Source organism: Prosopis cineraria, unplaced genomic scaffold, assembly GCF_029017545.1.
Source record: "Prosopis cineraria cultivar Desert tree isolate PC_DT_omini unplaced genomic scaffold, ASM2901754v1 PC6, whole genome shotgun sequence".
Taxonomy (NCBI): Eukaryota; Viridiplantae; Streptophyta; class Magnoliopsida; order Fabales; family Fabaceae; genus Prosopis; species Prosopis cineraria.
Genome location: NW_026555337.1, coordinates 39,911,782 through 40,042,318, shown reverse-complemented (window position 1 = coordinate 40,042,318; position 130,537 = coordinate 39,911,782). Strand labels below are relative to the sequence as shown.

At 30.5% G+C, this 130,537-nt stretch overlaps 5 protein-coding genes and 2 pseudogenes across 5 annotated transcripts; all 7 read left to right on the top strand.

Moving 5' to 3' along the window:
- Positions 1-389: 389 nt before the first annotated feature.
- On the top strand, positions 390-2,266 carry LOC129314467 (wall-associated receptor kinase 3-like; annotated as a pseudogene).
- Positions 2,267-16,331: 14,065 nt separating this feature from the next.
- Positions 16,332-19,376, top strand: LOC129314161 (uncharacterized). Its single transcript, XM_054957528.1, has 6 exons — positions 16,332-16,502; positions 16,866-16,952; positions 17,045-17,239; positions 17,432-17,596; positions 17,888-18,031; positions 18,999-19,376. The coding sequence occupies exons 1-6, from the start codon at positions 16,332-16,334 to the stop codon at positions 19,374-19,376; spliced, it is 1,140 nt and encodes a 379-aa protein (XP_054813503.1).
- A 16,974-nt stretch (positions 19,377-36,350) lies between these two features.
- Positions 36,351-41,044, top strand: LOC129314160 (uncharacterized). Its single transcript, XM_054957527.1, has 7 exons — positions 36,351-36,521; positions 38,317-38,403; positions 38,497-38,691; positions 38,864-39,028; positions 39,158-39,211; positions 39,323-39,466; positions 40,441-41,044. Exons 1-7 carry the CDS (start codon positions 36,351-36,353, stop codon positions 40,816-40,818), a joined length of 1,194 nt encoding a protein of 397 aa, XP_054813502.1. The 3' UTR covers positions 40,819-41,044.
- A 4,557-nt stretch (positions 41,045-45,601) lies between these two features.
- LOC129312941 (uncharacterized) lies at positions 45,602-50,889 on the top strand (annotated as a pseudogene).
- LOC129312942 (uncharacterized) lies at positions 47,025-48,808 on the top strand. The gene is made up of 2 exons (XM_054955740.1): positions 47,025-47,422; positions 47,900-48,808. Exons 1-2 carry the CDS (start codon positions 47,205-47,207, stop codon positions 48,030-48,032), a joined length of 351 nt encoding a protein of 116 aa, XP_054811715.1. The 5' UTR covers positions 47,025-47,204; the 3' UTR covers positions 48,033-48,808.
- Positions 50,890-100,809: 49,920 nt separating the features above from the next.
- On the top strand, positions 100,810-103,547 carry LOC129312481 (uncharacterized). The gene is made up of 7 exons (XM_054955118.1): positions 100,810-101,016; positions 101,470-101,556; positions 101,646-101,873; positions 102,029-102,193; positions 102,330-102,383; positions 102,499-102,648; positions 102,948-103,547. Exons 1-7 carry the CDS (start codon positions 100,846-100,848, stop codon positions 103,323-103,325), a joined length of 1,233 nt encoding a protein of 410 aa, XP_054811093.1. The 5' UTR covers positions 100,810-100,845; the 3' UTR covers positions 103,326-103,547.
- A 19,646-nt stretch (positions 103,548-123,193) lies between these two features.
- LOC129314159 (uncharacterized) lies at positions 123,194-124,618 on the top strand (the record flags this gene model as incomplete). The annotated part of the gene is made up of 2 exons (XM_054957526.1): positions 123,194-123,310; positions 124,256-124,618. Coding segments are annotated over 2 exons (480 nt in total), but the record flags the coding sequence as incomplete, so codon positions are not given.
- Between the last annotated feature and the right edge of the window lie 5,919 nt (positions 124,619-130,537).

Here is a 130,537-nt window from a genome sequence, read left to right as displayed (position 1 = left end):
CCGCACAATGCCATTGAAAGTTGCATTATTTACAATCATTATGAAAAGTTCTGCTTTTACTAACTTTTATTTCTTTTAGTTTTATTTATAAGTTACTTTAAGCATGTTTTATCAGACTTAAGCAAAATTTTAAACCTCATTAAAAATGTTTTAAAAATTTAATAAGTTTTCCACCTCTACTTCTTCAAAAATAATTATTTTTAATAATTTTTAATGAGGAAAAAAAGTAAAAATAAATATAGAAAATAGTGAAGTGCTTTATAAATTATAGGACCAAAATTAATTCTCTCTATCATATAAATAGGATTTTGAGAGTATTTATATTCACCCATGGATAGTATTTATTAATTATTAATACTAATACTCTTTTCTTCATTTCAGATGTTGATGAGTGTCGCGAAAACAATGAATGCAGCAATCAATGCCACAATTATGATGGTAGCTACCGTTGTTCTTGTCCGCATGGATACAAAGGCGACGGCTTCAAAAATGGAACAGGCTGCACTCACGACACTCAATCTAATCATAGCTTCCTTATTCTTATTGCCTTAGGTGAGAATACGATCAACGACTCTAGCTCTTTTGTTTTAGTTTTTAAAATATTTTTGGGAATCAGTTTTAACAATAAAAAATTTCATCATGAAACAGTTTTAACAATAAAACCATTTTTTAGAAGTGCTAACGTAGTCCCTGTCTGTTTGAGCTCTATATATATCCCAATTATTTCTTTTCATATTATTCAAAGCCCCATTTTTATTACTAAAAGGCTCATTCATAATGGATTTTGGATTATAAGAGATAATTATAAACAAATAGAAGATCATTTAGTAATCATTACTAAAAATTTAAAATTCAAAAATTTTTCCCTCCTCAACTCACATGTTGGACTACATTATATATTGCTTGTAGGTGTCAGTGTAGCTTTATTGGTTGTTTTCACACTAATCTCCACATTATGTTGGGCACACAAGCAAAAAACTTTGAAGCAAATCAAACGAAGAAATTTCGAGCAAAATGGAGGCAACATGTTGCTACAACAACTTTCACAACAACATGAATACACTGAGAGGACCAAAATATTTACAGAAGACGAGCTTAAGGATGTCACAAACAACTTTGATGAAGGAAAAATTCTTGGTCGAGGAGGACAAGGCATAGTTTATAAGGGCATATTACCAAGCAATACCTCTATTGCCATTAAGAAGTCCAAAATAGGAGGGGATCCTAGACAAATTAAGGATTTTATCAATGAAGTCTCTGTCCTTTCTCAAATTAATCATCGAAATGTGGTTAAACTTTTAGGGTGTTGTCTTGAAACTGAAGTCCCTTTGCTAGTATATGAGTTTGTTGACAATGGCACTCTTCTTGATCACATTGATCCTTTGAAGAATGAGTTTTCTATTTCATGGGAGGCTCGATTAAGGATAGCTGTAGAGACTGCTGAGGCTATTTCTTATTTACATTCTTATGCTTCCATTTCAATTATTCATTGAGACATCAAATCTACTAACATACTTTTAGACCATAATCTCACGGCAAAGGTGTCTGATTTTGGAGCTTCAAGATTTGTTCCTCTTGATGAAACTCAAGTTACCACTATGGTACAAGGGACACTTGGATACTTGGATCCAGAGTACCTCCAAACAGGTCAATTGAATGAGAAGAGTGATGTTTATAGCTTTGGAGTTGTGCTTGTGGAGCTACTCACGGGGAAAAAGGCGGTTCAATTTAGTAGGCCAGAACAAACAAATTTGACGATGTACTTTATGTCTTCAATGAAAGAAGATCGCTTGTGGGAAATTATTGACAAACGAGTGTTAGATCGAAAGAATGTAGAGCAACTAAAGGAAGTAGCCTCCTTGGCATTGAGGTGTATTAGAGTGAAAGGAGAGGAGAGGCCCACTATGAAGGAAGTAGCAAGGGAGCTAGAGGGTCTGATAGCCATGGAAACACATCCTTGGGCAAAAGGTGAAGATCTTATGTCAGAAGAATGTGAATACTTACTTGGCCATGTGCCAAGTGTGGATGGGGAAACTGGTACTAGCACTTCAGCTTTCTATTATAACATGCAAAAGGAGATAATCGCATTAGAGATTGCAGATGGACGGTGATGATTAATTTGGTATTCATATAGGTTGTTTTTCTATCCTTATACGCTCATAGTTTCTGCTAATTTTACGTTTGAAGCACCTTTTGATGGACGTTGTGATTATGTATGTATTCAATTGGCTGGATTTTGAAGCATTATAGAGTTCTTTAAGCTAATTTTCTATTTACTCATGCAAACTAGCTAGCTAGGTAGACTATGTCAACAAATAAAGATGTTTGCTGGTTTGGATGACTCAGCAAGTTTTTTCTTGGATATTTTTAGGAAAACATGATTTTGATTTTATAATTAATTTAAACATATAATAGGAGTGTTTGGATATATGTTTACAAAACCATACTTTTGACCTCTAAAATTGATTATTATTTAATTTGTATCCAAACAGGTACTTAGAGCACGTTTGAATATCCGTTAAAAAATTGATTATGAAAAATTTATTAATATAATTGATTTTAAATAGAATTGATTATATTATGTAGTATAATTGATTTATAAAATTGATTCTAAGAAAAATTGGAAAGTAGAATTGAAAATTAAATTAGGTATATCCATGGTTTTTGTGAAAATATATCCAAACACCTATTACATGTCAAAATCAATTATAAATTTAAAATCATGGTTTTGTTGCAAATATCCAAATACCGATTATATATGCGAAAATTAATTATAAACATAAAATTATAATTTTCTTAAAAATATTCAAAACAACTCTTTACATGCCAAAATCAATTATGAGTTCATAATCACAGTTATTTCATAAGCGACTGTATATTACATCCTTTTCAATTCATCTTTTCTGAAAATTTATCTAACAATCATATATAATATTCTATAAATTATGTTTTTGGGTTTATAATTGATTTGACATGTATGAAAGTATTTGGATTAAAGAAAATAATAGTTTTTGGTTCATAATTGATTTTGAGATATATAATGAATATTTGGATTTTTTTAAAAAAATATTTTTTATTTCATATTAATTTTAAACATGTAATAATATGGGTTTTTTGATATATCACAAAAATCATAGTCATCACTTCTAAAATTGATGATTATTCGTATCCAAACTGGCACAAAATCTTCGTTGTACATGAGAAGAGGGAAAAACAACATTAGGGAAAATTGCGTTGAAGTTCCACACTACAAGATCTATTGACAACTAAATTAAAACTATTGATAACTGAATGTGTTGTCAATATAATTGCCTTAATTTAGTTATCAATGGACCTTATAGTAATTAATTTACTTGTGTAAACCTGCATGTAATTCTCCCAAAACATTAATGATGTACTTCTTCCTCACCACTACTGCACAGCTCTCTTTGTATCTTTTATGGACGATGAGTAATAGAAGATAGAAGATTCCATTTGACTCAAAATTTTAATATGATAGCTGCAGCCATGGCATCAACTGAAGCTCAATCCCTTACCAGCGGCCCCAACAAATGCGGAGACGTACACATTCCATGGGGTCACCAATGGCGGCTCAGCTCGCATTCTTGGCTTGTCTGCGAGCTAGCTTATATATGTGAGCCCTTGTTTTCGTTTACAAAGTGAGAAATATATGTGAGCCCTATTTTATATGCCAATTTATGTAATGTATAGGGTATTATTTTTTTCCTGATTTACCTTTATTGACAAATTTAATGACAATTTTTCCATTTTGAATAATAACCTTGTCTTAAAATTTAATAGGAACTATTAAAGTGGAGATTTAGTGTAATTTTTTTTGACACATTTTAATGAGTTAACATTCTTTAATTTTCTTCTTTAATTCCTATGAAATGACTCTATCCATCTCAAATATAAGAGAAAATACGTTTGTGGATCCTTATAATTTACTCTAGTTTTGCATCAGGTTCCCACAGTTTCAATCATTTTAATTGGGCCCTTATATTTTTAACCATTAAGCTTGTTGGTCCTTTTCCAACTAACACCATTAAAATTGCTAATAGATCCAAATCTAGCCTCATTATTAGCCAATTCCAGAATAATAAGCTCTGACTTTTATAATACTTTATTTAGCTTTCAATAGATTTTTTCCTCATTTAAATATAAAATTTTGTTAACATCATTGTATTATTTTAATACAATGAAAATCTATTATACATGACACTAATATTTATTACATCCCTCAGAGTAATAAACTCTACTTCACTATATTTCCAATAGGCTAAAGTATACATTTAGTCCTTTAATTTTACACAATATTTTATTTTAGTTCCTTATCTTTATAAATTATCTTTTTAGTCTTTTAACTCTAATATAGTTAGTTTTATCCTAACAAATTTTTATGTTAAATTTTTAAATATTAACAAAATATTATCAAATGTTGACATATTAAGTTTAATTTTTTGAAATAATAATGATTGACAGAAAAAAAATAATTTAAAATTAACAATGTTAGGACAAAAGGACTAAAAAGATATCTTATAAAATTAAATGATTAAATTGAAACCTTCTATAAAATTAGAAGACTAAAAGTATATTTTAGTTAATCCCAATATTATATTTGTTTTCATCACAACTTGAGGGCTGATAATCACTAGTAGATTTTCTCACATGATATACAATTTAATATATAACATCTGAGTATTTTATACAATAGAAATCCACTATTCACAATACCATAAGTCAAAAATATTTCATTTATTTCAAAGGAATATGACACATAAATTAAACAAATCATTATTCATAATCATGAATATTTATGCCAAGATAAATAGTTTATGATCATTTAAATAGATTTATCTACATTAGACAAATGATTAAAAATCTCATGAGAATATCATAATGCATGTTTCAAGCCATACACTTCGATGAGTTACAAAATTTGCATTCATGCAAATAATAAAGCCTCTTCTTAATAATTTTTTTCTCCAAATCATAACATAAAAATATCTTGGAGCTTATAAAAAGAGGCTAACAAATTTGGTACAACACATTTTTTCTAAAATAAGGCAAAATATTTTTGCTAGACACCCCAACATAAATATATTGATATCACACGAAAAATATTTCATACCTTATCGAAAATGATCTAATTAAATTAGAATTTCTCAAACACTATCATTCTAGTTATTTAAATTTCTAAGAATAAAATTGCCAGAAGCAAAATTAAAAGGATCTTTTGGAGCAAAAATATATTGCCATGCACCCCACACTTGGATACAATATTATAGCACATTAATATTATAATGCTATCGTATTAACGCATTTCCTACTTACTCGAAATCTTTTTTCTTTTTTTAAGAAAAAATAAAAGTCTTCTTCGACCACCAAGAATCTGAACGCAATAATCACAAATTAAATGCAAAAGTTTTCACATTTAAAACTTTTCAATTCTAATTGAAGTAGAATTTCACGTAGTTGAAAAATTCATCATAAATATATAAAAGCATGCACAGAAGCCCCCCACATTTTGGATATTATGTCAATTAATCAAACAAAATCTTCAATCATCACTCATGAAAAACACAGCATTAAACATCACGTATCTTAAATGCTTAACATGATCCGGAATATACAATGATTTTAGTCTTGAACAGGGCTCCTAAATCCAAGGAATTGTTAACCTAGATTTTACCCAACTCTCATCTGCTAACCAGATCACAAAATTATAACAGATAAAAAATATAAAGAATCCAATTAATACAATAAATGAGAACGAAAACAAAAGCCAAGAGAAGAGAAACATATATAAATAAGGAAAAAGATTAAAAAAAGAAAAAAAGAAAAAAAGGTAATTACAAAAAGGCCATATTATTTTGAATAATTAACGTAAATGGGCTTAACTCTCCAGTAGAGTAGCCATACTATCTTGCCCGGATCATGAATTTCCTAAAAAAGAAATCAATAAATGTAGGAGTCATCACAAACAATTTAAAAGGATAATTGTGAAAATCTTTTTGTTTAAAAAAATGGTCTACGTAACCAAAACAAGGTTTGAGAGTTGATTGTGTAAAAAGAAGGTGTTAGACATCTCACAGTACCCATCCTGCCATCCATGACAATAGTTATCCTAACTTTGCCATCCATGACAATAGTTATCCTAACTTAACTAAACAAAAGTAATATGGCCTTAAATGTAATTTAATTACCCTTAATAAAACAATAAGAAGAAAATAAGAAAAAAATTAAAATTAAGTTAGAAAAATATTATTTATTTACATATTGAACTTGATTTAGAATGAGAACCTGGGGCCTACGTGCCATGTTTAGAGGGATCAAAGCTAATATAGTTTCAAGGTAAAAATGCTTGTTACTTAGTTGGTGACTTTTAGAGGAATGTTTTGTTAATTTTTGAAATTAATTTTTTTGATTGGGTTTATATCTTTTAATTTATAAAAGTGATTTCTTCTATTATTTGATAGAAAAATTTTATATTGAAGTTTCTGTGGAAATTTCAAAATCTCACATGAAAATTAATTATTTATGCCTATAGAGATTCCAAAATCTCACACAGCATAATAATCATATTTCAATCTGTTTGTTTATTCGTTTTTATAGAAGAAGACCTTTTTTATTTTTTGATTTTTTTAAAAATTTATTCAAGAAATATATACAAATTAAGAAATTAAACGCATTGATTGGTAACTTAATATTATACACTACGGACCAATTAACCTTGTACCTACTAAAACTCTAAAATCTCACACGGTAAGGTATATTTGATAGTGCATGCAAAGCGAACAATCAAATCACATATACTAACCTCATTTTGTCTTAGTGACACTCACTCAAATTTCCATCCTCATGCGTTGGATTCCACTCGAACATGAATTTGCAAAACAAGAAAAGAACACAAGGCGGAAAGGAAAGGACCAGGAGAGGAAATAGGAAGAATGCTTAAATGTCATATGCGACATTAATTGAATAGACCAAAAGTGTATGGCTTTATACTGTGCAAAGGATGATCATCATCATCATCAAATCAAATGTGAACCCATAATAGTAGAATCACGATGCATCAATAACTACAATATTAATTACTGGCAAAAGTTAAAGCCATTACATCATGCGTGAAGAATTTTTCAAAATGATGTTAATATGTATATATATTATCATTTATATATATTTAATGGGTTAAATATATATATATATATATATTTGATGGGTTAAATATATATATATATATATATTTAACCCATCCAATTATAATGACCGTGAGTTATGCAGAGAGTGGGCAATGCATCAAAATTTCATGATAGCATTACAATGGCTAACCCCATTATCATGACACAAGTAAATACTAACATGAGTGTCTAACAAACCTTTAACAAGCTTGGTCTGCCAATGATAAGTGGAATAAGGAAGGCATCTTTGGATTTGTTCTTCTCCCACTCTGCCCTTTCTCGGTCTCTTCTACTATAGGCATAAGCTAGGGTTTCTCTCCATAATGACACAATCTTCCAAATCATAATTCTCGTTTATTTTTTATTTATCCATCATTATTATGATTTCCAAACATTTCCTAATATTTACTGATCATAGATGATTTAAAAATCAAATAAGGGATACTAGCATCTTTGACATTAATAGGGAGCATTTTTAGGAAACTTTTTCAACCTAGTTTGCAAGAAAGAGTTTAAAGGGGATTTTTCATTTAATTTTTTATTTATTTAATTTTTAATTATTGATATCAATTTATTAGATGAATTTGTTTTAATTATGAATTTGATGAAGGGAGAAAGTTATATACTTAGGTTTATATACTTAAAGTGCTTGTATTCAATTAAGTCAAGACATGTGAACCTTTTATAGAATATTTTTCTATAATAAATTCTTATTATTAATTAAATTAATAAATTAGGATCCTCATGTCATGATTTGATTTGATATAAGTATATTAAGTATATAAGGATAAATATATAAGTCTTACTTATCCCTTGATGAATAATCATGATTGGAAAGTGGAAGGAAAGGGAGAATGAAGAAATGGAGAGACCCCTCTCCTATGAAGGGTCGAGTACAAGTAAAATAAAAAGAACAAGAACAAGGCCCCTGGATGAACAAAGTTTTAGAAACAATAAATGGATGAGAACAAATAAAAATCTTCCTATTTTGCAGGATACGAGCCACCGTTATCGGGCTTAACATTGTTGGGCCTAGTGTAACTTATGTTTTGTCTTAACACAGGATGCTTTGGTTTTTGTGGAAGGAGATAAATGTTAGAGAAGATTGGCGAAAAGGACCAACGTCAAAATATTTAGGAATAAGGACCAAAATTCAAAAAATGTAAAAGGTCTTTTAAAGGCTGAAAAAAACCTAACAAAATATTCTTTCGATTTAAAATTGATTTGACAATGCAAAGATACAATGAGTTGTCCTGCGTGAATGAACCAATCATATTGTGACACTTCATCCATACTTTTTAATATATACGGAGATCCACACCAATCATTCAGTCATATTTTGAACGCATTATTTTTAGTTTTTCATTTAAATATTTTGTGCAATATATCTTCAATTTTTCTTCAATAATCTTCCACACTTGGCTTCTTCAAAAGTCTTTCACTTATCTTCGAAAAAAATTTCTACAAGAAACTTCAATTATCATCCACATTTCTTCATGTGACTTTAATTATCTTCAGTTTTCTTTAAGAGTCTTCATTAATCTTCAACAATTCTTCAAACAATTTTTTGTTGAAGGTACGTTGAAGACTTTTGAAGAAATGTGAAATATTTTTCAGGAACATTTGACATTTTTGTTCAGATATTTTTCATGAATAAGACAAATTTTCATAATAGAACATTAAATTTTTAGGAAAATTTTATTAAAATATAAGAATAATTTAATAAATATTCAAATTCAAATACTTTTGAAAGATGATTGGTGTAGGGGACCACAATATATTAAATTTGAATGGCCTAGATTTGATTAGAGAGATGATGAGCACCAGAGTACTCATCCCTGGAGTAGCATCCAAGGTAGTCCCTTCAATAGTGCTGCTGGATTTTCCCAATATTTTCTATTCTTGTATTTTTAAGATGCAAATCATGCAAAATTAAGATTTTTTTTAAATAAATATTTCTCTCGTGGTGGAGATTCTCTCGGCCTGATGTTTCATTTTTCGATTTTATCTTTTGACAAATCATCCTTCACACTAATCCACTTCATTAAAACCTAGTCAACCTAACTCTAAAAATATAAAAATGAGAGAAAGAAATTAATAGAGAGAATATAAAGAGATGAGAAAAACTCAAAGAAGAGGCAAGATAACAGTGATTCTTATTTAGTGAAATGTGCTTATAAATCAAATGAATTGAGCTTTTATTTATAGGTCTCAACCTAATCCTAAAAATAAAACATGAAATCCTAAAAATCCTAAAATTAAATAAAAATATGACAATAAATAAAAAGATAGCAACAAATGCTAAAAGATAACAATAATTTAAATTAAAAAATATTTCTAATTAATAGAAAAGTAAAATATTGATCTTCAAATCTTCAATTTCCTTATAATATTTTCTTTATTTCTTTTTATTATCATTCACTAATCATCCAATCCTATTTAACACCACTTTTACTTTTTTCATTCAAACATTTTATACAATATATCTTCAATTTTCTTGAACAATCTTCCACACTTCTTCAGAAGTCTTTAATGTACATTTTCAAGAAAAATCTCTACAAGCAAATTCAATCAGCATCCACATTTCCTCAAAATACTTCAACATATATTAAAGTGGCTTCAATTATATTTCATCTTTCTTCAAAATTCTTCAATTTATCTTCAAGAATATTAGTTAATTTCCTTCAAGAGTCTTCATTAATCTCAAAAAATCTTCAACGTAATTAAAACAATTTTTATTGAAGTTACAATGAAGACTTTTTAAGAAATGTGAAATATATTTTAGGAAAATATGACATTTTTATTCAAATATTTTTCTTAAATAAAAAATTTTCAAAATAGAACATTAAAGGACTATTTGGCAACCTGTTCTGAAAACAGTTTTCTATTTTCTAGAATTAAAAAAAAAATTATTTGGTAATGTGTTTTCAAAATGTGTTTTGGAGAACAAAAATATAAAATATCATTCTGGAGAATAGAAAAGAAAAAATATCTTTTGAGTATTCTGGAATTATTATTTTGAAGAATAAGAGAGGATGAAAAAAACACTCATTTTTATTATTCTTTTGTTCTGAGAATATGTTCTACAAAACATTAGTTCTCAAAACAAACAAAAAATAGTTTCAAATAGGCCATAAATGTTTAGAAAAATTTTGTTGAAATATTCGAATAATTTAACAAATATGCAAATTCAAATACGTTTGAAAAAAAAAAAATTATTGGTGTGGGTTCCACTATATATTAAATCTGGATTGCCTAAATCTAATCTAGTAATTTTAAGCTGAAAATCATGCAAAATTCATATTTTTTTAAAGTAAATATTTCTCTCTTGGTGGAGTTTCATTCGGGTCCATGTTTAATTTTTCCAATGTTATCTTAAAAATTGGGAGGAATTGGAGGTTTGGGTCCATTTCATGGCATTAAGCGTGACTTGAGAAAATCTTTGCGTTGAGTGGTCCCCACCACCCTCCACGATAGCAGAAGACTAACTTCGATCCTCACAAGTCATCCTACAACAATCCACTTCATTAAAACCCAGTCATTTTCCTCACACGGTTTCCACAATTGACTAATTCAACAATATTCTTTCTTCGGGTCGTTTTCTTTTGGAAAATTGATAAATAAAAACCTTGTAAAAGAATTAATTTGAAATGAGGATTTCTTCATAACTAAGTTTTCAAATTCAGTATTCCGTCTTCCATTTTTTAGTATTATTTTTCAAAAAAAAATCTTAATTTGATATTAATCTTTTTATGAGGTTCTTGCTTGTCATCCTCCCTCTTTTTCTCTGTTAGCTTATCCTGTTAAACACGGAATACTCTTATGCTTACCTTCAATGGGAATTGTGTTTCTTCCACTTCACTTACCATCATTCATAAGTAAATTATTATTATTTTGTTATTATATATATGTATGATTTTTCATTAAATATTTTTTTATTAGATTATACATTTTATTTTTATTATAATGGAAAAATTTGATATCAAAAGTAGGAAGAATTGTGTTTAAATTTTAATTCAGTCCTTATAGTTTTAATTTAATTTAACTCAATATTAAATTTTAAATCAATGCAACTTGATTCCTACAACTTTAATTAGGTTGAGACTCTATTTTTCTTTTTTCAATTTTACTCAACACAACTCATTTCATATAGTTTTAGCAATTTAAAATATTATTTTCCAAGTTTGAAGAAATAACTTTAGTCCTAATAATTTTATTTTTAAAATATAAAAAATAATATTTTAAATATATAATTTTTATAAATTATAGGAATTGAATTGCATTGAATTAAAATTCAAGAATTAAGTTTTAATTGAATCAAAATTATAAGAATTAGATTGCATCAAGTCATAGTTAATGCCTATATTTTAGCTGAATAAAAATTATAAGGTCAAAATGATTAATGTCTCCTTAATTCTATAAGGGGAATTAAGATGCTTTTTTAGAAATAGTCAAAGTCAGTTAATTTAAACAAATGACAACAATTTAAAATATTTGTATGTTGAATTGTATTACTCAAATGCGTGATGATTCTACAAAATTTTTATTTTATATAACAGTTTTAAAATTGTTGCTATAATTATGAAAAACTATTGTCCTTAACTTTAGGCAACATTTTTTAATCATTGTATATTTCAGCCATTACTACAAAAGGTATTTGGAAGCGCTAACTGTTGACTTATGAGAGTACTTTATTGTAGCCAATGCACTTGTATATACAAGAGTGCTTTCAAAAGTGCTCTCATATAGGTGGTCTACCGGAACACTCCCCAAAAAGCACTACTGTAGGCACTTCCTATGAGAAGACTTTAGAAGCTTACAGGAGTGTTTTTAAGTAGAGGCGCTTCGATAGGTCCACAAATAGGAGTGCTTTTATGTAAGAGCTATGTTGTCCTCAATTGTTTTTGAAAAAATATTTCTTTTTTGACAATACTACATGTTACATAAATTTATATACAATATTCTAAAATTGACAACATAAATGATTAAAGAACATACTTTCATTTAAAATTAAAACAAACAATGTTTTTATAAGCTTGGTACCTTCAATCTCAATTAGCTACTCTAACCAAAAATTTAGCACAAAGATTTTTAATCTAATCTTTTAAATATTACACTATAAAAACAAAAGTATTGTCTAAAACAAAGAAAAAAGGCGTCTTCTACCATAACGCCACCCTACAAAAAATATACAAAAAAAAAATTAGATAACATTATCCCAAAAAAGGTAGGAAACAAAAAAAATGTAATGCTATAAAGAACATAAACCTGTAGATGAATAAATGAGAACAACGTTGGTTCATCATATAATGTTATAAAAACCATTGCAAGAAATCCTTACCACCATTTACACTATAAAAACTAAAATCTTCTTTGCATGCCAATATACAAAATCTTCTAACTTTAATATGAGCGAAAACTCCTATGTCTTGATACTGATTGTTTCTCTCAAATTAATATTTAAAATCTAAAAAATTTTTACATCTATATTCGACAATTAAAAGGGAACCACAAGTGCAACATAGATATAAGTTATTGAACAAAAGAATACTTTTAGTGCATCATGTTCTTCAATGTATTTTTTTTAACCCAGCAACAACAAGTCCACCAAAGGCGATAAGTAAGTGTCTACCAAATTAGAGAAACAAGCAAATCATAAATTTATTTTGAATGCAATTTGATCTAATGAAATTAGTTCACAGAGATGAATAAATCTTAATGCTAAAGTCAGTCAAGGATTAGTGTATATACTTAATGTTTAAACAAGCACAAGATGAGAAGCTAATCATCTTGAGTCACAAGACGATAGTTTGAAACACTGAGATTAAGAAACTAATCCCTATATATATTTACATCGCTCAAGGTGAATGTCACAAGCATGAAAGGTGTTAGATACCATGGTTGGTCCTCTATAACCATATTAACCGTTTTTATCATAAAAAAGAAAAAACATTTCCAACTTTAGCAAACAGAGGGTGCTTCAGTTTTCAATTCTAGAAGCCAGCTCCAACCTTTCCTCCAACGGTGATTCAAGGTCAAGATGAACAGCCCGAGGGAGGTGGAGAGCAAAAAGGGTACTCTTAACGCAGCAAAGCAAAAATATAAAAATATAATATTAAAAAATGAAAAATTGAAGTATATAATGTCAAATATTACATAAAAAATTGTTTGCTACATATTTTCAAGCCCAAATAAGCCCAAATTGTTTTTTTTTTTTACCAGCGAAGCTCAAATTGTTTACAATATAGAGAGAAGCAGACAATTAAAATATAATGACATGTCCAAAAGTGGATGCGTGAAGAGACATTAAGAGAAGACTCATCCGAAAATGCAGAGAAATTAAATGCAGATCATGTATCCAAATCTTTTTCTCAGCACATTAGGCAATTATATTCCTGCAGTGTTGAAGTATTATCTGCGATATATCCAATGTTACGATCTATGCCATTATAGAACTATATATATATATATATAATTTAATGGCCCTTTTCATACAGATTAAGCTCAAAGCAATTACTAAAAAATGATCTAAAATAGTAATTATTTAATTTTAATTTTTTCATAATCAAGGTCTACGAAGAGTTCCCATAACTAATGTTAACATATACATAGAAACTCATAAACTAGAGACTATGCAAACGCGTTACTCTTCAGATAATGCCTCTAATTCAAACGGCTTCATCACGATACAGAACAGTACTAGATTCTGCTTTGAGACTTAAAGAGTGTTCATTGTTCACTATATTACTGCTTTATGAAATACATAATAAAAAAGACGCACGGGGTTTTAACTTTTAATTAATATATCAGATTCATGGATATGTCATGAAAAGATGTAGATGAGCATCGACAGATTCAAAAATGGACTCCATTGCTTAAATGGACTCAACCGAAGCAGCAGAGGATGCACGGATCTTAAAGCTTACATTCAGTAGAGTTACAGATCCGAAAGAGAGGAGAAGACAAGAACGCCAAAGAAGTCCCTTGTCTTTATTTTTTATTTTTTCAATTAAGACTTATGGGAGCACTTTCTTTAAAAAGCGCTCTCATAGAACTTTGGAATTGGAGTGCCTAGAAGAAAGCGCTCTAATACCGTAACATATGGGGGCCCCTTTCCAGAGAGTGCTTCCATACATTAATTTTTTTATTTCTTTTAATTTAATTTATAATAAATTTTTTTATTAATTTAATTAAAAATACATTTAATTATTCTTTCAACTGTGATTTTTTTTTTACTAAAACCTTATTATTTCATCTAACTTGATCGACAGTTATAATTATTTTTACCAATTAATTATCATGATATTAATTTATTATTTCACTTTAACATATGTAATTCATTAATTTAATTATTTTGAAAGTATTTTTTTAATTTTTCATTTATATCAATCACTATGTAATTAATTTTTGAAAAAAAATATAACTTTGGGTCTTTACACTTTATTCATATTTTGCTATTGATCTCTGTATTTTTTTTGAGTGTTTTAGGTCTCTACATTTTTGTTTCTTAATATTTTAAGTCCTTCCATGAATAAAGTGTAAGGGACTTTAAAGAGACTTAAAACATTGAAAAATAAAAGTATAGGGACTTAAAATATTAAAAAAAGTGTAGGGATCAATAGCAAAACATGAGGAAAGTATAAGAATCCAAAATATTTTTCCTTAATTTTTTCCAATTTATGAGATTAAATACTGTTATATGTAGTGAATTTTCTTTAATCTTTTAAAATATACTCTATTGGAGCGCTTATGAGAAGCGTACCTATAAGAATGCTTTTTTCGGAAGTGCTCCTATAGGTGAAATCTTCTAGAGTGCTTTTACAATAAGCGCTTCTATAAGTAATGTCTTCTAGAGTGCTTTTTGTTAGAAGCGCTCTAATAGACTCTGTTTATATTTTTTGAAGTTTTTTTATATAAGCAATCTGATATGGGCACTCTTGTAAAACTTTTTTTTTTGTAGTAATGAGCATTACCTATTATTTAAGGCAATGGTTTTCTAAATTTTGGGTAACATTTAATATTTCTTTTCCTACTTAGAATTTTGAACCTTGAACCTCTTAAATATAAGTCAAACTTCTAACCACTCTTCCAACATTACTACTACTTCGTTTTTATTTATAAGAGAAATTATCACTTTTACTTATTTTTTTATATAAGTAAAATCATATAGTTCAATAAGTATTATTACACATTTTCTAAATTTCTCCTCATAATTTATATTAATGAGAAATAATTGATGCATGCTTATATTGATTAACATAGGGCATTTTAATCTAATTTTTTATTTTCAAACATAATTATTATGGTTAATTAACTTTTTTAAACTGTGTGATACATTTTTTTCTTTTATATAGAAATAGAGGGAATATTATGTTATCTATTACAAATATTATATATAGAGATAATTTTTAAAGTAAATTTTGAATTAATTTAATAAATAAAATATTTAATTAATTAAATAATAAATAAAATAATAAGAATATGTTAAAAAATGGATAAAAAATGAAAGTAAATAGTTATTTTTATATAGGTAAACCATGGATAAAAATTTTTAAATGCTTTAAAGACAACAATTATTTTTTGTTGCCTCTTGAAATCGGTAATAGTTTTCAAATGTTGCAATAAAAAAAGATTTATAAGCAATAGCTTGTCTGTTGCTTATTTTAGAATTTTATTGCAATAGTTGAAAATTGTTACCTATTCAACTTTTGAATACAGTTTTCAGATGTTACCAAATATTTGTTGCTTAAATTGAGAATCAATAGTAACACATTAAAACTGTTACTTATTCATACATTAGGCAATACTTTTACAATTGTTGCAAATCAAAGTGTTGGAAGAGGCAAAAAATGTTGTTGTGAGAAGACAAGTGCTAGAGGTAAAAGCTATCGCTATATGGATTTGCTGGGAAAAAACTCGAATTATTAAGTTTTGCTTTTCCATAGTTGATTCCACAAATGGTCCAAAATATTTATGGTGGTCCACGACAGTAAAGGCAGACAATAGACAAGCAATTTCCGGAAAAAGGATAATCAAGTAATTTCCGAAAAGTATAATGGTCCTATAAATTTGTGAACGATCTAGTCTTGATGAATATCCACTTGAGAACTTTCGTTTAGATGCTTAATTGCTTCCTATTTCGCAGCTTCAATGGCGAAACTAGGAAATGAAAAGATCGCTTGGATAGTGAGTGTGGTGTTCTGCTTCTTCTTGTCTTTGGTGCTTGCCATGGCTGCCATTGGCGATGGTGGATCTGGTAAGGAACATGAGGTTGAGAAGCTTTTGAAGAAGTTGAATAAACCAGCTGTTAAGTCTATTAAGGTATACAATTTAACGTCTTCAACTAGTTTTGATTATGACTAACATTTTAATTCAAATGTTTCTACATAAAAGAAAACTTCAACACTATTCAACCTTTTTTTAACTTCTACTCTAGATCTGTGTGTGTTTGGCTTCTAAAACTTGATTAGTTTATGTTTAAAATATATAATTTCTTAAAAGTATTTTTTTCTTTTTTTTTTTGTGAAAACTATATTTGTAGAAAGTTAGTTTGGGTCTTTTCTATCCATGTTTACAATGTTCGAAGTGAAGAAAGAAGAAGACATTCATGTGAAAAGTTATTTATGGGTTTTAATTATAATTTACTAGTATATTTGGATTAACATTTGGTATTGTAAAAAACAGAGCCCTGATGGTGACATAATCGACTACGTGCATATTTTAAATCAACCAGCTTTTGATCATCCAAAACTGAAAAATCACAAAATTCAGGTAAAATCATATATATCTTAAGTTGTCTTTTTTGTTTTATTTGATTTTTTAACAATATAATTCTAAAGCCAATTATGTGCTATTCCATGAAGATGAGGCCAACATTTCATCCAAAAGCAACCAATTTTTCAAAATCAAACCCTATTGCTCAAATGTGGTACCAAAGTGGAAATTGTCCAAAAGGAACCGTTCGTCTAAGAAGAACAACAGAAGATGACGTAATGAGGGCAGATTCTATCAAACAATATAGTAAAAGAAGATCATTATACTCCACGGAAGGCCACGAGGTACTACTATTTGTTTTTTTTTTTTTTGGTCATGAGAGGTACTACTATTTTCAATATATATATATATAGTGTTATCAATATCTTGAAATATAGGTTGTAATTTGCTTCTTCTTTTTTTTAAATGCTTGTTTTTGTGTTTTCCATACTAAATATTTTTTTTTCCTCGTTTCGTTGTTTGTTCAATGCCTCTAGTATGCTGTAGCTGATTTGAGGGGAGATAGGTATTATGGAGGCCATGCATCTATAAACATTTGGAAGTCCCTTGTTCAAGAATCCAATGAATTTAGTCTCTCTCAAATTTGGATTGTGAATGATGATGATCCGATTAATGTTGAGACCATCGAAGCTGGTTGGCAGGTATTCTATAATTTCTTTCAAGTCACATGTACGCCTGATGGATGAGTACGTTTTTATACATTCTTTCAAAAAATACAACTTTTTGTATATTTAATTCCTTGATTTACTGTTTCAGGAAAATTAGATCTCTCGACAAATATATGGGGATGACAACCCTAGACTTTTTACATTCTGGACAGTAAGTTCAAATTTCTTACCAACATATAATTTCTTGTTTTCCTCAAACCATTGTATTTGTGTTGTTAATTATTGTTATATTAATTTTTAATACATTCCTTTTTCATTCCACAGAATGACTCATATCAGACTCAATGTTATAACCTCAATTGCCAGCCTGGCTTTGTTCTAGTTGATAAAAAAGTAGCGGTGACAAGCAGCCTAGAACTATCTGTCTATGATGGTTCTCAAAATGAATTATCCATCTTAATCTGGAAGGTATTAACTAGGTTATGACTCATTCTTGCTTAAAGTTTAACTTGGTGTGACTAAGGGTGTTCATAGGTTTGATTTTGAAGAAAAATCAAACTGAACCAAATCAATTGGTTCTCCAAAGCTTGGGACCTATTTGGTTTTTCTTTTAATTAATTTGGTTTGGTTTTTTGAGTGGTTTGATTTGATTTGGTTTGGCTTAGGCTTTGGTCAAGTTTGAGTTTTTTTTAGATATTTTTCATAATCAATATATATGAATATTTACTATTAATTTTTAACTATTAATTAGTATTTTCAATGAAAGAAATCTCTTGAGAACAAAATAATATTTTTTAACAATTATTTAGCACATTTAAATATTAAAACTTAATAGTAATATGTTACCCTTAAAACACTTGATTATACAATTTTAAAATTATCATAAAAAATTATAGAGAATATTAAACTAATTGTAACATATTTTTTACTAGTGATTTATAAATAACTAAATTTGGGAAGAAAAAAATTTAGAAAAATTTATAAAAATATATAAAATAATTATAATAAAGCTTGGTCTAGTTTGGTTCAAGAGATAAAAACCTAAATCGAACTAGACCAATAGATTTTGACAAAAAAAATGAACTAGTCTTTATTTATAATTAGTTTATATTAGTTTGGTTCTATTTATCTTGGTGTAATTAGTTTAGATCGATTTTGAATACCTTAGGTGTGACTTATGTATTCAATTCATTGGTCCCTACACTTTATAACACAATTACAACTTAACCATTAAAAAACTGGATATTAATTCTTTCTTTCTTTCTTTTGCAAGAACATATATTCCTTGTGAAATCCAAACAATTGAAATCACCAATTAATAAACTTCAAGGAATCCCTAACGGCACAGAGTCATATGATCCGGCTATTAGGTAAAATATTATGACAACAACAACAACAAAAGATAACAATGATGATGATGATGATGATTGAGCAGGATCCCGAAACTGGAAACTGGTGGATGCAAGTTGGGGATACATCTACAGGATATTGGCCAGCTTCTTTAGTCAATCGCATGTCTGAGAGTGCATCAAATGTAAAGTGGGGCGGTGAAATAATAAACCTGAGATCTGATGGGCAACATACCACAACAGGCATGGGAAGTGGCTATTTTCCTGAAGAAGGTTATGGGAAGGCTAGCTTTTTCAAGGAGCTTTCTATTGTTGATGCAAATAATAATCTTGTCTCTCCTACAAACCCTAACATTTCTGTTACCAATCCCAATTGCTACAATATTACTTTTTATGGCTATTCTCATGATTGGGGTGTCTACTTCTACTATGGCGGTCCTGGGAGAAACCAAAACTGTCCTTAGCCCTTATGATGTAATCTTGGTGGGTGGCGAATATATGATGGAACAAAAAAAATATGAGGACTTTATTTAAAAGGCACAAAACTATTTATTTATATCAAGGAAATAAAGGAATTGTGATATGGGTAGAATTCCCTAGCCTGATGGGATATTGTACAAGATGAGTCTTGATAAAACAAGTCTTAATAAGGTTGAAATATTATATAGTGTGATATTATGCAATGTTAGATTATGTTGCACGATATAATTGTGGAGGAAAACATATTTCCTTTAACAAACAATTGCTGTAATTAAATGTTGCATAAAATGCAGAATATATATATATATATATATATATATATAATGTGATTAAGTGAAGAGCCACTAGAAAGTGGCATATATGTTGGGTCTAGGAAGCATCTTGGAAGAGACGAGAACAGAGTTGGGCTACCCAATGGTTGCAAAAAAACACAAATAAATAAGAACGATATCACATTTTAATCCAAAACTTTACAACATTGAGTTTATTAATCTTTTTCACTTACATGCCTTTTTTCTAACCCAACTCTATCCGATGTGAAATTTTGTCCCCACACCAAGGCACTTGAATGCAGAATTTATTAAAAACAAAATCTGAAATATAAGCGCAAAACACTACTAGAATATGAAATGTATAGAAGTCTAAAAGGATTGATAGATATTAATTAAATATATTGTTTTCTTATCATCTTAGTTTACCATGACCAATACAATTCTCTCATTTCTCTCTCAACCTTTGTTGCACTTTGCAAGTGCACAGATAATACCAAGTAATAAAAAGTGAGTAGAGTATCATTCCCATGAAGATATATTTGTATTAAAAATATGGTCAAGCAAAAGATTTTGCAATTTCAATCAAGTTAAGCGAAATACAATTGGTTGGATAAAACTGATTTTGAAAATAAGATTAAAACTTGAAAATAAAGAAAAGCAAATGATTCTCAAACTTCAAGCACAAAATGAAACATAAGATTATTTATCCCCCTTACATCTCATAACATCAAAATTACCTTCTCTTATAAATGTTTTTAATGAAAATAAGTACTACTCTAGAGTTTTAAAAATACTTGAACAAGCTTTCTCAAGTCATGAACTAGTATTTAATTAAATTAATTGCTCAATCTCTTGTTAAAATTAATAAAACTCACTTTTAAACTCAAATCCTAATGTGGTTATGCAAGGGTAGCAAATATATCTCTATCTTACTAACAAAATCATCCGTTCAACATACAAATTCAAGTTCTTGCACTATTTTATCCAAGTTTTACACTCAATCTAACCCTTTTAAGCATCACTCAAGTGAACCCAACATTTAAATGGTGGCTAATCTCTTAGGGTATATTTGATTCAAGGGAAGGGGAGGGGAGGGAAGGGGAGGTGAGGGGAGAGGAGGGAAGGGAAGGGGAGGGGGAGGAGGGGAAGGGGAGGGGAGGGGAGCTCCTCCCCAATTTGGAAGGGAGGTTTTGGAGGAGAGGGGAGGGAAAATTTTAAAAATTTCCCCTCCCCTCCTCCTAATCAAAGGAGGGCAGGGGAGGGAAGGGGCTCCCCTCCTCCTAACCAAATGAGGGGAGGGGAGGGGAGCCCCTCCCCTTCCCCCCCTCCAATCAAACACACCCTTAGAAATATTAAGAGAAGAGTAAAATAAATACATATATATCATTAATCACAAAAAGAGATGAGAAAATTAGTGTTAATCCATACAAGGGTTCCAAATAATTCTAGAACAAAGTGTCTAACTACTCATAATCATCCACAAGTTATAAATACACAAAATATTTGAACTCATGTTAGATTAGAAGAGAGAACAGGAGAAGAAATAGGAAAATCAAGAGAATGAAGCTTCAAATGTATTCAAATCTTCATTCCCTTGCTCCAAGCTCTTCTAACTCTAAAACCCTAGCATACAAAGCTCCTAATGGAGGCTCAAGGTATGAAGAATGTGTTTTGGGTCAAGCTAGCAGCATATAAGTGTCCTACCCAATCAATTTCAATTAATAAAACATAGCATTTTTCTAATAGTGGCAAAAGTTGCAACTTTACGATGACTTTGAACAGTTTTGCACTCTTATCCAATTAATGTGACAACTCTTTTTTGCATATGATTTCTTCATTATCAAAAGTATCAACAAAGGCCTAAAAATGCATCTAATTAAATGTTAAACCAAAATGACACAAAATTAGCTCAAAAGTATTGAATTAAAAACAAATGTGCAAACCCAAAGAAAGATACACATTTTTCTAATTTGAGCAATCAAAATATATACAATTGAGCCAAAATTTATTAGAATCTAAGGAAAATATTCTTAAATGTCATGAAATTCTAGAGGTTATCAACATCAACAAACTTTCCCAGCTCTTTTCTTTTCATTTTCTTAAGTAAATTATTTCTTTTTCTTTCAATACATTTATATGAGATTCTATACTATATATCTAATTAGATTTGAATGTGTTGAATATAACTTTAGTCTTTTTTTTATTGAAAAAAATGGTGACTTAATTTCAGAGCTCATTATGACCTGGCCAGGCCTTGAGTTCAAGCATAATCTAAATGGGAATCGAGTTTCCTCCACTTCACTTATCATCATTCATGAGTAAATTATTTTTGGTAATGATATATATATATATATATATGATTTTTTTGTTAACTATTTTTTTTACTAAATATAAATTTTATCTTTATTGTGCTGGAAGAACTTGATATCGAAAGTAGGAAGAATTGGGTTTAAATTTTAATTTATTCTGTATATTTTAATTTAGTGCAACTTGATTCCTACAACTTTAATTAGGTAAACTCATTTAAAAAAAATTGTTCAGCACAACTCAATTCATATAGTTTTAGCAATTTAAAATATTAATTTTTAAGTTTCAAGGAATAATTTTAGTATTGATAATTTTATGTTTTAAAATATAGAAAGCAATGTTTTAAATAGTTAAAATTGGGAGAATTACATACATGTCTCACACAAGAAAATTAATTATTATAAAGTCTATAAATATCTAAACTAAAGCCATTGACATATGTGTTGTTAATGGATCTTGTAGTAATTAATTTCTTTGTGTAGGATTTCTACATAATTCTCCCTTAAAATTTTACAAATTACAGTAACTGAATTAATTTGAGTTAAAGTTCGGGAATTAAGTTTTAATTGAATAAAAGTTATAGGAACTAGGTTGCATCAAATCATAATTTAAGGACTAAGTTTTTAGCTGAATTAAAATTATAAAGTCTAAAATCATAGTTTATGGTGATCCGTGACAGTAAAGGCAGACTAATGGCCAAGTAATTTGCGAAAAGCATAATGATCCTATAAATTTGTGAACGATCAAGTTATGATGAATATCCACTTAAGAACTTTCGTTTAGGTTCTCTGCTTCAATGGCGAAAATGAAAAGACTTGGATAGCAGTGAGTATGTTGTTCTGCTTCTTCTTGTCTTTAATTTGGTGCTTACCAGGGCATCCACTAGCGATGGTGGATTTGCTAAAGAACTTGACGTTGAGAAGCTTTTGAAGAAGCTGAATATACCAGCAGTTAAGTCTATTAAGGCATACAATTTAGCTTCTTCGACTAGTTTTGATGATGACTAACATTTTAATTCAAATGTTTCTACATGAGAGAAATCTTCAACGCTATTCAATCTTTTTAACTTCGGTACAAAAAAAAAGACTTTTTTAAATTCTACTTTGTATGTGTTTGGCTACTAGTTTCTAGAACATGTAGTTTCTGTTTAAAAAACCTGATTTAAAGTATTTTTTTTTCTTTTTTTCTCTGGAACTAGATTCGTAGAAAGTTAGCTTGGGCGATTTCTGATGTTTGAAAAATTAAAGAGATTAAATCTTTTCTTAAGCATTTGGAAGTTAATGTTCCAGGCGATATATAATAGAAGATATATAATCAAGCAATATGCTATATTTTGTTTCAGAGAGTACTTCAGAAGAAATTATTTATGGGTTTCATAGTTTCTTATTATATTTGGGTTAACATTGGTATTATGAAAACTAGAGTCATGATGGTGACATGTTTCAAATCAACCAACTTTTGATAACCCAACATTGAAAAATCACAAAATTCAGGTAAAATAATTTATATAAACTAGTCTTTTTTTTTTTGTTTTAGTGTATTTTCTAATAATATAATTATAAGGCCAATTAAATCCTATTCCATGAAGATGAGGCCAAAATTTCTTCCAAAAGAAATAAGAAAGTTAGGTGCAGGGGCGGAACTAACTTTAATAGTTAAGGGCTAACTTTTAGAAAACAAAAAAATTAATTTTATAATTTAGAAATATTAGATGCCAAATTATGTACAATTATATATACTTTTCAGAAAATTTTAAAAACATTTTAAATAAAATCATATAACATACTTATCTTCTCTCTGATCCTATATATTACAAGGTACTTTTCAAAAATAAAAGTTGGTCTAAATTTCAAGATACCTAATTTTACTCCTATAATTTTAATGGTCTTTTGTAACTTGAACAAGTCATGATGATGTTCTTTTTAATTAATAAGGGTATGAGTGAAATATTAAAATAGTTTTCTAAAAATAAGACAATCTAATAATTTTTTTTAATCTACATGAAAAAATGTTGAGAAATGTATATAAAGGGTGAAGGGAGTGAACTCCCTGCAAACCACAGTATAATATATTTTTAAAAACCCTTCTTTGTCTAAAACACTTGATATTTAGTAGTTTTTATAATTATTTTTTCAACTACACTCCTATTTTATTTATTAATTTTTTTGAAAAAAATTATGTATTAAAATTTTAATTATCGTTATTAGGAATCTTGTATAAAATATTTAATGAGTGTACAACTAAAAAGATGTACAAGTTTTTAAGAGATTATGATTTTACCTAACTGTTTTCTAGAATTGTGACATTATTAATGTCAAATGTTATAGCCTAGAGGGAATATATATATATATATATATAATTTGTGTATATGTGTGTGTATAATATGGGAGATTATTTTAATTGTGGTGAATCAAAGCCAGTTGCTCAAAAAGTGGAAGTTGTCCAAAAGGAACCGTTCCTATAAGAAGAAGAACAGAAGTTGACATACTGGCGGCAGATTCTATCCAACGATTTGGGAAGAAGATCATCCCTCATTTTCCTGGATCATTATTATACTCGCTGGATGGCCTTCTCTACAAGGTACTACTATTTTACTTATATATAGCGTTATCAATTTCTTGAAATATACATAAATATAAGGCTTGTGCTACTATTGAATATATTTTTCTTGTTTGTTTCGTTGTCGGTCCTGGTGCCTCTAGCACGCGGCAGCTAATGTGACGGGAGATAGATATTATGGAGCCCATTAATCTATGAACATTTGGAAGCTCCATGTTCAAGAATCCAATGAATCTAGTCTCTCTCAAATTTAGAATTTGAATCGTGATGATCCTAATAATATTGAGACCATTGATGCTGTTTGGCAGGTATTCTATAATGTCTTCCAAATCACATGTATGGCTGATGGATGAGTACATTTTTATACATTTTCTTTCTTGGGTTAAAAGATATTTTTGCCCCTCAACTATTTACTTAGGAGTACCTAATATCCCAAATTTTCATGTTGTTCAATTTTAGTTTCCAACTTTTAAAAATGGTATATTAAACATCTTGTTGTTAAAAAAATAAACTTTGACTATTAATGCAAGAAATGACCTCAAAAATTATAACAAATGACCTATAAAATTACATATAAGTACCCTATAAAAAATTAATGTCAATTAAGTCCTCTAAATTGTATATAAATTACTAGATACAAATGTTATTTCTTACCCACATAAAATGTCAAAATACAATTTTGACCTATCATTGTTTTAGGGACTTGATCGATATTAATTTTTTTATTGGGTACTTATTTACAATTTTATGATTTATTTTCTGCATTTTAGGTTCATTTTTGTAATTGTTTTGGTCAACTATTAATCAAAATTAACTTTTAAAACAATAGGATGTTCAGTACACTATTTTTAAAGATTGAAGAGGAAAATTGCCTTACATAAAGATTTATTAATTAGGATATCAAATGTTTCAGAGTGAATAGTTGAAAGGTAAAAAGTTCCTTTAATCCTTCTTTATTCCAACAAATACTACCATGAATCTATCTGAATATTCCTTAATTTACTGCTTCTCACTTCCCTGATCTGGAAAATTAGATCTTACCACAAATCTATGGGGATGAAAACCCAAATACCAACCTATAATTTCTTGTTTCTTCAAACCATAGCATGTGTTGTTAATCATTGTTATAAATTATTTTTAATACATACCTTTTTCCCACAGAGCGACACATCCTTATCAGCAAGGTACTTTTAAGTTTATGGATAAATTAATTATTTAGTTCTTTGATAAATGGCACTAAATCCAATTTAAAAGATATTAATGAAAATTAGTTGGGATAAGAAGAATATAGGCATACTTAAAGATTAAATCAAGCATTAAATCTTTAAAATTTTGTTTATATTTTTTTGGGTTTTTTAGTATAGTTTTTAATTAAGGTTATTTAGGATAATTTTGTCAGGTTTATTAAATTATTAGGTTTATTTAACAAAGGGGGCAACACACGTGACATACGGCTTTTTAATTAAAAAAGAGTTGGCGGCGGGAGCTATATAAAGAAAGGAACAGAGTACGCACAGGAGGCATCACTTTTAGAATTGAGAGAAGGATAGAAACGGAGTTGGCGCAGGAATCGGGGAGGAGAGGCGATCGCTATTCTTCTTCTTCTTTTTCTGTTCTCCAATTTTTCTGGGTGACGGCTACTCTTCTTCCTATCTTATGCTATTTGATTTTTAATTTTATAAAAAACTAAATTTTTTTAATATGATCAGTCACAAATTATGATCCTAAATTTTAATCAAAATATTTAATATTTAAGAAAAATTTTATTTTAGCTTTATCTCAATTTACTCTTCTTCCTATCTCTAAATTTTATATTTTAATTATTATTGTTGATTAGAATAGCTTCATTGCATGACTTTTGAATCATAAATTTTATTTGAGGTTTTGCTTTCTATAATCGATTGATATAATAACATAAGAGCAATTTGATCTAGGTTGAATGATTACTCATGTTTTGTTTTTGGTGTAATTACACTAATACAAAATTAAATTTTAACAACATTTTTTTTGTCACAGTTCTTCAAGAAATTGTGGTACTAGTACACTTAGTGGCACTTTCATAAATAAAATGCAAAATGCATCATTTATTGCGACAGCCCTTGGACAAATTGTTGCCATAAAGGTGTCTGATTTAACATATTTTAAATAAAATTAAAAAATTAATTAAATCGAATAAAATTATTAATTATTTTGTTAATTATTTTCTATTAATTGAATAATAATTAAGATATATGAATTATGTCTTGAATAAGACATATTAAATTAATCTCATTTAATAAGTCATATTAATTATTAAAATTAATTTCCTAATAAATAAATTTCAGTTATAACAGATTTATTTTAAATTTCAAATTAAAAAGCAATTGAAATACAAGAGTATTTAATAAGTTATATTAATTATTTCATAATTGTGTCTGAATTAAGACACATTTTATGTATCTTAATTCTAACAAAATAATTCATAATTCATTGAATTTTTTAATAAATAATATTTTTTATTAATTTTTTAATGTGAGACCACAGCAACGCAGTCCTAGATGCAAGGGAGTTTTATTAATTTATAAATTTTATATGAGATTTTGCTTGTTATAATCAATTGATATAATAATATAAGAGCAATTTTGCCTAACTTGGGTGATTTTTCATACTTTGTTTCTAGTGTGATTAGTATAGAAATAGTTGTTAGATTGTGGGTTAAGTAAGATTTTAATTAATTTATAATTTAATTTCTTATTTAATTCTTAAATTATAATTTGGGAAATATATAATAAAATCAGAGTAATAAAGTTAAATAAAATTAATTTATTTTGTGGATGAGGAAGATTAAGTTTAGCTGATTGGATTGTGATTGATTGTACTGCTTGTGCTTAATAATTTTCTCAATTGAACTTGTTTTAATTATTTAATTTTAATTTATTTTTTTAAAATTAATTTTTTTAGCTTTTTACAATTCTAATTCAAGTAGTTAATTCGTTGACTCTTAGGGAGACCACCTAGATTGCGTTTTACTATAAAATCTAGTTTTTTTTATTAATTTTGATGATATTCGATAGTAGTGTCATTCTTATAATTTTAATTAGTTTACAATTAACTCAATCCTACTTAAAGTTCAACTCAGTGCGATTGATGTCCTCAAGTTATAGCCATTTAATTTAATCCCTAAAAAACTAGATACTAATTTCTTCTTTCTTCTTTCTTTTGCAAGAACATATATTCCTTGAGAAATCCAAACAATTCAAATCGCCATATCATATGGATCCTTTATTTGGAAAAATATGGTAATATTTATAATGATAATAATAATGAAGAACTTGGAAACTGGAGGATGCAAGTTGGGAATAGTACAAATGTAGGATACTGGCCATCTTCTTTGCTCAATCACACATCTAAGAGTACATCAAATGTACACTTGAAGAATTAGAAAGTGTAAGAAGCAATTTATTAAATGGCTGAAGCTTGAAGAACCATTATTGCAGGAAGGACTTTTAACAACAATTATTTTTAACTTTTTATGTCGGTTATTAAGTAAAAGTTAAAAAAAAGGGAAGTGAAAAAGTTTCTTTTAATGTTGGTAAGCAATCATTGTGAAAAGTTACTTTTCACATTAGTTGGAATACATAACTAACATTAAATGTCATTAACCAACAAAAAAATTTCAAAAATAAACTTTTCACAATAGTTATTTGGACAACTGTTGTGAAACATGCTTTTCACAATAGTTATCTGAAAAATTGTTGTAAAAGGAGGCATTTCACAATGGTTTTTGAAAGAACTGTTGTCAAATAATGTTTTCACAACAATTTTTTGAATAATCGTTGTGAAAATTTTATTTTTTTAAATATATTCTTTAATTTTTTGACATTCGAAACTTAAAAATTATAAATTATATAGATTGTGTGATAAGTATAAACAACCAGCCAGTAAAATCACAATGACTATACATGTTACAACTACACTTAATATACTTTTTACAACCATAGTACATATATTTTCTACTACTAAAAAACTATAAAATTTGGTTCACCCTCAATAATGTGAAAAGTATTCTTGAAGAAGTTGTTGAGCCAAAATATCTCAAATATCGTCAATCTTTTCATCATTATAGGGCTCCATATTATCAAAAATCTAAATAATAAAAATGTTGTCACAAATTACTTTAAGGAATTGAATACAAGAATTTAAACTAAAATTACAACTAAATACCTCTTGTAATCTTTCAATACTTCCAACTTGAATTATCTCATACATGTAACTGATAACATAATATCCACATTCTATGCTTCTTGGCTGCTAATGGCACTAAAATAAATAGAAATTTAAAATCCAACCAAAAACATATGAGGGATAATTAAATATAAAAGTTAAGGATTCATTCTTACATTTGAGTAAATTCATTCCACTAATGATTTTGGCTTGAGTTTCCCAAAGATAAGTAAAAAAATATGTCTCAAGTGCACTATTATTAGTTGTAAATTAAAAACATTACAAAAGTATAAATATTTCTTGAAGAAATATTTTATATAGATAAAATACTTACTTGTTCAAGGTCCATATGAAATCCTCACTTGGTTTTCTGCCCAAAGAACAAAGCCAGTATACTACACTTTGACTCAGGTAAATAACACAAAGTGACCAATGGTAACTGCAATGCATAAAATTTTTAATAGTCATGAGGATATTGAAGAGAGGAGACACACAAAATTCAGATTCAATAAGGACGGATATGTGACTTACTAGGATCAAGTTTACGCACTGAGTGATGAGGAGATAAGGAAGATGATCCTAGAAGAAGCACACTATAGTGAGTACACTATTCACATTAGTGGCACCAAGATGTATCAAGATATGAAGCAAATATAGTGTGGCCAAGAATGAAGAAAGATGTGACAAAATTTGTGACTAGGTGTCAAACATGTCAAAAGATTAAGATTGAGCATCAAAGGCCTGGTGGAGTGTTACAACCACTAAAGATTCCAAAGTAAAAGTGGGATAACATATCCATGAATTTTGTCACTAGATTGCCTGCAACTCAAGCAGGCTATGATGTAATATGGGTGATTGTGGATCGGTTGATGAAGTCAATGCACTTCTTGGCAATAAAGATGACATATTTACTGGAAAAGTATGCCCAGGTCTATGTGAATGAGATAGTGAGGCTTCATGGAGTGCCAAAGGACTTTGTTTCTGACCATGATCTGAGGTTCACATTGAACTTTTGGAGAGTGTTGCAGAGAGTAATGGGCACTAGGTTGAGATTTAGCATGGCCTATCATCCACAGACCTATGACCAAACTGAGAGGACTATCCAAATGCTTAAGGATATATTGTGAGCTTGTGCCTTAGAGTTGATAGGTAGTTGAGATACACATCTACCATTGGCGAAGTTCACCTATAACAATAGTTTTCATTCTAGCATTGGAATGGCTTCGTATAAGGCGTTGTATAGACTAAAGTACTGATCACCCCTATGTTGGACTGAATTGAGTAAGAGCAGTTTGTTGTATCCGGATTTAGTAGACTTAACCACCTAAAAGATCTAATTGATTAAGCAAAAGTTGTTGACAACCTAGATTTAACAGAAAAGCTATGCGGATTGGTGTAGAAGACCGTTGGAATTCTTGATGGGTGATCACATGTTTTTTAGGGTCATGTTGATGACTGGCATTAGGAGGTTAATAAAAGCTAAGAAATTGCTTCCTAAGTTTATTAGTCCCTTTGAGATTTTGGAGATGTTGGGACTTAAAGCCTATCAGATTAACTTACTGCCAAGTTTATCGAGTGTTCATGATGTGTTTCATGTGAGTCAGCTCAAGAAGTATCAACTAGATCCTTCTCATGTTATTGAGCTGGAAGATGTGAAACTTCAAGAAAACTTGTCCTATTGAGTTAAACTAGAGTGAATTGTGGACATGAAAGATCGAAAGTTAAGGAATAAGACTATTTATTGAGTTAAGGTCTTTTGAAAAGGTATGACTCCCGGTGATGTGACTTAGGAGATCGAGGATAAAATGAGGCAGTTGTATCCCCAATTATTTCCACATGTACGTGTTTATGCAAGATTCTCAATTTTAAGGGCAAAATTCCTAAAATAAGGGGAGAATTGTAACCTTCTAAGTTTTTAATTAGGAATTTTTAGTATTTATAAGGGTATTTTGGTTAAATTAGATGAATTATTGATTAATAACATTTACGGGAGACTAATATAGTCTTTGGATCTTTATACAGCATTAAAAGAAGGCTAAGTCAAAGTTCGAGTAGGCCATGGTACAGAGGAAGGTTGAAATTTATAAGGGACTCTCTGTACCATACACTGCGGTGAGTGTGTCAATATGCCGTAGCACATGTGCAAAATCTACACTTGTCAATTCTAAAAAATAAACCTGAAATTAGAAGTGGGATAAAGAAAATCGCAAGGAGACAATGGGAAACTATCGGGGCTTGTTATGGGACAATCTCTAGACTATTTTAGATACATTTGGAGCTTGAATCATCATTAGGTAAGTTTCATATTTCCTCTCATTCATTTTTATGTGAAAATTTTGACTTTTAGGGCAATAGAGACTTTGATCTCAATTTTCTTGGGTTTAGACCAAACCTATTAGTTTATTTAAGATTTTGGGAAGTTAAATCAAGTCTCTAACTCCAGGTTTATGAGTTTTATAGTGATTTAGAATTTTTATTGAGGGTTTTGATGAACTCTAGGCATAATTTAAAGGTTTTAAGACAATATGTGAAATTGGATGATGATTTTGGTATGTTAGGATATTTAATATGATGGTTAGAGTGTTTTGAAATGGTTGGTATTGTTAAATAAGAAATTTGAGTGTTGTGGGTACTTAGAACCTAAAAAATTCAGGGTTTATCTAGGGTGATAATTGACAATTGTCACTTGATTATATAGATTGAGTGTTGCTCGAGCTTCATCATGCATATAAAATGTGTAGAGCTAATGTTGAGCCATGATAACCCTTTGTGTGACAAAGGGTTGAGGTAACGGAATAATTTACACTAATTGATTGTATTACTTAACTGTTTGTGAGTAGATATGTATATTTACTTACATGTGTTTCAAAAGCTTGGCATGTTGTGAAAGATAATTTTCTTTATGCATTAGAAACTACTTTTGAAATAATAAAGATTTTTGAGTCATTGTGTGAAAAAGATAGTGATTTTTCATAAGTATGTAAAATGTATGGAAAGTATGAGCATGATCATGTTAGGAGGTGGGAGTTCACCTATAGGAAGGAGTAGTAAAAGTTTATATGACATGTATTTCCTTAGTGTCTAGTAAAGCACAGTGTTAGAGATTTTCTCCTTAATATCCATGCGGGATATAGTGTTGGAGAGTGATGCTCCTTAGTATTAGTAATGCAGTGTTGGAGCAACGACACCTTAATTCTTGTATGATAGGGGGAGACCACAGTCTGGAAGTAGGATAGGATGCCTTTGCCCGAGTGATCCTACCATTGAAGGTGATCTCAGATCATTATGAATGGGCACTTGGTTCAAGAGCTTGTGGTTTCAGTCGGAGTGATATGGAGGATTGGATGGTATAATGATCATGCTAGTGGTAAATGACTTGTGTTTATAAAAAAGAATTGTTAAATATGTTAGAGAGTAAATGAAAAAGACTATCTTGAACTATGTTAAAGTATGTTTTGGTGCTTAATAGCTTTACTCCCTTATGGTTGTGCATGTTAATTAATAGTAATAAATTATTCTATTATTGAGATGTTTATCTCACCTCGTAGTTATATTTTACAGGTAATGGCTTTGGTAGGGGCAAGGGGAAGGAAGGGACAACTAAAGAGTGAAGAGCATTGTTGTATAACTCTTCCCTTTCTTCTTTTTGGGTTTGTAATGAATATTGCTATTATATAATGCCAACTTAGGAACATGACATTGTTTTATTATCACTTGTATAAGAATATGTAAAATGTGCGTATCTTAGCTCAAGATTGATGTTATTGTGATTAAATGAGTGTGCTTGGCCAAGATACATTTACAAGTGATTTATGCATCAAGATGACCAAATCGATATATGTTTTAAGTTTTATCTACCCCTTTGTGTTGTTGCGAATTAGGAGTTTGGTTGTCATTTTGAGTATGAATGCTTACTTGTGTGATATAATTAACTTGTTATGTTGTGTATGATCTATTTGATGTAGTCAAAGTAATTCCCTAACTAATAGCAATTGATAGTGTGTTTTGGACACCTTTGAAAGTATTTTGAAGTGAAAATGAATCATTTTGGGTTTAGGTTTCTATTTTTTTAACGGATGATTATTTGAGTGTGAGATTGATGCCATTAGCTAGGGGGCTCGAAGAGCTACGTGTGAACACTTGAATCACTTAAATTAGATGTCGGATGGCAAAATGGCGCATTTCAAAAGTTTAGAATGCTGTCATGACAACAATCTATTGTCATGACAGTAGGTGCGTACTATGGTGCAAATGCTCGCAAAGGGACTCATTCCTTTGTGCCATCCACAGCGGTGAGTGAGGCCTACATCACGGCGAACGGGCCAGTTTTTAGAAACATTCCATATTTTATTATCTTATTTTTAGAGGCTTATGATTTTCATGCTTCTATTATCATATTTGATTGATTTCAAACTATAGTTTAAGCTCAAACAATATTTTTTAAAAAGGATTTTATTAGGATCCCATTGTTTAAAACTAATTACCTTTTAAAACATTGGGTTGTGATAACTCTTGAGATTTTATTTAATCTTGGTTATCATAATAGCGTGTAAAAGTGTTGTCTTAGTAATGTTAAGGTGAACATTACATTATGTGCATATGAAATCTCCTTATATTCAAATACTCATTTAACAGTTTGAAGCCAGTCTATAAACTTGTCTAGCTAGAGTCTTCCCTTGAATTCAAGAATGTCTACCTTGATGTCATTAGAATGGAATTATTGTTGTCGTGGATGGCGACGGTTGTCAATGGATGATGAATTGCTGCTCCCTAAATCTCCTTTTGGGTTTTCTCTATTATCGTTTAACAGAGTTCGCTACATTTTCGTAGTAGCTTTCAACTCTTATATCCTTTGTCTCATCTCTTCCATCTCAACCTTATGCACACTCTTGTGCCTTAAAGGCATTTTGATAGGTGTTAAGGCTAGGATAAAGAATTTCTAGGAAAAAATTAAGGTAAGTGGAAATTTTAGTGGATTTAAGGGCAAATAGGAAATGTTGGAAAGATAAAGGAGTAAATGGAAATGTTGAAAGGATATAGGGGCAGGTTGAGGATTTTGGAAGTTTAAGGGAAAAATGGGGATTTCAAAAAATATAGGGGTAAAAATGGAAGTTTTAGAAAGTATAGGGGTCAAAGTGTGTTTTTGGGAAAATATAGGAGTCAAAAATGAAATTTTAGAAAGTTTAGGGCAATATGGAAATATGGAAAGGTTTAGGGGTCAAACTATAAATTCAAAAAAGATGACTGATTGGGGCAAGATGACATGGCTTTGTGACACATGATAGATAATGACTAGGTTGACTTGTTGTTGACTGGTCAGAATGTTGACGTGTTAGGTGATGTCATCATCTTCAACTTGCAAATGGCATTTGCAACGCATGTATTGACAGTGAGGCATGTGGAACTCTGATAAGTGGCGCATAAAGGGGCGTGCGATGTCGTACGGTTACAAGAAACCTCCTATTCCACTTTTTCAAACTTCCTTAGTAAGATGGTGATATAAGTTTTTGGAAAAAATGCCTGGATTGTAAAACGTGAAGATGTTAGGGACTGTTCCTCTGAATTTCTCTTCTCCAACATAATCCCCCAGATATTCCTCACTCTCTCGCTTTCTGGACCATCTCTGATACCAAAATGGCTTAAAAATTGAGTGAGAAACAAACTCTTGTTTAATGCTTTCAATTTGAGATCCAGTACACGAAAACATTATGCTATTTATACTATTCTAAGTTTGAAATAGAGCAAAGGAAGTAAATGCCAAGTTACAAATGTTTTATCATTTGCATTAATGGTGGTGACCTAACGGATGATGGTTTCTACTCTTTCACACATTTCTTTTATTTCTTCATTATCGTTGTTCCGTTTCAGGGAGGGATTGGAGCATTGAGTCCATTTTGAACTTGATTTCCCTCCTCCCACCCTCCCTTTCTTCAAACCCCCATTAAATTTGGACCATCCAGATTTAAATTTGAAATTTAGACCTTCCAAATTTAATTTTTTATTTTATGTATTTGAAAATAAAAAATTATACAAATTTTAATAAATTTGTTTACCAGTTTGGATAATTTAGATTTCATATGAATAATTCATATTCAATTCATAAAAATTATAAAAAATTTAATATTAAACCTATACTATTCAAAATATATCTAAAAAGTCAATTTATAAAATATTTAATATTAAATACGAACTATTTACTTTAAATCTGGACTATACAGACAGGTGAACAAATTTATTAAAAAAATTTTATATTAAATATATTTAAAAAGTTAATTTATAAAACATTTGATATTAAATATGAATCATTTAATTTAAATTTTGACTATATAATCAAGTAAATAAATTTATTAAAAAATTTTAAAATTTATATGATTTTATTTTTAAAAAATTAAATTTAAACGAATTCAATAATTTGGACAGTGAGGTGGAGAGGAGCGCTTCCCACCAACTCCGTCCATTTCATGGCATTGACTGTGACTTGAGAAAATCTTTGCGTTGATTGGTCATCAAAAGTCGTCCTTCATGCCAAGCCACTTCATTAACACCCAGTTACTTTCCTCACACGGTTTCCCACGATCTTTCTTTTTTCGCATGACACGGTTTCCACAATTGACTAATAAATATGCTTTCTTCGAGTCTTTTTCTTTTGGAAAATTGATAAACAAAAACCTTGTAAACGAATTAACGTGAAATTATGATTTCTTCACAACTAAATTTCTAAATTCAATAATCCTTCTTCCATTTTGCAGTAACTAAATTTTTAAAAAACAATTATCAAAAGATTGTTTGGTTTATGTTTTTAAAAACAATATTTTATTTTTAAAACAAAAACTTTAAAAACTTATTTGAATGAGTATTTTGAATTTAATTATTTTAAAAAATTCTCTCATTTTTTATTTTAAAAAAAGACATCTTGAAAATATTTTCATTGTATTTTCTTGTTTTCAAACTATATTGTATTTGATTATTAAAAATTATAGTTACCTTTACTAGTAATTATCATAAGTTACCATCATTAATTGTCAATCACCATCATTGTCGCTGATTTTTTTAATTCTAAAACTGTTTTCAAATCAACACAACTAAACATGTTTTCTTTTTGTTTTGTTTTGAAAAACAATTTTAAAAAATGTATTGCAAAACAATTTTTAAAAATAAAAAATGAAAACATAAATCAAATAGGCCTAAGTTTTCATATTTGATTAAGTCCACTGGCATTTAGACAATATAGCTAAGAAAATTTTGTGTTTGTGTGTGAATCACACCGTTTATAAGTCTGCAACTACGTGAAAGAAAGGTACATGGTTGCGGCGTGTCCTGTAATTCCTGTGAACGACATTAATTGAGCTCCAACGAGTCGAAGACTTTCAAATTCAATGAATGGATCATATACCTATCATATCAGTTTACCCTGACCAATACAATTTTCATGTCTCTCACAACGTCAACAAACTTTCCTTGCTCTTTACCTTTCACTTTCTTAAGTCAATTATTTCTTCAATTTCCAAAAAGCATAAATGGTCCTATAAATTTGTGAACGATCTAGTCTTGATGAAAATGCACTTGAGAACTTTCGTTTAGGTACTTACTTAGCTTGTTTCCCATTTCTCAGCTTCAATGGCGAAACTAGGAAATGAAAAGATCACTTGGATATTGAGTGTGGTGTTCTGCTTCTTCTTGTCTTCGGTGCTTGCTATGGCCAGCACTTGCGATGGTGGATTTGCTAAGGAACTTGAGGTTGAGAAGATTTTGAAGAAGTTGAATAAACCAGCTGTTAAGTCTATTAAGGTATACAATTTAACTTCTTCGACTAGTTTTTCATGATGACTCACATTTTAATTCGAATGTTTCTACATAGAAGAAAACTTCAACACTAGTCACCCTTTTTAACTTCTACTCTAGGTCTGTGTATGCTTACAATTTGGCTTCTACAGCTTAGTTTCTGTTTTAATATCTAATTTCTTAAAATTATTTTTTTCTATTTTATTTTCCAAAACTAGATTTGTAGAAAGTTAGTTTGTGTCTTTTCTATCCATGTTTGAGATGTTGGAGGTGAAGAACGAAGACAACCTTTTATGTGAATTAAAGATATTAAATCGTTTCTTATGTATTTGGCAATTAATGTTTCACACTACTGTCGAATAATATTAAAATTAATAAAAATTAAATTTTATAGTAAAACACAACCTAGATCGTCTTTCTAAGAGTCAATAGAGTAACTATTTGAATTATGATCATGAAAAGGTAAATAATGGGGGGTTTTTTTATGATGAAATTAAAACTAAATTAGAATTAAATAAATAGAGAAAATTCAACTAAGAAAATTATAAAACAAGTAGTGCAATCAATCACAACTCAATCACCTAAATTTAATCTTCCTCATCCACAAATTAAATTAATTTTATTTAACTTTATTATTCTGATTTTATTATTTATTTCTCAAATCATCATTCAAGAATTAAACAATAAATTAAGTTCTAGATTAATTAAGATCTTCTTTGACCCACAACCTAACAACTGTTTTATGTTAGCCACACCAAAAACAAAGCATGAGTAATTATTCAAGTTAGGCCAAATTATTCTTAAGTTACTATATCAATTGATTATAATAAGTAAAACCTCAGATATAATTTATAACCAAAAATTATGCAATAAAGCTACTCTAATCAACAATAGCAGTTAAAGTATAAAATTTAGAGGTAAAGAGAAGCAGAGCAATTAAAATAAAGCTAGAATAAAATCATTTTTGAATATCAAAGACTCTGATTAAAATTTAGAATCATAATTTGTGATTAATCATACCAAAAAAATTAACTATTCATAAAACTAAAAATTAAAAAATATAAGATGAAAAATTGACAAACCATTATTAGAGGAATTGAAGAAAAGTGAACCGCTGTCGCTGCTACCCCTCTTTTCTTCTTTCCCGTCCAAGTCGTCATTTATATACACACACATATATTTATCTTTTCATCTCCTATCCGGCGCGGCTTTCTTTATATATATAAATAGTGTTGCGCGCATGTTCGTACCGTAAAAGAAAAGTTAATAATAAAATGATAAAACTATTTTAAACAACTTTAATTAAAAACTATATTAAATAATTCAAAATAAATTTAAATAAAATTTTAAAAATTTAATTTTTAATTTAATTTTCAAGCATGCCCATATTCTTCTTATCTAAAATAATCTTTATTAATATTTTTTAAATTCGGTCTAAAATATCTGCACAAATAAAATAAAATTAAATAGAAACTGTGTAAAAATATTAAAGATATCATTTATATTTTAAAATTAAAGATTTAATAGTTAAAATTCAAAAGCTGAATATTAGCTAATAAAATTAAATAATATCTAATTAAACTCATTTAGTTTCAAATAAATATTTAAAAATTTAAATTAAAAAAATAAAAATATATAAAATTGTTAGTTATCAATGATCTAAGCTACATATGTAATAAAAGATATAATCTAGCAATATGCTATTTCTTTTTGTCTGAGTATAGTTAAGAGAAATTATTTCTGGCTTTTAATTATAATTTACTATTATATTGGGATTAACATTTGGTATTATTAAAAGCAGAGCCCTGATGGTGATATGATTGACTGCGTTCATATTTTAAAACAACCAGCTTTTGATAATCCAGCACTGAAAAATCACAAAATTCAGGTAAAATAATATATCTTAATAAGTTGTCTTTTTTGTTTTATTGGATTTTCTAACAACGCAATTTTAAAGCCAATTGTGTCCTATTCCTTGAAGATGAGGCCCACATTTCATCCAAAAACAACCAATTTTTCAAAATCCAACCCAATCGCTCAAACGTGGCACCAAAGTGGAAGTTGTCCAGAAGGAACCGTTCCTATAAGAAGAACAACAAAAGATGACATACTGAAGGAAGATTCTATCCAACAATTTAGTGTAAGAAGATCATTATACTCTACAAATGGCCACGAGGTACTACTATTTTCCTTATATATATATATATATGTAGCGTTAATTATCAATATCTTGAAATATAAGGCTTGTAGTTTGCTTCATTTTTTTTTTGGTTAAGGAAATGCTTGTTTGGTGCTTTTCATATTGAATATATTTTTTCTTGTTTCGTTGTTGGTTCTGGTGCCTCTAGTATGCCGTAGCTGATCTGAGTGGAGATAGATATTATGGAGCCCACGCATCTATAAACATTTGGAAGCCACCTGTTCAAGAATACAATGAATTCAGTCTCTCTCAAATTTGGATTTTGAATCGTGATGATCCTAATAATGTTGAGAGCATCGAAGCTGGTTGGCAGGTATTCTATAATTCCTTTCAATTCACATGTACGAACGCCCGATGGATGAGTACATTTTCATACGTTTTTTTCAATCAGTACAACTTTTTTTCTATCTAATTCCTTGATTTACTGCTTCTGGAAAATTAGATCTCTCGACAAATATATGGGGATGACAACCCTAGACTTTTTACATTCTGGACTGTAAGTTCAAATTTATTACCAACCTAGAATTTCTTGTTTCCTCAAACTATTGTATTTGTGTTGTTAATTATTGTTATATTATTTTTAATACATTCCTTTTTCATCCCACAGAATGACTCATATCAGACTAGATGTTATAATCTCAATTGCCAGCCTGGCTTTGTTCAAGTTGATAACAAAGTAGCGGTGAGAAGCAGCCTAGAACCATCTATCTATGGTGGTTCTCAAAATGAATTATCCATCCTTATCAGGAAGGTATTAACTAGGTTAGAACTCATTCTTCCTTGAAGTTTAACTCAGTGCGAGTAAGGGTGTTCATAGATTCAATTTTGAGGAAATGCCAAACCAAATCAATCCTTTCACCAAAGCTTGAGAACTATTCAGTTTTTCTTTTAATCAATTTGGTTCAGTTTTTTGAGTGATTTGATTTGGTTTGGTTTAGGTTTGGGTCAAGTTTGAGGTTTTTTTTTATAGATATTTTTCTTGATCAATATATATATATGAAAGTTTGCTATTAATGTTTAATTATTAGTTAGTATTTTCAATGAAAGAAATCTCTTGAGACCAAAAGAATATTCTTTAACAATTTTTTAGCACATTTAAATATTTAAAACTAATGGTAATATGTTATCCTTAAAAACACTTAATTATACAATTTTAAAATTGTCATAAAAACTTATAGACAAATTAAACTAATTGTAACATATTTTTGACTAGTGATTTATAGATAACTAAATTTGGGCAAGAAAAAATGTTTATAAAATTTATAAAAATATATAAAATAATTATAATAAAGCTTGGTTCGGTTTGGTTCAAGAGATAAAAACCTGAACTAAACCAAATCAGTCAATTTTGTCAAAATAAAAACTGAACTAGACCTTAATTATAATCAGTTTTAGTCAATTTATGTCGGTATGGTTCTATTTAGCTTGGTGTAATCAGTGGATCGGTTTTAAACACCCTTAGGTGCAACTTAGGTCCTCAAGTTTTAACCATTTAATCCATTGGTCCCTACACTTTATAACTCAATTACACTTTAACCCCTAAAAAACTATATATTAATTCTTTCTTTCTTTCTTTTGCAAGAACATATATTCCTTGAGAAATCCAGACAATTGAAATCAACAATTAATAAACTTCAAAGAACCCCTAATGGCACAATGTCATATGATTCCGCTATTAGGTAAAATATAATAATAATGGTAATGAAAATAATAACGATTGAGCAGGATCCAGAAACCGGAAACTGGTGGATGCAAGTTGGGGATACATCTGTAGGATACTGGCCAGGTTCTTTGTACAATCGCATGTCTGAGAGTGCATCAAATGTACAGTGGGGTGGTGAAATAATAAACCTGAGATCTAATGGGCAACACACCACAACAGGCATGGGAAGTGGCTATTTTCCTGAAGAAGTTTATGGGAAGGCTAGCTTTTTCAAGGAGCTTTCTATTGTTGATGCAAATGATAATCTTGTCTCTCCTAAAAACTTTGGCATTATCGTTACCAATCCCTATTGCTACAATATTACCGCTTATGACTATTCAAATGACTCGGGTGTCTACTTCTACTATGGCGGTCCTGGGAGAAACCCAAATTGTCCTTAGCCCTTATGATTGGGTGGCAAGTCTTGATAAGGACTTTATTTAAAACAGTATGAGGACTTTATTTAAAAAGTCCCAAACTATCTATTTACATCAAGGAAATAAAGGATTTGTGATATGGGTAGAATTCCCTAACCTGATGGGATACTGTATAACATAAGGCTTGATAAAACAAGTCTTAATAAGATCGAAATATTATGTATTGTGATATTATGAATGTTATCTTGTATCGTATTTGTTGTCCAATGTTTGATTATGTTGTATGATGTAATTATGGGGGAAAACATACTTCTTTTAACAAACAATTGCTTTAATTAAAGGAAAAATGACAATAAAATCTCTCCAAATTATTATATAAATGACAATCTGATCTCTTAAAATGTCATAATTTCACTAAAGTCCCTAGGGACTTTTGTGTCAATAAATCCATTTTATGCTTATTGACAAGTGATTTCTTATTCAATTCTTGTGATTATTTGAATAAAAGTTATTATTCCTTAAACAAAAAAATGTGGTTAAACAAAAGTTGTTATTTTTAGAAGTTGTTTTTCAATAATAGAAATTACACTTGATAAATTTTGATTTTTTGTTTAACTCTTGCAATTCACAGAACAAAAGTTATTATTCGTTAAACAAAAGTTGTGATAGGGACTTATGATTTTGAAAACTTGTTTTTTAATAATAAAAATGACATTTAACAAGTTTTGATTTCTTATTCAATTTTTGCGATTTATAAAATAAAAGTTGTTATTCTTTAAGTAGAAGTTGTGACTAGGGCTTGTTATTTTCAGTAAGGGTAAAATAATTTTTTAACTTTAAAATTTATTGATAAAAAAGTTCCTAAGGATTTCAGTAGAATTTTGATATTTTGAGAGATCAGATTGTCATTTATATAATTCAGGAAAATTTCCTTGTCATTTATAAAATTCCAAATATATATATATATATATATATATAATGTGATTAAGAGAAGAGACACTAGAAAGTGGTACTCAAAAGCATCTTAGAAGAGGGAAGAACATAGCTAAGCTACCCCATGATTGCAAGAGAACACAAATAGATGAGTATAATATCATATTTTAACCCAAAACCTTAAAGCGTTGAGTTTATTAGTCTTTTTCACTTATATAACTCTTCCCTAACCCAATTCTATATGATAGGGAACTTTTGCCCCATACCAATGCACTTGAGCACAAAATTTATTAAAAGTAAAATATGAAGTATAAGTGCGAGAACACTGCTAGAATATGAAATATATAGAAACCTAATTAAAAGGATTGATAGATATTAATTAAATATATTATTCTCTTATCATCTCAGTTTACCATGACCTATACAATTCTCTAATTTCTCTCCCAACCTCAACAAAACTTCCCAGCTCTTTTCTTTTGATTATCTTAAGTAAATTATTTCTATTTTTTTTCAATACATTTATCTGAGATTCTATACCATATATCTAATTAGATTTGAATATTGTTGAGTATAATTGAGATAACCTTTATCTTTTCTTTAATTGAGAAAAATTGGTGACTTAATTTCAGAGCTCTATATAACTTGGCCAAGCCAATGTTAGAGGATATATCAACATTATTAACACTGTTTGTACCATATCAACGTTCCTATGAAATTAGAGGGACTACCATTCCCGACAAAAAAAAAAAATAGGACCTAGAATAATGAATAAAAAGGTATAGAACGCTACAGCAAACTTGTGCAAATTATAAGGACCAAAAATTGTGTTTTCCTAATTATGATAATAAGAAGAGCATGCCATATGGATTAAGGTATTATTTTTCATTCATAACGTATGTCAATAAATAAAGAGATATCAATACTATTAGTGTGATTAGAGTACCGTTTTGTTTTTTAGGGAAAAGTTTGGTTATTATTAATTTCTAGTCTTCCTTGGTTATTTAGTTAAACTGATAATTAATAATTGGGTAAATAAGTAAATTAGCCCCTGAATTTTAGGTTCATTAGCACCATAGACTTTGAACTCATTTATTATGCAAATTGTTTTCTCAACCTTTAAAAATGGTGAAATCCGGCCCATGCTGTTAATAAAAATTAACTTTGACCGTTAGTTAACCATAAAATGATAGAAAATGACAAAAAAATTTGTTTATCTTTTTCTATAATTTTTTTGTACCCTTGTTTGTAATTTTTGGGTCCATTATAGTAATTTTTTGTCATTTTCTATAATTTTCTCATCAATTAACTAACGATCAAAGTTAATTTTTGTTAACAACAGGACTCAACTTACATTGTTTTTAAAAGCTGAGAGAACAATTTGCATAATAAATTAGTTTATGATCTATGATGCTACTAGATTTAAAGTTTAGAAGGTAATTTGCCCATTTATCTTTAATAATTTTAGGTGTGATTATCAGAAACATTGAAATTAAATGATTTTACTAAGGTTATTGAGACAGGTTATTAAATCATAATCATTATTGAGCAATTGATCAACCTTTATAAAATAATGTTGTTCCCTTGAGAGTTGAGAATTGAGATAATATTACTTAATGCTCACTATAATAGTTACTTGGTCAACCGGACTCCTATTCCTGCAAATTCCAAAACCTATATGATGATTGAGATATCTGCTACATGAAGATATATGCCAACTTCAAATCCAAACAGCCAAACTCAACCATTGGCCTACCGTCTTGTTTATTTTTAGATGTGATTTTAGATTCATCATTACATTAATCGAAATGAGCTGGAAATCATATTTTGCGGATCAAGAATTTAAAGCCCGTAGAATATAATGAGGAACATAATCTCATAGAAAATTCAATTGAATTTCATTGTTCATAATTATATATGTGAGAATTAATATATTTATTTCGTTTTTTAATCCTCATTCATCTATATATATTTATTATTTTTAATTATTCAATTATCCGATTATTTGTTTTAATGGTCCATTAAACATGTATTTGTTTAGTTGAGCTAACAGAACGATAATGACAAGCTTCCAGAGTAGTGGACATTTAAGTTACTTATTGGCAAGATGGGACCGATTCCTCATGCTTTATCTTAAAGTACATCTTCCAGCATATTTGTTGAATAATGCATTTTAATACAAATGTTTGTTGCCTGGTAATTGTAGAACAGAAAGAGGCTGAGTTTTAATTGACTGAGATGAGACAGTCATTTTCCTCACACGGTTTCCACTATTGACTATTACAACAATATGCTTTCTTCGGGGTTGTTTTCGCGATTCAAACAGTTTTCCAGAAATTATATTTTTTTTTTCTTTTTCCTTTCTCTCTATTTTTCTTACCATTCAAACGAAGGGTACGAGTTTGAAGGCAAAAGAGTTAACACCTATAGCAGTAGTGATAACTTTGAGAATCCAATTAAAAGAAAAGAATTATGGGGGCCTGATTAAAAATTAGATAAGACTTTAAGGACTGTCGAATTAATTTTCCCTTAATATTTAATATCATATTTGTGGTGGTTGAACCTTGAACTCCCTGGATTATTTTATATTCATCTTTGAACGGAGCATACGGATAAGAAAGCAATTGTGAATACTACTTATGAATATCACAAACTAATTGAAAATAAAAGAAAAAATAGAAGTCAATGAAAGCAAGAACGCGCACCAATTATTTAGTTCTCATGAGATTAGTAACAGCGTGTCCTGTGACGTCAATGAAGGGCTTTATATTGAACTCCAATGAGTCGTTGACCTTCAAATTCAATGAATCATCGATCATTTCTCATCTCAGTTTACCATTAAATGACTAATTCAATTCCCACGTCTCTATCAACCTCAACAAACTTTCCTAGATCTTTTCTGTTTTTTTTTTTAATACATTTCTCTGAGATTCGATACTATCTAATTATATTTGAATGTTGTTGAGTAATAATTGAGATATAAATTCCATTATAATTTTTTTCCTAACCACAATTCTTGAACGTTAATTTTTTCTTAATTGAAAAAACAAATTAGGTGTGTTGAGTTTCAGAACTAATTACGACTAAGTCAAGCCTTAAAGTTTAAATTTAATCTAAATGCAAACTTATTTTCTTCCACTTGACTTAACCATCATCCATAAGTAAATGATTTTTTGTTAAATATATGTGATTGTTTATTAAATTATACATTTATTTATTGTGATAGAGGAACTTGGTATTGAAAGTAGAAACAATTGTGTTTAAATTTCATTTTATATTATAGAAATTATTTAGTTCTTATAATTTTGACTTAATTGTAACTTAGTTTTTAAATTTTAATTCAGTGTAAATCAATTCTTATAACTTTAATTAGGTTGAAACTCACTTTCTAAATCTTTACTTAGTATAACTCAAATTCAAATAGTTTAAACAATTTAAAATATTATTCCCTAAGGTTCAAGGAAAAAACTTTAGTTTTTATAATTTTATTTTCCAAAATATAGCTATCAATATTTTAAATAATTAAAATTATAAGAACTAAGCCAACGAATGTTACTGCAGTTGGTAAGGATTTGGCTAATAATAAGGTCATGAGATCAAATCCTGTTATCAATATATAAGGACCTTGTTAGAGGATGATCCAGGTTAAAATTGAAGAATTGAGTTTTAATCAAGTTAAAAATATATAGACTAATTAAGTTACACCAAATCAGAATTATAGGATCTTAATGATTAATTTTTTCTTGTACCAGCAGGAAGTAAGATGAGTTTGGAAAAAGTCAAAGTCAGTTCATTAAAACAAGCCGACAATTATTTATTTAAAAGGGAAAATCAGGTGCAGTGTGATGGATTGTTTATCTCAAACGCGGGCAGAAAACACGTATCCTTGCTCTTGAAAGCAAAGGCTAGATTGGCTGAAAAAGAAGAACTCGCATTATATATTAGGCTTGGCTTTTCCACAGTTGATTCGGTCCAAAATATATATTTATATGGATCGGAAAAGAAGATAATCTAGTAATTTCCGAGAAGCATAAATGGTCCTATAAATTTGTGCACGATCAAGTGATGATGATATCCACTTGAGAACTTTAATTCGTTTAGTTGCTACTTCCAATTTCTCAGCTTTTCAATGGCGAAACTAGGAAATGAAAAGATCAGTTGGATAGTGAGTGTGGTGTTCTGCTTCTTCTTGTCTCTGGTGCTTGCCATGGCCACCACTGGCGATGGCGGATTTGCTAAGGAACTTGAGGTAGAGAAGCTTTTGAAGAAGTTGAATAAACCAGCTGTTAAGTCTTTTAAGGTATAGAATTTAACTTCTTCGAATAGTTTTGATTATGACTAACATTTTAATTCAAATGTTTCTGCATAAAAGAAAACTTCAACAATATTCAACATTTTTTAACTTCTACTCTAGATCTGTGTGTCTGGCATCTAAAACTTGATTAGTTTCTGTTTTAAATATATAATTTCTTAGTAGTATTTTTTTTCTTTCAAAACTAGATTTGTAGAAAGTTAGTTTGGGCCTTTTCTATCCATGTATGCAATGTTCGCGATGAAGAAAGATGACCTTTTACGTGAAAAATTAAAGAGATTAAATGTTTATGTGATTTCTATTCTCATTTTTTATTTTAAAAACTGTTTTGTGATATAGTTTTCAGATCATTGTGCTTCAAATCAAATCAAAATGATAGTCTATTTGGTTAGATTAATTTAAGAATAATTTTATAATTAAAAAATAAGTTAAGTGTAATGATTGTCGACGGTTAGTGGTGATAGTTTATGATAGAAATTAATTAAATTAACTTTATTTTTCAATAATTAAATGTAGTTAATTTTGAAAATAGAAAAAATAAAATGAAAATAACTTTAAGATGTTTTTATTTTCTATTTTTTTAAAAAAATGAGAATAGTTTTAAAAATATTTAAACTCAAGATACTTGTTCTAACAAGTTTTTGAATTTTTTTCACTTTTAAAATCAGGGAATAGTTTTTGAAAACAGAAACCAAACAATAATTTTTTTTCACCTTATGCATTTTGAATAGTTAATGTTGTAGGCTATATAATATAGTAGAAGATATAGTCAAGCAATATGCTATATTTTGTCCTTGAGCGTATTTAAGAAGAAATTATTTCTGGATGTTATAAGTTAATGTTGTATTTGGTTTAACATTTGGTATTATGAAAAGCAGAGTCCTGATGGTGATATGATCGACTGCGTGCATATCTTAAATCAACCAGCTTTTGATAACCCAACATTGAAAAATCACAAAATTCAGGTAAATATAATTTACGGTTGAAGGCCATCTCCCAACTTCTTTTTTTTTTTTTTTTTTAAGAGCGTTGTGCACTATGCACTAAATTCTTTTATATAGAAAAGCACCATTCTATGAGAGACTTGTTATTTTCTCTGTTATGTGCTATCGTGGCATAGTTGTGGGCCCATGCACAGAGGTATTCTGAATTATCTTAACTATCGAAGATGGGTCTCGGGTCTCCACCTATGCATTATCATCTCCAACGCCATGTTCCTCCTTTCCGGCTTACCTCCCCTACTGCTGCCGCTTCTTCTTCCTTCAACCTCTCCACTTCTCACACCATCTCTCTACAATTCTTCTTCTTCTTCGCCATCTTTCATATCCCCTTCTCTGTTCGTGGCTCTTCAATCTTGGCCCCTACATTCGATGGATTCTCCATTAGGTACATCTTCAAAGCAACTCATAATCGACTCATCTTTTCAACATTCAAACACTCCTTCTCTATGTGAGAACCACGCCTAACAATTTCTCTATCGCCCTCTTCTCTGACTCTTTCCATCAACAACAATGAGCAAGATGCAGATCTTCGTCAAAACTTTTACTGGAATTTCATCAAAGATGCATGCATATCTTTAATTAATTGGGATTGCATCAAAGAAGTGGCTTTATCAGTAAAGTCAAATGGGGTTACAGTTATTTTCATCCTTTTTTCCTAGTCTAAATATAGCTGTTTTCATCAATTAATTTATCAGTAATGGTTTTGCCGTTCTGGGTTTTCGGCGACAAAGGTTTCTGTTAATTTGTTGCTTTTATATAGAATTTTCCTATGAATATTATTCAGCTTGATTCAAGCGAAATGGTTTCTAGTTTTGGTTCTCCCCGTGGTATTTTTCTCCGAACTGAGTTTTTCAGCCTTCAGTCAACCCCAGAGGGGGCAAGAGCTGATAATCTGGACCTTGGTGAAGCAACTCGCCTCTTCCAGCTCCCCATTTTGGATGCTACGAACTGGTGAACTGAAGCTTGATCTAGGAACTTCTTGTTATATGTCCTGAAATTTTCTTCCTTTCCCGATTAGCATTTGAAGTCAGCGACGATGGAGTTTTTCTGGTCTGTGAATAGCTAAGTTGATCATAAATATAAGGAAAAACATAATCTTTTATCATTATAGTTTTATCGAGTTTTTTTTTTTCAGTCCTTATAGTTTTTTTTTTTCAATGTTTTCAAGCTTTGTAGTTTCAAAAAGATTGATAACCTTTGCTTTATAGGTCTCTGTAGTTTTCATTTTTTTAATATTTTTAATCCCTAAAGGGACTGAAAACATTGAAAAAGAACTACAGAAATTAAAAGTAAAACTTAATGAAACTATAAGGACCAAAGATTATATTTTCCCTAAATATAATAAAAGTGTCTCTGTACATTGTCGAGAAGGAAGACATTGTTGATATGTGTAATTTCGTCATTGATATGTACAGGACATTGAACATTCGCTTTTGATTTCTCAGTTACTTGCTAGTTAAATGCAAGGTAGAGTAAGAATTGTCCAGCAAATGCAAGGAAGAAGGAGACCCAGATCACATGATCAAATGGGTCAGAATTGTTGTTATTGTGAGATTATGAAGAAGATGATGGATTTCCAATAGAAGGGCAATTTCACTCTTTAAAAAGATTGTTTAGGGAGATATTGCTTCACCCTTTAATACATGGTGCCCAATACTCTTCAAAAACCATTTAGGGAAAAAATGGTCTTTAACTCAACAATTGATCTTAATCTTTTTTTTTTATTTTATTGGATTTTCTAACTCACAATTCTGGGCTAATTATATCCTATTCCATGAAGATGAGGCCAACATTTCATCCAAAAAAGACCAATTTTTCAAAATCAAACCCAATTGCTCAATTGTGGCACCAAAGTGGAAGTTGTCCAAAAGGAACCGTTCCTATAAGAAGAACAACAAAAGAGGACATATTGAGGGCAGATTCTATCAAACAATTTGGTATAAGAAGATCATTATACTCCCTGGATGGCCACGAGGTACTACGATTTTCCATATATATATATATATATATATAGTGTTATCAATATCTTGAAATATAATGCTTGTAATTTGCTTTATTTTTTTTAAATGGTTGTTTGTGTGTTTTGCATATTGAATATATATTTTTTCTTGTTTCGTTGTTTATTCTGTGCCTTTAGTATGCCGCAGCTGATTTGAGGGGACAAAGATATTATGGAGGCCATGCTTCTATAAACATTTGGAAGCCACATGTTCAACAATCCAATGAATTTAGTCTCTCTCAAATTTGGATTGTGAATCGTGATGATCCTAATAATGTTGAGACCATTGAAGCTGGTTGGCAGGTATTCCATAATTTCTTCCAAATTACATGTACGAATGATCGATGAATACAATTTTATAGATTTATTTTTCAACAAATACTAATTTTTGTCCTTCTAATTCCCTTATTTACTGTTTCCTGATCTTGAAAAATCAGATCTATCCAGAAATATATAACGATTACAACCCTAGACTTTTTACATATTGGACTGTAAGTTCAAACTTCTCACCAACCTATAATTTCTTGTTTCCTCACATCATTGTATTTCTGTTGTTTTAATACATTCCTTTTTCATCCCACAGAATGACTCATATCGCCATACTAGATGTTATAACCTTGCGTGTGGCTTTGTTCAAGTTGATAACAAAGTAGCTGTAGGAAGCAGCCTACAGCCATTATCTGTCTATGGTGGTTCTCAATATGTATTATCCATCCTTATCTGGAAGGTACTTTTTATTTTATGGAAAAATTAATTATTTAGTTCTTTTACTTTTACTCCCCTCATTAAAAAATGTAAGACATTTTTAACAAAATCTCACCCCCAATAAAGTAGTTACATACTTTCAAACTAACCCTATCTTTCCATATTTATCCTTATTAAACACTCTACAATAAATATAAAAGGGGCACTTTAAAAAAAAAAGAGCAATAATTACATTTTGAAAGACTAAAAATACCTTACATTTTTTACTGAAGGAAGTAACTAGATTACAATTTAACTCAGTACGACTTAGGTCTTCAAATTTTAGCCTTTTAATCCATTGGTCCCTACACTTTATAACTCAACTACAACTTAACTCCTAAAAAAAACTAGATATTAATTTCTTCTTTCTTTCTTTGCAAGAACATATATTCCTTGAGAAATTCAAACAATTGTTCAAATCACCAATAATAAGCTTCAAAAACCCCTAATGGAAAAATATAATAATATTTATAGTGATAATATTATAAATAGTACAAATGCTTGAGCAGGATCGAGGAACTGGAAACTGGTGGTTGCGAGTTGGGAATAGTACAAATGTAGGATACTGGCCAGCTTCTTTGTTCAATCACATGTCCGAGAGTGCATCAAATGTACAGTAGGGCGGTGAAATAACAAACAAAGAATTTAACGGGCAACACACCACGACTGGGATGGGAAGTGGCTATTTTCCTCGAGAAGGTTTTGGGAAGGCTAGCTTTTTTAAGGGCATTTCTGTTGTTGATGCCAATAATAATCTTGTCTCTCCTAAAAACTTTGGCATTATTGTCACCGATCCCAATTGCTACAATATTACCTCTTATAGTTATTCTAATGATTGGGGTGTCTACTTTTACTACGGTGGTCCTGGGAGAAACAAAAATTGTCCAATTTAATGTTAGCCCACCAAATTAAGATATATAATCTTGGGTGGCATGAATTATGGGAGGATTTATTTAAAAAAAGTCTGAAACTATATCTATTTATATCAGGAATTACCTAGCCTCATCATTCGTACTATCTGATGGGATATTGTATAAGATAAAGCTTGATAAATCAAGTTGTAAGATTGTAAAATTACTTAGTAATGTGACATTATGCAATATTATATATGTTGTATCATATTTGTTATTCTATACAATGTTCGATTATGTTTAACTCAAAAATCAGACACAAGAAAGCAAATAAGACCTACAAGACAACCTACATAACAAAAAAGACAACAAAACAAAAGAAAAACTAGATACAACTTAACCAACCCCTGTTCTAGCAAAAACTCTCGCACTCAGGACAAGAAACTGCCTCAAAAGATCAAACCATTCACTCAATGCACATATTCATTCCCATAAACTTCTCAGCAGCCATCAAGCCTTCTTTAACAGTGCCATAAAAGCAGGGGAGAATGACAATTAAGGATCCTCTAAGAACATTAATCCTAATTATGGACCATGAAATTTTAAAATCTCAGTTAAGGACCATAGTCCTTAATTGTGATAAAAAAATGTAATTTGTAAGGTGGGATTCACTAACGCGATTTGGGAATTCACTAACCCAACTTGAAAAAATTACTAACGTATATTGTGAAAACATGAAACCCCACTGGGAATGGAATGTTTGTCAAAATATCCCTAAGTGAGCCTAAAATAAGGTTACAGCTTAAGCCTAGTGAATAGAAGGCCCAGTTCTTAGTCTTTTAGGTCTTTTGTTTTGTAGATATTTTATGGACTCTATAGTCTTTTGATTCCTTATTCTTATCTGTACAAACCGTTAGACAATTCTTTTGTATTAGGGTTTTTGTCTTATTACTATATAAAGCAATAGAAGCATTGGGCTCTATGCGCCTCGTTATTAACAATTTCCTTATTTGTCTAAATTCCTTACTTGGTATCAGAGCTACTAGGCATCTGCCATTGCTAATAAAGGGTCTCACACTCTAAAAACTTCCTTCAGGTCTCACTCCTCTTCGTCATCCCTTCTTTCAGCTCTCAATCTTCCTAAAAACTCCTTTAGGAATACTGCTTTGGCTCAAACATGTTCTGTTAAACTCGACAAAACCAACTTCTCCATTTGGTCTCATCATGTTCTTCCCACCATCAAGGGCCACAAATTAAGGGGTTCATTAATGGCACCAACGTTTGTCTCCCTCAGTTCATTATTGAAGATGATGTTTCTAAGCCAAATCCTGACTTTGAGGACTAGGTGGCAGCCGATCAGTTGCTATTTGGTTGGCTTCTTAATTATATGACACTTGACATGTCATCTGAGATGATTGGTATGACTTCTTCTGCTGGTCTTTGGCATGCAGCTCGTGCCATTTCAGGTGCCCAAAACAAGGCCAGAGTGCTTATGTTAAAAGCAAAGCTCCAGCAAATTAGAAAGGGCTCTCACTCCATGCAAGAATATCTCTCAAAGATGAAAACTCTTTCTGAGAGTCTTGTTCTTGCTGGTAGTCCCATGCCTCATGCTGATCTTCTCCTCCAAATTTTAGCTAGACTAGATGGGGAATATAACCCCATTATTGTTCAACTCTCAAAAGAAGATGATATGAACTGGCTAGAGTTTCAAGCCTTTTTACTCACTTATGAGTCTCGGCTGACCCAACTCCTTCATATTTCTCAAAGAACTGTTACAACTCAGTTTACTAACTTGTCCGCTGCTAATTTAGCTCGTGGCAACTGGCGTGGTAGTCATGTAGGCCGTGGCTCTCGTGGTAGGGGCAGATCTGGATGAGAAGGTGATAAAACACCTTGTGCTTTTTGTGACAAACCTGGGCATCATGTCAAAAATTGTTTTAAACGTTTTGACAGATCTTTCAAGCCACCAAGTAATAACAAATACTCATTTGAAGGTGGAGAATTTGCTCATAACTCTATCTTCTATGCCTCTCCTGAAGTAGTTAATGATGATTCTTGGTATTTGGATTCTGGTGCTATAGCTCATGTCACCAATGATTTAACTAGACTTGACAATCTTGTGAACACTGATGGTAAGATTAAATTGTTTATTGCTAATGGTCAACCTATGAGAGTTGAACAAATAGGCTCTTCTAAAATTCAAAATGTACCTAGATAATCTGTTATGCTTGCTAATGTTCTTTATGCTCCTAAAGCTAAGAAGAACTTACTCAGTTTTCCTAAGATTTCTAATGATAACAATGCTACAGTATCTCTTGACTCTTCCGTTACTCTTGTGAAGAAACAGGACATAGCAACAACACTACTTCAAGGGGTGAGAAATGACAAAGGGCTGCATAGAGTTGATGCAAAGAAGGTACAGTTGAAGCAACACAATTTTAGAGGCTCACACAAAGTTCTCTTGGCTGAAGAAGTTGATCACAACAAGAATAATACTACTACCAGTTCTAACTCCAATTTCATTAAGAGACTTTGGCATTGTAGGCTTGGTCATCCTAATAGTAGGGTTTTAAATCAAGTTATTAGTATTTGTAATGTGAAGCTGAATGGAAATAGAGAACCTATATTTTGTGAATCATGCAAATTTGGGAAATCTCATTCTCTGCCTTTCAAAGTGTCTACTTCTCGAGCTCATCATCCTCTTGACCTTATACATACTGATTTATGGGGACCCTCTCCTATTAAATCTCTAAATGGGTATCATTATTATATACTTTTTCTTGATGATTACAGCAGATACAACTGGATTTTCCCTTTAAAAATAAAAGATGAGGCTCTTCAAAAGTTCACTAAATTTAAACAATATGTTGAAAATCAATTTGAGAGGAAAATCAAAGCTATCCAAAGTGATTGGGGAGGAGAATATAGAAGTTTTGTACAAACCTTACAAGAGGCAGGCATTCATTTCAGACATTCTTTTCCACATACATTATCTCAAAATGGTAGAGTTGAGAGAAAGCATAGACATATAGTTGAAATGGGGCTAACCTTGCTAGCTCAAGTTAACATGCCTCTGTTTTATTAGTGGGAGGCATTTCATACAACCATTGAACTAATTAATAAATTGCTAAGTCCTCTTCTAAGTACTTCTTCACCATGTCAGAGGTTATTTAAGAAAAATCCTGATTATGCTTATCTGAAAGTGTTTGGTTTAGCTTATTATCCCTGTTTAAGGGCCTACAATCAACACAAGATGCAATTTCATACTACCAAGTGTGTTATCTTAGGGTATAGTAATCATCACAAAGGCTATAGGTGTCTAAGTTCTACATGAAAAGTCTACATTTCTAGAGATGTTTAATTCAATAAACTCTCTTTTCCTTTTTCATAAGGATTTTTAAACAAGAAGCTTATACCTAATGAAGAAGTTCACCCTCAAGTTTTTTTCAAACCATTAGCACCACTATTTGTTCCAGAATGTTCAAATCCAGGACTTGTTGCTGGAAATTTAGGATCAACAATTTAATTACCTTATTGTGCTCGTGAGTCACCTACTGCCAATGTATCAAGATCAGAAGCTACTTCACCAATCTCTTATACAAGAATTAAAGAAATTGAAGATAAAAATGATACTAAAAATACAAGAATATCTTTGCCAGTCCATAATATGCAAAGTCAATCAAATGCAGAGTTGAATTCCTCTAACAGAAATGCTGCTGATGAGGGACAATCAGATCAGTATGCGACTGAACAGAATCAACATGGCATGATTACTAGAAGTAAATCAAGTATTTATATGCCTAAGACTGCCTATATTGGTCTTGCTATTGTAACTAGTGCAACTGATCTTCCTATTAAACCTAGCAATGCTCAAGAAGCCCTAAATCCACTCTATGGAAGAAGGCTATGGTGGAAGAGTTTAATGCTCTTATTAAAAACAAAATATGGATTTTAGTACCTCATACAAGGAATGATAGACTGGTTGATTGCAAATGGATTTTTAAGAGAAAATTTAGACCAGATGGATCCTTTCACAAGGCTAAAGCATGGTTGGTGGCAAAGGGTTTTCAACAATACCTAAGTATAGACTACAAAGAGACTTTTAGTCCTGTTTTGAAACCATCTACATTGTGTTTTGTTCTCACAATAGCAATATGTTTCAATTGGCCAATAAGGCAGTTGGATATTAATAATGCCTTCTTGAATAGTCATCTTCAAGAAAGGGTGCTAATGAGACAACCTGAGGGTTTCACTGATAAACGTTTTCCAAATCATTTATGTCTATTGAACAAGGCCATCTATGAACTAAAACAAGCTCCTAGAGCTTGATTTGATAGGTTGAAAGGCACTTTACTAAATTGGAATTTTGTTCATTCTAGATGTGACAGCTCCTTATTCTTTCTTAAATTGCAGCATAATGTGATATTTTGTCTAGTGCATGTGGATGACATAATCATCACTGGCAATAACCCTCATATGCTCTCCATTTTTATCAGAGAACTAAACACTATGTTTCCTTTAAAAGATCTTAGTGAACTTCATCATTTCCTAAGGGTTGAAGCATATAGAGATACCTTAGGGCTTTACTTGAAGTAAGAAAAATACATTCTATAATTACTCAAAAAATTTAGAATGAAAATTGTACACCTATCCTAATACCTATGGTAGTTAATCGAAGTCTGTCTATTCATGATGGCACTGCTCTCACAAATCCTTCGATTTACAGAAGTACAATAGGTGCTCTTCAATATTTGGTCAACACTAGACCAGATATTATGTTCATAATCAATAAACTCAATCAATTCATTCAATCCCCAATAGATACACATTGGCAAGCAATCAAAAGGCTACTACAGCATTTAAAAGGGACTATAGATCTCACTCTTCATATTAAACTGAGTAAATATCTCAACTTACAAGGTTTCTCTAATGCTGACTGGGCAGTCTGTGTGGATGATCACAAATCTGTTGGAGGTCACTATGTCTTCTTAAAAATTCTTTAATTGCCTGGTTTAAACAAGAAGCAATGGGTAGCTCGATCAAGTACTAAATCTGAGTACAGGTCTTTAGCGGATCTTGCAACTGAACTTGCAAGGTTGCAATCTCTGATTACAGAGTTGGGGATGAAGTTGAATTAAATTCCAGTGGCCTGGTGTGATAATTTAGGAGCTACTACCCTAGCCTCGAACCCCGTCTACCATACTCGTACTAAGCATATTGAGCTTGATGTTCACTACATCAGAGATTGTACTAGATCAGAAACTTCTTGTTCAATATGCTCCTTCCTTTAAAAACATTGCAGATCTCTTTACCAAGGCAATGACACAGTCTAGGTTCCTCTCACTCAGAAACAAACTCAGGCTTGTTAAAGTCTCGACCTCTCATTTGTGAGGGGGTGTTAGAATATCCCTAAGTAAGCCTAAAACAAGATTACAGCTTAAGCATAATGAATAGAAGGCCCAGTTCTTAGTCTTTTAGGTCTTATGTTCTGTAGATATTTTGGGCTTATAGTCTTTTCATTCCTTATTCTTATCTGTACAAACCGTTAGACAATTCTTTTGTATTAAGGTTTTTGTCTCAATACTATATAAGGCAATATAAGCATTGGGCTCTGTGCGCCTCATTATTGACAATTTCCTCATTTGTGTAAATTCCTTACTATGTTTAACAAAAAGCGTCACTTAGGAATTCACTAACTAGACTTGAAAAATTTCTAACGTATATTGTGAAAAAATAAAACTCTACTTGAGAATCAATTATTTAATAAAAAGTGACTTGTCCAAATTGGTGTTTTTTATCAAACAATCGATTTCCAAGTGAAGTTTCATGTTTTCACAATATATGTTTAGAAATTTTTTCAAGTCGAGTTACTGAATTTTCAAGTAGTACTTTTTGTTAAATAATTGATTTCCAAGTGGGGTTTCATGTTTTCACAATATACGTTATAAATTTTCTCAAATTAAGTTAGTGAATTTTCAAGTGACAATAGTGAATTTCATCTCACAAACAACATTTTTTTTTATCACAATTAAGGACCATGGTCCTTAACTGATTTTTCAAAATTTCATCGTCTATAATTGGGATTAATGTTCTTAAAAGGTCCTTAATTGTTATTCTCCCTAAAAGCAGAACTTGCTTCCAATCTCACCCCTTTGCCACCACCCACAAACTCACCCATACATTCGTACACACCAAACCAACTCCACTTCGATATTCAGAGAAAACATTATTTTAAAATTTTAATATTAACTTTAACTTTTCAGAAAATCCTTTTTGAGGCAACAAATATTGCTGCCAAAAGTAATCATATGAGCAACTTTTAATTTTTTAAATTATTTTTTATAACAATAATTGTTGCCATTAAAAGTTATTTTTGTTGTAACTATCAAAAGTTACTACCAAAGGTCCACTTTTTAGTCATGATATTCATTGCTAAAAATGTTGCTATCATCACCAAAATTTGTAATGATTAGTTCAAGACACCCGTAGATCTGGCGTGAATAGTTTGAGAACAAAACAGACCCTTAATCCTTAATTAAATTTTATATTATAAAAATTATTTAATTCTTACAGTTTTGAATGCTATAACTCAATTCATAAATTTTAACTTAGTGAAATTAGTTCCTATAACTTTAATTTGGTTGAAATTTATTTACTAAATTTTCACTCAATACAACTCAATTCATATGATTTTAGCAATTTAAAATATTAGTCTATAAATTTCAAGGAATAACTTTAGTCCTTATAATTTTTTTTATTGAACATATAATTTTATTTTTAAAAATATAGAAACCAATATTTTAAATAGGTAAAATTTTATAAATTATAGGAACTAAATTGTATTGAGTTAATGTTTAAGAATTCAATTTTAATTAAGTCAAAATTACAGGGACAAAATCGCATCAAATCATAGTTTAAGGACTAAGTTTGACTAAATTAAAAGTATAAAGTCTGAGTGAATAATTTCTCCTTAATTATATCCAGGGAATTAAGGTGTGACACTTAAACTTTACAACCGAAAACGTTAGACAAATACCATGGTGATAAAGATTATTTTATCATTGTATATAAATTTAAAATCAGTTTTCTTCAAACCCATTTTTAAGGTAACCAAAGTAGAAAATGGTTAAACCATATTCTAGGAAGTTATTACTGTTATAAAAAGGTTCATGTAATGAAATAAATACTTGAAAACCAATCTTGATAGAAAAAGATTAAACTAGATAAAAGGCTACCGGTGTCATAAAATTAGTTTAAACAAAAAATTCAAAATCAATAAACAACACTTTACCATAGTAAAAAAAGTATCTACCATGATAGATAGAACAAAACTTGGAAATAATTATTCATTTTCTCAATATCTAGGCTTGCCAAAGCCCTCTAACATAAGTGTCATAATTCAAATTACTGCTCAAATAATATTTATTTCCTAATAAATGTCCCAACACAATTTCAAAACAAAAACAATTAATCCAATTTAAAATTAGTCATGCAGAGTCCTACGGCCTCAAGTCTCGACTAACAACACTCTCATCAAACAATTAAATAAGTAAATAACAAATTATTGAATAAAAAATAATTTAATCCCAACAATAAGTTATGAATATCCTACACTAGCAATTGTTATTTCTCAAACTAAATAAATTGGCTTAAGGCTTTGCTCAGCAATTCCTCAACCTTGGGGCTGCTTTCCCTTTTGCTTTACTAAACTCACCTAAAATGTTTGTAATCACATAATAAGACTCAAAAGTCACAATAACCACAAGATGTTTATAGGGTATATAAGGCAGGTTAAAGTCAATTGAGTGGATCAAATTCACAAATACAATTTAATTCAATATACATAAATATAAAATCATGCAGAAATGTATGCAATTCTATCTTCAACTACCCTTTTTACTTCAGCTGAACCCATGGCTACCACAATTAATTAATAGCAAAAGACTCAGCGCTTACCATCAAACCATCGGTTCCCCCTATTTAAAAATCCTCAAAGAGGTGTCATGTCCCAAGGTCTCTCTCCATTTGAGATACTAAGGGCCTTAAGAATGGCCCAACCATTGTGCGCAATGTAAAGGCAGATTGCATGATCAAAATTATGGAAACAAGCACCTCCCTTGAATGCAACCTCCCACACATGCAAGCAAACATGGCAACATTCTCTCTCTCTCTCTCTTCAAGAAATATCAAAGTAACAACAATCCCACTCAACAACAGTTTAAGAAATTATATAATACCAATACAGGATATTATGTTTTGCTAATATACATATATATATATATATATATTTTTCTCTATAAATAGATAAATATTTCATGCAAAAATAAAACTTCAAACTCTAACCATACAAACAAGTATACAAAGTAAACAAATGTGCATGGTTGCCTCTATTTTTCAAAAGCTAAATAAAAATCACTCGTGGTCTCCAAGCACCATGATAACGCAATAAAGTCCATCTATGTAACTCATAAGAGTAAAAGTCACATATACATATATCAAAAGTATGGCTAATTTAGACTACTCAACCTAAAATATTTCCCAATCATCTTCATCCTTTATGTTTCTCAATTTTTATAACTCTAAAGCATTAATTTTAAGCCTATATTTACCATATATTCTTACTCTAAGCCTCAAACCTTAATCTAAGAATTCTCAAACTTGATAGATTTTTTCATATTTAGAGATATAGGGCCTGTTTGATTTCTGTTTTCATTTTTTATTTTTAAAAATTGTTTTGCACTATAGTTGTTAAAATTGTTTTTCAAAACAAAATGAAAAAAATCGTTAGGTTGTGTTAGTTCAAAAATAGTTTTAGAATTAAAAAATCAATCGACAGTAATAGTCATCGATAGTTAATGGTGATGGCTTATGATAATTAATGGTCAAAGTAATTGTAGTTTTCAACAATCAAATGTAATTTATTTTAAAAACAAGAAAAATAATTTTTTATAACAGAAAGTTTAGGTGAGTTAGGACAAAAAAAATGAAAACAGCTTTAAGATATTTCTAACTTTTGTTTAAAAAACAAAAAATGAGAAAATTTTTGAAAATAATTAGATTCAAAACTTCCAAATAAGTTTTTTTTAATTTTTTATTCTTAAAAACAAAAAACTTTTTGAAAATAGAAACCAAACAACCCTCAACATCATGAACTCTCAAAATGCACCCCTCACTTTAGGAAATATTACACGTAGTGTCTGTAATTGTTGCAACTTTGCATACCCTACTCTTGCTATTTTACACCCTTTAGACTAAATGAAAACTATGTGGGCCCAAAAGCTTATTAAATATAAAATAGTTTAATAATTTAATAAGATATGAAGAGCATATTTACATAAAAGATCATACCAACATGTTCAGTATATTTTTTAAAAAAGAAAAATGATAATCAATCTATTTATATTATTATAATTGTTATACTACAGTGTAATTATTATTTTTAATTATTGAATCATTATTTTAAAAAATTTTGATTTTTATTAAATTATCTTACACCTCTTAACTTTGGATTCTGGCTCCACCACTGATTATTAGAGTAATAATCTATTAGCCAAAAAACCAAAAAAAAATTCTAAATAGGACATACCCTAAATTTTTCATACCCTAAAATTTTCATTTTTGAGAATCTAAAAACTAAGAAATTTTTTCACACTTAACTCGTCTTAGAAAATTTTAGATCACCTTTGAAATATTTGATTGGAACCTATATCTAAAACCTCACTCTGGCTTGCGCTGATCTCTTTCTCTGGCTATCACTTTGTGCGGCACTTGCTGGGAAACGTTTGTGTTCGTGTGAGTTATTAATTAGGTATATTAAAAGAAAAGGTTAAAAAGAAAATTCACTTTTAAACTTAAATCTAGGAGTGTCTGAGACCCTAAATTTATTTTATGTGCAATATTGTTCTTCAACTTTTGAAAATAGTACAATCTAGCCCCTATCATTAAGAAAAAGTAACTTTAACTGTTAGTTGATTAAAAAATAATAAAATAGTGATGACTTCTAATATTTTATTGAATTTAATAATATTTTTAATACAATTAGAAGTCATTTATTTGAATTTATTAGAAAAAATATGATTGAGTAGATGATTATGTGTGAGAATGGGCATGAAAATAAATTAGAAGTTAGTGGACCAATTCTAGCATTAATTTTGAGTTTTATATATGTAGGAAGGCCTAATTTATGAGACCAAAGGTAAAAATTTTGAAATCCAAGTCCAAGAAAGTAAATTTGAAAAGAAAATCTACATAGGTCATATTTGCTACAGTGAAAATGCATTTCATTGCAGCAAAGCAAAATTTTAGTAAAATGTACAGTTTTGATCTTTAGTGAACTTTGAAGGTTTGGAGACCTCATTCTTGACCATTCCTTACTTCTAACAATTGCAAAACATCTAGGGAGAGGAAAAGGAGCCAGAGAAGGGTTAGAGAAGTTTGAGTTTAGTAAGAAATCAAGGATTTCTCTCAAGATTACTCCTATTAAGCGTTTATTCTCCTTCTTCTCTTTACTGTGATATATATATTTTGCTTATGTTTGCTGTCATAAGAGCCATATATGGTTGATTTTCTCTTAATATAAGGTAGCTATAAACTAATTCTTGAATTAGAGCATGTTTGAACCATTTATTTGAACTTAATGTTAGTTTTATGTACTTAATCTGTGCTTATTTGTCTACTTAATACTTGGCCATCATTGAGTGTGAATTTGGAGGTTTAGGTTTTGCCTTGAAAGAGAAAAATCTAAATTAGACCATTAGATTAAGTAATGTCAAATTAGAATTTATTTTAATTTGTCAATAGGATAGGAATATATCTATTGGATACATATAATCACATTAGAGTGAGTTTGTGCCCTTTTTACCTGTTAGGTATTTGTATTAGGAATAGCATATTAATTTAAGAGAGGGGGTAATTAATCAAAAGATAATTATTCCTATTAATATTCTAGATTAACAAATTAATATTAAGTGAATTTATTTAGATAATTACATGCTCTATGAATTAAAAAAGGGATTAACCACCCTAAGTTGCCTTGATATTGTGGTTGTTAGAACTTTTATTTCAATACATTTTTATAATTTTAATTTCTTATTTTGTGAAAACAAATTCAAATTTTGTTTGCTTGACTTAAATGAAAATGAAAAATTTATTATCTAATTACCAATTAACTTGATTCTCCATGAGAATGACCTTAATTTATTATGTACTATTTTACGAACTGTACATTGCAGAATTCTTTACATATTTGTATGCATCAATTAGTGATGGATTAATGATGGATATAGGATGTGTAGTCACATTTTGGTCAAATTTTATTGGGAAAATCACATTGAGGTCTTGTAAAAAAATGGCAAAATTATATATAGGTCTCGTGGAGCAAGCTTATTTACCAATAAGTCTCATAAAATTTGGAAACCATAGCTAGGTTCTTAGGACCTGAGTGTAATTTAAAATTAGACTGTAAAGACAATAATACGTCTATTAAATATATATTACATCAATCAAATAATTAATTTACAACTACTTCATCAGTATTTTATAGCTATAATTTTAAATTTTTATAATTATAACTTCACATATTCAATAGTTAAACTGATTAATTTAATTATTGGATATATAAAATTACAGTTGTAAGAAGTTAAAATTATAGCTGTATAAAGTAGTTGTAAATTATTTTGACTGATATAATGTATATATATTTAATAGGGACATTATTATCATTTTATCTCAATTTTAAATTACACTTAAGTCTCAAAGGATCTAGTTGTAGTTTCTCAATTTCATGGGACTTACTTGTAAATAAGTTTGCTCTATGGAACCTATATGCAATTTTTCTAGAAAGATTCTAATTTTAAAATGTCCCACACAATGTAAAAGGAAGTCTAAATTAAAATCCCAAGGGATTTCATGGTAAATAAATTTTGACATGCATTTACTATAAAATGCTCTTATTTCAATATATATATATATATACATATATATATATATATATATATATATATATATATCAGTGGTCCAATATTCCTGCTCCAGCTCTTGGGCCCATGCCTGGACCATCGTGGATGGTATAATTACCCAATTGAGGGGTGAAGAGCAAGGTTAATGAGGGTGGAGGCTGGGAGACGGGAGTATAGCACAAGAGAGAAGGTGATCTTCCCAATTTCATAAATTTAGTAATGGATTTAAAATCATCATTAATTTTTGTTGCTAAATCTTTATATTAGTGAGATATTAGTAACAGATATTTTGAATTAAAAAATTAGTTAAAAGTTCTTAAATATTTTATAAAAATTAAAAATTTATAATATACATAGAGAGATTCACATGAAAAAAATTATAAAATTATAAAATTAAATAATCAAACAAATAATTTTTGTTTGCTAGCAAACTATATGATATTAAATAACATATAGGTTATGTTAATATAATTATATTTATCATCATCAAAACTTAAACTTAATAAAATATCATAAGTCATTATGTCCAACAATTTAAACAATCAAAATACATATAATTGAATTAAAATATTAAAATTAAAAAAAAATGTGTTTAAATGACATGAAATTCTATAAGTTATCAATTTGTATGCAGATTTTTTCTAAAAACTGTAAACACGTTTTTGGGCAGAAAATACATGAGACAGGCCTACCTTAATGAGACAAGCCTACGTGAGAAGCCTAACCTATATATGAGACTAGATTGGCTGAAAAACAAGAACTGAAATAAGTTTGGCCATTCCACAGTTGATTCCTCGTATGGTCCAAAATATTTATGGCGTGACAGTAAAGGCAGATAAACAAACAAGTAATTTCTGAAAAGCGTAAATGGTCCTATAAATTTGTGCACGATGAATATCCACTTGAGAACTTTAATTCGTTTAGATGCTTGCTCCCAATTTCTCAGCTTCAATGGCGAAACTAGGAAATAAAAATATCACTTGGATAGTGAGTGTAGTGTTCTGCTTCTTGTCTTTGGTGCTTGCCACGGCCTCCTCTGGCAATGAAGGATTTGATCAGGAACTTGAGGTTGATAAGCTTTTGAAGAGGTTGAATAAACCAGCTGTTAAGTCTATTAAGGTATACAGCTTAACGTCTTCGACGAGTTTCATGATGACTCACATTTTAATTCTAATGTTTCTGCATAGAAAAAAACTTCAATACTATTAAACCTTTTTTAACTTCTACTCTAGGTCTCTGTGTTTGGCTTCTAAAATATTTCTTAAAAGTATTTTTTTCTTTTTTTTTCAAAACTATATTTGTAGAAAGTTAGTTTGGGCCTTTTCTATCCATGTTCGCGAGGTGAAGAAAGAAGAAGACCTTTTATGCGAAAAATTAAAGATATTAAATCTTTTCTTATGCATTTAGCAGTCAATGTTCTAGGCTATATGTAATAGAAGAAATAATCCAGCAATATAATTTTTTTTTTTTTGGTCTTTGAGTATAGTTAAGAGAAATTATTTCTGGGTTTTAATTAAAATTTACTTATACATTTGGATTAACATTTGGTATTATAAAAAGCAGAGCCCTGATGGTGACATGATTGACAGCGTGCATATTTTAAATCAACCAGCTTTTGATGATCCAAAACTGAAAAAACACAAAATTCAGGTAAATAATTTATCTTAACTTGTCTTTTTTGTTATATTGGCTTTTTTAACAATATAGTTCCAAGGACAATTATATCCCATTCCATGAAGATGAGGCCAAAATTTCTTCCAAAAGGAATAAGAAGGTTAGGTGAATCAAAGCCAGTTGCTCAAATGTGGCACCAAAGTGGAAGTTGTCCAAAAGGGACCGTTCCTATAAGAAGAACAACAAAAGATGACATATTGAGGGCAGGTTCTATCCAACAATCTGGGAAGAAGATCAACCACAGCATCCTTGATCTGTCTGGATCATTAAACTCTACAGGTGCAGCGCACGAGGTACTACTATTTTCCATATATATATATATCAATATCTTGAAATACGAGGCTTGTAATTTTCTTTTTTTAAAAAAAAAAAATGCTTGTTTGTGTGTTTTGCATAGTGAATGTAGTTTTCTTGTTTCATTGTTTGTTCTGGTGCCTCTAGCATGCTGTCGCTAATTTGACGGGAGATATATGATGGAGCCCATGCATCTATAAACGTTTGGAAGCCACATGTTCAAGAATACGGTGAATTTAGTCTCTCTCAAATTTGGATTTTGAATCGTGATGATCCTAATAATCTTGAGTCCATCGAAGCTGGTTGGCAGGTATTCTATAATTTCTTCCAAATCACATGTACGAATGATGGATGAATACATTTTTATACATTTATTTTTCAACAAATTAAATACTACTTTTTGTCCATCTAATTCCCTTATTTACTGTTTCCTGATCCTGAAAGTTAGATCTCTGAACAAATATATGGGGACGACAACCCTAGACTTTTTACATATTGGACACTAAGTTCAAATTTCTCACCAACATATGATTTCTTGTTTCCTTAAAACATTGTATTCGTGTTGTTATAATTGTTCTATTACTTTTAATACATATACCTTTTCATCCCACAGAATGACTCATGTCGCAGTAGTGGAAATAGAAAAGACTGAACGAGAATAAAAATGAGCTTATATATTGATACACAAATAGGGTTACATATATGGGCGTATGAGAAGATAACAAATAGAGCTATAATATCATGACTAACGGATGTACAGAGGAATATTTGGAACTAACTGATACAAGCAAGATATATATATATATATATATAATATACACACGCGGTGAACACGTCGCATATAGGAACCAAGAAGCTGCACATGCATGGCATGCATTAATGGGCTTCCTTAACATCCCCCCACAACAAAGACGGTGGCATTGCCAATTCGAGTTTTTTATGCAGGTACGGGAACACTGGAGCTCCTAAAGGCTTTGTTAGAAGGTCCGCTTGTTGTTTAGCTGACGAAACGTACCAAACTAAGTTTTTGAGCGAGCACCTAATCTCTTACAACATGAACATCAATCTTGATGTGCTTAGTGCATGAGTAGTACACAGGGTTTTCAGTAAGGACAACAGCACTTAGATTATCAACCCATACAACAGGAGCTCTAAAAATAGAGAGATGAAGTTCTGAAAGTAGAGACATCAACCAATTAATTTTTGCTGTAACATGGGCTAATGCTCGGTATTCAGACTCAGTACTAGACCGTGCAACCACATATTGTTTTTTAGAAGACCAGGATACCAAGGTATCACCAACGTAAACCAAATAGCCTGAAACAGAATGACGGTTTATGGGACATAAAGCCCAACTAGCATCAGAGAAGCCAAATATCTCAAGAGGCGGGGCTTGAAGGGATGAATTTTAAGTCCAAGGGTAGCAATACCTTTGAGATACCGAAAGATACGTTTAACTCCTTGCCAATGAGCTAGGGTGGGATTGGAAAGGAACTGGCTCAACTAATTGACAGAGAAGGCAATATCTAGATGAGTATTAGTCAAGTATTGAAGGGCACCAATAGCTTGTCAAAACTTAGTGGGCTCATTCAACATATCACCATCGTTAGCTGAAAGTAATTTGCCTGCTGTTATGGGTGTAGCAACCGGAGCCGTGTAAAGCATGTTGAATCTTTATAGCAAATCAGTAGTATACTTTGCTTGGCTAAGATAGATTTGGAGGAGTCACAATGTACCTCAAACCCAAAAAGTAGTGCAAGTCACTAAGATCCTTAAGAGAGAAAATATTGTTGAGCTTCTGAGTGAACTCAGATAGAAGGTTGCTATTATTGCTAGTTACAAAGGTGTCATCAACGTATACAAGGAGAATGATGATGCCATGTTATCACACCAAATGAATAAAGAGTTGTTGCTTCTTGTATGAGTAAAACCCCAAGTAAGAAGAACATTGTAAAGGCGCTTAAACCATGCTCGAGGTGCTTGACGCAAGCCATGGAGAGCCTTTTTCAACTTGCAGATGTGCAAGGGGTGAGTAAAGTCTATGAAATCTTCAGGTTGTCGCATATATACCTCCTCGGTAATGAAATCATTTAAGAAAGTGTTATTGATATCTAACTATTTTATGGGCCAATTGAATGAGATAGCAATAGTGAGAATAACTCTGATGGTGGTGATTTTGCAACTGGAATGAAGGTGGCATCGAAGTTTACACCAGCGTCCTGTTGATAGCCTTTAGCAACAAGTCTGCTTTAGGACGATCAATGGTTTTGTCAGCCTTATATTTGAGTTTAAAGACCCAGCAACAATCCATAACCTTGGCATGAGGTGCTAAGATGAAAAACAGTGCACAGAGAGGAGAAAATGCACAAAAGGTGGTGAGGTTAGGCTCCTCACGTCTCTATTAATAGTACAGACGGTTACAATATGGCAAATACAATATTGACACGTATACAAAGAATATGCAGAGAATATTTGTGACAGACCTGTACATTTTGTCCTTAACTACATTTTAACTAATTGTATGATTAGTAAATTAAGATGACTCTCTAACATTCCCCCTCAAACAAGGAGGGGTAACAACCAATCCAAGTTTGTTTCTACAGCGACTAAAATTAGAATCAGCTAGAGCCTTTGTAAAGCAATCAGCAACTTGACTATGTGATGGTATGTATCGAACATCAAGAGTACCAGCTAATACTTGATCTCTAACAAAGTGTAGATCAATTTCAATATGTTTTGTTCTTGTATGCTGAATAGGATTTGCATCAAGAGCATTTGTACTAAGATTATCACACCAAATGACAGGAGATTTTCTAGGAGTATATCCAAGTTCATAAAGCAGTGAGCATAACCAATTAATTTCTGCTGTAGTATCTGCAAGAGCCCTATATTCAGATTCTGTACTGGACCTGGACACTACTCTTTGTTTTCTAGAAGCCCAAGCTATTAGTGTATCTCCTAAAAAGACACAGAAACCTCCTATTGACTTTCTATTATCCACATTAGTGGCCCAATCAGCATCAGTAAAGGCATTAAGATGAAAATTGACAAATGGTTTGATATGTAAACCAAGTCTGTAAGTGCCTTTCAGATATCTAAAAATTCTCTTTACTCCTTAAAAATGAACATCAGTAGGATGAGACATAAACTGACTTAGTTTATTCACAGCATAAGCAATGTCTGGCCTAGTAGTAGTGAGATATTGAAGAGCTCCTATGGCTTGACGATATACAGTAGCATCTTTCAAAGAATTACCATCACAAATAGAAAAATGACAACCAGTCACCATTGGCGTAGAAACAGGAGCACAATCAAGTATGCCAAATCTTTGTAAGATATCTAAAACATATTTAGCTTGAGTCAGATATAGTCCAGAACTATCTCGTGTAATCTCAATACCCAAAAAATAATGAACTGGTGCCAAATCTTTCAGAGAAAATAAGCTATTCAATTTCTGGATAAATAACTTCAAATACACAGGATTATTGCCCGTAACAAGTATGTCATCAACATAAATCAGGATAAAAACTGTTAAGCCACTGGTACAAAGCATAAAAAGAGAAGTATCACTTCTCGAATTTTAGAAACCCCATTGAAGAAGAGTAAGGCATAAACGCTCATATCAAGCACGAGGAGCTTGTTTCAAACCATATATGGCTTTCATGAGCTTGTAGACGTGACTCAATCTCTTGGGATCTATAAAGCCTTCAGGCTGTCTCATATAAACTGTTTCTTGTAAGAATCCGTTAAGGAATGCGTTGTTGATGTCCAGATGACAAATTTCCCAGTTGAAAGCCATAACAATGGTTAAAACCACTCACACAGTTGTAGTTTTAACCACAGGACTGAAGGTTTCCAAGTAATCAAACCCAAGAGTTTGCTGAAACCCCTTCGCAACTAGTCGTGCCTTCCGCTTTAATAACGTGCCATCAGGATTAAACTTAGATTTGAAGACCCAACGACAATCAATGACTTTATGAGAGCCCAAAGGAGGAATGAGAACCCAAGTCTGATTGCGTTGAAGAGCTTCGAACTCATTTATCATTGCTTGCCACCATTGAGGATCTACGAGAGCTTCAGAAACCCAAGTTGGTTCTGCTACAAAGTGAAGAGAAGTCGGATCCTCAGCTATTAGTAACCCAACAAATGGATGTTTGAGCTTAAAGATACCAACCTTGGCCTGAGTAATCATTGGGTGAACATTAGTGATTTCACGTGCCTCCACGTGTTCTAAGTCTTGAGATGCTGTAATGGGCTGATGTAGTGACACCTCAGAGAGAAGATTATGATCAACAAAAACTGACGGACTTAAGGCTCGTGGTGACTCTGCATACGATAAAGGGGACTTGTTTAATGAAGACGACGAACCAGGATTGGATAACGCAGAAGAATCAACTAGAAGGAGCATCAAAGGCACACTTGAGTTAGCAACTATCTCAGGTTGACAACGATTTAGAAAACCTAAGACAAAAGGAAAAATTGAAGGATCAAAAACCACAAGATATAAATCCATCCAGTTGAGCTCAAACATTTATATCCTTTTTGTTGACCAGTATAACCAACGAAAACACATTTCTGGCTATGATATTGGAATTTATGAGTGTTATAGGGCTTGAGACACGGATAGCATGCACAACCAAAAGGTTGAAAACTTTTATACTCAGGCTCTGTTTTAAATAGCCAAAACAGGGGCGTATGACTTTTCAAGATCGGAGTAGGCATGCGATTGATTAGAAAAACTGTTGTTTGAAAAGCTTCAACCCAGTAAGTAAGGGGCATATGAGCCTGTGCAAGCAAGGTCAATCCCTTCTCAACAATATGACGGTGTTTACATTCTGCTCTCCTATTTTGTTGAGACGTATATGGACATGTACATCTCATATTAATGCCATGTGTCTGAGCTACTGCAACAATTGGTTTATATTCAGTTCCTATATCACTTTGAATATTTTTTATCTTAACATTGAACTAATTTGCAACCAATGCTTTAAAATGGTTGAAAGCCTGAATCGCTTCTCCTTTATGCTTAAGTGGATATATCCAAGTAAAACGACTGAAATCATCCAAAAAGTTAATATAAAATCGATGCCTATGAATTGATTGAACAAGAGCTAGACCCCATAGATCAGTGTGTACTAAGTCAAGAGGCATAGAGGCATGTGATTCAGAAGAAGGAAAAGGTAGTCGTTTAGATTTGCCCAACTGACAAGCTTCACATAAATCATGTTTACTACTGATAGGTTTTTCATTACAAGCTTTCAAAATCTTATTTAATACTATATCACTCGGATGGCTGAGTTTTCTATGCCAATCAAGAAAATCAGCTGAGCAAGCTACTGGTTCATGAACAAAATGCGCCTTAGGTAGTTGCAGGTGCTCCTCCATTGGATACATGCCTTGTTATGACTTCCCTTGAATTAGTACATGGCCCGTCCTTCGATCCTTCACAATACAGCCATGATTAGTGAACAAAACATCAACTAAATTATCATTAACAAGTTTATTAACACTAATGAGCTTCTTTATGGTTATAGGAACAACAAGAACATTATTGAGAGCAAGGTTAGCAGAGGCAGAACATAGAGTTGAAGAACCAACAGCACTGATAGGAGTTTTCTGACTAGTGCAAGTAAGAAGATGCGACTTACCTACTGATTGAGCCTTATCCAATGATTCAGTAGACGGAGCAACATGATAGTTTACCCCACTATCCATATACCAGGCAAAGTCATTAATTGTGTACGGAGTAGCATAATACGCTTGTGGAGAACCATAGTCACCTGAGCCATGTTCATAACATTGGTAACAGTGTGCAGCAATATGTCTAAGACATTGACAAACAAAGTAGAAACGACCACCATGTCCTCTAGATGTTCTGCCACGTCCACGAGAACCAAAAAAACCACAGTTACCATATCAAGTACTAGGAGTTCGATTACCATCACACTAAGCAATATTTACTGAAGGCTGAACAGTTAGATTAGAAAAACTATTTAGCTGTTCAAGACGACTTTCAAATGCCATGAGAGAAGCCTGAGCATCAATCCAAGACAGATTAGGAACATCAATAAGCTTAACAACAATAGAGTTATAATCACCATCTAAACAATTTAACACCTGTGTAATAAGATCTTCAATAGAAATCGGTGAACCAGCCATGGCAAGCTGATCAGCAAGAGTTTTAAGTTTACTCAAATATTCTTCCATTGTCATTCCATTCTTGTGAGTCCTCTGGAGCTCCGACTTGAACACCATAACTCTAGCTTTGGAAGAAGCAGATGCTAGTGCCTTAGCACCGTCCCAGATTTGCTGAGTAGTATGATAGTAAAGTAGTTGAGACCCAATGTCAACACTCATCGCATTACGGAGCCATCCTACAAGCAAACGATCAACGACACGCCAATCTTCAATAGTAACAGCAAGCACGGCAGCAACATCTGTCATAGTAGGAGATTGAGGAATAAAACCAATGCCATTGATATGAGACTCCAGCTTATGTCCTTCAATCAGAGGAAGAACAATCGACTCCTAAAATAAATAATTCCCTCTCTCCAGCTTGATTGAGGTGAATTGATTGCTAAACAAAAGATTAGTGTTAGACACTGTGGTAACAGTAATGGAGGAGCTAGTGATAGGGGAAGAACCAGACGTAAAAGAAGAAGACATGATGAAAAAGATAAAGGATTGCTCTGATACCAAGATGAAAAACAGTGCGCAGAGAGGAGAAAATGCACAAAAGGTGGTGAGGTCAAGCTCCTCACGTCTCTATTAATAGTACAGATGGTTACAATATGGAAAATACAATATTGACACGTATACAAAGAATATGCAGAGAATATTTGTGACAGACCTATACATTTTGTCCTTATCTACATTGTAACTAATTGTATGATTAGTAAATTAAGATGACTCTCTAACATGTTAACAGTATTAAATCTCAGGTACAGTTCCAGATAAGAGCATCAAACTCAGTTTTTATGGCTTAGGTCCACATGGGTGACTATAGAGCTTGCTTGGCACTAGTCGGCTCAACTTCATTAATAGTACGGGCAATAACAGCACCCACGAAGGGGTGTTTTTGGCTTAAAGACACCTGTCTTAGAGTGAGTCATTATTGGGTGACCTTGTGTAGGGCATGATTGATCGGTGCTAGGCTGAGTAGTGTTTGAACACAAGAAAGAGCTATAAGGAGATAGAAGGATGGTCTCTATATGAGGCAGTCTAGAATTAGAGCTATTGTTAAGAGAACCAAAGGTCATAAGGGTTGTGTTAATGCTAGCGAGGTTGAGTAGAGGAGACCTATTATTGGTCAAAATTGGAGTTGGGCTAAGGCATAAAGGAAATAACACAGCAAGTTCATTTGGGCAAGGAGAGGGTGAACACGGTACATAAAGAAAACTTGTGGCAAAGGGAAAAACACCTTCATAACCAGTTTAGAGATAAAAATTCTCCCATTCGAGTTGAGGCATTTGAACCCCCTTTGTGTTATCCAAAATAACTAAGAAAGACACACTTCTCATATCAAAACTATAGTTCATGTTGATTGTAAGGTCTCATATAAGGATAATAGGCACACCTAAAGGTCTTTAACCTATTATAATCTGGAGGCTTGGCATAAAGTCATTGATAAGGTGAACTACCTATAAGGATAGAAGACGGGAGTCAAATTGATTAGACAAAGAGCAATATGAAAAGATTCCCACCATAGCGTAGTGGCATGTGTGCTTGGGCAAGTAAAGTGAGTCTGAATTCTATGATGTGCTTGTGTTTACATTCTGCTCTCCCATTTTGTGAAAATGTATAGGCACATGACAATCGATGTTGAACGCCACACTCAAGTAGATAAGAAGTAAGACTTTGAAACTCCCTTCCACCATCACTCTGCAATATCTTCTTATCAAATAGATTTTCAACCTATTGTTTGAATTGGATAAATGCTATTTCAAAGTCACTCTTACACTTAAGAGGATATATCCAGGTATACCTACTATAGTCATTAACAAAATGCACACAATATTTGAAGCCATTAAGAGAAGAAAGAGAAGGTCCCCAAATATCAGTGTGGATTAGTTCTAGTGGATTGAGGGAACGGGAGTATGATTTGTCAAATGGAAGATTATGCATTTTACTAAATTTACAAGCTTCACAAAAAAATGACTTATTGCCAAAAACTTCAAAGTTACATGAACGCAAAATTTGAGACAAAATATTAAATGAAGGATGTCCTAAATGACGATGCCATGCTCCAAGATCATCACTTGATAGCTTATTCTTTTATGAAACTAAAAACTAAAGTGGTAAAAGGCGAGAAGCAAGAGAGCCATCAATAGCTTTGTACATTGCATTTCTCTCACGTGTCCCTTTGTGAAGTATTTTTCCTGTCTTCTCTTCCTTCATTCAACAAAACTTGGAGTAAAATTCAGTATAAATATCATTATCAATAGCCATTTTACTAACACTGATCAAGTTTTTACCAATAGCAGGTGCATGCAATACATCTTTAAGAAGAAAATGATGACCATTTTTAACAAGCAATTTATTATTCCTAATATGCTTAATCTTAAGAGGAAAACCATCACCAATAAACAAACCAATCTTACTCACATAGTCAGCCGTGTCATCAAGTTGAGCAACATCGTGAGTGACATGAGCGATAGCACCAATGTTGAAATACCAGTTAGGATCATTAACGTATTAGCTGTCACTATGTAAGCAAAGTGATAAGGAATATGGTACTGACCTTTGGGGTTTGATGTAGGACCATTATATGAGCGATCAAAACAATAAGGGCAGTGCTTAACCCAATGGCCTTTTTGATGGCAAAGCCCATAGTAAGGAGTCTTGTTTGTTCCTCTATCTATATTGGAACGGCCACGTCCATAGAAATTGTGACCATAACCATATGAGTTATAAGGGTTTCCTTATCTTTGATTGTTGCTATATTAATGCCATGTATGAGTAGTAAGATTAACAGAATGTGAACTAAGAGCGAGATTGCTCAAGGATTGAAGCTGCTTAATGCAAGTATCAAAGGCAAGAAGAGAAGCATGTAATTTGAGCCAAGACAAGCCTAGTTTATCCAGAAGTGTGCAAACTATAGGATTGTAGTCAGTATCTAAACCTATAAGGACGTATGAGATTAAATCAGATGTAGTGATAGGATTATCAGCTAACAAAAGATTGTCAAAGATGTTCTTCATTTTGATAAGGTAATCATCCATCTTCATTGAGCCTTTACGTGTTCACTATAGCTCGGTGCGAAGAAGCATGACACGAGCATGTGATTGTGAGCTTGTGAGTGTCTTTGCCTCTTTCCATAGATTGGATGAAGTTGTGCAATTAACTAATTGTGAAGCAACGTTAGGTTGTATGGTTGTGAATAGCCATCCAAGTAGTAACTGGTCGGCCACTACCTAGTCATCATACAATGGGTTATCAATCTCCGTATCGCCATCATAGATGCATTTAGGTATGCAGCACTTTATGCCATTGATGAAGCCATTAAGACGGTGTCCTCGAATGATAGGAAGTACGGTGGTTTGCCACAATAGGAAGTTGTGTCTATCCAACTTGACAGACCCACTTGAGGGTATGGTCGAGGCAATCTTTCTTAACAGAGGAACCTGATGTAACAATGAAGGATGAAGAAGACATGGTGACAAGTACCTATAGCTCTGATACCAAATAGAAAAGACTGAATGAGAATAAAAGTAAGCTTATATATTGATACACAAATAGGGTTACATATATGAGAAGATATGTAACCCTATTTGTGTATATACCAAATAGGTATATGAGAAGATAACAAATAGAGCTATAATATCACGACTAACAGATGTACAGAGAAATATTCAAAACTAATTGATACAAGCAATATATATATATATATGTAATATACACACGTAGTGAACACGTTGCATATAGGAACCGAGAAGCTACACGTGCATGGCATGCATTAATGGGCTTCCTTAATAGTGGATGTTATAACCTTCATTGCCCCAGCTTTGTTCAAGTTCATAACATAGTAGTGGTGGGAAGTAGCTTGCAAAATATATCTGTCTATGGTTTATGTATTATCCATCCACATTAGGAAGGTATTTGTAATAACCCAAGAATTTTAAGCAAAATAAAAAAATATATTATTGTGGTTGAATTGTAGTTATATTAATTTTAGAACAATTATGGCAAGAGGAGATGTTGGTATAGTGGAAGTATGCATATAACTCTTACATTTGGTCTTGAGTTCGAACTTGGTTGAAGCCAGAAAGGAGTGAATTATTTTTTTTACTTTTGTACTGTGAAATTATGAAACTACCCTTGCCTCCATAGATTTTTTTTCCTTTCTTTTTCTCTCTATCTCTGGCACGATTCAGCATTTATGGCTCTATAAAAAATTCTAGATTCTCTCATCTCTCACCTTCTGCCTTCTCCGTCTCCTCCTACTTCCGTCCGCAGCATAACTGCCGTGTGAGTGTGTGAGAGTTCCGTCCGACGCTTCTCTGCCAAGTTTGTGCTCTTTCTTTTTTTTCCTTCTCTATTTCAGCTCAGTGAGGTCATTCTTTTTCCTCTGCCGAGTGATGATCTGATCATTTAAGTTTCTCTCCGTTCTTGTTCACAGCCTTTGCTGATGTAGGTGTTTCTTATTCGTGTGGTCACCATCATTGCTTTGTCTGCCATAGCTATATATAGCCTGTAGCCTCCCTCATCTTCCTCTATCTCTCATCATCAAAGCCTCTTCCTTCTACTTTGTCCGAGTAACTACAAGGGGGAGATGTGCCTGTTGTTTTGGGAGTTTGATTTTGAAATTTCCTCCTTCTTTTATGTTATAAACTTCATTCCCTTTATGCTATTGTAAATTGAGGTGAGAAATTTTGATCTTCCTCTTCATGGTTGCTCTGTACGTGTGTGGGTGAATATAGAGATAAAATGGTTGGAAATTTTTCCTTTTATTACCATATTTGTTAAGCTTAAAGGAGAATTTATGATGTTGAAATTGTATGATATAAAGAACAAGAGAATGTAGGCTAGGCTTGAGTTTTGTTTATTTGATCTAATTATTAATGTTGGAAAATTTTGGATTAATTGATAGGAGGTTAAGAAGTTTCATTGATTGATTAGGAATTGATACCGATAAGATAATTGTTAGAAATGTTTGTTAGAAGTTGTTACTTGATTGAGTATGTTTCCTAAAATCTTATTAAACTCTTGGGAAAAACATAAATGGTTTGGATGCTATTACCTAATGATTTGAGTTGGACATTGTATAGAAATTTAATTAAATATATATATATATATATATATTTGCAATAGTTATATTATCACATATTGAGAAGTCATGAAAGATAATTATCCCCATAAGAAAAGTGGAGGTAGAGATAGAGATGCTTGGAAAGAGTAATTTTGATTATTAATTCAAGAGCTAATTGGTTATCAAAATATTAGTCTTTGAAATATCTATGAAATGTTTGGGAAAAATAAAATTTAAATTAAAGTTGGGAATTGTTTGTGTTATTTTTCTACATTGATTTGGGGTTGAAAGGTTATAAAAAATAAATCTTTGAAATAAAATAACGATGTTATTATTTGGGTACTAGGATTTAAAGAGCAAACATTGTTGCAAGAGGACCTGTTAGGGGTAGAGAATGTCTCAGGTAAGTGGAAAACGTCCCAAATAATTTATTAACAAAGTTTCTTTTCATCAAAGATATTGATTTCAAAAATTCACAATTTTATCTATTTATATATGTATGTATATGTATATATATTTCATAAGCATTGATTATTTCTGTTGATTGAATAACCCTATTTTCCTAAGTCATGTTATGTGCTAACAACATTGATCAACTTGTTTGTTTTTTACAAGTTTTAGTAATCCTTTATTCGACAAGGACAATCAGAAAAATTTGTGAAAGAGTTTGTAAGTTTTTACACTGAAAAGAACAGGTGTTTACATAATTCATGCAAGTCTGATATAAAAAAGAGAAAATTTTAATTCGATAATGATTATTTTTCTCACATGTTTGAAAATTGATTGTTTAAGGGACTCTAGGCAGAACACTGGTTGCTAACGGCAATTCCGTTAGCCCTTGGCTCGCCATGGTCAATTACTAGCTAGTTGAATTTCATGAGCTTTGTTCTCACATCTATTATTTATGAATTTCGTACCTGTGTTTGTTTCCGTGGCTTCGACTACGTCTGGTTAGTTACCCTCATGGACTGTGTGTCCACGTCTATTCCATTACTTTGGCTACGTCTGGTTACTTATCTTCATGGCATAAGCCGTGTTTGGTTATTTGCCCTCATAGACTGTGTATCTATGTTTGTTAATTGTTCTGATAAGTCCTTATAAATATGAAATTGATTATTTAATGAGTCCATATTATGTTTGCTTTAATTAGCAATATATTTTTAATTACTTATTTTGTTTATTTGTTTCCTTAAAATTAAGTTATGACAACATTTGATATGATAATTTAATGGTTCAAGATTTCATTTAAAGTTATATAAAATCATATTGTTCCACACTTATTTGAATCTTTATGGAGATCGTTGTTTTTTTTTAAAACTTACATAATTATTTTTAACTTTTCTTTTATTCATATTTAATTATTTATTATTGGGATGTTATTCATTGAAAAAAATTTTGGTCTCAGATAGTGTGGCTAACACTGAACCATCCTCCAAATATTGAGGAGTCTATTACTGACTAAAGGTGGACGAGTTAAGGATTAAGTATTCTTTTGATGTAATGTTTTAAATTATGAAATTTTATTATGTAAGCTTAGTTTAGGTGCTCCACATAGTCTATAGCTAGAACCTTTATTTTGTCATATATTTTTTCCTGATGGCTGGAAGGAGTTGAATTCCTGATTAATATGATATTTGGTGTAAAATATTGAGTTGTAGAGTTTTCGGGAGATCTTGTTTAAAAAGAAGGTTCTGCCAAAATTTCTACAAAAATATTGAAACTTTTATTAATGTCAAAAATGTTTATGCATCTTCTAATTCAAACTAAAAACATAATTAGGTCTTAGTCATAAAAAGATTAATTGTTCCAAGGCTTAAGGGATGTGTAGTGGTTCACATCCTGTGCCGGTCACCCTCTATTTTTGAGGCGTGACAGTATTGACTACATCATAACTTAGTCCTACTTAAATTTTAACTTGGTGCGACTTAGGTCCTTAAGTTTTAGCCATTTAATCCATTGGTCCCTGCACCTTTTACAAATGAACCCCCCAAAAAAATTAGATATTAATTTCTTCTTTCTTTAATTCTTTTGCAAGAACATATGCTCCTTGAGAAATCCAAACAATTCAATCACCAATAATAAGCTTCAAAGAATCCCTAATGGCATAATATCATATGATTTCGCTGTAATTTGGTATAATAATAATAATAATTGTAATGATTGAGCAGGATCAAACAACTGGAAACTGGTGGATGCAAGTCGGGAATACATCTGTAGGATACTGGCCAGCTTCTTTGTTCAATCACATGTCTGTGGGTGCATCACATGTAAAGTGGGGTGGTGAAATAGTAAACAAGGGATCTAATGGGCAACACACCACAACAGGCATGGGAAGTGGCCATTTTCCTGAAGAAGGTTATAGGAAGGCTAGCCTTTTCAAGCACATTTCTATTGTTGATGCAAATAATAGTCTTGCGTCTCCTAAAAGCTTTAGCATTATCGTTACTAATCCCAATTGCTATAATATTACCTCTTATGCCTGTTCAAATGATTCGGGTGTCCACTTCTACTACGGCAGTCTTGGGAGAAACACTACAAAAAAATTGACTTTCAACGATGACATTTATCGCCACTGAAAGTCAAAAAGTCACCGCTGAAAGTTTTTTGCGACGACAAAAAGTCGCTACAATGTCACCGCGAGAGCTTCTGTCGCTGATTCAATTTGGGACGACAAAAAAAGTCGCCACTGAAAGTCAAAAAGTCACCACTGAAAGTTTTCAACGGCTATAAAAAGTCGCCACAATATCACTGCGACAGCTCTTGTCGTTGATTCAATCTGCGGCGATAATAAAAGTCACCGCTGAAAGTTAAGAATCAGTGGCGACAATTGTCGCCGTAGAAACCACGCATCAGTGGCGACTATTTCTGTCGCCGCTGAATGTTAAGTATCAATGGCGACAGTTGTCGCTGCTGAAGCTACCACCAAAAAGTTATCGCTGAAAAGTAATGTTAGTTCACTTATACACATGGCACCATGTCACTATCCATGTGGCGCCCCACCTCACGCCACGTGGTGCTATGTCACCCTCCACGTAAGGCCCCACCTCGCGCCACATGGCACCATGTCACTCTCCATGTGTCGCTCTCTCCACACGCCACATGTCATCATGTCATGAATTTATATTTCCATTTTGAAAGTTGTCTCCTCCAAGGTTTGAACCCGTGACCTCCCTTTTTTGTGTCCAACCATTTTGCCACTGAGCTAGAATGAACCTGTAGTCTATTATTGCATAATTAAATACACACACACACACACACACATTATTAAACTATACAAACACACGTATATATTAAATATTAAATATTATAAAATATCATTACTATCCTTAAATACTTCAATTTAATTCTTTCAATTTATAAAATTATAAATTTTATTATTTATTTTGTTTAAAGTAAACTATAAATATAATTGATACAATATAATTTGTATTATTTATTTTAATTTTTTTAATTCTTGAGGTTGTTATATTATTTATTTTAATATTCATATTTATAATTATAATATAAAAATATATAAGAATAAATAGTAAAAATACTGATGATTATACATTAGTAAAAAAATTATAAAAATGCAAACAATCAGCAGCGACACTAAAAAGTTGCCGCTGAAAGTCAACTTTCAGCGGCAACTTCTATGTCACCGCTGAAATTTACAACATAATTTTTTTAAAAGAAATTAAAAAATGCTGACAATCAATGGCGACACTAAAAAGTCATCGCTGAAAGTGGACTTTCAGCGATGACTTGTATGTTGCTACTGAAACTTGCAACATAATTTTTTTAAAAGAAATAAAAAAATGCTGACAATCAACGGTGATACTAAAAAGTCACCGCTAAAAGTTCAATTTCAACGGTGACTTGTATGTTGCCGCTGAAACTTGTAACATAATTTTTTTAAAAGAAATAAAAAAATACTGACAATCAGCGATGACACTAAAAAGTCACCGCTGAAACTTGCAACAGAATTTTTTAAAAGAAATTACAAAATGCTGATAATCAGCGGTGACTTGTATGTCGCTGCTGAAGCTTGTAACATAATTTTTTTTAAAAGAAATAAAAAAATGCTGACAATCAGCAGCAACACTAAAAAGTTATAGCTGAAAGTCCACTTTCAGCGGCTCCTTGTATGTCGCCGCCGCTGAAACTTGCAACATAATTTTTTTAAAAGAAATAAAAAATACTGACAATTAACGGTGACACTAAAAAGTCACAGCTGAAAGTCGACTTTCAGCAGCGACTTTTTAGTGTTGCTGCTGAAACTTGCAACATAATTTAAAAAAAAAATTATAGAAATGGCCAAATCTTTCACATTTATAACAAACTATTTCTATTTTATATTTTTTAAAATTATATTTTCTAAAGGTTTTATAATATTAATTATTTGTCCATATGTTAAAACAGTAGAATTTATTGTTCTTTGTTATAACTAGTAAAATAAAAGCAGAAGAAAATATAGAAAATGAAATAGATAACACCCCTTTTGAAATAAATCAACAAAGATACATGAACATAATATCACATATAATTTATAAAAAAATGATATTGCCAAGTAAGTTTAGTAACAAACAGAGAATATTCAAAAAATATAATATTCAAAAATCCTTTGAAAGACTAGGAAAGTTAGGCAGTGGTGTTCCTATTAAGCTTAGGAAGAATAATATCAATAGAAAATAAAACTTGTAGAAATAGAAATATGAGATGGTTCGATAAGATATTAGGATCTAAGTCAAAAAAGAAGAATAAGATAAGTCTTAAGAGTCTTAGTCTATAGCCAAATAGGAATAGTGAACTTGAAAGAAAGGTAGAAGAGGTAGAAATAAAGAAATACATTATAAAAGAATTGAAGAACAAATAGAAATCTCAAAAATAGAAACTAGAATAAATTAAATAAGAGAAAATTTTGAAAGAGATATTTGTACAGAATATCCAAATTCTTTTTGAAATAGAAAAAGACACAGGAAATCACGGGTGAAAAATAAATATGACAAACTAAGAAAAAGAAAAGGCAAAAGAAAAACAAGAGTTGAATCTTGTCAAAAAATAATTTAAGCACAAAAAAAGGTAATTAAGTGAAGCAAATCAAAAGAGCTAATTTAACCATGATTTTTTTAAACTTCTATAAAATCAGAAGACTTTTGATTTTGCAGGCATTGAGTTAAATGGCCCCTTCTTTATCTCTTAATATAAACCTCTCTCCACTTGTAATATTACAAGATATGTATGTGTATCTATGCATACATACATACATACATACATACATACATACATACATACATACATACATACAACTTGGTTAAATAAATGAAAATGAAAATAAATTAAAATTTAAATAAAAAGAACATCATGAAATTTGGTAAAACAAAAATATATTTTTTCCTATGAAAAGTACTTTAATCTAATTTTGAAAACACAAAAAAATATTGACAATCAGCGGCGACACTAAAAAGTCGCCGCTAAAACTTGCAACATAATTTGTTTAAAAGAAATTAAAAAATTCTGACAATTAGCGGTGACATTGAAAAGTCGCCACTAAAAGTCGACTTTCAGCGGCAACTTGAATGTCGCCGCTGAAACTTGCAACATAATTTTTTTAAAAAAATTATAATATATTTTAAAGAATGTTGATAATCAGCGGCGACACTAAAAAGTCGCCACTAATTCTCAACTTTCAACGGCGACAGTAATAGTCATCACTGAAAGTGTGACTTCCAGCGGCGACATCAAATGACGCCACTGAAAGTCATTTTTTTTGCAGTGAAACTCAAATTGTCCTTAGCCCTTATAATGTCATCTTGGGCGGCAAATATAAGTTAAAATAAAACAATACAAGGGCGTTATTTAAAAAGTCCGAAGCTATCTATTTATATCAAGGAAAATAAAGGAATTGTGGTATGGGTAGAATTCCCTAGCACGACGGGATATTGTATAAGATAAGGCTTCACAAAACAAGTCTTAATAAGATTGAAATATTATGCAATGTTATATTGCATCGTATTTGTTATCCTATGTTTGATTATGTTGTATGATATAATTGTGGTGGAAAATATATTTCTTTTAAAAAACAATGCTTTAATTAAATGTTGCATAAAATGCCGAAGCTCTCTCTGTATACATATAAATAATGTGATTGAGTGAAGAGACACTAGAAATTTGTAAATGTTAATATAAAGGCACTTGAATACAAAATTTATGAAATGTAAGTGCGACAGCACTGCTAGAGTATGAATTGTATAGAAGTTTAAATGGATTAATAGATATATTGCCAAAAAAAAAAAAAAGGATTAGTGGATATTAAGTAAATATATTGTTTTCCTTATCAAAGAAAAGAAATCCTTTTCCTTCAAGGTAACTAATGTTTAATTCAAACAATACCAAATTCAAGCAACCTCTATGCTTAATGCTTATCTGAACTTTCATCTCCAGCCATTCAGGGGCGGAACCAGAGTTGCAAATGAGGGGGGCCAATTTTATAGGAGTAAATATTGATTTTCTTATTTTAAATATTTATTATCAATATATTTTTAAACTGTTTTTAAAAACAATGGAATTTTTGGTCCCTCAAATCTGTCTGAATTACCAATATTAGTTTTTGAAAATTTAACACTATCGATTAAGTCCTTAAAGGTTTATAACTATACAAAAGTAGTCCTTATGTTTTTAAACAGGAATAACAAAATAAGGACTAATTGTGTATAATTATGAAATTTTAAGCATTTCATTGATAAAATTTAAATTTCATGAACGAAATGGATATACTAAGAGAAACAAGGAGGAAAGGTTTTTACAGATATAACCTATGTTATAGAACCAAACTAAGCAAACAGCTTAACATTTATTATATTTTGTATTATGACCAGTTTATTATATTTGTTAATGATATATCATTGTATACCAATGATAAACTCCCTGTATATCAATAATAAATTTTTTGTATATCAATGTGAACCGGCCACATTCCTAAATCTTCAAAAATTTTCTAGGTATAAGAATTTTTTTGCCAATAGGCCAATTTATCTGGGAAACAAAAGTTTCATTATGCCATAATTTTATAATTAGAGAAATCGCTCATGATTAAAAATAATCAAGAAAACACTTTAAATAATACATAAAAAATACATTTTCATTATTTAGGAGAATGGTGATTATGAAAATTAAAAGAAATTAATAATAATATATTCATACTTTTATTTATCATTACATATAAGTAGATAAAGAGAGGTAAATATAGGTACTAAATGCTCTCTAAGTACTCAATATTCTTAAATCATGAAAAGAAGAAATGTGCAAGGGGTGAAAAAGGAAAGGGGAAAAAAAGGGAAAGGAATGCACAATTAATAGAGACAAGAGACACAATCAAAAGTTAAAAAAAAAATGGTGGGTGGAAAACCAAGACTGCCATTTTTCCCTCTGATCTAATCTATCCCAAGCCTCATATTATTAAAAAGCCGAAAAAAAAAGAAATCTGGAAACGATGGTCCGCCCATGATGATTCACATGTGAAAATGGTAATTGTCGATGCTGCTATACAGTACATTTTTATTTTTTTATACAGTACATTTTTTAGTAGACAAATCAATTAAGGCATCTTCTATATTAATTCGTGTGAATATGGTTTTATGCTGGCAAAGACGTTTTCGTGTGAAAAGCTTGTATAAACTCACAAGAACAATGAACTTGGTCACAATATAATTTAGATTCTCTCAAATGAGAAACTTGTAAGATTTGTTTTATATTAAAAAAAGAAAAAAATATAATTTAGATTCTCTAGTTCTATAATTCACCCAGAGTCGGGTAATGGGCAGGCTGAGTCCATACTTTATGGATTCAAACTCATAAACTTAATTACCTTAAAATTAATAATTTTTCAAAGCCCGACTCATATTTATAGGGTTTAGAATTGGGCTCATAAGTCCCTTTCTATTATTTTTTATTTTTTAAATTTTTAAAAATGAAAAATTTTAATTATTCTAATATTTCACAGTGTTTTTAAATATAATTACAATTTTCAAAAATTTAAAATAAATAATCAAAATTTTAATTTTAAAATATAAAATTACATTCTAAAGTTTAAATTCAATTTAAATTAAAATTAAAAAATATTTTATTGCTTAGGGGTAAAACAAGAATAGGTTTAAATAAGTCACCCGAGTTTGAGCTGTTTTTTTAGGACATATCAAGGCAGGCTTCAAATTTCAATTTTCCTAAAAAATATCATTTTTTTTCAATTCAAACCGTTATGAAAGTGAGCTTAAGTAATGATGCCTGGCCTTTATTCCTACTTTAATTTCACAAATGTTATGGAATTTAAATTCAAATAATACCTAATTCGATGTGATTTACCAAAAAAAAAAAATTCAATGTGAAGTGACTTTTTATGTAATTCCTTGGACACATAAAAAAATAAAGCAAGGTAGTGATTAGTATTAAGTAATTGAGATATGAGGTTGATGGGGATGGGGATGGGCTAACAACCACATCGCTCGAAGTCACAGTATCATCAACACGATTTCCCCCCGCATGCTTTTTTCGTGGAGTCAGCAATTATTATTCTAATCTAGTGATAATGTTTTGCACGTAACCATTCCATATCATGTCGACACCTGTCCCTCCAATTCAGGCACGTGTATTTTTTTTTATTTCTAGAATTATTAAATCATTCAATCTTATTTTATATGTGATTATCTAATTAAATCATATTTAAACATTGTCAAGTTTAATTAAAAAATATAAGTAATTCTTTTAAAAGCTATGAGTAACTCTTTTAAAAGCTTTTTTTTTTTTTTTTTGCATTGCATTATGCAAGGTTAAGCTAAATATATATCTCGTGTTCGTTTAAACAAATATGGCCCTTTCCACCACCATCTCAATTATCTACTGCAATAAAAAAAAAGATTTTGAAAAGGTTTCTTATGCCCAAAAAAGAAAGTTAATTGCCTTCACTAAATTAGATAAAAGGCATCTCGGTTAATGTTTTAAATTATTTAAAAGGTAACTTTTCCAAAACATGGAAATTCCTCTTTCAGAATATGAATATTTCCATAAAAAATTAAAAAAACATTTAAAAGTGATTATAATTAACATCCACATGGTTTTTGAACAATATATCAGAAAATCCCATCTCAATTTATAAGTTTGCAGGCGGCCAACACTTGAACCCTTGATACTTCTATCTTCCAAGTCTTATATCCTTCTTCTTTGCTAGCTAATATATACTCCCTCCGTTCAAAAATGTAAAACATTTTTAACTAAATCTTACCACCAATAAAATAGTTAATTAATTTTCAACTAATTCTATCTTTTTATATTTACTCCTATTAAATACTCTGTAATAAATATACAGTTATTATCAATAGAGGTACTTTGAGAAAAAAGGTAATGATTACACATCGAAAAACTAAAAATGCCTTATATTTTTTAACATCTAACTCATCAAAAAATGCCTTATATTTTTTAATGGAGGAAATATGAAATTATTAATATATGATATTTAACTACATATATTATTAAGAAGAAATGCATATATAATATTTTAATTTCAGTTATTAATATGGTAAACTAATTTATGTTTATAAGACTATTTATATTATATTTTTAATAAAATATTATTTCCGTTAGCAAAATGAACTTAAAATAAAACAAATATAAAATTTTAATTAATAAATAACTTTCTTATCATCATTTTAGCCAATTTTAAACTTATTTTATTTTTTAGATGACAACGATTAAGTATATTATTTATTCATAAAAATGCATTATATTATTTATACTTACTCCGTTAAAAAATGTAAAGTATTTTTGACCAAATCTTACCCCCCAATAAAGTAGTTAATTATCTTTAAACTAACCTTTTTTAAATTTACCCCTATGTAGGGTGTTTCACCCTAGAATAAATATAAAATAATTTATTTAATAGGGATACTTTAAAAAAATGTAATGATTATACTTTGAAAAAACTAAAAATATCTTACATTTTTTAACATCCAATACCTAAAAAATATCTTACATTTTTTAACGAATGGAGTATATCTTTTACCTTTATATCATCCATATTTTTCTCAAAAATTAATAAAAATAAATAATTAAATTTTTATCTTCTCTCAAAATGGAAAATTTGTCCCCTTGTATTCTTGAAAATAATTTTTATCTACAGTTTTTTAATTATCTTAAAAATATTTTAATAAAAAAAATTTAATTTTAACCACACGAATTTTTTAATAGTAATTTTGAATAATTGTGTACTTTTTATGAAGAAGAATAACAATACAAAATAATCACAAGAATCTCATATATGATCTATCTAACATCTAATCATTCTCTATCCTATGACAACAAGGCAGAATTGAACAATTTTTCATATTCTTTTTAATATGTAATTTCATAAGTATTTTGGGTTGCAGATATGCTTCATGTGCTTATATTATAAATCTATAATAATCGGCTATAAAAATTTTAGTAGTAACTTCTTTACATGATGACAAAAATTTGAATTTGAAATATCAAACTTTAAAATATTTTTATTGTGATGTATTTTTCATTTATCATTTAAACAATTTTGACTTTAGATATTATAATTTACATTTAAAATCTTTAGTTTATGTATTTGCGTGCAAGTAAGTATTTATGTATACTTTTGGCCAAGAAAAAGATTTATGTATATTTTAGCTAATTATAAATGAAAATAATTACCGATCAAGATTTTAATTTTTTTTTGTCAAAACCCATCAAGATTTTAATTATATCATATTAAAGTACTAGCTTAATAACATTATTTTTACTAAAGATGAGCTAGGTCTAAGAAAAGATTATTAATAATACAAAATTAAAAAAATATTTAATAATTAAACCTAACAAATTTTCATTATCATTCCTTTTATTTCTCACTCATATATATCATTTATTTTTTTTATTCAACATATAAAATAATAAATTTAATTTTTAAATATCTTTTGAATGGTTTTATTTAATTTAAATTTTTAAAAATAATTGATAAGGAAAAATTTCTTTATCATGTAAATGATAATTTTATAAATAATTTTATCTTAAGGAATACACTTAATAGTGATAAATGTTTTCAGCAAAAGTAATTATATAAATTATTTTTTACAAAAATATTTCTTGCAGCAAATAAACAAAGTTTTTTCTTAAGGAAACTATTAAAAGTCATCACAAAAAATTTGTAAATAATAATGACAATTAAAAATAGCCCACTTTAAGTAATGATAGTTAAAAGTAATTGCTAAAAATTAAATTTTGATGGCAATTTTTTGTAATAACAGAATGTCGCCACCTTTTTGGTAGCAACTTTTTTTTTTCACCACCAAAAATATTTTTTTTTATGGTTTTGATATCAAAATAAAAGTAGACAAATAAACAAGTTTTTGGTTCTCAACTTATATCGGCCTAACCCACTTGTGTTGAGCTCGCCTATTTGCAGCTTCTACATGAAAGCTCAGGCTAGATTGGTTGAAAAGCAAGAACTCAGAAATTATTAGGGGGAATGGCACTAATGGCATTAAAAATAGAGTTTATTGCACTTAAGGTCTAAATCATTCTGAAATTGCTCTGCAGGCCTTAAGGCCCCAATTGCAATATTTTTTCAGAGCAAAAATAATATTTTGCCCTTTATTTAATTTGAATACAGAACTTTCGCGAACCCTTGAAGCAATGAACAAAGCACAACTCTATTTTTTTCCTCTCATTTCCTTGCATTGAGTCGCTATTGGTTGATGTTGTGAAGGGTGACCTGTGGAGCTCAATCGCTTGCTGCTGTCAGAGGAGGACTGTGGTGGTTGAGATCTTCCTCTCTATTCATTCTTGTTTGTTGTTCCTCCCCTATTGTCCATTATCGTTGGTTGTTTCCCACATTTTTCCCTACATTGCACATCGCTAGTTGTTGCTTATCTTCTTCATCTTCCGTGTTCGAGTAGCATCATTTGTTTCTTCTAGCTTCTGTCATTATTATTTAAAGGTTAGGATCTTCAATTTTGTTTCTCTGTCGTTGATTCGGTGTATGTGTGAGTTTAGTTGTTGAATTTATAATGGGTCTTTGATGTGAAGTTTTTGTCATTATCCTTATTTGTTATGTGTTGTAAATTTCATTGCTTTTCTTAAGAACAAAAAACCTCGATGAAAACTGAAACCTTGGTGATTCCTTGCCTCATTAAAAATGTTAGATTTACATCACACTAGCAATGAAGGTTGCCCCTATATATTTGGAGGAAATAAACCTGCAATAGAATGCAGGGCATGAAACCAACATATTAAAGAAGCATACTTCATTCTACTTTAAAAGAGACCAATGGATTATACTATAGGAACATGAAGAGGTTCTAAGCAACCTCGCATTGTGTATGTACACTGAAGGGAAACTATCCTCTATATAGTACACTGTACGTATAAAACCCCTATACTGTAGAACTTCAAGTTAGGTGAATATGATGCTTTGATAGGATGTTTTCACTAAATATTAATATGAATTCAAATAAATAACTATATTTATAACATCCATCTCATCCAAGTACATTGCACAGGGTGTAATTGAGTAATTCTAAATGCTACTCTTTAGTGTCTCTTTTCAGCAACATAGTCATATTACATTTACTTGCAAAATGAACTAAAGACCTGTTCTCATCATTAGAATAAGCCATCTTGGATTGCACAGAAGTATGAGGAACCAGAATCATTTGGCTATTTGTAATAGCATAAATTGTATGCCTACAAATTGTGCCATTCTTCCTCTATTTTTGTTATGATTAGCATGAAGTATGGCTCAAGAAACTTGATAAATCCTAGAACATATCAACAAACTAATAGTTCCATAACAATTAGTAAAAAACTTAAGACTTTCAGTTGACTTGTTTCCTTTGTGTATTCGCCTTAGAAGGTCACAACACTCTATTTCCAGAAATAGTGTAGAATATTCTGAGATAATTAGTTTAGATGGCTCTAATCTATCAATCTTTAAGACTCTTCAAAAGGTTCTATCCTTATCTCTTCCAATCATATAAAATTTCTATGCATAAAATAATAGTAGAGTGCTTTCTAGCTGTGTCCACTAAAAGAAAGTAAATCTAAGTAATTCATGACATTAATAAAGTTATGAAACGAAGATTATACAATTATTCCATGCAAAGCAAATGACCACTTATGCAATATCCATGTTTAAAAGCATCCTACAATCGGTAGATTAGCTTGCTTCTTGCTATATTACCTAACATAATGTCCTTGAAGAATGGTGAGAACTGAGAACAAACATAAACATGTGAACTAGACAGAATTAAGTAAAGATGTAATGTATGCCAGAACTAGTAAAGAAAATAAATGGCTTATCTGTTTAAAACTTGGTAGTAAAGTCAAAGTTTACATAACCAACCAATAGAAGTTTTAGTTGAGTTTAACAGTAAAGCGAAATTAACTAATTGCTGCTAAAAGACTTCAAAGTAAACATCAATGCACATGTAGTACACCCATTACACATATGTAAACCTTACAAGAAATGTGTGTGTGTGTGTGCAGCGTAATAAATACTGTAAATTTTTTAGATAATAGGCTGTAAATTTTGACTCTGTCAATTTTGGAAATTGTTAACTCTAAACTTTTAGATTGTTAATTTGTACAGGTGCATAGCATAAAATGGCTTTCAACAAACCAAATAACCCAATATCAACTACAGGATGGCGTGATTTTAGAAGAGAATTTTTGGAGGTTAATAAAGTGAAATATAAAAAAGTAGGAAATTCAAATGAGGCTGCAGCTAAAATATGAAAAGGAATAAGTATAGAGGAGAGGGAGCCATATAGAATGAAGGCCAATGAAAATAGAGAAGTGAAAATTCAAAAAAATACAAAATTCCTTTCCATACTCGATGTTCTCCAGCAAAATTCAAAGAAATTGCTGACTTCATAAAAGAAAAGGGCCATTTGAAAGAGAAAGTTGAGGCAATTGGGTTTTCTAAATTGTTGGATGTTGAAGGTCTAAAAATACTAAGAGAGTTATGCAGGGAGATCATGCAATCTTATGATCCTCTAACTCAGAAAATGATAATAAGGGGGAAAACGGTATTAGTGAGAGCAGAGGACTTGCAAAAAATTATGGGGCTACCTAATGCTACAAGGGTAGTAGATTTGAATGTTAATAAGGAGTTGGCAGAAAAATTGAAGAGTGATTATACATTAATGTCATTAAATGACTTGAAGAACAAGATCACTTCGAAGTCTAAGAATGACAAGTTTAAGTTTTATTTTTTGTTGTTGACATTTGGAACTCTTATGTATCTTGGTGGAAGTCCCTGAGTTACTGATAAGGTGTTAAAGGTGTTAGCATGTATGAATGATGCATGGTCTGATTTTAATTGGGCTGCTTTTGTGTTGGAGGAGTTAAATCGGGAGATTCAGCTCTACAAGGAACATGTCAAGAAGGGGAAGTCAAAGGGAACCAAATATATTAGAGGATGCCTCTACTTCTTATTAGTAAGCTACATTATGTTTTCTATTTTCATGAACCTTAGTTGTTACAGCTATCCTTACATTGAATTGACATTTTAAATTTCCTATCTCCAAAATTTTCCTCTCAATAAAGTTGCACCCCCAGCTAGTGATGCAATAGGGCATTGGACTAAAGAAAGGGTTAATGAAATGGTAAAGGTTGAGCATCAAAGCTGGTATGGCCTGTTGTACACTAAAGCACCAGCCCACTGTGATGCTAACCTTAGTGTTTCAACCCAGTTGCCTTTAATTACTGCCTTTCACGACAAGGTGTGTATACTTTTAACCCAATAGTATTTTTGGATCCCTTAATTATAAGTAAGTGAACCCTAAGTTCATAATAAGTGAACCTTTTAATGTGCAGGACATGAAGGATGTGTACGTAAGAGTGAAGGCTTACATGGAGAAGGTCTGTTTTACAAATGTTAATTTGTGAACATTTCATTGTTAAATATGAACATATTATTATGAATAAGTAAACATTTTTTGTTTTGTAGGAAATAAAGGAAGTACAGGAGAGTGTCATGTCTTACATGGCTAATGAGCTGCTAGAGTTGCAATCAAAGAGGGCTGTCATAGAAAAGGAAGAGGAAAAGGATGAAGATGAGGTAGGTGAGAATGACAAGGACGATGAGGGGGGTGAGGAAGGGGAACATGGTAAGGATGAGGATGATATAGATATAAAGCCAGAAGAACAAGCAGAGGCGGAGGATGTTAAAAACATGAAAATTGAAAAACAAGAAGGTGGGGATAATAAAGAGAAAGATATCGATCAAGAGGGAGAAGAAGCAAAGAAATCAGACATGGATGCATTTGAACACAAAGTGGCTGCCAAAAAGAAAGGAAAACTTCCAGTCAAGAGATCTAAGAGGAAGAAGAAGGCTGTTGTTAAATCTCCGTGGATAGCACTTGTTACCCAGAAGAGAAAAGTTAGTGACAAGTAATAGCTATACAAATTATGCACAGATTGGCATACAACAAAGGATGTTGGAGAGTAAGTGGAAAATTACTGTCATAAGAAATTTAAAAAAAAAATGTTCTTTACTGTAAAGCATCATAATTATTTGTTTTGGTTGGATGCTACAGGATATTTGTCCAAATGTGTAATTACCATCTTACACGGAGTGAGCTACGTTCTCTTAGACCAGCACATTAGATAAGCAATTGGGTAAAAAATTTCAGACCTGTATTTAACAATGGAAGTCCATATATGTACAACTGAATGTCCGTAAATGAACAACTAAATATCCATATATGTCCATGTAGGTAATTACTATAGTCAGCAGGACTCTTGTTGGTGATCAGAAGGAGCAGTCATCTCATATCACGCGTCATATTTTTGATGCTAAATTCATGGCTAAGATGATAAAGAATCTATCATGCTAGAATATAGATGAGAATGTAAAGCATATTATCCCCGAGCATTTGGGATATAACTTAGGTGACTGTGATTTCATATTTAAGCCTATGGTTATTGGAAACCATTAGTTCTACTTTATCTTGGAGCCAAGGATAATGAAATTTTATATTCTTGATTCTATGGTTAATCATAAGCAATTAAAGGCTGAGGAGGAAGAGATGAGAAAAGCAGGAAGGAAAGGGAAAGCGAAGTTGGGAAAAAAAATGCTTGAAGGATCTAATGAGCAAGGGTCAAATAATGATGGTGCAAATATTATAGCTCTAAATTATGAACACTTGCTTTTGAATTTGTCAACCTTTTATGTTTGTTGGCTAACCATTTACCTTTACAGAGGGAGCATTTTAGATTAATTCTGCTCAAGGTGAAGTTAAAACTATTTGAAGTGGAGTACAACAATGATATACTCTATCTACGAGTCTTCAAGTAAGAGAACAAGTAAGTTATGTTGGTATAACATTGAAAACTTTTTAGAAACAAAATATTCAGTCATATCTTACTCTATTGCCTTCGTTGTGTAATGATGATTGTGGAATTCATCTCATTACATGGCTCAAATTCTGGAACAATACCGTCAATTTTGACCATCTTCCATTTGCCATGTCTAGATACACAACACAAGAACTATTGGCTATGAGGTGTGACATATTATGTTGGCTGGTGGAGCATCCCAATAATGTCATCCGTGAACATCTACTTACACTTATAGGAACAGGAAAATGAAAAGAAAAATTATAGGATTATGAAATTAGGTTCTCCTAGTAGGATTATGTACATATTTGAAGATATTTTTTTATAATTTGGAAATAGTTTTTGTTTGTAATTGAAATTATGTATATATTTGCACACAAAAAAAAAAAGAAATCTACAAGTCTCAATCTTTCGATTCTGTACAAGACAACACCCACTATGCACAAGACGATGTCCATGCATGCACAACGAAAAGGTCATGAATTTTGAGTAATTCAGTAGCCTTGTTTTGGCTGAAATGGCTACACAGATCATGTACAACAGAGCACCTACTAGGGATAAGACAATGTCTATGCATGCACAATAAAAAGTCCATGAATTTTGAGTAATTCAGTAACCTTATTTTGGTTGAAATGGCTACGTAGACCATGCATAACAGAATACCCACTATGCACAAGACGATGTCCATGCATGCACAATGAAAAGTCCATGCATTTCTAGTATTTCACTACTAGCCTGGAGAAAATGACAAGTTATGCAGACTATGCACGACATAATACCCACTATACATAAGACGATGTCCATGCATGCACAATGAAAAGCCCATAAATTTTGAGTAATTCAGTAGCCTTATTTTGGCTGAAATGGCTATATAGACCATGCACAACAGAATACCTACTATGCATAAGATGATGTCCATGCATGCACAATGAAAAGTTCATAGATTTTGAGTAATCCAATAGCCTTGTTTTGGCTAAAATCGCTATGCAAACCATACACAACAGAACACCTACTATACACAAGACGATGTCCATACATCCACCACAGAAAGTCCATACATTTTTAGTATTTCACTACTAGCTCGGAGAAAATGACAAGTTATGAAGACCATGCACAACAAAACACCCACTATGCACAAGATGATGTCCATACATGCACAACAAAAAATCCATAAATGTTAAGTAATTTAGTAGCCTTGTTTTGGCTAAAATGGCTACATAGACCATGCACAACAGAATACCCACTATGCACAAGACGCTGTCTACGAATGCACAATAAAAAGTCTATGAATTTTAAGTAATTCAATAGCCTTGTTTTAGATGAAATGGCTACACAAATCATGCACAACAAAACATCCACTATGCACAAGACGCTGTCCATAAATACACAATGAAAAGTCCATGAATTTTCAATATTAATAAGGATAATTACATCATATAAGAATTTCATGTTGGTACTAGCCTAGGTACTAAAACAAGTACCCACATGAAATTTGACATTATATTTCAAGTTTGACATATATAAAAAGTTATCAACTATATCCAAAACATCAAACAATTGCTTCTCTATATACAAACAAAAAATATCTGTCATTCCTAATTACCTAAAAAAATATTAATTGGGAATTCTTCCATATACATAATTATAACTGCCTATGTAGACCAAAAAAGTATAATGTGACTACTTCTCATGATAAGTTAGGATTCTTACATGTCTTGTGACTATGTTTGGCCTCCCCACATCTTGAACAATAATAAATCTTCTTATCTTAGAATTGAGACTCTATCCTCTTTGTTCTTAGCCTCCCAGGAAGATGGTTGGTTAAAGGCGGTTGTAAGAAAGTTTGTGATAAGTTATCCATTAATGTTGTTGTATCAAGCTTTGAAATGTTAACAGTCTCAACTGGGATCATATTACTGCCATAGATTTTTTCTTGACAACTTAAATGATACCATTCCTCAACATATCAATATATATTGCCATGTGAAAGCTTTATGGCAGCCCATGCATGAGGACATAATAGTCCAGACATTTGCCATGCCAGGTAAGAGCATTCACGTAATTCAAGATTTACTCGTACATCTCCATTTAATGTTTTCACTTTAATAGTGTTCAATGCATAAAAATTTGCTTGCAATGTATCACCTCTTAACACATTTTCCTTTAGCTTGGTCTCCATATTTGGTCCAACACCATTTGTCCACTTTTCTAGTGCCACTTTGCTATTGTGTAGTTTCTTCGCTAATTTCTTCCTATTCTTGTACATAAAAACAGCAATATTATATTTCCTTTCATTGACAACCTAAAATTAAAGGACTCAATAATGTTAATCATTTTGTTACCCCACCTCCTATGGGGAAACTTGTTAAGTGCCCATCTATTTACGTCACCGTGTGTTTCAAGCCATTGAAATAAATCCGGACAAAAATTCATCAAATTTGATATTGCAACATTGAACTCACTAGGGAGTCTTGCATAAGCTATTGCATCCAGGAGCTTGAATGTTGCATCCTTTGTCACTCCATTCTTTCTCTTACCTCTCGTAACTTTCAAAAACTCTGACCCAAAGTTTTCTTTCATATGATAGTAATAGAAAGCGTACTTGTCACAACCATATATTGCTTGTACAACCTTAACGATTGAATTATGTTTATCAAACACTACTGTTATCTTTCGCGATTCTATTATCTCCTTAATATTTTAAAGAAACCATAACCACTCCTCAACTATCTCACTACTTACTATGGCATATGCCACAAGAAATATCTCATTATTTGCATCATATGCACATGCTAATAGTAGAGTTTCCTTGTATAGTCCAACTTAAGAAAGAACCATCTATATATAGTATGGGTCAAGCACCTTCCATGAAACCTTTTATGCTACATTCATATGCAACGAACAAACATTGAAATCTATTGATGGCCCAGCTATTCATTTTGCAACTGTGGTTTGATCACTTTCAATTAGCCTTTGACATATATAGGGAATTAACATATATGATTTGTTTGGTTGACCATGAATTTCAGCCAAAGCTTTCTCCTTGCCTCTATATGCTTGATAATAACTAAGTTTCAAACTATACTCCCTATAAATGTCTCATCTAATATCATTAGGAGACTTGCCTCTGGAAGCCCTTAGCTCATCAGTTATTATGGATGAGGTTAGTATTTAATCTGCTTTTATGGGCAACATCAAGATTGTCTTGTGCAAAATGAAGATGTTGATCCTTGAAAGTTCTGATACTTAAGAAACTATTATCTTGTATGCTCCAATATACCATGGACATCCCTCAACTGCACACTTCACAATAACTTGACTTGGTTTGTTCTTTAGAAATTTGTATCTAAACTTGCGCTAGGTTATACTTGTATAATGCCTTCCTAAATGCCACAGCATGAGCAAAAAGTTTGTCCTACTTCAACAAGAAAATCCTTCTACTTGCTAGCATTCATCTCTGAAATAGAGGTAGGAATGCATTGGATAGCTAAATTATCTTCTCCATGTTCTGTTGGAATGCTTCCTCTAGAGTTGGGTAAGTTGAAGCCTTCTAAATCAATATCCCAATGATGAGGAGATAGCAAATTTCTATTGAAAAATGGTAAAAATTGGTCTATCTTGCATTCACAAAAGTTACCACATTATTAGTGCTCTTATTAATAACTTAGTTTATACGACTAACCATTCAATATAAACAAGTAAATATTCATGTTTGCATAACATATAATCCATTATTCCTGACAATGCATTTTTTGACCCAATTAACATGAATGTCAGTACTTACTCTTCAGGATCATCTTCAAGTGCAGCTCATCTAGTAACATACACATGAGCAGTTCTTCCATTGTATTCAAACAATTGTTCAACTCCAATATCATCAAGAAAATCTATGAATGTGCTTGAATCAATCTCGACAATGAACTTTATGTCATTTTCATTATCACTATGGCAAACTTCTGAAGATATAAATGATCTTATCTTTGTATATTTCATTCTTTTTGTTATAGTTCTTGCAATTACATTTCCACCCTTATACTTTATACCACTATCAACACTCCTCACAAATTTACCGCCATAGTGAAAGAAACAAGACAATTTTTCTCCAGAACTACTTTCCATCTCTTATATTAACCTGTAATGAACAAATTAATCTAGGTAAATGTTTACATACAGAAACCCAACTTTTATTTTACACAACACAAAGTTTAATATAAGCAACTCAAAGTTCATTTTCACATAACAGATACTCTAACGTCTTTGACAGTAGATTTTTTCACATTAGAAGTCATATTGTATTCAATTCACATGTCAAAATTCAAGATCAACAGGTTAACCATAGATATTGTACAACAACTAATCCACTCTAAAACTTTCATAATCAACTTAATGGTTCAACAACCTTTAGCTTCTATCAGTAAGTTAGGCTTTGTTAACAAATTGCACAAGTAGGCAAATAATGTATAACACAATATCCACTATGAATAACACAAAGTTCATATATTCTCACTTAAAAGTCCATGTTATTCTAGTTTATCATTAGGCTAGACTTAATAAAAGGAATGCTCAAGTTAGGCAAATATGGTACAACATAATATCTACTTTGCACAACACAAAGTTCTTTCATATCTCACCAGAACCAACTTAATGGTTTAGCAACCTTTAGCTTATATCAGTAGGTTAGGCTTCCTCAACAAATTGCACAAGTAGGCAAATAATGTATAACATAATATCCACTATGTATAATACAAGATTCATAAATTCTCACCTAAAAGTCCATATTATTCCTGTTTATTATTAGACTAGTCTTAATAAAAGGAATGCTCAAGTTAGGCAAACATGGCACAACATATTATCCACTATGTACAATACAAAGTTCATATATTCTCACCTAAATATCATGTGATTCTAATTTATCATCAGGCTAGGCTTAACATAATGCACAACTCAATATTCAACAAAAACAACTCAAACTTCATTTTTGCACAACAAATACTCCAACATTTTTGATAGAAGATTTTTTTCATATTGGATCATATTTTATTCAGCTCACATGTAAAATTTCAATATAAAGAAGTCAACCATTATTATTGACAACAACTAATCCACTCTAAAACTTTCATGGCCAAAATAGTTTAGCAATCTTTACCTCATATCAGCAGTAGAATCACAAATAAAATTTCAATTTCAACAATATCACATTTAACTTTGTATAATAAAAAGTCCATCTCATATGCATCCTACTACCTTATGTAAAACTCATCAAATGCTTTCATTAAATGAACCACTACATATTAAATGAGTGAAGATCATCTCTGTCTCCACTTCACCAGCAACTGACATGCAACAATAACCTTAAATTATTTCTACCCTTAAATGATTTATGCAACAACAACAGATGCCTCTCATTTCTACAACAAGAAAAGTAAAAATCTCAGTTCATTTTTGCTGCAACAATGTGAGAAACCTAAAAACCTCCAGTGAGATCTTGAAATCATCAAAGCACTGCTCAAGATAGAGAGATTTTGAAATTTATGTAGCTCAAAAGTTACTCCTCCCCATTAGAGATCAGAAACCTTCCCATTCTCCAACTGAATACCCATTCTTGCGTGTCTGTCATTCATTCTCTGCATTTAATTTCATTTCTATCCATTAAGGGCAAAATAGTTTTTTTTTCTAAAGAAATATTGCACTTGAGGCCTCAAGGCCTGTAGAGCAATGTTAGATTCATTTAGGCCCTAAGTGAAATAAACTCTATTTTTAGGGCCCTTAATGCCATTCCCCCAATTATTAAGTTTGGCATTTTCACAGTTGATTCCACATGTGATCCAAAATATTTATGGTGATCATGACAGTGAAGGAAGACAAATAAACAAATAATTTCCACAAAAAAAGGATATTCTCATAATTTCTGAAAAGCATAAGTAGTCCTAGAAATTTGTGCACAATCAAGTCCTAGAAATTTTATCGAAATATATAAATGATAATTAGATCTTTTAAAATGCTATAATTTCTTAAACATTCTTAAATATTTTTTGACATTAATAATTTTATGTTAAATGACTAAATTACCCCTTATTTAAAATAAAAAAATAACTAATTCATGTGAGAAATTATGATTTCTTATTCAATTCTTGCAATTCACAAAATAAAAATCATGATTGCTTAAATAAAAGCTGTAATTGATCATTTTCAAGACTTGGACTTCAATGAAAAAAGAAATTTCATGTGTGAAGTTGTGATTTCTTGTGCAATTTATGCGATTCACAGAATAATGGTTGTGGTTATTTAAATAATAATTGTGATTAGTTATTTTTAGAACTTGAATTTCGATGATAAAAAAATTTCATATGGGAAGTTGCGATTTCTTGTTCAATGTTTACGATTCACCAAATCAAAATTGTGATTACTTAAATAAAAAGTTGTGATTGGGACTATTTATTTTTAAAACTTATTTTTTTGTGATTTTTTATTTAATTTTTGCAATTGGCAAAATTAAAGTTGTGATTATTTAAACAAAAATTGTAATTGAAAAAATGGAGCCAAAACCCATTATTTTTATTTTAAACAAGAGGCCATTTACTCATTTGACTTAAACTTATTAATGTCAGAAAGGTCCTCAAGGACTTCAAAAGAATTATAGTATTTCGAGAGATATGATTGTCATTTATATATTTATGTGGGATTTTATGGGCATTTTCACATTAAAATTAAATTTTTTGGAGGGGATAAAGTGTGTAATAATTATCATGGGAATTATTTTGAATATTTAGAGAAAAATATATTTTGATAATTTTAAGGATTAATGAAATTAAATGGCTATAATTGAGATACTTATTGAGTGAGTAAACTTGAGGAATTAGTGCAATATTAATATTCAATAGCAACCAATCAGATCACTAGAATCCACTGAAAGGCGCGTGCGCGCGCACACATATCAATCCCTAAATTCACTCTAGTTCATATCATTTTAATAATTTAAACTATCAGTCGCTAAATTTTAAGGAATGACATAAGTGCTTATACTTTTATTTTTAAAATATAAGAATTTATATTTTAAATAGTTTAAATTTTAAGACTTAATTGCATCTATTCGAAGTTCATAAATTGAGTTTTAATCAAGCTAAAATTATAAGGACTAACCTACACCGAATTATAATTTAAGGACTAAGTTTTAACTAAATCAAATATTAAGGTGAGTAAGATGTTTTTGGAAAAAGTCAAAAACAAGAAAAAATCACATATAGGTTATGTGAAACAAGCTTATTTACAAATAATTCTAACAAAATTTAGAAACCACATTCAAATCCCTTAAGATTTAAGTATAATTTGAAATTAGAGTGTAACGATAATAATGTCTCTATTAAAAATACAATTATAAAAAGTTAAAATGATAGTTTTAAATTACAGATAAAATAATTGAAAACCATTAATGTTGAAGTTAGACACATTAATTATGTCTCAATTTAGACACAATTATTGTGAGAGGCTCGTCCTGTCACCATAAATGATTTAGACACAATTAAAAATTAATTAAAAAAACTTAATTAATGAATTAATTGGGTCTGAACTTGAACACATTAATTTTTTCTAAATTTAGACAAAATTATAGTGAAAGGCCCCTACAATGGTTCATTATGGCGACAAGCTCCCCAAGGCTTGTCACCATAATTGTGTCTGAGTTCAGACACATTAATTGTCTCTAAAAATTAATTTTATAATAAAATATATTTAATTATCTATTTGTTGAACCTCATGATGTTACTTAAAATGCCTCTTCTTTGCGCATGAAGCAGAGCTGAGAATATGAATCGCTCCTTTAAACTCTTATTTTTTAGGATTTGATCTTGAAAAATTAAAATTTTTAATATAAATAGGCTTCTAAGCCCATTCCCGTTTAAGCACTATAAAAATGAGCTTAGGCTCACAGCCTGTTCAAACTCTTTTCCATTTCACCCCTAAAAATAAAATATTTTAATTTTAAAAGTAAATTTAGACTTTTAAAAAAATATTTATACTTTAAAGTTACAATTTATATTACCATATTAAATTTTTTAACATTATTATTTATATTTTAGAAAAAGAATATGTAATATTGAAATAAATAAACTAAAATTTTAAAAATAAAAGGAGAAAAAAAAACTAGTTTACAGGCTTAATTTTTACTTGGGTCAAGCTTGAAATAAGTGCTCCCTCTATTTCAAAATATAAGTATTTTCTCTCAGCTAACTTAACCTAGTATATATTAAAAAAAAAATTCTCCATTTTACCCCTAATATTTATTAATCTAGATATTGTAAATGTATCTCTCACTCAATACGTAATGCTTTGATAATCAAGAGTAAGGATAAAAAAATAAATAAATATATATATATATATATATTTATGAAAATTAAGATTGCATTTGTATGTAGATTTTTTCTAAAAACTGTAAACACGTTTTTGGGCAGAAAATACACGAGACAAGCCTAACCTAATCAGACAAGATTACGTGAGACAGCAAAATATTTATGGTGTGACAGTAGAGGCAGGAAAAATAAACACGAAAAGGATAATCAAGTAATTTCGAAAAGCATAAATGGTCCTATAAATTTGTCCACGATCAAGTCATGGTGAATATCCACGTGAGAACTTTAATTCGTTTAGGTGCTTGCTCCCAATTTCTCAGCTTCAATGGCGAAACTAGGAAATGAAAACATCACTTGGACAGTGAGTGTGGTGTTCTGCTTCTTCTTGTCTTTGGTGCTTGCCACGGCCTCCACTGGCGATGAAGGATTTGATAAGGAACTTGAGGTAGAGAAGCTTTTTAAGAAGTTGAATAAACCAGCTGTTAAGTCTATCAAGGTATACAGTTTAACTTCTTCGGCTAGTTTCATGACGACTCACATTTTAATTCAAATGTTTCTACACAGAAGAAAACTTCAACACTATTAAACCTTTTTTAACTTCTACTTTAGGTCTGCGTGTGTTTGGCTTCTAATTTTTTTTAAAGTATTTTTTTTTCTTTTGCTTTTTCAAAACTATATTTGTAGAAAGTTAATTTGGGCCTTTTCTATCCATGTTTGCGATGTTCGAGGTGATGAAAGAAGACGACCTTTTATGTAAAAAATTAAAGATATTAAGTCTTTTCTTTTGCATTTGGCGGTCAATGTTCTAGGCTATATGTTATAGAAGATATAATCAGGCAACATACATTTTTTTTTTTGGTCTTTGAGTATAGTTAAGAGAAGTTTTTTCTGGGTTTTAATTATAATTTACTTATACATTTGGATTAACATTTTGTATTATAAAAAGCAGAGCCCTGATGGTGACATGATCGACTGCGTGCATATTTTAAATCAACCAGCTTTTGATCATCCAAAACTCAAAAATCACAAAATTCAGGTAAATAATTTATCTTAACTTGTCTTTTTTGTCATATTGGATTTTTTAACAATATAGTTCCGAGGCCAATTATATCCCATTCCATGAAGATGAGGCCAAAATTTCTTCCAAAAGGGATAAGAAGGTTAGGTGAATCAAAGCCAATTCCTCAAATGTGGCACCAAAGTGGTAGTTGTCCAAAAGGGACCGTTCCTATAAGAAGAACAACAAAAGATGACATATTGAGGGCAGATTCTATCCAACAATCTGGGAAGAAGATCAGCCACAGCATCCTTGATCTGTCTGGATCATTAAACTCTGCAAGTTCAACGCACGAGGTACTACTATTTTCCATATATATATATATATATATCAATATCTTGAAATACAAGGCTTGTAATTTGCTTCATTTAAAAAAAAAAAATGCTTGTTTGTGTGTTTTGCATAGTGTAATATATTTTTCCTGTTTCATTGTTTGTTCTGGTGCCTCTAGTACGCTGTAGCTACTTTGACGGGAGATAGATATTATGGGGCCCATGCATCTATAAACATTTGGAAGCCCAATGTTCAACAATCCGATGAATTTAGTCTCTCTCAAATTTGGATTACGAATCATGATGATCCTAAAAATCATGAGACCATCGAAGCTGGCTGGCAGGTATTCTATAATTTCTTCCAAATCACACGTGCGCATGATGGATGAATACATTTTTATACAGTTTTTTTTCCCCAACAAATACTACTTTTTGTCCATCTAATTCTCTTATTTACTGTTTCCCGATCTTGAAAATTAGATCTACCCAGGAATATATGGGGATGACAACCCTAGACTTTTTACATATTGGACAGTAAGTTCAAATTTCTTACCAGCATATGATTTCTTGTTTCATCAAGCCATTGTATTCGTGTTGTTAATAATTGTTTTATTACTTTTAATTAATATATACCTTTTTCATCCCACAGAGAGACTCGTATAACAATACTGGATGTTATAACCTTCGTTGCCCTGGCTTTGTTCAAGTTGATCCCACAGTAGTGGTGGGAAGCAGCCTACAAAATAATATATCTGTCTATGGTGGTTCTCAATATGTTTTATCCATCCACATCAGGAAGGTATTGCCTATTTACTAATTCCCGCTTAAAGTTAAACTTGGTGTGACTTAGGTCCTCAAGTTTTATACATTTATTCCATTGGTCCCTGCACTTTTTACAAATGAATCCCCCAGAAAACTAGATATCAATTTCTTCTTTCTTTAATTATTTTGTGAGAACATATACTCCTTGAGAAATCAAAACAATTCAAATCACCAATAATAAGCTTCAAAGAATCTCTAATGGCACAATATCATATGATTCTGCTATAATTTGGTATAATAATAATAATAATAATAATAATAATAACGATTGAGCAGGATCAAACAACTGGAAACTGGTGGATGCATGTCGGGAATACATCTGTAGGATACTGGCCAGATTCTTTGTTCAATCACATGTCTGTGGGTGCATCACATGTAAAGTGGGGTGGTGAAATAGTAAACAAGGGATCTAATGGGCAACACACCACAACAGGCATGGGAAGTGGCCATTTTCCTGAAGAAGGTTATGGGAAGGCTAGCTTTTTCAAGCACATTTCTATTGTTAATGCAAATAATGATCTTGTCTCTCCTAAAAACTTTAACCCTTACGTTACCAATGCCTATTGCTACAATATTACCTCTTATGACTATTCAAATGATTCGGGTGTCTACTTCTACTATGGCGGTCCTGGGAGAAACTCAAATTGTCCGTAGCCCTTGTAATCTCATCTTGGGTGGCAAATATAAGTCGGAATAAAACAATATGAGGGCTTTATTTAAAAAGTCCGAAACTCTCTATTTATATCAAGAAAATAAAGGAATTGTGGTATGGGTAGAATTCCCTAGCCTGATGGGATATTGTATGAGATAAGGCTTGATAAAACAAGTCTTAATAAGATTGAAATATTATGTAGTGTTATATTATGCAATGTTATATTGTAGCGTATTTGTTATCCTATATTTGATTATGTTATATGATACTCTTCTGGTCTTATTTATAGGGTAGAGGGAAAAAATTGATCATATTTATAGGACACTTGTCAATTCCTAATGCTCCTATTTATATTTTTGTTCTTATTAAATGCTTTAAATAAAAATATCAATAATGAGATTTAAGAACATTTATAAGGGGTACATGTGAAAACTTGTTAAATTTTAAGACAAAGTTAATAAGATTTAAGATTTTCTTTAGTTCCGGTGAAACATACTGGAAGTAACTTATAAATAGGACCAGAATGAGTATAATTGTGGTGGAAAACATATTTCTTTCCACAAACAATTGCTTTAATTAACATGTTGTATAAAATGCAGAAGCTGCATATATATATATATATATATACACACATATATAATGTGATTGAGTGAAGAGAGACTAGAAAGTGGTATATGTTAATCTAAAGGCACTTGAATACAAAATTTATGAAATGCAAGTAGGACAGCACTGTACTGCTAGAATTTGAAATTTATAGAAATCTAAATGATTAATAGATATTAATTAAATATATTGTTTTCCTTATCGAAGAAAAGAAATCCTGTTCCTTCAAGGTAACTGATGTTGCCGAATTGATGAGAATCGAAGCTAGTCGCCACTGTACACTGACTTGGACTTTGTAACAGTACTTAGGGATGTGAGCGGAAGCACGTAATGGATGTAGAGGATTGTGTCCATTATTTCATGGCACTGAATGTGACTTGAGAAAATCTCTGCGTTGATATTGAGGATTAATTAAACATGGTGGCCACCACGCACCCCAACAATAATAAAAGCCTAGCATCATTTATTGTACTATGGTGCAATTTTACCAATAAAATATAAAAAATGGTACAAACATTGATTGTCAGTGCCAAAATAAGGAATAATGCAATTTTTAAATCATCAAGTTTGTTTTAATTATTAATTTGGTCTTTCAAATTTAATTTATAGTAAATAGTCCCTTATGTTTATTTTGATTATCAATTTAATTTTTATTGTTTAAAATAGAGGATACACTATTGAAATGTATTGACTTGAATATCTAAATATCGATGGTAGCCATACAAATTAATGAAAAGAAATATAATTATTTAGGTAGGTAAAAAAAAATTCTAAAATTTAAAAAAAAACAGGTTAACAAAACACATTATAAAGAATCATATTGATAAAAATTAAACTCATTTGATAGTTAATTTGTTCTCATTTATCTTCGTATGTATGCTATATCATTAATATACTTTACACATTAAATTATTTTAAGAGTTAATTCATATTTTAAAATTTAAAGGACTGATATGATAATTTAAAAAAATATAAAAAATTAAATTGATAAAAATTAAACTTAAAGAACCAAGTCAGTAATTGAGAAAAATAAGATACTAAACGTTTTTTTATCCCTTAAAATAATTAAAATTTTGTTTGAGTTGAAGTGTAAATGAAGAAATACATATGTTCTTTATCTAAATTAGCACAAATCTTAAGAACAATTTTTTTTTGTCACACTTCATATTCAGGAGGGGAGGGAACTAAGATGGTTTGAAATAACCTGGATAGCAAGGAAAAGAGAGAGGCAAGAGTCAGGGTAGCTTCAACATGGGTTCTGAATCAAATTGTGTTATATGGCTATGATGCATGACCAAAAAAAACATGTGCGCTCATGGTTAGTTTCTACTGCAATTAAAACAAATTTGAACACATGTATTTTCATGTCCGCCCTTCGAGTTAAATAAAATATCAATGTTGCTAATATTCACGGTCAACATTTTCTAACATATACTTTTGCTACGGATTGGAGATTTTTGAATCGTTTTTAAAAGTAATAGATAAAATTGCACCATGGTATATTATTTTATGAATATTTTTGCCTATAATCCATTTACACAAGCATAGTATGTAGGACTAAGGATAGAGCCAAAAAATTTTATTAGAGGGCTGAGATGACAAAACAGATATGATAATTGAAGGAGAGTTATATATATATATATATATGTATATATGTATGTATGTATCACTAATATAATATAAATATTTCAACATATGTTTTTACTTAAAGAAGTTTACATTAATCAAAAGAGAAATACAAGATCTGAGGACCTACATTATCATCTGCAACCGCCCCCTAAAGAAGAGGTGGGGGGAGATCATAAGTACAAAAATTTGAGTCCAAATTATGCGCTAAATGAGCAAGAAAGTCAGCAGAAAAGTTATGGTTCCTCCTAACATAGTGAATCACAATATTTCAATCTCTATCATAGAGCAATCTAGCATCCTCTATAATGTCTTGGAAAGGATGCTCCACAATTGACCCGTACTGAATTAGCTTGATAGCTCGAATACAATTGCTATAATTCTCCAACTCTCTAATTGCAATCACTACTAGAAAAAATTAGATTAGTGAGGAAACTTAGCAAAGACTTAATTATTTTTATCTAAATGGCTGTACTAGCGATAAATCTTGAGAGGAAATTTAATTTCCTCTCTAAAGAAATATTTAGTGAGAAATAACATGTTCCTCTCTAACTTGTCTAATTAGCAAGGAATATCATTCCTCCCTAAAAATTTAATAGCAAAATAAAATAATAATAAGAATTTAAATGTTTTTAACTTTCATTTATTTTTCTAGAAAAAGGTACCTATTTTACAAAAAAATATTATTTTATATTTTCTTATATATAAATTTTTTCTAAAAAATTATAATGTCATATATAATTTTTAAAAAAATTTTAAAATATCATATATCTATATAATTGTTTTTACTTTATAAAATTTTTTTATATAAAAATTTGTTTTTCTAAAAAATTATATTCCCCCCAATCTCATAAACCCAATTGCAATCCCTCCAATTTATTTTTTAATCCAATCCTATTTTCCTCCAATTTTTTTCACACAAACCCTAACCCTACCCCCTACCATTCACAAGCTCCACCCAAACTCTAGACCCCAACCCTCCATCATGAGCTCTACTGAAAACCTTATCCTTTCAAATATATAGCAATGCAAGCATACTAGCATGAGAGTGCTTCTCTATCATCATTCTATCAGCTGTTGCATCATCACTATTCACCATCTTCATTATCATCCCTATTATGGTTGCAGCTGCCAGCACCAATTGAGTGGCCGAAGATCGAAGTGATTCTTCATGATCAAGTTTTTTGTTCTTGTATATGTCCTTTCCTCTTCATTCATTTCTTAGTCCCTAGGGATTATGATGTTTACACGCACACTAGTATTACACGATTAGCTTCATTTTGGTCAGAGGCTTTTCAGGTTGCTTACAAGCACTTGGTCAGTGATGTTCTAGGCGTTTGAGACACTACCATTTCTAAAATTGCTTATATATCACTATGTTCTTTGATTTAGACATCTTTCTTCTTCAATCAAAGTTGATAAGATAAGCTAGGCCAAGTTCTTCAATTCTTCACAAGTCCTCTCTCTCATCAAAATTGCTAAGCTTCAATTGTTTTGTGCTTTCAGCTTTTCCATTTTTTCTTTCTGCCTTAGGTTGTTTAGAATTCTCAAGATTCTCCTCTTTCCTTGATGATTGATTCCTTGCACTTAAGCAATGTCAGCTTGTATTCCATATGTCAATTTTTTCTTTGGTCATAGTCTTTGTCTTTGAAGTTCAATTTCTTTATTGTGTTATTGATGAGGACTTTTATGGCAACTAGTATGTTACCTTTTATTGGTTGATGTTCTTTTCATGATGTAACCTATCTTGTTTTCAACTATGTCAAAATATTGTTAATGAATGCTTTAATTACTGGGTGAGTGATGATTGAGAGTTACATAATCCATGCATCGATTACAATTAGGATCTAATACCTCTAACTAAGCAACTTAGTACCTTAGTTATAACCTTAGGGAGTGAGCACCAATGATTACAAATAGAAGTTATGATTAATGATGAATAAATCTATTATATTAGAAACTTATGTTCTATTTTAGGCTAATAACTTGATTAAATGCTAACTTGTGTTTATGTCTCTTTGTGAATATGGCATTTTGTGTAATAATTGCTACTCAATGGGTTTGTCTCTCATAGTCTCTTAATTTTTTGGGGTTGAACTTATTGAAACAAAACACTTGTTATCTAATATAGTGGAAGTCTTATATGGTGAGTTTATCATGTATAAGAGAGCTCAAGCGCCACATTTAAAGGAATGGTCCTCTAGAGTTGATGTTCATGACATGCTGCATGAACCAATGGGTTGCTATTCTTTTATACTTTTGCAATTAGCAGTTTTGCATTGATGTGGTGGGGAAATGTATGAGGCTTTAAGATTCTAATTTTTTGTTCTAAAAGTAGAGTCAATTGTGACTATTTTCTTTGTATACCTATGTCATTGTGTTGGAATAACTCGCCTATTGAGAGATAAAACATCCAAATCTTTTGATCGATGATTCCTTTATATTTTGACAGCATGTAACTGTTGTGTTGAGCTTATCTCTATTATGCTTGAACATGGCTTAGAATAGAAGCAAGAGGAATAAGATTTTGACATTTCATCATGAATGCAGGCATTAGTTCATTCCTCTGTTCAATGGCTCAAGAAAAAAATTATGAATTGAATTCTGGCTAGTAACCTTGAAGATTCAACAAAAAAAGAGGTTACTCTATGTTTTGAATTCTTTTATCTAAACATTTGTTGGTTATTTATCTCAATTTTGACAATTGTTTGTTTTATTTTAATGTTGCAGAATGGTATTTCTTACAAGGTTGCATGGAGGTTATTGAAGGTTTGTTTTTAGACTTTTGAAATGAGTCACTTGTTACTTTAGTTATAAAACTCCTTTCTTTAGTTGCTACTACTTTTTACTTTTAAATTGCACTAATATTTAGCTTTAGGGAGTTGATGGTGTCCTTGTTCCTGGAGGATTTGGAGATAGAGCAATGCAAGGGAAAATTCTTGGTGCTGAACGTACCTTAGCAACTAGAATAACCAAAGTAGAGTTTGGAAGTTGATCAATTATTCCTTGAGTTTGTCCTTTATTTTATATTTGAGTTGCTTTTAGAACTCTTATAATATTGCATGAGTTTATTACTCCATACTTCTTATAATACTGTATGATTTTTTATGTGGCTAATGGATTGAACCACTTATGTTATGTACTTTAAATTCCTTATGTAGCTCTTGTTGACAAATTGAACTACTTGTTAATAGAAATTTCATTTGCGAGTTAATTGCTTGATTGGATAGAATTTATTTATAACCAATAAATTTTGATTCTTCCCAAGCCAATGTGCAATTTAGTAAGGAAATAGTGACTAGTGAGGATGTTCTTCCTCTCTAATTAAATAAATGTAAGGAAATGGCAAGGTTTCAATGTTTCTAATTTTAGCTAGGAAAATAAGGCCTCGCTAATGTGTCACTATTAATGAAATAATAAAACCAATTAGCAAGGATTTTGCTAGGACATAATTCCTCACTAAATTTAGCAATGACATCACTCCTCACAAATTCCTAGCTAAACATATTGAATTAGTGAGGGATTAGTGAGGACTTAATTTCCTTGCTAATATTAGTGAGGAAATTAGGTCCTCACTAATCCCTTACTAATTTAGCGACAAAAACACTATTCCTCACCAAATATTAGTAAATTGTAAATTAGTTATGAATTTAGCAAGGAATTAATTCCTCGCTGGACACAAATTAGTGAGAAATAAGCTAGATTTAGCTAGGAATAAGGTCCTCACTAAATCGTGATTTTCTTGTAATGAATGGACAAGCAGAGTTGAAGTCCTTGAACTATAGCCACAACCTCTGCAATTGCTAGAGGAACGTTGATAATCTTACAACTAAAAACATTAATCCAACTCCCTTGCTTATCCCAAATAACACCACAACTGCTCTTGCCATCAGCCTTCATAGACCCATTCACGTAAAGTCTAACCGCAGCATTCACCTAAGGAGTTTTAACTCGAGAAAGATTTGTCTCAAAGTTTAAAAAAGGAGCTAAGCAAACAAGATTAGTATCCAAAGAAGCTCTAAAGAAGTTAGAATGAGTTGTGTGATGATTCTCTATGAAGTCAATATCAAAAACATTCTTGCATCTAACTACCCGTATGTCCCAACAAATATATCCAAACAAAATATCCCAATTCACCTTTTTTGTAAAACCTTTCCCAACATCTTTAGATAGGTTCCAGTGAACCCAGTCAGCTTTAATTAGGTTCATGAATGTGTTCCAACGTCTTTCTTGAACAAGCTCCTCCCACTTCTCTGTAACATGGTAACAGTCATGTAGCAAATGCATTGTATCTTCTAAGTAGTTGTATCCAAATAAATAGCTTTGCTCTATTGAAAGTCCTCTTCATTGTCTCAAATCCATCATGTGCGCTCTTCCTTGTGTAAGTAGCCATAAAAAAAGACTTGATCTTCTCTAGACTTGATCAATTCTAAATCTTTTTCCAGATGTTGTAAGAGTTCCTTCTTGTACTTGCATACAAAAAACAGTAGGCAGATTTAACATTAAAACACCCATCTAACAATGGTTTCTAAAAGTGTTTATCCTCTCCTCTCTCCTTACTAAAGGGTAGGCACGGCTAATGTAGGCAAGTACATTAGGCTGGAACCAAGTTTTAAGCTTTCGTAAATCCCACTAATCATTCTGATTAACATATTCCATTACCTTCTTATTTCTATCAATTAGCCCTCCTCTACCCATTACAAGCTCTATAAGGGGCACATTCATGATAGACTAGTTCTCAAACCAAAATGAAGTATTCATACCATTACCCACTTTTCTTCCCAAACCTTCCTTGAATTTACTCCATACTTCATGGATTCCCCTCTAAGTGTGAGAAGATACTTACCTCTTGCTGACTTTAAGAATGCCAGAGTTCCCACACTTATATTTAGCCTTTAAGACACGAACCCATAAAGCTCTTTATTAGTCACAAGATTCCAACAAAGTTTCATAAAGAAAGCCTCATTTTATTGTTTAAGGTTTTTAATACCTAGACCTCTATCCTTCCTATCCTTATCCTATGAGATCAGATGGATTTTCTTACTATCCCTTTCATCACCCCACAATAAATTACGACTCATACATTCAAGCTCGCCTAGAAATTTTCTTGGGAGGAGTTTGCATGTGGTATGAGGGGTAAGGCTACTAAAGTAGCCATGAAGAGGGTTGCTTTACTAGCCAAAATAAGGAATCTCCCTTTCCAACCAAAAAACCTTTTCTAGGTCTTTTCCATAATTAGGGCAAAAAGTACAAAAGAAGCCCCCTTATGAATGAGAGGGATGGCCAAATATTTTCCCCAATCACTAGTTAAGACCACAGCCATAAGCCTATTTAACTCATTCACTCTTGAGAAGTATACAGATTTGGAGAAGCACACTCTAGTTATTTACTTATTCATTTTCTACCCTGAAGCTGCACAAAACCTCTCTATACATGACATAAGAGTCTCCACTTGATTGGATGATGCTTCCCTAAAAAGATCAAATCATTAGCAAAAAAGTGATGGGAGATTTTAAGGCCACCAGTGGCAACTTGGAATGGATTCTAGAGTAGATCCTCAATAGCATCTTCAATTACATGATTTAATCTTTCCATACAAAGAGTAAATATATAAGGAGACATAGTATTCCTTTGTCAGATTCCTCTAGTTGGCTTGAACCTCTCTATAGGAGAACCATTCCACAGAATTTGAAAAGATGCACTCATAATGCAAGACATGAAGACTTTGCACAAATGGGAATTAAAACCAACATGGACAAGAATGTCATGAATAAAATTCCAGTCTAAATGATCATAAGCTTTTTCTAGGTCAACCTTAACCGCTATAGCACTTTTCTTCTTTTTAAAAATCTTCATAAAATGAATAATTTTTCAAGCAATAATGATATTATCGTTACGCTGCCTACCTCCGATGAAACTACATTAATGTTTACCTATTAGAGTACCCATCACCTTACAAAGTCTCTTACTTAGCAGATAAAGATATAGGTCTAATATCTTTCATAGTTTCTGGTTGATCAACCTTTGAAATTAAAACCAAGTGAGTAGAATTAATATTCTCCATCCTATCTAGGTCTTTAAATAAGTTCTACACCATATTGCAAACATTATCACAAATAATGTGCCATAATTCATGGTAGAAAAAAAGCTTGGATCTCATTTGGCCCTACAGCCTTGAAGGCACCCAAATCAAAAGCAATTTCTTTAATCTCTTGATGACAAACTTCATGATGGATTTCCTCCAAAACACCAACATCTAAGCAAGGAAATCAATGTCTTATTGATAAAACTAGAGGAGCTAAGTTATCCCCTTCAAACAGAGATTTATAATAGCAGACTGCCATTTCTTTCGCCTTCTCTTGGTCAAAAATACACTCATCATTTTCATTTTTCAACCCTTCAATCCTATTACATCTTCTCTTCACTAAAGTAGAAGCATAAAAAAATATACTATTTTTATCTCCCCACCTAAGCCAATTACACTGAGATTTTTGAAACCATGAGTTCCTCTTGGAGGAGAATCTTGTTATAGTCTTTCCATAAACCTTGCTCTAGTTGGGCTAAAAAAAGAGAATCATGATGGCTTCTGTCTCTGTCTACTCCCTGGATTCTATTCAAGAGGCATTTCTTCCTATTTGCAATGTTACCCACATTTTTCTTGTTCCAATCTTTAATAGAAGTAGTGAGTGACTCAACCTTCTCATTTCAATCTCTAGACACCCAAGCCCTTTTAACTACCTTCATAAAGTCATCTTTCAAAAAAGGAAAAAGAGGAATCCCCCTATTAGAGGAATTAAGCCAGTCGATGCACACAAGCAAAGGTCTATGATCCGACCCAAATTTTGGGAGGTGGTGTATCAAGGTACAAGGAAACACATTACCCCAAGAATGGTTGATGAAGGCCCAATCAATACATTCGTTCAGTTTATTCTATTTCTAAGTGTATATTTATATTCAATTTTAAAAATATATAACAAAAATAAATATGTATATTCATTTTTAAGTTTTGCTACTCATCAATTTTTCATAATATAAAAATCATTAATTATGTTTACGATAAATTTTTTATCAAGTTCCTTCTCAATATAAACAATTAAATTGGTGAAAATTTTATCGTTTCTATAAGCAATAAATGATTTAAATGCATCATTGGGATCTAAAACTTTGCTCAATCTAAGAAAGCCTATTATTTACTTGCTGAATTTACTATTTAATTCTTTCAATTGATAATTATAGTAAATAAATATATCAATATGGTAATGAAATCAAACATAACCTCTTAGATTTTGGATTAATGATTTTATAGCAGATATCAAGTACATAATCAATATATCTTTGGATTTTCATTGCAATGATTGACAAAAAAGTTTGTTAATAATCATTCTCATAATTTCTTCCATCAAATATAAAATGAAAGTAAAATCAAATGATATCAATGCTTTAAAAACATGAGTTGTATTATCTTGTTGAAAATAAGTAGATCTTATAACAATTATATATCTTTAAACTAATGAAATAGTTGTAATATACATGCATGAGGCATAAAAAACTACATGTGAAATTGAAATGAGAAGTGCATATAGTGTCTCAAAACTTATATAATGTACCAATTTAGAATGTCAGGAGCTAAAAATATATAATCTTCATATTTTACAAAGAAAAAATTAAAAAATTAGAGAGACCATAGCCTCCCTTGGTCCCCCTTCTCCACCGTTAGGTGAGACCCACAACATAACTCTTACTTAATGGACGTTTAGTAGCCATAATACATCCATTCAATTTCTTAACTAATTTCATCATCATAATCCCAAAGTCAAATATTTCAGCCACAATCAAAGTACTCTCCCAACTTTGACACCAAACCTTAATTATTTCTTTTAAATATTCCTTCATACTTGGCAACTTTTCTATTAAAAGTCGCCGGAATGAATATTGCATGCATCAAACGTGTTGGATTGAATTAAAGACAACAAACAAGATTATGATTCACGTGTGAAAATGGTAATTGTTTTTTTTTTTTTATGCTGCTATATAGTACGCTTTTTAGTAGACAAATCAATTAAGGTCTCTTCTATATTAATTCGTGTGAATATGGTTTTATGGCAAAGGCGTTTTGCGAGAAACTTGCATAAAAGCATGAGAATAATGAACTTGGTCACAAAATAGAAGTTGGATTCTATCAAATGAGAAACTGGTAAGATTTGTTTTACATTAAAAAAAAACCGTAAAAATGAGTCAATAAATCCGGTACACATTTTTCCATGTCACTCTCTATTTCTGATGTATTTCACAAATGTTAAAGAATTCAATAATACCCAATTCAAGCAGCCTCTATGTTTAATGGTTATCCTAACATCAACATGGTTTTTGAACAATATATCAGAAAATCTCATCTCATCTTAGTTTATAAGTTTATAGGCTAAAACTTGAACCCTTGACTCTCTCATGTTTCAAGTCCTGTACTCTCATTCTTTACCACTTGAACTAAAATACAATTGAAATCATTATATATAAAATGAAATATATGTTATTTAACAACACACATATATCAAATTATTAATATATGATATTTAACTATACATGCATATTATTAAAAAGATACACATATATTATATATTATTTTCAATTATTAATATGATAAATTAATTTATATTCATATGACAATTTCTATTATATTTTCAATAAAATCTTATTTTTAAAAAAATGAACTTAAAATGAAAAAATATTAAATTTTTTAATTATTAAATAATTTTATTATAAACATTTTAGCAATTTTTAATTTTATTTTTAATTTTACTTTTAATTTTTTAAATGAAAATAATTAAGTATATCATTTATTTTTAAAAATATATTATGCTAGGTTTTATTCTTATCTTCTCCATATTTTTTCACAAAAATTAATAAAAATAAATAATTATCTTCCCTCAAAATGGTAATAGTTTTCACCTTCTTTTCTTAAAAATAAATTTTATCTGCAAATTTTTAATTTTCTTAAAAAATATTTTGATAAAAAATTAATTTTAACCATATAAATTTTGTTAATAATTATTTTGAACAATATTGTGCTTTTTTATGAAAATTAATAACAATACAAAATAATTATAAGGATCTCGTATGTAATTTTACTGACCTCTAATCATTCTCTACCCCATAACAATAAGTTGGATTTGAATAATTTTTTAAATTCTTTTGGGTATTTAATTTCATATATATTTTGGAGTGAATAGAGATGTTTTATGTGCTTATTGTAAATTTATTATAATCAGTTATAAAAATATTATTAGTAACTTCTTTACATGATGACAAAAAATTGAATTTGAAACATTAAATTTTAGAATATTTTTATTGTGATGTATATTTCATTTATCCTTTAAAAAATTTTGACTTTAGATATTATAATTTATATTTAAAATTTTTAAGTTTACCTATTTATATGTCAGTAAGTATTTATATTATTTTAGACTAATTATAAATGAAATTTATCACCCATCAAGATCTTAATTATATCATACTAAAATACTAGCTTAATAACATCATTCTTAATATACATGAGCTAGGTCTAAAAAAAGATTATGAATAATACAAAATTAAAAAATAATTTAATAATTAAATTTAACAAATTTTCATTATCATTCCTTTTGTTTCCTGATCTTGTATATGATTTATTTTTCATTCTATATGTAAAAGAAGAAATTTATTTTTTAAATATTTTTTGAATGGCTTTATTTAATTTCAAATTTTAAAAAATGTATAATTCATAAGAAAAAAAATTTTAATCACTTAAATGATAGTTTTATAAATTTCTTAATGATTTTGGAGACAACTATTAAAAGTTGTCGTCAAAAGTTTACTTATAATAAAGACAATTTAAAATATCTTTTAAAAGCTCATTTTTAACAGTGATAATTAAAAGTAGTTTTTTTTTGTGTTATACAAAAAAAAAAAGCTTTTTGTAATGACAAAATGTCGCCACCTTTTTGTACCAACACGTTTTTGCAGCCAAAAAACCTCTCTTTTTTTTTTCAACAGTTTTGATATCTGAAAGTAAAATTAGACCAATAAACAAGTTTTTGGGCCTCCACCTGCATGAGGCGAACTCATAAATGTTGGGCTTTGGCAAGATTGGCTGAAAAAGAAGAACTCAAAATTATTAAGTTAGGCTTTTCCACGGATGATTCCGCATGAGGTCCAAAATATTAATGCTGATCCGTGACAGTGAGTAAAGGGAGACAAATAAACAAATATTTTCCCAAAAAAGGATAATCTAGTAATTTCATAAAAGAATAAGTGGTCCTATAAATTTCTGCATGATCAAGTCAAGATGAATATCCACTTGAGAACTTTTGTTTAGGTGCTCGCATCCATTTCCTTCTGATCTCAAATATAAGTAATTTTAGAATAAATTTGCATGTGAATAAAGCTTTTATTCTTATCAAAGTATATATTATTTTTTTTTCTTTTTACCCTTAATCTCAATTATCAAATGCACTTCATAATGAATTAGAAATAACTTTACAAAAGGATTTAAGTTAATAAATAGGAGTAAAATGTTGAAAAAAAAATTTACATGTCATAAGTTTTTTATATTTTAAACCAAAATTAGTTGAAAGAAAATGCTTATGTGTTATACCAGAGAGAGTATTTTCCTGCTTCAATGGTTATGAAAGATTTTGCTGCATAATATTCAAAAATAACCAAAACTCAAATTTTTTTAAGGAGATAAAGAGTGTTATAATTATTTTAAGGATTGTTTTAAATTTTTTAGAAAAAATATATCTTAATAATTTTTAAATAATAATAAAATTTAGTGATTATAATTAAAATATTTATTGAATGAGTATATTTAAATTACTCACTAAATTCAAATCCAATCTTATTCTTTGAATTCACAACACGTGGAAGCCTTTTTCCCAAAGGCAATTTTTTTTCTGGCCACAAATTCTTTGAGTCCTTTTTAACCTAACTCCATGAGTAAGCTTGAGGAAACAGTGTAGTATTAATATTTAATAGCAACCAATCAGATCACCAAAACCTACTCCTAGTTGGGAACACGCACACACTAACACTAGTCCCAAAATTCGGCTCCCTTCATGTCATTTTAATAATTTAAAATATTAATCCTTAAATTTAAAGGAATAACTTAAGTTCTTAAAATTTCATTTTTTAAAAAATATAAAAATTAATATTTTAAATAGATTAAACAACATATACTTAATTGCATTAAGTTGAAGTACAGATAATTGATGAGTTTTAATCAAGTTAAAATTATAAAAATTAAATTACACTGAATCATAACTTAAAAAATAAGTTTTAACTGAATCAAAACTGTACGGCTTGAGTGATTAATTTCTACAAATACCACAGCCATTAAGCTGTTTCTGGAAAAAGTCAAAGTCAGTGAAACAAACTACTAATTATTTATTGAGTAAAATACAGTGACCCCTCTTTTATTTTACTAAAATTACATAGACTTTTCTCCTATTTTTAAAATCTACACTCAAGTCCAATCTTTAACACGGCTGGAAATATTCCATTAAAGTTCTGAAATATTTAATTTTTTATTTATAACCATGTTAAAAAATTAAAATTATTAATTTTTCCTTATGACCTAGTTGTCTAATACTCTCTCAATTTATATAATTTTTTTAATATTTAAATATATAATTTAAACATTTGTATTAAAATTCATGAATTTTAAATAAAAAATAAAGGTAAATTATATTGAATAATCTATTATATTAAATTTTTATTTCATAAATTTTTTTACTGCATGTTTGAATAATATTTTAATCATGTATTTAATTTTTTTAAAAAATTACTAAATAAATACATTTACATGATTAAAAATTTACAATATAAAAAAATATGTATTAATTTTTTTTGGGTAATTTGAATAAATTTTAGATCCTATTTATATTTGGCGGTTAATGTTCTAGGCTATATATAATAGAATATATAATCAAGCAATATGGTATTTTTTTTGTCTGAGTGTGCTTAAGAAGAAATTATTTGTGGGTTTTAATTATACTTTTCTATTATATTTGGGTTAACATTTGGTATTATAAAATGCAGAGTCCTAATGGTGATATAATCGACTACGTGCATATTTTAAATCAACCAACTTTTGATAATCCAAAACTGAAAAGTCACAAAATTCAGGTAAAATAATTTTTCTTAACGTGTCTTTTTTGGTTTTATTAGATTTTCTAACAAAATAATTCTAAGGCCAATTATGTCCTATTCTATGAAGATGAGGCCAACATTTCATCCACAAAGAAGCAATTTTTCAAAATCAAACCCAGTTGCTCAAATGTGGCACCAAAGTGGAAGTGGTCCAGAAGGAACCGTTCCCATAAGAAGAACAACAAAAGATGACATATTCAGGGCAGATTCTATCCAAAAAATTTGTGAAGAAGATCATCCCTCATTTTCCTGGATCATTATTATACTCCCCGGATGGCAAAGATAATTAATAAAAATTAAACTTAAAAGACCGAATTAATAATTAATACAAACTTGAGGTACTAAAAATTTCTTTATCCCTTGAAATACTTAAAATTTTGTTTGACATGAAGTGTAAATGAAGAAATACATGTGTTCTTTATCTAAATTAGTACAAATCTTAAGAACAATATTTTATTTTGTCACACTTCATATCCAGGAGGGGAGGGGAGGGTTTGAGATGACCTGGGTAGCAAAGAGAAGAGAGAGATAAGAGCCAAGGTAGCTTCAAAATGTGTTTTGAATCAAATTGTATTATGTGGCTGCGATGCATGACAAAATAAAATGTTATACTTGAAGTAAAATTTCTAGCAGTTAGAACAAATTTGAATACATGTAATTCATGTCCCCCTTGAGTTAAATAAATTATCAATGTTGCTAATATTCACCGTTGTTTATCCTGTGCTATTTTATTTTATAAATATTATAAAATAATGTACTTTATTTTTTTTGGGTAGCAACGTAGTATATTATTTTATAAATATTTTTGCTCCTAATCCATTTATACCGGTATAGTAGGGAGGACCTACAACATCGCTGTCACTTAACGGACATTTCATACACACATAACACATCCATTCAATTTCTCAACTAAGTTCATCATTCATAATCCCCAGTCAAATATTTCAGCCACAATCAAAGTACTTTCCCAACTTTGACACCAAACCTTAATTATTTCTTGTAAATATTATTTCATACTTGGCAACTTTAATATTAAAAGTCACGGGAATGAACATTGCATGCATCAAACGTGTTCGGAAATAGATTCTCTCTGATGAGAAACTCGTGAGATTTATTTTACATTAAAAAAAGTAAAAACAACTCAACAAATAGGGTACACAATTTTTCATGTTACTCTATTTCTAATGTATTTCACAAATGTTACAGAATTCAAATAATACCAAATTTAAGCAACCTCTATGCTTAACGTTTTTGTAATTGCAACACACACACACACACATCTCTCTGTGTGTGTATGTAATTTAACTACACACATATATCAAATTATTAGTATGATAAACTAATTTATGTTTATATGATTAGTTATATGATATTTTTAATAAATAAAACAAATATCAAATTTTAATTATCAAATAATTTTCTTATAAACATTTAAGAAAAATGTTAATTTTAATTTTAATTTTTTAAATGCCATTAATTAAGCATATTATTCATTCATCAAATTGTATTATGTTATGTTTTTTACCTTTACTTTTATCTTCTCCATATTTTCCTCAAAAATTAATAAATTTTTATCTTCTCTAAAAATGGTAAAATTTTTCTCTTTTTTTTCTTAAAAATAAATTTTATCTACAATGTTTCAATTATCTTAAAAAACATTTTAATACAAAATTAATTTTAATGACATAAATTTTTTCAATAGTCATTTTGAAAAATTTTGTACTGATTAATAACAATACAGTATAATTACAGGAATCTCATATATGATCTAACCTCTAGTCATTCTCTTTCCCATAATAATAAGGTGGATATGAATAATTTTTCATATTCTTCTTAGCATTTAATTTCATAAATATTTTGTAGTGTAGAGATGTTTTATGTGCTTATTGAAAATTTATAATAATCAGTTATAAAAATCTTATCAATAACTTCTTTACATGATGACAAAAATTTGAATTTGAAATATCAAATTTTAGAATATTTGTATTGTGAATTATTTTTCATCTATCCTTTAAACAAATTTGACTTTAGATATCATAAAAGTAAGTAAGTATCTATGTATATTTTAGCCTAATTATAAATGAAAGCAATCGCACATCAATATTTTTTTTTTTTGGGTTGAAACCCATCCAGATTTTAATTATATCATATCAAAATACTAGCTTAATAACATCATTCTTGATAAATATGAACTAGGTCTAAACAAAGATTATGAATAATAAAAAATTAAAAATAATTTAATAATTAAAATTAACAAATTTTCATTATCATTCCTTTTGTTTCTAGATCTTATATATAATTTATTCTTCATTCTATATTTAAAAGAAGAAATTTAATTTTCTAAATATATTTTGAATGGTTTTATTTAATTTAAAATTTAAAAAATAGTTCATAAGAAAAAATTTCTTAATTATTTAAATGATAATTTTATAAATAATTTCATTTTAAATAAGTTATGATGTTGATAATGGAAGTAAAAGCAGACAAATAAACAAGTTTCCGGCATCAGCTTATATGGGCCAAACTCATAAGTGTTGGGCCCGCCTATTTAGCGCTCTAACATGAAAGCTCAGCCTAGATTGGTTGAAAAAGAAGAACTCAAAATTTATTAATTTAGGCTATTCCCACAAATGATTCCGCGTATATGGTCCAAAATATTTATGGTGATCCGTGAAAGTAAAGGAAGACAAATAAACAAATAATTTCCAGAAAACGAATAATCTAGTAATTTCCGAAAAGCATAAGTAGTCCTCTAAATTTGGGCACGATCAAGTCATGATAAATATCCACTTAAGAACTTTCGTTTAGGTGCTTACTTAGCTTCCTCTTTTCTTCATCAAAGATTTTGTCATGAAATATTTAAAAATTATTTAAATTCAAAGTTTGGGGGGTAAAGAGTGTTCTAATTATCATGAAAATTGTTTTAAATTTTTAAAAGAAAATATATCATGAAAATTTTTAAATTTTAATAAAATTTAATGGACATAATTAAAATACTTATCGAGTAGATCTAAATCATTAACCAAATCCAAATCCAAATCCATACTCTGAATTCGTGGATGCCTTTTTTCCAAAAGCAATTTTGTTTTTTCCTGGCTGGAACCCACTCCTAGTTTGGAAAAGGGGTTCGCACGCGCATATATATATATATATATATATTAGTCCCTAAATTCAGTTCAGTTCATACCATTTTAATAATTTAAAATAGTAGTCCTTAAATTTTAAAGAATAACTCAAGTCCTTATAAATTTATTTTTTAAAATATAGCAATTAATATTTTAAATAGTTTAAACTACAGAGGCTTAATTGCATCAAAATTGAAGATTAGAAATTGAATTTTAATAAAGTTAAAATTATAGGAATTAAATTACATGGAATCATAATTTAAGGATTAAGTTTTACTTGAATAAAAAATTTAGAATCTAAATGATTAATTTCTCCAAATACTAGGGCAAGTATGATGTTTTTGATAAAAATCAAAGTGAGTGAATTAAAAGGGAAAATCTTTTTAGATGAGAGAACCCCTTAAATGGTGTTAAGATTCTTTGAGAGACTGGTCACATGACTGAAAACAAAAAATACGTGAAGTATGCATGATTGATTATTTTTCTCAAACTGGTACAGAAAACACGTTTGAAAGGCAATAGATTGGCCGAAAAAGAAGAACTCGAAATATTAAGTTTGGGTTTCCTGAAATGGTCCCGAACATTTATCATTTATGGGGTTCCGTAACAGTAAAGGCAGAATTAAAAAAAAAAGTAATTTCCGAAATGCATGAATCATTCTATAAATTTGTGCACGATCAAGTCTTCATGAATATCCACGTGAGAACTTTCCTATAATTGCTTGCTTCCTATTTCTCAGCTTCAATGGCGAAACTAGGAAATGAAAAGATCAATTGGACAGTGAGTGTGTTGTTCTGCTTCTTCTTGTCTTTGGTGCTTGCCAGGGCCTCCACTAGCAATGAAGGATTTGCTAGAGAACTTGAGGTTGACAAGCTTTTGAAGAAGCAGAATAAACCAGCTGTTAAGTCTATTCAGGTATACAATTTGGCTTTGATGACGTATGATTCACATTTTAATTCGAATGTTTCTACAAAGCAGAAAACTTCAACACTATTAAACTTTCTTAACTTCTACTCTAGATCCGTTCGTGTGTTTGGCTTCTAAAACTTAGTTTCTGTTTTAAATAACTAATTTCTTAAAAGTATTTTCTTGTTTTTTTTTAAAAAACTATATTTGTAGAAGTTAGTTTGGGCCTTTACTATCCATGTTTGCAATGGTCGAAGTGAAGAAAGAAGATGACCATTTATGTGAAAAATTAAAGATATTAAATCTTGTCTTATGCATTTGGCAGTTAATATTCTAGGCTATATGTACTTTAAGTTCATACTTAAGATAAATTACTTGTGGGTTTTAATTATAATATACTATTATATTTGGGCTAACATTTGGTATTATAAAATGCAGAGCTCTGATGGTGATGTAATCGACTGCGTGCATATTTTAAATCAACCAGCTTTTGATAATCCAAAACTGAAAAATCACAAAATTCAGGTAAAAAAATTTATCATAATTTGTCTTTTTTTTTTTTGTTCTATTGGATTATCCAATAATATAATTCTAAGGCCAATTATGTCCTATTACATGAAGATGAGGCCAACATTTCTTCCAAAAAGAAGCAAGTTTTCATCAAACCCAATTGCTCAAATGTGGCATCAAAATGGAAGTTGTCCAGAAGGAACCGTTCCTATAAGAAGAACAACAAAAGACGACATACTGAAGGCAGATTCTTTTCAACAATTTAGTATAAGAAGATCATTGTACTCTACAAATGGCCACGAGTTACTACTATTTTCCTTATATATATAGTAGTGTTAATTATCAATATCTTAAAATATAAGACTTGTAATTTGCTTCATATTTTTTTTAAATGCTTGGTTGTATGTTTTGAATATTGGACATATTTTTCTCTTTTCGTTGTTGCTTCTGGTGCCTCTAGTACGCCCTAGTTAATGTGTCAGGAGATAGATATTATGGAGCCAAGGCATCTATAAACATTTGGAAGCCACGTGTTCAACAATCCAATGAATTTAGTCTCTCTCAAATCTGGATTATGAATCAAGCTGTTCCTAATTATGTTGAGTCCATCGAAGCAGGTTGGCAGGTATTCTATAATCTGGATGAGTATATTTTCATACATTTTTTCAACGAACACTACTTTTTGTCTATCTAATTCCTTGATTTACTGTTTCTCTGTAAAATTAGATCTATCCAGAAATATACGGGGATGACAACCCTAGACTTTTTACATTCTGGATAGTAAGTTCAAATTTCTTACCAACATATAATTTCTTGTTTTCCTCAAGCCATTAGTATTTGTGTTGTTAATTATTATATTATTTTTAACACATTCCTTTTTCATCCCACAGAGGGACTCATATCGAACTTTATGTTATAACCTCGACTGCCGGCCTGGCTTTGTTCAAGTTGATAACACAATAGCGGTGAGAAGCAGCCTACAACCATCTGTCTATGGTGGTTCTCAAAATGTATTATCCATCCTCATCAGGAAGGTATTAACTGGGTTACAATTCATTCTTGCTTAAAGTTCAACTTGGTGCGAGACTAAGGTTGTTCATTGGTCGGTTTTGAGGAAAAACCAAACTGAACCAAAGCAATTAGTTTATCAAAAAGTGGGATATATTCAGTTTTTTCTTCTAATTGGTTTGGTTTGGTTTAGTTTAGTTTTGGATCAAATTTGATTTTTTTTTATATATTCTTCATAATCAATATATATATATGTGTGTGTGTGTGTGTGTGTGTGAACATTTACTAATTAATTTTTAACTATTAATTAATATTTTCAATGAAAGAAATATCTTGAAAACAAAAGAATATTTTTTAACAATTATTTAGCACATTTAAATATTAAAAACCAATATTTTATCCTTAAAACACTTGATTACAAAATTTAATTATCATAAAAATATAGACAATATTAAATTAATTGTAACATATTTTTTACTAGTAATATATAGATAACTAAATTTGGGATTGAGAAATTTTTTTTGATAAATTTATAAAAATATATAAAATAATTATAATAAAGCTTGGTTTAGTTTAGTTCAAGAGATAAAAACCTGAATTAAACCAAACAAATCAGTTTTGCTGAAATAAAAAAACAAAGCAGATCTTATTTGTAATTAGTTTTGATCAGTTCATGTCTATTTGGATTAGTTTTGAACATCCTTAGGTAGACTTAGGTCCTCAAGTTTTAGCCATTTAATCCATTGGCCCCTACACTATATAACTCGATTACAACTTAATCCCTAAAAAATTATATATTAATTTTTTCTCTCTCTTTCTTTTGGAAGAACACATATTCCTTGAGATATCCAAACAATTCAATCCATCAATTAATAAATTTCAAAGAATCCCTAATGGACCACGTCATAAGATTCCACTATTTTGTAAAATATAATCACACAATTATAATGATGATAATAATGATTGACCAGGATCCAAAAACTGGAAATTGGTGGATGCAAGTTGGGAATACATCTATAGGATACTGGCCAGCTTCTTTGTTCAATCGCATAAATAATGCTGGTGCAACACATGTTGGGTGGGGCGGTGAAATAGTAAACCTGAGATCCAATGGGCAACACACCACAACAGGCATGGGAAGTGGCTACTTCCCTCAAGAAGGTTATGGCAAGGCTAGCTTTTTCAAGGAGCTTTCTATTGTTGATGCAAATAATAATCTTGTCTCTCCTAAATACCTTAACACTTACGTTTCCAATCCCTATTGCTACTCTTCTAATGATTGGGGTGTCTACTTCTTCTACGGCGGTCCTGGGAGAAACCAATATTGTCCTTAGCCCTTATAGTATATGTTGGAAGAAAACAATATAAGGACTTTATTTAACAAGTCCCAAACTATCTATATCTATCAAGAAATAAAGGATATTTTGTATAAGATAAGGCTTGTTACAACAAGCTAGTCTTAAAAAGATTGAAATATTATGTAGTGTGATGTTATGCATTGTTATATTGTATCGTATTTGTTATCCTGTGTTCGAATATATGTTACATGATATAATGTGTGATTAAGTTAAGAGACACTACAAAGTGGTATGTGTTAATATAAAAGCACTTGAATACAAAATTCATTAAAAGTAAAATATGAAATATATGTGCGAGAGCACTGCTAGAATATGAAATGTATAGAAGTCTAAATGGATATATATATATATATATATATATTATTGTTTTCCTGATCAAAGAAAATAATTAATCCTTTTCCCTCATGGTAACTAAGGTTGCCGAAGTGGATTTAGAGTAATATTTAGTTGTGACTGTATTAATAATGAAATGTAAAGCATCTCTTTAATCATCACTCATCTATATTTGAACTTGCTTTTAGATTTTTGTATAGCCATGACTCTTTTTATTAAGGGTAATGGACTCATTTAAGCTTTTTTTTTTTTTTTTCCAAAGTTGTTATAGAGTTTTAATAGGTTGACAGTAAGAAATAATAATATCCATATGGAGGTGTTTATTGTTTTAAAAATCAAACCGAACAGTCTGGTTCAATCAATTGAATTTGGAACCCGCTCTTGATTTGGTTCAGTTGACTCCTCAAAACTAGCCACAAAGGAACTGATTGATGGCTAAAAAAACTAGTCAAACGCCAGCAAAACTTGTTGAAAACTAGACCAGTTTCCTTAAAAACTTGTCTAAATTAATTAAATTTTTTTAAAAATTAATTTGTGCATATATATTTCTAATTTAATTATGATATATAAATTAAAAATATATTAATTTATGTCAACTGGTTCAACCACGATTCGGCCATGGTTGAACTAATGAACCGTGAACCAGTTACTAGTCTGATTCAATAACCGGTCTAGTTTTTAAAACCTTGGAAGTGGTACTCAAAGCTTCAATTCTATTTCATCACGTGGGTCTCTTTTTTAATTAAGGACACTTGGTTAATCTTTTTAAATTATGATAGTAAGAAGAGCCATAAATAATGAGGACAATTTTCAATATCTCAAATACATTTGTTTAATCAATTATAAATACACGATATTGTTATTTTCCACTTATAACGTATGTTTGTAAATAAAATAATATCAATACTATTATTTTGTGATTGAAAGATTTTGCTGAGGTTATTGGAGAGTTAGGTTATTCTTAATTTCTAGGCTTTCTTGGTTATTTAAATAAATTAATAATAATTTTAGTTGTGAATATTATAAACATTGAAATTAAAAGAATTTACTAAGGTTGTATTTGGATGGGTAAATTTAAGTTATAAATTTGATTTTGAAATATCGTATTTGAAATTTGTATATTCTAAATTTTTTGTTTGAATGATATAAAAAATTTTAAATTATAATATTATAATCCTTTGTTTGAATCTTAAGTAAAATTTCAAATTCTATGCTTGAATTTAAAACAGTTGTCCAATCTTGATTGGTCCTGGCAATCCGATCCTTGTCAGCGCTAGTGGTTCTATCCTAGTTGGCATCGACAGTTCGATCACAGTGAAAGTTGGCTATCTAGTCTTGATGAAAGTTGGCTGTCTGGTCCTGATTGTCACTTACTCTCCAATCCCAATTGGCATTGGTGGCTCAATCTCGATTGAAGTCAGCCATCCAGTCTTAGTCGTCACCTACACTCCAGTCCCAATAGGCATTGGTGATTTAGTCTTAACAGAAGTCGATTGTTTGGTCCCAGTTGGTAGTGGTGGCATAGTCTTGGTCGCCTCCAACAATCTGGTCCTATTGACATCATTGGTGATTCGATCCCAATGAAAGTCAGTCATCTAGTCCCAATTGGGGACAGCAACCCAGTCTTGGTTGCCTCCAGCAATCTGGTCTTACTTGGCACCATTGAAGAGTCAGTTAAATTATAAAGAGATTGAAGTAGGATTTGAAATAATAAAAGTTTGAAAAGAATTTTAAACTACAAAGAGATTGAGGTAGAACTTGAATTTAAAATTTGGTCAAATCCAAATTTATATATTTTTAATTGCCCAAACAATATATTTGGTTCAAATCCAAAATTCTATACATCCAAATATAGTGTTTGGTTATTGAGACATGTTATTAAATCGCCAAATGAGCAAGCTGCATGAAATTATATCATTCCCTTGAGAGTTGGCAATTGTGATCAGTGGCGCAGCCACATATATTTAAGGAGGGCATATCAAATGAGAAAAATTACTTACATAATAATGGAGGTATAGGTATTTATATTTTGCACCCCCTCCTTTTTATGATTTGCATTTTAAATCATTTCATATTATTTTTTAACTCAGATCCAAAATTAATTTTTTTAACTCAAAAGCCCAATAAATTTTAGCCCACAATTTCAATATACCCAAATAGTAATATTATTTTATAAAAAAATAACATTTATTAAACCTTTAAGAAAATAAGAAAAAAATAATCTCGCCTGCATTGTTTGAAATCTCAAAACAAATTTGTGAAAAAATTAGTTAAAACTGGAAGACACATTATTTATCCATTAGTTTACCTTCTTTTGAAATTAACAATGATGTTACCTATTGTCACAGAAATAATTGAAAGACCCTTTTCTATTATAAAGTTTGTAAAAATTCGGTTGCACAATCAAATGAGGAATCTATAGATGAATGATTATTTCGTGACTTATATTAAAAAAGATATATTTAAAAGTATTAACAATAAGCTGATTGTTTAACAATTCCAAAACATGAAACCACATAGAGAAAATTTATAAGGCATGTAATTATTAAATAATTTTTATTATTTTTTTAAATTATAAATATGTAAATGATTTCGCCCCTCCTGGTCCAAGATCTAGGCTTCGTCACTGATTGTGATAATCAGTGGTGAAGCCACATACAAGTGAGTGCAAGCACCCCCTCACTTTGGAAAATTACATATAATTGATGTAGAATTTTAAATTTTGCACCCTCTTCTTTTCATATTTTGCATCCCATCTTTTTAACGTTTTGAACATTAAATCCATTTTATTCTTTCTCTAAACTCAAACCAATTTTTTTTAAATACTTTTTCACTCAAAGTCCAATGAAATAATAAATCTATATAATTGATTTTTGAAAAAAAATTAAAAAAAGAAAATTGCCCCCTCTAACCCAAGGTCTGGCTCCAGCCGCCGGTATCCTATTCTTGCAGATTCCAAAGCCTATATGAATGTTGAGATATCTTCTAATTAAAGATGTCAACTTCAAATGCAAACTCAACCACAGGCCTACCGGAAAACGAAATGCCAATCTCCCTAAAATAAAGGTTCAATCTCAAGCTACTGTCAAGTTTATTTTCCGATGGAATTTCTCTTGGTTATTGCTTATCAGGTCCTATGTTTGAATCCTAGTGGTGCTAAAATGAATATTATTATTTTTGCTTCATCCATACGAAATTACCATTTTGCCCTTATTAAAAAAAATCAGAGATCAGAAATCGCACGCTTGCAATAGTATTCATTTCCTCCTTTCTTCCTTCACCTTTAGCATTCAAAGAATCCAGAGCAAGAGAGACACTGAGAGAGCGTCGATCAGCAATCCCATTGTTCACTTCTTTGCCGTGCTCTTCATTGCCCATCTCGTCGCTGGTGACTGTGAAGTGTTTGACGCTGCCGTTGTACAGTCGTCTTTCCCTTTGCTGTTCTATCTCCTTCACTCTCGTTTGTCTTAGTGGTGTGTGGGGGAGTCAAATCACCCAAAAACTGGAGGTGCTCTCCCGAATCCTCATGTTTCTTGAAGCTTTTGTTAATATGAAAATTATCAAGGTGGTTATAATTTCAATATAAATATATTTACTTTTGGAAATGGAAAAATGTCTTAGTTTAAGGCTTATGGAATGTGTGACATAGTTCACATCACTTGCCAATCACTCTCTATTTTCGGGACATGATTGTTGCCTTTAGTAGTTTCTTTTGCAATTGGCTATCAACTATAGTCAAGGAAAACTGCTCTCAAGAATTGGAGTCTATCTTCCTAAGCTTGTCTTCACTCATGATCAATTATATGTTTTGCATTGTCAAGAGTTAAGAAGAAGGTCTAAAATTACTCATCCATGATGCAGAACAAAAACCCTAGAGTAGTACAATCAATATTGTTTACAGGAAGATTTTTCAGAATGTTAACCTGTAACAAAACTTGGAAATATTTCTTTTTTGAATATTGGTTACAATTGTGGACTAAATATAATAACTTCAATTATCATCCACATTTTTTTCAAAAGTTTTCAACATATCTTCAAGAAAAATTTCTTCGATTGGTTTCAATTATCTTCAGTTTGCTACAAGAGTTTTCATTAATCTTAAAAAATCTTCAAACAATTTTTCTTAAAGATACGTTGAAGACTTTTGAAGAAATACAAAATATTTTTTTTAGGGATTCTTCTTAAATAAAACAAATTTTCATAATAGAACATCAAATTTTTAGGAAATTTTGTTGAAGTATAGAAATAATTTAACAAACATTCAAATTCAAATAATTTTGAAGAGATGATTGGTGAGGGTCATGTTTTGTATTAAATTTGGATGACCCAGAACTTATCAGAGATGATAACGGTGAAGCACCCATGCTAGTCCGTTGAACAGTACTGCTGTGAGATTTCCACAAATGCTTTCTAATCTCGTATTTTGAAGCTGCAAATAATGCAAAACTCATTTCTTTTTTTAAAATAAATATCTCTTTCGTGAAGTTTCGGAGTTTTAACAGACTGAGATGAGACAGTCACGTGGGGTGGTATCCTCTTCCTTGTCGGGGTAGAGTTTCATTTTCGGGTCGATGTTTTTTTATATCTTCTCAAATATTCCTCCGGTCTCATATATTAATTACCTTTTAAAAATATAATCTGATTCACTTCATAAGTTACTTGTTGATGAGATTGTTTTATTTTAAATTAAAATTTTTAAACTACTTTTAAAAAGTAAGAGAGAGAAAGACAGAAAAATAATATTATATTATTTGTTTATTTTTTATTTTTTACTTGAGGATTATATTTAAAATTTTACTTATTTTTATTCCTTATACTTTTATTATATTAATATTGATGAAATTAATAAAATAACTTATAAATAAAATTGGAAAAAGTATTGAATTTTATGGCATTGAATGTGACTTGAGAAAATCTTTGCATTGAGTGGTCCCCACCAGCCCCACAATAACAGAAGACTAGCTCCCAATTCCCACAAGTCATCCTTCAATCATTATCCTTGGGGGTGAGTAAAATCAAAAACCAAATCAAATTAAATTAAGTTTGATCGAACCGAATTAAATTCAGTTCGGTTTGTTCGGTTTAAAAGTTTGGTTTGGTTTTTCTTAAAACAAATTTTGGTTTAAATGGTTTGGTTTGGTTAGAAAAGTAAGAAACCAAATAGACCGAATAAACTAAAATAATTAATATTTTTTTAAAAAAATAGATCTATAGTTTTTGTATTTTATAAAGATTATTTTTAGTTTTTTTTTAGTACTAAAAGTGGACCAGAACATTACACTCTGATCCACACATTAGGCCCACAGCATCTATCCTTGAAGGTTATTTTTAGTTTGATGAGAAAATAACATTAGATAAATAAAGATGAGAAAATAACACAACCTAGCCCAACCCATTTGGTAGCCCATGTAATATTCTCTTCATCTCACATTAACCCTAATCATTTATCATCTTCTTATCGCCGCACACCCTATCTCAGGCACTCCAAAGTCCAAACCCTTGCCTCACCTCCGTTCGTCTCATCTCAATTCGCCTCTCCTTCTCCATCACAATTTCTGCCTT

Excerpts from the sequence above, each read along its gene's own strand:
- LOC129314161 (XM_054957528.1), top strand. The coding sequence starts at position 16,332 with ATGGCGAAACTAGGAAATGAAAAGATCGCTTGGATAGTGAGTGTGGTG. Across the intron at positions 16,503-16,865 it reads CAGCTGTTAAGTCTATTAAG|AGCCCTGATGGTGACATAAT; the intron begins GTATACAATTTA and ends TGTAAAAAACAG. Across the intron at positions 17,597-17,887 it reads CCATCGAAGCTGGTTGGCAG|AATGACTCATATCAGACTCA; the intron begins GTATTCTATAAT and ends TTCATTCCACAG.
- LOC129314160 (XM_054957527.1), top strand. The coding sequence starts at position 36,351 with ATGGCGAAACTAGGAAATGAAAAGATCACTTGGATATTGAGTGTGGTG. Across the intron at positions 36,522-38,316 it reads CAGCTGTTAAGTCTATTAAG|AGCCCTGATGGTGATATGAT; the intron begins GTATACAATTTA and ends TATTAAAAGCAG. Across the intron at positions 38,404-38,496 it reads TGAAAAATCACAAAATTCAG|ATGAGGCCCACATTTCATCC; the intron begins GTAAAATAATAT and ends TATTCCTTGAAG.
- LOC129312942 (XM_054955740.1), top strand. The coding sequence starts at position 47,205 with ATGGGTCTCGGGTCTCCACCTATGCATTATCATCTCCAACGCCATGTT. Across the intron at positions 47,423-47,899 it reads TTCGATGGATTCTCCATTAG|TCAACCCCAGAGGGGGCAAG; the intron begins GTACATCTTCAA and ends TTCAGCCTTCAG.
- LOC129312481 (XM_054955118.1), top strand. The coding sequence starts at position 100,846 with ATGGCGAAACTAGGAAATGAAAACATCACTTGGACAGTGAGTGTGGTG. Across the intron at positions 101,874-102,028 it reads CTGCAAGTTCAACGCACGAG|TACGCTGTAGCTACTTTGAC; the intron begins GTACTACTATTT and ends TGGTGCCTCTAG. Across the intron at positions 102,384-102,498 it reads GACTTTTTACATATTGGACA|AGAGACTCGTATAACAATAC; the intron begins GTAAGTTCAAAT and ends TTCATCCCACAG.